At 40.4% G+C, this 144,179-nt stretch overlaps 5 protein-coding genes across 11 annotated transcripts in view; 1 reads left to right on the top strand and 4 right to left on the bottom strand.

Moving 5' to 3' along the window:
- Positions 1-1,057, bottom strand: part of uqcrh (ubiquinol-cytochrome c reductase hinge protein) — a 16,957-nt gene extending 15,900 nt beyond the window's left edge. The window contains exon 1 of the mRNA XM_069936349.1: positions 953-1,057. Within this exon, the coding sequence (XP_069792450.1) occupies positions 953-1,039 (87 nt within the window). The 5' untranslated portion in view covers positions 1,040-1,057. The remainder of the gene's footprint in view (positions 1-952) is intronic.
- Positions 1,058-12,692: 11,635 nt separating this feature from the next.
- pigb (phosphatidylinositol glycan anchor biosynthesis, class B) lies at positions 12,693-54,606 on the bottom strand. Of its 5 annotated transcripts, none has more exons than XM_069938921.1 (13): positions 44,965-45,167; positions 39,906-39,992; positions 36,429-36,560; positions 34,825-34,946; positions 33,599-33,703; positions 32,403-32,533; positions 28,985-29,125; positions 20,800-20,851; positions 19,983-20,194; positions 18,718-18,782; positions 17,217-17,433; positions 15,398-15,578; positions 12,693-13,367 (listed from the first exon to the last, which is right to left on the bottom strand). In XM_069938921.1, exons 1-13 carry the CDS (start codon positions 45,086-45,088, stop codon positions 13,236-13,238), a joined length of 1,701 nt encoding a protein of 566 aa, XP_069795022.1. In that variant the 5' UTR covers positions 45,089-45,167; the 3' UTR covers positions 12,693-13,235. The 5 variants fall into 5 exon arrangements, with proteins under 5 accessions (XP_069795022.1, XP_069795024.1, XP_069795025.1 ...); XM_069938923.1 differs by having other exon boundaries at positions 19,983-20,097; positions 20,805-20,851; XM_069938924.1 differs by lacking the exons at positions 39,906-39,992; positions 44,965-45,167 and adding an exon at positions 54,272-54,606.
- Positions 45,321-63,234, top strand: LOC138763927 (transmembrane protein 205). 3 transcript variants are annotated; one of them, XM_069938926.1, is made up of 4 exons: positions 45,321-45,460; positions 57,599-57,752; positions 61,906-62,069; positions 62,904-63,234. In XM_069938926.1, the coding sequence occupies exons 2-4, from the start codon at positions 57,632-57,634 to the stop codon at positions 63,204-63,206; spliced, it is 588 nt and encodes a 195-aa protein (XP_069795027.1). In that variant the 5' UTR covers positions 45,321-45,460; positions 57,599-57,631; the 3' UTR covers positions 63,207-63,234. The 3 variants fall into 3 exon arrangements, with proteins under 3 accessions (XP_069795027.1, XP_069795030.1, XP_069795028.1); XM_069938929.1 differs by lacking the exon at positions 45,321-45,460 and adding an exon at positions 54,117-54,255; XM_069938927.1 differs by lacking the exon at positions 45,321-45,460 and adding an exon at positions 54,643-54,742.
- Positions 63,235-73,466: 10,232 nt separating this feature from the next.
- ttc4 (tetratricopeptide repeat domain 4) lies at positions 73,467-112,082 on the bottom strand. Its single transcript, XM_069938920.1, is given in 13 exon segments — positions 73,467-73,648; positions 73,650-73,716; positions 74,188-74,270; positions 75,389-75,473; positions 77,274-77,503; positions 79,151-79,237; positions 81,946-82,070; positions 83,061-83,138; positions 84,514-84,675; positions 85,374-85,491; positions 86,634-86,765; positions 90,665-90,790; positions 112,065-112,082. Coding segments are annotated over 13 exon segments (1,338 nt in total). The 5' UTR covers positions 112,068-112,082; the 3' UTR covers positions 73,467-73,606.
- pars2 (prolyl-tRNA synthetase 2, mitochondrial) lies at positions 110,448-119,965 on the bottom strand. Its single transcript, XM_069938919.1, has 2 exons — positions 119,894-119,965; positions 110,448-112,173 (listed from the first exon to the last, which is right to left on the bottom strand). Exon 2 carries the CDS (start codon positions 112,153-112,155, stop codon positions 110,743-110,745), a length of 1,413 nt encoding a protein of 470 aa, XP_069795020.1. The 5' UTR covers positions 112,156-112,173; positions 119,894-119,965; the 3' UTR covers positions 110,448-110,742.
- Between the last annotated feature and the right edge of the window lie 24,214 nt (positions 119,966-144,179).

Raw genomic sequence — 144,179 nt, 5'->3', positions numbered from 1 at the left:
CATCAGGAAAGAGGTATAGATGCCTCAAGACTCGCACCTCCAGGTACAGGAAGAGCTGCTGCCCCTCCACCATCAGACTCAATCAGAGACTCATTTAAAGCCTCTTATTTTTGTTCTTTATCGCTTTTGCTCTCGGTTATGTGCAGTTTGTTCACATGTCTTCATTTGTTCACACCTGTATACTGAGCCGTTTTCTTTTCTGCACTTCCAATAAATCGTAATTTTCCTTCACTTCAGGAAAATAAACCTCATGCATCTGCAGCAAATTATTACAATGCCATTAATTTGAAAATAATGTTGCTGGTCCACGACTCACCAACAGTGGGATGCAGGGTGCCTTAGTAAATAAGGAGACTGCTTCACATGATGCTAAGAACAGCAGGGGAAGCAGTGGCCCTGGAAATGAGCGGCTGCCTCTCAAGATATCAGATTTTTTTTGTCGGGGAACGGACACAATCCTGAGATTCTCTGTCCTGCAGGCAAAGTACCTCTTATTGGTCGTGCAAATAAAAAAAAACCCTACACATGTCAACAAATCGAATGTGCAATAGAGGAACAAAAAAAATCTACAGTGCAAAAGTAATTGAGTTCGTCGTTGAGGAGTTGGATGGTGGAGGGGAGGTTGATGCGAGCTTGTGGGACCTGATGGTGGCAGCGAGAACAGATCCTTGGTGCTTGCTGCTGCTCTCCGAGCGGGTGCTTTCCCCCGTAGACGTTCTGGATGGTGGGGAGGGGGTAACTCGGGAAACTCAGATCAGCAGGGGGGGCCCCACCACCCCGCCTCCCCTTCGGCTCACCCCGGCACGGCGCCGGGTCCGCGGCCTTGGTCTGCCCTTGGCTTTCCGCCCAGGGACGAACTCTGAACTGCGGCCAGGCTTTCGAGCAGCCGGACCCGTGATATCGATCCACACCACCCCTCCCCTCCCCTCCCCGTCCCTCCAAGCGGCCTCACCTCGGGCTCTCCGGTCTTCCACATCGTCTCGTCCTCCACACCCATGACGGCGACCTTCCGCAGAGCCCCGACGACCGCACCGCGCATGCTCAGCAGCCCAGAGTCTCGCCCACGTGCGAGCACCCGGATGTCCGAGGTGCGTCTGGAGCACGTTCACCAGCGGCCCGGTCTGCTGCAGGAGCTGAGAGGGACAGGCAGCACCCATAGGTGCAAATACACCTGGAGAAAGGGAAACGCCGATTGGCCATTTCCACTGCCTGACCTTCCAGCAGCTCGTTGTTGGCTCAGGATTTCAAGCTCTGAAAGCCGCTGCCTGACCCTCCAGCAGCTCGTTGTTGGCTCAGGATTTCAAGCTCTGAAAGCCGCTGCCTGACCCTCCAGCAGCTCGTTGTTGGCTCAGGATTTCAAGCTCTGAAAGCCGCTGCCTGACCCTCCAGCAGCTCGTTGTTGGCTCAGGATTTCAAGCTCTGAAAGCCGCTGCCTGACCCTCCAGCAGCTCGTTGTTGGCTCAGGATTTCAAGCTCTGAAAGCCGCTGCCTGACCCTCCAGCAGCTCGTTGTTGGCTCAGGATTTCAAGCTCTGAAAGCCGCTGCCTGACCCTCCAGCAGCTCGTTGTTGGCTCAGGATTTCAAGCTCTGAAAGCCGCTGCCTGACCCTCCAGCAGCTCGTTGTTGGCTCAGGATTTCAAGCTCTGAAAGCCGCTGCCTGACCCTCCAGCAGCTCGTTGTTGGCTCAGGATTTCAAGCTCTGAAAGCCGCTGCCTGACCCTCCAGCAGCTCGTTGTTGGCTCAGGATTTCAAGCTCTGAAAGCCGCTGCCTGACCCTCCAGCAGCTCGTTGTTGGCTCAGGATTTCAAGCTCTGAAAGCCGCTGCCTGACCCTCCAGCAGCTCGTTGTTGGCTCAGGATTTCAAGCTCTGAAAGCCACTGCCTGACCCTCAGGCAGCTCGTTGTTGGCTCAGGATTTCAAGCTCTGAAAGCCGCTGCCTGACCCTCCAGCAGCTCGTTGTTGGCTCAGGATTTCAAGCTCTGAAAGCCGCTACCTGACCCTCCAGCAGCTCGTTGTTGGCTCAGGATTTCAAGCTCTGAAAGCCACTGCCTGACCCTCAGGCAGCTCGTTGTTGGCTCAGGATTTCAAGCTCTGAAAGCCGCTGCCTGACCCTCCAGCAGCTCGTTGTTGGCTCAGGATTTCAAGCTCTGAAAGCCGCTGCCTGACCCTCCAGCAGCTCGTTGTTGGCTCAGGATTTCAAGCTCTGAAAGCCGCTGCCTGACCCTCCAGCAGCTCGTTGTTGGCTCAGGATTTCAAGCTCTGAAAGCCGCTGCCTGACCCTCCAGCAGCTCGTTGTTGGCTCAGGATTTCAAGCTCTGAAAGCCGCTGCCTGACCCTCCAGCAGCTCGTTGTTGGCTCAGGATTTCAAGCTCTGAAAGCCACTGCCTGACCCTCAGGCAGCTCGTTGTTGGCTCAGGATTTCAAGCTCTGAAAGCCGCTGCCTGACCCTCCAGCAGCTCGTTGTTGGCTCAGTATATCAAGCTCTGAAAGGCACTGCCTGACCCTCCAGCAGCTCGTTGTTGACTCAGGATTTCAAGCTCTGAAAGCCGCTGCCTGACCCTCCAGCAGCTCGTTGTTGGCTCAGGATTTCAAGCTCTGAAAGCCGCTGCCTGACCCTCCAGCAGCTCGTTGTTGGCTCAGTATATCAAGCTCTGAAAGCCGCTGCCTGACCCTCCAGCAGCTCGTTGTTGGCTCAGGATTTCAAGCTCTGAAAGCCGCTGCCTGACCCTCCAGCAGCTCGTTGTTGGCTCAGGATTTCAAGCTCTGAAAGCCACTGCCTAACCCTCAGGCAGCTCGTTGTTGGCTCAGGATTTCAAGCTCTGAAAGCCGCTGCCTGACCCTCCAGCAGCTCGTTGTTGGCTCAGTATATCAAGCTCTGAAAGGCACTGCCTGACCCTCCAGCAGCTCGTTGTTGACTCAGGATTTCAAGCTCTGAAAGCCGCTGCCTGACCCTCCAGCAGCTCGTTGTTGGCTCAGGATTTCAAGCTCTGAAAGCCGCTGCCTGACCCTCCAGCAGCTCGTTGTTGGCTCAGGATTTCAAGCTCTGAAAGCCGCTGCCTGACCCTCCAGCAGCTCGTTGTTGGCTCAGGATTTCAAGCTCTGAAAGCCGCTGCCTGACCCTCCAGCAGCTCGTTGTTGGCTCAGGATTTCAAGCTCTGAAAGCCACTGCCTGACCCTCAGGCAGCTCGTTGTTGGCTCAGGATTTCAAGCTCTGAAAGCCGCTGCCTGACCCTCCAGCAGCTCGTTGTTGGCTCAGTATATCAAGCTCTGAAAGGCACTGCCTGACCCTCCAGCAGCTCGTTGTTGACTCAGGATTTCAAGCTCTGAAAGCCGCTGCCTGACCCTCCAGCAGCTCGTTGTTGGCTCAGTATATCAAGCTCTGAAAGGCACTGCCTGACCCTCCAGCAGCTCGTTGTTGGCTCAGGATTTCAAGCTCTGAAAGCCGCTGCCTGACCCTCCAGCAGCTCGTTGTTGGCTCAGGATTTCAAGCTCTGAAAGCCGCTGACTGACCCTCCAGCAGCTCGTTGTTGGCTCAGGATTTCAAGCTCTGAAAGCCACTGCCTGACCCTCAGGCAGCTCGTTGTTGGCTCAGGATTTCAAGCTCTGAAAGCCGCTGCCTGACCCTCCAGCAGCTCGTTGTTGGCTCAGTATATCAAGCTCTGAAAGGCACTGCCTGACCCTCCAGCAGCTCGTTGTTGACTCAGGATTTCAAGCTCTGAAAGCCGCTGCCTGACCCTCCAGCAGCTCGTTGTTGGCTCAGGATTTCAAGCTCTGAAAGCCGCTGCCTGACCCTCCAGCAGCTCGTTGTTGGCTCAGGATTTCAAGCTCTGAAAGCCACTGCCTGACCCTCCAGCAGCTCGTTGTTGGCTCAGGATTTCAAGCTCTGAAAGCCGCTGCCTGACCCTCCAGCAGCTCGTTGTTGGCTCAGGATTTCAAGCTCTGAAAGCCGCTGCCTGACCCTCCAGCAGCTCGTTGTTGGCTCAGGATTTCAAGCTCTGAAAGCCGATGCCGTTTTTTTTTCTTTGAAACAAGAATAGAAGGATTTTTTTGTCTTCAACACCCTGTGATTTTTTTTAAAAACTACGGTGATCCTACAACAGAAATACTGGAGGAATTCAGCAGCGTCCTTTGAAGAAATGAGTCCTTACTCAAGGCAGGTCCTCCAGCATTTCTGTGTTTTTGACAACCACCAGACATTAAATGTGTGTTCCTAGTTAAGTGCAGCGTGGTCCAGAGAAACTACCTTTCGACGTATTGTATGGGTACAGTCAGATAGATGAAAATGAACTATTTATTGCATCTTTCATCGTCAGGAGCTAGACACGACACAAGCTGACGGTGGTTCATGTTTGGCAAAAAAAAGAGCTGCAGGATCTCCAGCCTAGACGTCGACATTCTTTGCTTCCGTAGATGCTGCCTGGCCCTCCAGTTCCTTCAAGCAGCTAATTGTTTTTCCCCTCTAAATTCGAGCATCTTCAGTCTCTTGTGTCTTTATTGTCTACCCTGAATTGCCCTTGAATAGAGCATTGTACATTGCCTCTTTAAAGGTCTTCTGTTTTGGGAAGGGAGTTGCGGGCCTTTGGTCAAGTTGGCTCCAACGGGAGGAGTCACGTGATGGAGTAGTGGCCAGTCAGGGAATTCCAGCCCTCTCCGGAAAAGTTGAAAAAAAAACGCATAAAACACAAAGGTACAAGAGTAAAAATTAAAACCAAGTAAAAATAAAGGTGAGAAGAAAATGGCAGCAAAGAGTGAAAAGTCGAAAACAATGGGAAGAAGAGAAGATGAAAGAACGTCAGAAGAAGAAGGTGAAGGCCTTACCTGTCCGAGGAGGCCCGCCGCGGAGAGAGAAGCCCGCTCCCGCAGGTCAGTGGAAGTCCCGGGCTCGGGACTACAAAAATGGCTCACAGAGCCGAGTAAAAGTGCGCATTAAAAAAAACCACACTGACGGGAGGGGGGAACAGCTGCGGAGTCGATCTCCACAGCTGAGAGAGACACCTGCAACACAGCAACAGGTGCAGAACATGGAAAATAAGGACAACAAGAAAGAAGAGGGTAAAAAGAAAACAAGGAAACAACAGATGGTCAACCCAGAGGAAGAAGAAGAACAGAAAGAAATGGAAGAAGGGAAAGGCAAGACAATGGATGTATCTTTTTTTAAAGAATATATGGAATCAGTGAAAGAATGGCAATTACAAGAATTTAATGAGATAAAAAGAATTAAGAATGCAGAAGAAAAAATGTATAAAATAGAAATGGTCATATCAGAGATAGGAAAAAGAGTGGAAAATGTGGAAGAACGAGAAATAATCGTAGAAATGGAAGTAGAGGACTTAAAAGAGAAATTAGAAGAATCTAATAAAAAAAGTTAAAGAGGCACATGAGCTGTTAGCTCAGAAGATAGATATAATGGAAAACTATAATAGAAGAAATAATATAAAGATAGTGGGCCTTAAGGAAGATGAAGAAGGCAAGAATATGAGAGAATTTATAAAAGATTGGATCCCCAGGGTCCTAGGAAGACCAGAATTACAGGAAGAAATGGAAATAGAGAGGGCACATAGAACATTAGCCCCGAAACCACAACCGCAGCAAAAACCAAGATCCATTCTAGTAAAATTTTTAAGATATACAACAAGAGAAAATATATTGGAGAAAGCAATGAAGAAAATAAGAGAAGACAAAAAGCCACTGGAATACAAAGATAAATTTTTTTTTTATCCAATCATAAGTTTTGAACTCCTGAAGAAGAGGAAGGAGTTCAATACAGCAAAAACGATCTTATGGAAAAAAGGATATAAATTTATGTTAAAGTAGCCAGCGGTAATTAAAGTAGTTATTCCAGGGCAACAAAACAGATTATTCTCGAATCCAGAGGAAGCACGAAAATTTGCAGAACAACTACAAAACAAGTAGAGAGATGAAGACATGTAATGAGAGTAAAAATGACCACGAAATATATGTACGTGTGTATATGGGTGTATATATATATATATATATATATCTATAGGTGTGTATGTATATATGTGTATACATGAGTGTATCCGTATTTAGAGAAAAATAGATAAGAATTATTAAGGGAATAAAAGGGAATAGAGGGAATTAAAAGAGTGACCTTTGTTATGTATTCAAGGGTTGGGTGGGGAGGAGTTACGGTCACTGCAAAATCAGTTGATGCTTGCGAGTGAATTCGCAAATCCAAATGGAGAGGGGAGATGTGGTTGCCCGCCAAGGGATAAAGGGCAACTCAGGAGGGGGAGGGGAGAATGGGGTTAAAGAAGTTTTAAGTAGGAAAATAAGGAAAATGTTTTAGAAATGTTGTCTTATAAAGTATTCAAAACAAGAAAACCGAAATGGATAAGAAGGAAAGGTGATGATGGAGAAACGGAAAGGGAAGATAAACAAAGTATGAAATGGCTATGTTGAACTATATGACTTTAAATATTAACGGAATACATAACCAAATCAAAAGGAATAAACTGCTAAATTTACTGAAAAAAGAAAAAATTGATATAGCATTCATCCAAGAAACACATTTAACTGAATTGGAGCACAAGAAATTAAAGAGAGATTGGGTAGGACATGTAACAGCAGTGTCGTATAATTCAAAAGCAAGAGGAGTAGCTATATTAATCAGTAAAAATATACCAATTAAAATAGAAGAGGAAATAATAGATCCAGCAGGGAGATATGTAATGATACAATGTAAGATATATTCGGAGTTTTAGAATCTACTCAACGTATATTCACCTAACAAAGAAGATCAAAAGTTTAAGCAAGATATTTTTTTGAAGATAGCAGATACGCAAGGGAACATATTAATAGGAGGGGATTTCAATCTTAATTTGGATTCAAATATGGACAAAACTGGGAAAAAAAATTAACAGAAAGAACAAAGTAACCAAATTTATAATTAAATCGATGCAAGAAATGCAACTTTTGGATATATGGAGGAAACAACACCCAAAGGAAAAGGAATATTCATATTACTCAGCTAGACATAAAACATACTCAAGAATAGACCTATTTCTGTTATCAGCTCGTATGCAAGATAGAGTAAGAAAAACAGAATATTAAGCTAGAATATTATTGGACCATTCACCCTTAATATTGACAGTAAAGCTAGAGGACATCCCTCCAAGAATGTATAGATGGAGATTAAACCCCATGCTACTTAAAAGGCAGGATTTTAGAGAATTCATTGAAAGACAAATTAAAATGTACTTTGAAATACGGAATCAGTGAAAGATAAGTTTATACCATGGGACGCAATGAAAGTGTTCATTAGAGGGCAAATAATAAGTTATGTAACCAAGATGAAGAAGGACTACAATCAGGAAACAGAGCAGTTGGAAAGGAAAATAGTAAATATAGAAAAAGAATTAGCAATGAAGGAAGATACAACTAAAAGAAGAGAATTGGCAGATAAAAAAATAAAATATGAAACACTACAAACATACAAGGTGGAGAAAAACAGAAATATTATGAACTAGGGGAAAAAACGCATAAAATTCTAGCATGGCAGCTTAAGACAGAACAAGCTAAGAAAATGGTATAGGCATCAAGGAAAAAAGACAAACAAATCACATATAATCCAACGGAGATTAATGAAAACTTTAGAGAATTCTATGAACAATTATACCAAACTGAAAACGAAGGGAAAGAAGGGAAAATAGATGAATTTTTAACTAAAATTGAACTACCAAAATTACAAATAGAGGAACAAAATAAATTAACAGAACCAGTTGAAACAGTAGAAATACAAGAGATAATAAAAAAACTACCAAATAATAAAACACCAGGAGAGGATGGATTCCCAATAGAATTCTATAAAACATTTAAAGATTTATTAAGTCCTCCCCTCCTGGAAGTAATCAACCAGATTGACAAAACACAAAGCTTATCAGATTCATGTAAAACAGCAATAATTACAGTAATACCAAAGCAAGGGAAAGATCCATTCGCACCAGCGTCATATAGACCAATATCATTACCTAACACAGATTATAAGATAATAGCTAAACTATTTACAAACAGATTAGCAGATTATGTACCTAAAATGGTAAATCTAGACCAAACTGGATTTATTAAAAAAAGACACACAACAGACAATATTTGTAAATTTATTAACTTAATTCATGCAGTAGAAGGGAGTAAAGTGCCAACAGTAGCAGTTGCTTTAGACGCAGAGAAGGCCTTTGACAGAGTAGAATGGAATTATTTATTCAAAGTATTGCAAAAATTCAGTTTACCAGAGAAGCATATTAATTGGATTAAAGCATTATATAAGGGGCCATTGGTGAAAGTGACAGTAAATGGATATATATCAAAGCAATTTAATTTAAGCAGATCAACAAGGCAGGGATGCCCACTATCACCCTTATTGTTCGCGTTAGCTATAGAACCACTAGCAGAATTGATAAGAACAGAAAATAATATAAAAGGAATAAAAATAAAAATAAAAGAAATATAAAATCAGTCTATTTGCGGACGATGTTATAGTATACTTAACAGAACCAGAACTATCAATAAAAGAATTATAGAAGAAATTGAAGGAATATGGAAAAGTGTCGGGTTACAAGATTAACATAAATAAAAGTGAAGCAATGCAAATGAATAATGCGGATTTCTCAAAATTTAAGAAGGAATCACCATTCAGATGGCAAATGCAAGCAATAAGATACCTAGGTATACAAATAAATAAAAATCTCGGCCATCTATATAAACTCAATTATTATCCACTAATGAAAAAATTACAGGGCGATTTAGAGCATTGGAAAGATTTACCACTAACACTAATAAACTGTATTAAAATGAACATTTTCCCAAGGATACTATACCTATTTCAGGCATTGTCAATACACTTGACAGAGAAATTCTTCAAGGAGTTAAAGAAAATAATAAGGAATTTTTATGGAAAGGGGGAAAACTGAGGATAGCACTAGATAAATTAACAGAATGGTATAAACAAGGAGGCTTACAATTGCCAAACTTTAAAAATTATTATAGATACCTATCAGATTTTTGTCAAACAAGGGAAAAGCCAGATTGGACTAGATTAGAACTAGATAAAATAGGAGAAAAGATACCTGAACACATATTATATAAATGGGATGAAAAATTGGTACAACGTAGGAGTTCTCCAGTATTACATCATCTGCTCATTACTTGGAAGAAGATTCATGTAGAAAGGAATAAAACAAATTACCAATTACCAAAACTAATAATGACGCAAAATCAGTTACTCCCTTTTACAATAGATAACCTTTCCTTTAGAGAATAGGAGAAAAAAGGGATCAAAAGAATAGAAAATTGTTTTTCAGGAAATAGATTATTATCCTTTGAACAAATGAAGGATAAATATAATATAACTCAAGATACAGTGTTGGCATATTACCAATTGAGATCCTACTTGAAGGACAAATTAGGAAGTAGTCTGAGGTTACCAGAGGGAAGTAACTTTGAATATGTGATTACAGATACAATGACAATCAAAAGATTTATAACAAATATGTATATTAAACTGCAAGAAAAGGAGAATGAGGAAACAAATGGTAAAACTAAACAAAAATGGGAACAAGATTTAAATATAAAGATAAAGAAGGAAACATGGGAGAAGTTATGCTCTGGAACGATGAGAAATACAATAAATATGATGTTACGTATGATACAATATAACTGGATACACAGGCTATACATTACACCTCAAAAGTTAAATAAATGGGACTCAACAGGATCTGACAGATGTTTTCATTGTAAAAAAGAAATGGGAACAACAATTCATGCAATCTGGACATGTGAAAAAGTAGAAAAATTTTGGGAAGATCTAAACCAGATATTAAATAAAATTACAGAAAACAATATACCAAAAAACCCAGAGATCTTCCTCCTAAGTAACATAAAAAATAAAGAATTTGGAATTGATTTGGATGGTGCACAAAAAAGATTTGTTAAGATAGCTCTAGCCGTAGCAAAAAAATGTATTATGTCAACCTGGAAATTGGAAGATAATTTGAGAATACAACAATGGTATGTAGAAATGAATACATGTATTCCATTAGAAAAAATAACATATAATTTAAGAAATAATATTGAAATATTTGAACAAATATGGGAGCCATACATGAAACACAATAGAGAAAACCTACCGGGGACATCTACCACCTAAATTAATGAAAGGAGAAGGAGATGAAAAGGATTGACTCAGTGGAATTTCTTGTTTATTTTTATTGAATGACAACATTCTTTGACTGGTTTAATGTGATTTTGTACTTTAAATGAATGGGGGGGGGGAGGTAGGGAGGGTGGGATGGGAGGAGGGGGTGGGAGAAAATGACACTGTATATATTTGAAAAGGAAAATGTATCTTGGTCAGTGTGGTTTATGGTGTGAAAAATAAAAAAAATTTAAAAAAAGTTAGCTCCAACATCTGTGCCAAACATAATATCTAATCTTAATTATATATAATTCCAATGGCTAGATTGCATTTCAAACTTTTTTTTGCAATATAAGCAGATAATTAGAATACTGCATTCAGTGAATTTTAACATTGTTACTTTAAGTACCATGATCAGTTGGAATTGGGATTATGCTTTTTAAACCAAACGTTCCCACTGAGCTAGTTGATGATTTGGGATCATTGCAATCCCAGCTTCTTGAATCAATTGGAGCCTATCTATTGGTCACAAGAAAAGTTTGTTCAACTCCTCTGATCAATTTTTTTTTTTACATCATTCCTTGGTACATATTAACAATACTTTTTACCCCCAAAGATTTTATTAATGAATTATTTACAGAAGGAAAATCATTCAGTCTGTTCCTGCCCTTACTTTCACATCCATACATTCCAGTCACTGTGACTTGTAACATTTATCCCATTTTCACCACTGTGGCACCTGTCCCTTCTCCCAGCTCCCTTCAGTCTCAGTCCCTCAATGCCTGGTTATGAGAGGGCTCTAGATAGTGATCCTTTCTCAGAGCATCCTCGCGTTGGCTGTACCAAAGCCTCGGCATATATTCCTGCAGCCTGGAATGTGCCAGTCGGCAGCATTTCCTCACTGACATCTCCATGTGGTGAAAGACCGACAGACATTGGCAGACCGAAGAGCATCTTTCACCGAGTTGATGGTCTTCCAACAGTTCTCAATCGTCTGTGTGCTTCCCTGGGAACAGGCCGTAGATCAGAAAGTCCTCTATCACTCTGCTGCTGGGGATGATCCACACACTCTTAATTAATCTATATATTTATCAATACACAATTATACTGAAGAAACTCAGCCGGTCACGCAGAATCCACAGGAATGTCCATAATTCCTATGGATGCTGCAGATCCTGCTGAGTTTCTCCAGCACACTTCTGTATTGCCCTTGCATCTACAGATGTTCTTGTGTAATATATATTAGCTTCCAGAACATCAACCCGTTTCACTCAGATCTTCCATTCTGATTTAGTTTACATATTAATGACCTTAATTAAGACTAACTTTAAAAAAAAACAACCCAATTGTTACGGAATGGGTTCATAAAGTTATGATAATATGGTTGGTGTACTGTACAGCGAGCAAAAGAAAAAAAACCACATAGAAGCTGTGAGCAAGTTGAACAAACCAACTGACTTTAATGGAGCTCTCAGATAGCTTATCAGCATGACTCCAATGATCCTATGTGCCCCCCTCCCCCACCAGGACCAATGTGATGTCAACCCAGTGCAAGCCTGCACCTCCATGGCCCAGTTCACTTGCTGATCAGTGCAGCCCGCTGTAATAAAATATATCGTAAAAGGGGTAAGTTTGTGAGGTTTATTTGTGAGATCACATGTTTCCAATTGGCTTTGCTCAGACAACGGGAGAATAATTGAGCGAGTTTTACAAGTAGGAGTTAATGGATCATCATGTTTGTACGGTTCCCAGGCTCAAGAATTGAAAATCCTTTGCTATTAAGACTGGGGCCAGAAGGTTAAATTGCTGGTTGAAGGTTGATGTTCCTGGAGGGGTCTTGTGGTTTTGCAAACAGAGAGAAAACATTCATTCTTTGGGAGAGAAAGAAACACAGAGATTCAGCAGCAGTTGGTGTTGAAGACTGCAAGTTTGCAGACCTGCTGCAAGACCCTATTTCAAGACCAGTTTTGAGTTCCGAGTTCAGTCGATTCTAAATCTCTGTCGTCATTTAGAGGCTGAGGCTGGTTATTGTGTTTCTCCTGAAAAAGAAGAACTCTTTGTAGTAACCTGGAAGAAGAGGTTTTCCTTTGGAAAAACTTACCAGGGGATAAGTTTCTTCAGCAAGACGCTTCAGTGGCTGATTGTGTGTCTAACGGACAACTAATATCTCTCTCTAAAACCAACAAAGACCTTCCTGAGCAGTAATAAGTTAAAGCACCAGTGCCTGGTGCTTTAAGGTTTCATTTTGTGCACAGTATGGAAGATTGCCTGATACCAGTGAACTTGGAGAAGTGAAAAGTGAATGACTGAAGATTGAAAAAGAACTTTCCTGAACATACACATTACATATATGTGCACTTGGAATTAGAAGGGGGGTATTAGGTTCAGTTAATAGTAAAGTATTGATATTATTATGTATTAAGAAAATAAAACTATCTTGGCTTAAGTAGCCATTGTCTTGGTGGATTTTTGTTGCTGCTGGTTTGAGTCCCTTTGGGTCGTAACACAATTAACTAACAAACTTCAATAGGCTACTCTGTTCATACAATTAGACTTTTATGACATAATATGCCATTCTGAATCTCACTTGCACATAAACTTAGCAATGTCAAAAAGAACCTGCAATGTCCTCTCACACCCTAAAATCAAAGAAATACATAATTTATTCAATTGACCAGTCTACTCCTTGTGCAGGATCTACTGAGAATCTGTTCCAACAATCACACGTTATGGAATAAAATAAAAGCATTATTCAGACATACCAGATCCTATTTTCACTCCTCTAGAGAAGGTGTTTATTTTTAAATCGCATTGATAATGAAGTATTCCCAAGTTCAGCCATATCAATGCAAGAAATGTTCAATTAATGGCTTTATTATTTTTTAAAAGTTTAATTTCCTAACATTCATGTTAACTGTTGATCCCAGTGAGTATACATAACAAATTTTATACAATTTACAATATGCTATTGAATAGTTGACTAGATACCTTAAGATTCAACTTGGAATATCCAGAAATAAAACCAAGTTTCAAGAAAAGTTTTATAAAACAGTTGCAACAGTAGATACATTTACGTACATATTTAGAGATTTTGAATCTTTTGTTTTCTTTCAAATACATGAATATGGCTTCCTATTCGATTCTCTGGGACATGAGTGTGAAAAAATGTTGCCACTTTCACATAGTTTTTGGTCCTCAGGAAAGGTTCAATGTTCTTTGAAGACAAGGAAGCAAAGCAACAAGGTTAGAAGATGGAAAAAGTTTAACATCTTTTCAAAAGAACACTGTTGTTAACAAATATGTTTCCACCATTCAATAGGAGCTACTCAGTATCTTTGTGTGTTTAAAGGTAGACAAATCCCCCAGAACCAAAAGGAATTTATCCCAGCTGCTACAGGAGGCAAGGAAAGAGGTTGCTGGGGCTTTGGTGAGATACTTGCTCTAATCAACCGAGGTACCAGTTGACTGAAGGGCAGCAAACATAGTCCCACCTTTCAAGAAAGGAAGCAGGGTCTGGTAACTTTTAACCTGTAACCAATGGTTCGATACTAGAAAAACAGTCAGAGGGAGAGGATTAATGATCACTTGTAAGGCAGAGACAGCCAATGTGGCTTTATCATGGAAAGATTCTGTCTAACCAATTTAACTGTTTGTTACCTCTTCAAAGAATATTGATGGGGGCAGGGCAGTAGATTTAATATGCACAAACTTTAGTAAAGACTTTGGCAAGGCCCCACGTGGGAGACTAGTTCAAAAGGTGAGGGCCAATGGGATCCAGGCCAAATTCCAAAAGAACTAAAATTGGCTTGGGAACAGGGGCTAGAGGGCAATGGTGGAGTGTTGATTTTGTGACTGGATGCCTGACATGAGTGGTGACTCATGAGGATCAGTGCTGGAATTCCTTCTGTTTGCAGTGTACATGAATGACATGGATGTGGGTAGCAAACATCAGTAAGTTTGCAGATGACATGAAGATTGATGGACATTGATACTGCCAAAGGTAGTCTTAGACTGCAGAGAGATACTGATGTGTCGGTGAAATAGGATGAAAATGGCAGAGAGAGCTTAATCCAGACAAAAGTGAGATGATATTACACTATGAATGATCTTTGGGAGTATGAAGGAACAGAGGAACCTTGAAGGTTGAAATACCAATAGATAACATAGTGAGGATAACATTTGAAATATTTGCTTTCATTAATAAGAGCATCGCCAGTTATACTCATACTTCACCCAAACTCAGCAGGAGTACTGCTTGAGGTTCTGGTCACCAAAGTATGGGAAAGATGTGACTGAACAAGACTGGGTGCAGAGGAAAATCACCAGGGACGTTGCTTAGGAAAGAACAGTTCAGTTATGAAGAGAGACTGGAGAGGCTAGGTTCTCTCTGGATTAAAGGAAGTTAAAAGGAGATATAACGGAGGTCTTAAAAATTAAATGCATATAGATAATGTAGAGTACTGAGTACCAAAGGTAGATAAAACCTATGTCTTAAGTTTAGGATGAGGGGAATGAGATTTAGAGGGAATGGGAGGGGACCTTATTCACCCAGAGAGTAGCAAGTTCTTGGAATATATTGCCTGAGCCAGTGGTTGAAGCTGGCTCATTGACAACAGTTAAATGTTGAGATCAACCTTTAAATCACTTTGGTGTAGAGGGTCATGGACTAATTGATGCAACCAACACAGAACCGTGTCTACTATTGGGCATGGACAAGTTGGCCTGAATGCTTTATGAGTCCACAACTTCAATTACTCTCATAGCACAATTGTAATAACAAAACTGCTTAATAAATCTCTAAATGTTTATGTATTTTGAATACGTTTATTCTCAATTTTGTGCTTCTGTGTGACCCCCAGTTTCGTTGAAAGAGCAGCACTAGATGCATCATGAATCTTTTTACAAATGGGATGCCTCTTTGCCCTTGTTTGGTAACAGTCATCATATCAGTCATGCTTCAATTAAATAAGATAGGATGTACAAAAAAGGTTTCTCATGCAAAGAGGCACCTAGTCTTAACATCAAGACTCATTTCTTCTCACCATTCCCCCATTTTAACATATGAAAATACCAAAACCAAAGACATTTCTATGACATCATCCATTCACTTAATAATATTATAACACACCATTATTGGGAAATACTGCCAAAAAGCTCGAAGAAATGTTGTAACAACAAGGTAACCCACATTTTCTAAAAAAAATTGACCAATTCAATCGGGAAACAAAATTAAAACAAATGTACCTTTTCCAATACATTGTAAAATACTAGATGAGTGGGAAGGGAGGCTTGAGCAGCAAATCTTGTGTTCAGCCATGTAAGGGGCTCCTTGAAAAACAAGTCAGCTTCATCAACATAGGTTGTATTTCCACTTAGGTCTGGAGGACATTCCAGAAAGTGCATTTTTATTGGGCAGTGAACATAGCTGGTGAAGCAAGCAAGAAATAGGTTTTCAATCCTTCTATATCTGGATTTTGTTTCCACACATACAATGAATTTTCCCAGGTGTGAGAATTACTTGAAGTAGTTCTCTACCAAAGCTATACAAAGCAATCATGATTTTTTTTTCTCTGAAAAAAGTTCTCATTGTGGAGGACCAGATTTCAATCTTTTTTCTGAGAGGTGACTATCCTTTATTTTGATAATATTACTTTGGAGGATGCAGTGTGTTGGACATGTCACAATTTCCTTGACTATTATTTTACACTTTGCAGTTAATTGAGGAGAGCTGCATTTGCATAAAGTCCAATGTCTCTTTATTTCATTTTTACTCGACTATTTCTAATGCTAAATTTATGTAGTCAGGCTTGGGCATGACTACATTTTATGACTCGATCAATTCCTCTGATTTGCCCTCTTTCCTTACTGAGGATGTTACTGTAAAGAATAAACTGAAAATTGTCTTTTCTGTACACAATTTGGCATTGAACACTTCATTAAATAAGAAAATTACTGACATGCATGTCTCTTAGGTTAATGGTAGGTGATCTAAAGACTGTACATAATTTTCAATGCATGCATTTAATTTTCCAATATTGCAATAGAGAATTAAGTATTCTTTATTGTCAATTCTCTGGACAAATCAAAGTACTGAATGGCTAATGAAATATTTTCTTTCAAAGTGACAGGCATAATGTAGGGATATTTAACAATCCATTTGCCATGACAAGATCCCACACACATCTTGATGTTTGTATATGGATAGGTAATGGCCAGAGTACAAGACGTTCCTTCTCTTCTTCACATGGCAAGTCTTCACTTTCATACCTCTTAAGAAATGCTTTAATACTGTCCTAAATTAGCACACGAGACATTGTATTTAACTTCCTGTAAAAAAGGTTTCAGCTCAGAGCTCTAAAAAATCTGAAGATTTCTAACTCTGAAAATTATTTTCACATTTTTAAATTTAAATCAAATCATACAAAATAAACAGTTCTGATGAAATGTTAACTTTTTTTTTCTCTCCTGCCTCACCCAAGTCTTGCTAGATTTCTGTTTTTATACATTTTGTACCTTCCATCATTCAAAAATGTAAGAACTGAGATTTGGCCAGGGGAAAATAATATTCATCTGACTGATCCTTGGAAAGATGATCAAATACTAATATGATTCACACAATTACCAGTAAGCTTTATTGCCAACAATACAATTATATTGAGAAGTGAATCACATGGACTATTAGATATTAATTTAAAATATGGTTCCCACTACAAACACTCTTTACTAAATATATACTTTGTATTTTCATTGCACATAGTGATAGCTATTTGAAGCTACGGTGTATTAAACTACTTCAGTGCGCACTTTCATAAAATTATAACATAAATGCAATTATTCCATACCTGGAAATAATATAAAGTGCCTTTATCACAACCGAGAATATTTGCTACCCAGAAATGTTTTCCTTCAGTTCTCATGTACTTTGCAGCAAAGTAAACCATTTTCCCCAAATATGATCTCACCAGCAAGTGATATGACAAAACATGCATACTGATTGAAAATCTCTCCATACAGGCGTAAACTTTTTCATTTCTATATAAGCAACTTTGCACACTCAACTTACCTGTAGAATGGTGTTGAATGGCAAGGCATCAGAAAGAACAAGGAGGGCTCGTCTTTCTCCAGCAAGGTGCCCTTACAGAGTTTCTGAATGTATTGCATCACATCGAGTGTTCCACGCTGGTGAATTAATCCAGTGTATAGGACTAGACACATGTTAGAAAGAAAAAGAAAACTGACTGCTGGTCTCTTCCATGTTTTCAAATTAGCCAGTGAATAGCCTGGACATGAAAAAGATAATGGGTTGGGTATGGGAGGGGAGGGGAAAGAGAGGGAAAAAAAATTGCACAAATTATGTAGGCGCAAATTGACGCTCATTTGTCGTAAATTTTCGTAATATAAGAGTATTTCAACACTTTCTAAAATGCAAGGTGAAAAGATAAAAACCAAGTAATACATGCAAACCTAGCAGTAAAAACAACAGGGAAGCGTAAGAAAACTTGACCAATAAACAGCCTTTAGAAATAAACAGGCTAACAAGTCACACAGATATTGCAATAAGGCTGGGACTATTACCCCTAAAGACCATTCAAAATTACCATCATAATGGAGTAAATTTGACAGCAAAATCAGAATAAACATTTGTCCAGTTAAACACAGAAATAAATTGCTATCAGTATTTCCAGGCTCCACTACTTTTTTTAATGTTACTTTCATAATCACTAGATATGAGCGAGCTGACTAGGATTCCGGGCACTCATAGAATATTCTCACTTCTAAAAACTGAGTTGATGTTTTATTGCAAAGATTGCTGAGTTTTTATAACACCTGTAGTCTATTAAACCATGATTTCTGCGCAAATTAGCTAGCTTGAAAAAGCAAATATGTATATTGTCATTAATTGAAATATTTGTCCTTTAGATTTTAAAATAAAGGTTCTTTCTTTTAAAGTTATTTTTATTAAGTTTGGTTGGAAAAGAAAACAAATAGATAATAAATTTATTACATTCAGACTATTACACATTTAATAGCATATATTATAATGAAAATAGTACTTGGGCATAAATCCCAATCCAATATGTATTTTTACATAGAGTTGTTTAAGAAAGAGAAAAAAAGGAAAATAAAAAATCTAATCCAATGCCAATCAAGGTTGTAATTCACATTGTAAGTAAGGGTTCTTTTAAAAATATTTAAGAGCTGATAAATATTCCAATCATTATTTTGGATTCTCTTAAATACTTCAATTCTTTTGATCCTGGCTTGCTGCCTATAAGAATTCTTGAATGTGATTGACTATTTGATTTGCTTAACCACAATAGTGTTGATAGATCCCTCAGTATGGAAGCTGATAGCAACCAAAGTTATCCCAAGACAGAGATCCATATACACAGCATTTTTAAAGTCGGCCATCAGTCATAACTTCAATGATCATGTAATCAGGGTCATTATTCCTTTATGAACATTTAAACTCTTCAAAATCAAGCATTCCATGTGGAAAACATTTTTAGATGTTTTCTTTTATGAACTAACAGTAAAAGCAAGATTATCAAGAGGATACCTACCACAGAATACCATGCAGATGGGCAATGTTGGATAAATAAATCTGAATTCTTTGTGGCTCAAGAAGCTGTGATAAAGAATGCACATGTTTACAAAACTACAGGCATTCTGGAGACAGAAAATAAGACTGGTCATGTAGATGAACTTAACAATGCATTTTCTTAGTGTAACAACTGGGCATGTTTTAGTGTCCAATCCTTCAAAATAAAAATCGCCCTTTACAGATAGATTTCTCCTGTTAACTGGGGATTTCACAAACACATTTCCTCTATTACAATAATGACTACATTCTCAAAGACCTTTATTGGTACCAAAGCCCTTTTGAGCACCCTGAAATCATGAAAAATATCTTTTTTCCCTGTTTAAAACAAAATAAAATGGAAACTTATTTGTGAAAGGTCAGATGTGGTAATATTTCTAATGAAGCCATCTCATAACTTTTAGTTTTGAAAGGCTTCAATTTCTCATTCTAAATTGCAGTACTAAGTTCCAAAGCAACAAATTATTCTATGTAATAGTAAGTACCTAATTCAGAGGAACAAGTAGATAAATATTCAAAAGAAAATATAGTAGTAATAGAAGCATAGACCAAGTAATAACACAAAATGCTGGAGAAGCTCAGCAGGTCAAACCGTGTCCTTTATGTAGCAAAGGTAAAAAATACAGAACCATTTTAGGCTTGATCAAGGTATGAGAGAATGCTGCTAGGCATCTGAACAAAAGATGGGGTGGTAAAGACAGGAAGGGGACAGCAGCCATGAGGGGAGGTGGTATGACTAGGTGGGTAAGGGGAAGGGAGGGGAGAACTGGAAAGACTGGAAAGGGGGAGGGGAAAGAAGACGAGCAAGTTTAGCAGAAATCAGAGAAATCAATGTTAAGGCCATCTGGCTGGAAAGTACCCAAAAAGAAAACAAGGTGTTCTTTCTCCAATCTGCAGATGGTCAGGATGGGATAGTACATAAGGCCGTGGACAGACATGTGAGCTTGGGAGTGTGATTCAGAATTGAAATGGTTGGCTACTGAGAGGTTGCTGTTGATCGAAGAGATCTCCCAATCTGTGACCGGTCTTAACACAGACTATATTGCATTGTTTTTAATAGTCAAGACGGTTTTATTAAATTTCTAATCACTGAAAATGGTAACAACCAAGGTCAGCGAGCGAGTTTTAAGACAAAATCTTAATTCATGACTTAATATATGCAAAATTGGTTTTAAACTAATGAATAGGATTCTGGTCCTGTCTTCAATCCTACATAGCAGTACACACCTGTATGCAATAAGGGTCCAAAGAACTGCCATTAGAAAAATTCTGATCTTCTTGGGAGCCAAGAGACATCCATGAAAGAAAAATGGCAGATGTGTTCCCATGATAACAGGAAATCCTTGAGTGAAGTACCAATACCAAGAATGAGAGCCATAGAATGATCCCATGTTCTGAATTACATTGAATCTGAGAAAATTCCATTGAACTATAACCCACTGAAATATGGGGGGAGAAGGAAATAAAAGATAGATAGGAATTGTTAATATTTTACATTTCATGCTTGTGTATAAAACAGGATAATAGCAAGTATGGTATATGCAAACAGGATTAGGGTTAGCCTAGACATTCTTGCCCCAATGCAAGATTTGGAATAACTCAACATATTAAGTTTCTGAATCCAAGCAGCTTAACATATATTAAAGGTACAGAAAATCTATTTAGTACAGAACTCTATTTTACAGATACTGGTGAATGTAGTTAGGATTTATGAATTAATGAAACAATGGACGTTAACCCCTTCTCTAATTGCGGTGTCTATTCATAGCCAATAAAGGAGTAAAGAAACATCTTTAATTTTGTTAAATCTCAGAATTTAACATGGAAAGAGATGCAAGTAAGAATAATTTATACAGTTGATACTTAAATATAACTACCAATTGCAGGCCTATTAAAAAATGCATAAAGAAGATTTCAATGCAGTACAATTTTTTTCCAAAGAAGACTGGTCCAGAATATTTAAAATTGGTTAGTAACTCTTCAATACCAGTATTCTAACACTAAACATGAACTTTAATCTTTCAAAAGAATAAAAAATGCCCACCTCACCATAAAATATTCGGTCAACAATCAGTGAAATCCCAAATGCTAAGCATCTGCAAAATGAACAGATTTACAATGGAAAAAACATATTTTAGGGAAAATATATTAATTAAACTGATCTTAAAACAAATAGACACTTCAACCCAAAGTCTTGGAATGGCAGGGCATACATTTCACAACCTGGGTTACAATGTCAGGATGGTACAAATCATGTCTCTCTACCAAATTGCTGATAATTGAGAAAAGGAACAATATTGCTGAATGATTTGTAAAAGATACCCACCAACAAAATACACACAATGTGTAAATGAAGCATTTTTAAAAATGCTTCTCTTCTCAATATGAATAAACATGAGAACACTGTACAGGAGATTAGAAGTGATATTCTATAAATTACATTTTTTGTTATCACCTGTACCACTCTATCAGCCTTCTGGATATTTACCGGAGGATGAAAGACTTGGTCTTTCATTGGGGATTTTCTGTTTTGTGTGTGCAAAACTCAGACATGTTTAGCACAAGTTCCATAATTAATAATCTTATAGAGACCAAGTAGATCTCTATAGGACAAGTCTAATGCACAGCTGACCAAAGATTTCCCCCCCCCCCCCCCCCCAAGTATTTCAGGCAATCCACACAGGTGGGTTGAGAGATCCAGTCAAACGTATATCTGCAGAGTGGATAATTACCATCAAGCCAAACAACAAATCTTAACGCATTTCATGGCATTGTCCTTGGGTCCTCATGCAGAAGGCAATATTCCTGCACATCAGTGTGACTAAAGAAAGAATTGTAAGTGAAGAGTTGCTTGGGCTGCATTGTCCCGCAACCTTCTTTCATCCTCCATTGTCAATGGGACCTCCAACACCACAGGAGGACCAGAAGGAAAGTAGGTTCAAATAGGTGGCTCTCAACCTTCTCAAGACTGATGAGGACTTGGTAATAAATTATAACCTTGCTGCCAAACTGGCTTGTTCTGTGCTGTATATGGTTATATATGGTTATGGTGACACAAATTTTTCTGGTTTTTAATAATTTTATTTATCGTTTGTATCAATACAAAATATAATTCAATAATACAGTAATTATTGTATGTCATACAAAATGATACCAAAAAAAATTTTTTTCTCCCCAACCCCCCCTCCATCCCAAAAGAAAGAAAAAGAAAAGAACACCTACTTCTACATATATAACATTATTAGCATATATAATATTCATTGATTTTTAAAAATAGTTTCTAATTGAGAGGGGTGAGCAAAATGGAGAAGGTGGATGGAATTTTATTCCAAAAATCCATATTTGGTTTCCAAATTTTATAGAAGTTTTCAATTCAATTTCTTAAGCTATATGTAATTTTTTTCTACAGGCATACAATTTTGCACTCTCAGTTTTCCACGTTACCACTATACATTTCTTTGCAGTAACTACTGCTATATTTTAAAAAATTCTTGATATTTGTCCAATTTCAGTTTTATATATTTTTCATATATATTCCCAAGTAAAAATATTATTGGATCTTTTTGTATCCTTATCTTCATAATATATCCTTGCAATACACTCAAATCATTCCAAAATCTTTCCACTTTTTTCACAGGACCATACTGAATGTAAAAAAAGGCCTCTATTTCTTTGGTACATCAAAAACACTTATCTGGATAATTAGAATTAAGTCCATTCAATTTATGTGGAGTATGATTGACGAAGAAAATTATATTGAACCATTTGATATCTAGCATTAACTGTATTTGTAACAACTCTCTTGACACAATTTTGACCATAGTTCCACTTGGATTTGTATATTTAAATCTTTCTCCCATCGTAATTTTGATTTGTATAAATCTTTTTTCTTTTAGTTTCTTGTAATTTTATAACATGTTCGTAATAAATTTCTTAATAATTATTGTATCTGTAATTAAACCTTCAAATTGACTTTGTTCTGGGAGTCTCAAATCTATTCCTAATTTCTTTTTTAAGTATGATTTTAATTGGTAATATGCAAAAATTGCATTATTTTGTATATTGTAGCGGGCGCACAGCGCAGTATTGCAAATTGCCACTGTCAGTTCACAGACTTACCTGACACATCATGGGCTAGCAGTGCTGGGCGCCAAAGTACAGTGAGTGGATCAGATGAAGCCCCTGCCTAAAGATGCGGAGCACTAATGGCTCAAAGCTTTAATCTGCTGGTCCTGTGGACCAGCAGCTATTCACTAACGAGCTCATTAACAGGCAGGGAATAAAAGGTCTGTGTATGTCTGCAATAAATCAGTCTTGAGTTGACTACCTTTGTGTGTGTTTGCCTTTATTTATTAGCATCTACCATAGTAGCTGCTACAATATTACATTTATCTTTTAATTGCTCCAAAGTTTTTTAAAAATCCTCTGATACCAATTATCAAATAAGGAACTATTCAAAGTAAAAGGAATAAGTTGATTTTGTTTTAACAACATTTTAGGCAATTGATCATTTTTAATCCCTCTCTCCATATGAATCCCATTCCATATTTTCAATATATGTTTTAAAATTGGTACTTCCATATTTCTTTTAAACAATTCACTATTCTATTTATATAAAATTTGCTCTGGGATAGTTTCTCCAATTTTATTCATTTCAATCTGAACCCAAATTCTTTTTTTCACCCATTTGATAACAAGAGGACAAAAATCTCAATTGAGCTGCTTTATAATAATTTTTAAAATTTGGTAATCTTAGTCCTCCCTGATCAAATTTTCATGTTAATTTTTCAAAACCAACTCTTGACATTTTACATTTCCAAATAAATTCCCATATAATTTTATTCAAACCCAGAAAAAAATAATTCTGGTACATGAATGGGTAAGAACTGAAATAAATCTCATAATGTTGGAAAAATATTCATCTTAATACAATTCACCCATCCTATTACCATTATTGGTAAATCTTTCCATCTTCTGAGATCTTCTTCAATAGTGGTGAATAATTCAACTTAAATAATTATTTACTTTTCTATTAATTTTGTATCATTTTGCCACTTAAATTTTATAATCTTTGCATTATGAATAATCCATATCCACCATAGGCATCACCTCACTTTTTTGAACATTAACTTTATAACCCAATACTAATCCATATTCTTTTAATCTCATATTAAACTTATTTAATGATAGTTCTTGTCTTGTTAAATATACTATAACATTGTCTGCAAACAAACTAATTTTGTTCTTTATTACCCATCTCAAATCCTTTAATTTCTTTATCAATTCTAATTATTTCTGCTAATGGGTCCATTGCTAATGCAAATAAAAAAGGTGACAATGGGCAACCTTGTCTAGAGGTCCTTTCTAACAAAAAAGGTTTTGATATTTGTCGATTCATAACCAGTTTTGCTTTTGGCTGATCATACAATGCTTTTATCCAATTTACAAAAGTATTTGGAATCCCAAAAGCATTAAGTTTTTTTAAAATCCCACTCCAATCTATCAAATGCTTTCTCTACATCTAACGCTAAGCTACCACTGGAATCTTTCTATTTTGCACTATATTTATCAAACTTTAAAATTTAACTATATTATCTGCCACTCTTCTATTTTTAATAAAACCAGTTTGATCCATATTTATTAATTTTGATAAAAAATTAACTGATTAGCTAATAATTTTGATACAATTTTATAATCCATATTCAATAATGATATAGGTCTGTATAAAGAATGTTGTAAATAATCCTTTCCTTCCTTTGGGATTATTGTTATTAATGCTGTTTTAAAAGATTCGGGTAGTTCATGTACCTCTCTCATTTAGTCTAATACCCCCATTAATACAGGTTCTAATAACTCCTTAAACTGTTTATAAAATTCTGGTGGAAAACCACCTTCACCTGGCACTTTATTATTCTGTAATGACATCAGGGTCTCATAAACTTCTAATTCAGAAAAAGCATCAGATAATCTTAACTTTTCATCTTCGTCTAACACAGTTAATTTAACGTCGCAGATACTCTTCTATTTTATCATCATCTTTCAATGATTCTGAATGATGTTTGGCATAAAACTCCTTAATTATCATTTATTTCCTGCGTTTTATAAGTAATCTGACCAGTAGTTTTCTTAGTGGCAGTTATTGCCATGCTAATACTTTGAGCCCTTTCACCTAATTCATAATATTTTTGTCACAAACATTATATCCCTCTCTATTCTATGTTTATATTGTATTAAATCTTATTTTTTAATTCTAACAATATTTTCTCCTCATTTTTTTTGCACTTGTACTTCCTTATCCACTTTCATTATTTTTTTCCAACTGATCCAACTCTTTCATATATTCTCTTTACTTTTGAAATATAACTTATTACTTGTGACCTCTAAAATATGCCTTCATAGAATCCCATATTGTAAATTTACTCATTAGTGAATCATTGCTAGTTTCAAGAAAAAAATTATCTGTTGTCTCATAAAGTCACAAAATTCTTTTTTTCTTCAGTAATGTTGTATTAACCTCCACCTTTTACCTATCTTTTGCTCTTCTTCCAACAAAATTGACAAAATTTAAAGGTGAATGATTCGATAGAACTCGCACTTGATGCTCAACTGTTTGCACTCTATATTTAAATTGTGCAGAAATTAAAAACCTATCTATTCGTGAATATGTTTTATGTCAAAAAGAGTAAAAAGAATAATCTCTTTCACTTGGACGAATTCTTCTCCATATATCCACCAAAACTATGTCTTTCTTTAAATCTATTGGTATTTTAGCTACTTTATTTTTCATAATTTTATAACCTGACCTATTCAGGTTATGGTCCAAAGTAAAATTAAAATCTCCTCCAAATATAATTTTTCCCTTGGCATTTGATAATTGCATAAAATATCTTGTACAAATTTGCCATCATCTACATTAGGTGCATATACATTCATTAAGGTCCATTGTTCTGAACAAATCTGACAATTTACCATAACATGCCTTCCTGCTACATTTACAATTGTATCTAGTATTTTCACTGGTAAATTTTTATTTATCAATATTGCTGCATCTCTAGCTTCTGAATTAAATGACGATGCTATTAGAGTTCCTACCAATCTCTTTTTAATTTTTCATGTTCTTTTTTTCTGTCAAATATGATTCTTGTAAAAACGCAATATCTATTTTGGCCTTTTTCATACATACTAATAATTTTTTCCACTTTATTTGATACTATATCCCATTAATATTAATACTAATAAAATTCAGTCTTTCAGCCATAAAATACTTTACTGAATCTACTAACCTTCCATCCTTCCACTCCCGTCCCTCTCACTTTTAAAACACTAATATTATATTTCATAATATATTTGTTATATTTAGGTGTATTAAAAAAGAAAAACAGAAAAAGATAGACCACCCCCCCCCCCCAACAAAGGCGTACATTATTAATGATATGTCCTTAAAACCCTGATATATACGAGTTGTGGACGAAACCACACCAGCACTCATGTTCCCGAAGTTAGGCCTACACTCCAACTAACTCTCTCGAAATATTATACTGTCTCTTTATACAATCTTTACCAATTACAAATTTTTACTTATTTATAGATCTTTCAAGTTAAAAAACTTTCCTCCCTAAAATTCTCTCAAAAAAAAACCCTTTTTTTAAAAAACATTTGTTCTTTCCTTCTCTATATTATCAGCTATAATCCTTCTGCATCATATCTCATTTCAAACATCACTCACTTCTTGCCTCTCTTTCTCAGGCAATGAATCTGCAAACACTTTTGCCTCATTGGGTTCCGTAAAAAATATATTTTTCCCTTCTGGAACAAAAACTTGCAATACTGCTGGATACCTTAGGACAAAAATGTAACCTTTCTTCCATAACACATTTTTAACAGAGAAAATCAAAACTTGTATCATGGTAAAAGAAGATCTTATTTTCATTATAAATTACTGGTGATTGTCTTTCTTTCGTTGCTTCGCCGCCAGTTTCAAGATCTTTTCTCTCACTTCATAGCGAAGCAATTTGACTGGTATCGGACGTGGATTTTCATCTGTTTGCGGTTTTGGTTGTAACACTCCATGAGCTCTTTCAATCTCAATGTTTCCTTGGAGATTCAGTTACCCTCAGAGATGACAGAATCCAAAGTTGCAAAAACCTCTTCATTTCTTGACCTTTGTTGCCTTCTTTAAGCCCAACAATTTTTATATTATTTCTTCCACTAAAATTTTCTAAAATGTCAATTTTTTGAGTGAGTTGATCTGTTGTTGTAGCTGTTTCAGCTTGGATTTTTTTTATCTGTTCTTTAACATTTTGAATTTGAAATTCATTCCCTTTAATTTTTTCTTCCACAACTTCAAATTTTTTATCCACCTGCAGCATCATTCTTTCCACCTTCTTTGTAAAATTCTTATTTTCAACCATATTCTCATTACACTTTTTAACTTCTACGGTTAATTGCTACAAACATTGTTGAAAACTTTCCATGTATTTCTTCATTTCAACTGTAGATACACAAGTCTTTCATTTTTCTCTGATTTTTTTTTAGCCATAACTCCTTGTTCTAGATGCAATTCCTGTTCTTCTTTGTCTTCATTCTGATCACTGGAGCTGGAGGCTTCTTGTGCTTTTTTAAAAATTGCCATTTTTTTTGCACCTGGACAGAGTCACTTCTTCTCATGTGGCAGGCGGCCATTGTCAGGGGAGACCTTGCACAGCAATGACCAAGGTCTCCCCAGCTCCAGGTTTTTCACCACAGGCTCCTACCTTCCGGACACCTCTTCAAGGTACGCCTCTCTGTCTTTTTCTTTTTCAATTTCTTATGAAGTAACAGCTGTTTGGTCATTCTTTAGTGACATCTTGTGTTGTTCATTTGATCTTCCGACAACTTTTCCTTCTACTTTTCAACCACACCAACTTTTTTTTGGAGAGAGGTGATTCAAAGTCTAACCCCACCTCATCGTGTGGTACGCCCGCCCACTGACCCATAATAAACCATATAACCATTTACGGAGCGGTAACAGGCCATGTTGGCTTTTTGAGTCCGCACCGGTTCACTGATTTTGTGCGCCCTCTTCAGGCATTGGACCCGGTATATCTTCATTCAATAACGATGGGCGAATTCAATGTAGGTGGAATCAGTCAAAGAAATGTTTGTAAAACATGCAGTTCATTACTTCTGGGCACATTCAATACAGGGTCAACTAGTCCGAGAAATGTTTGCGAAATGCATCTTGATTGATTTTATCTATCAGTATTGTTAGGTAAAAACATCATGAGCTGGGAATGTAGAGGGAGTCACCCAGTGCTGGGCCGTAACAAGATGCAGTTGTGACCTTGTACTCTCAAGATAAGAGTGGGGATGACAAATTGATGTGCAGGAGGCTAGCAGAGAGGGACAGCAACAGTTTATTCATTGGACAATGTCATGGTATGATAATTTACTAAGTACGTATCCTAAGGTATATAAAAAACACCACTTGCTGATAACGGCAGAATGCGCCTTCTCCAACTAACACTGTTAGTTGCAAGTGTTACAATCCGGCAATAAAGAACAAAGAACCTTGATTTCGACTCAGTCTGGTGTTTGACTCACTCATTCATGAACAAAGCAGACCTAACAGTATCCAACCACCAGATGTCAAACTAACATGTCTGCAGTTCATCCTCCAGGCCCATTTGTGCCAAGAAGCACAGGGCAAAGACATAACCCAATGTTGCAACAAATCTAGTCACCCATTTTTAAGCAGATTGCATACAGATCAATAAAGCAGCAGAACTTCTCCATTATATAGGTAGGGTGGCACCATTAATGCAATGCTACTACAGATCCTGCAACCAGTTCGAATCCACTGCTGTCTACAAGGAGTTTTCACCTTCTACCAGTGACCACACAGGTTTAAAATAAATTACCATCAGCACATTAAAGAATGATTGCATATTTCTATGTTAGACTTAAGGAATTTCAGTTATTCCAGCAACAGTTCAGACCCACCAACATTGAATGGTGTGGAAGTTAGGTAGGGAAGCTAAGCTTCTTCTTCCAGTGAGAAACTTTACCATTAATGTTTTGATTTTTGCCCTTCTCTATTCCAGAAAAATACTGATCATAAAATGAATGCACGTTTAAGGATCCCAGCAGTCTACATGAAAAGCTACAGAATACAGGGCTCAAACAGGTGTGTCTCAAATTATAGGAGTGCAGACAGATTTGAAGCAAACTCCTTCTGCCTCTTTACGTACCCAACTGGGAGAAATCGGTGCAAGAGCAGATCCAGTTTCTTTGCTTCTCGCCAGAAATGTGAAAACAACAATGGCAGCCAAAGGATGACAGCAGTAGGACGCACAACAAATGCAAGAGCAGTCACAGCGACGTATTTTGAACTGTGAATACACAATATGAAATTCGACACATAAGATCCAACCCATGCTGCCTTTAAGCATTTTAATAAATACAAACTCTTAGCTTATCTCGTCATACATTATTTTGATAACTTCCAAAGGTCCGATCATCCTGGATTAGTTCGACTGTTCAATGGTGTTTTTAAACTTCTCACTATCTTGTCTTGTTTATCCAAATTGCTATTCTTTATGTAAGACACACTGGACTAGCGAAAATAATATTAATGTTTCTCCCTTTTTCTCCTCCATTTTCCCATCATTCCACAGATGGAGATTTTATCAGAAATGAGTGCAGTCTACCTGGAGATTCCCTCCAGCGTATCAAACCACGTGTTAGGATCTTTCATGTGTAGCAACACAAAAATAAATCTTTTTTCAAGAAAATATAAATTACATTAATTTTCTCTTTTTCTCCAAAGAGCTAGAAGTCAAACATCTTTAAAGAAGTAGAAACAGCAATTTCACTGAGAAAATAATAAGAATGATTCGTGCCATTACTATTTATTGTGTCGTTTTAAAAAGAAATGCATGGAATAATATTAAAAATAACACAATTGTCAAGAAAATTATTTTTATTAGGAGAGAATTATAGTTGGGTAGCTCTTGGGTTAAATTATCAGACAATTGTCCAGAAGACATTGATCCAGACAAACAGCTGGGGAAGTTAAATTCGTCCAATCAATAAATCTGGATAAAAAGAGCTGGTGTAAGTAATGGCAACTGCATAAACACCCAACTGGATCATTTCCTATTTCAAGAAGGAAAATTAAATCCCTACCTACTCTGGCCCCTCCGTCCCAATAATGAAGTTGAATTTTAACTGGCTCCTGAGTTCAGGCAATTAATGAAGGACAGTAAATGCCAGCTTTATCAAAAATATCACCCTAACTAAATTAATTCATTTTTTTAAAAACTCAACTCCATAATCTTCTGTTCAAAAATGGCTGATTTATCTATATAGTCAGACCAGGATTTGTTGTCAAGAATAAGTCATGAAATTCAGTGTTTGGCGGCACCATCCTAGTACAAACATACATTATAATCATCTTACGATATTACTATACAAAATAAAATAGGAACAATAATACTGCATGAAAAGTAAGGCAGTGTCTTTGGTTCATTGATTATTCAGGAATCTGATGGCAGTGGGGAAGAAGTTGTCCTGTGCCATCTTTTGGCTCCTGTACCTTTTCTCCGATTGTAGCAGAGTGAAGAAGGCACAGCCTGGGTCGTGGGGGGTCCTTGAGGATAGAGGCTGCTTTTTAAGATACTGCCTCATGTAGATGTTCTCAATGCAGTGACATCTGGTGCTTGATAACAACCCTTTGGAGTTTATTCTTGTCCTGAGAGTTGACACCTCCGTACCAAGCAGTGATGCAACCAGCCAGAATGCTCTCCACGGTTCACCTGTAGAAGTTTACGAGAGTCTTCAGTGACATACTGTATCTCCTCAAACACCTCAGAAAGTATAGCCACTGGTGAGCCTTCTTTGTCATTGCATCAACATGGAGACTCCAGAACAGATCCTCAGAGATGTTGACACCCAGGAATTTGAAGTTTTTTGACCTTCTCCACTGCCGAGCCCTCAATGAGGACTGGATTGTGTACCCCTGACTTCCTCCTGAAGTCCACAATCATTTCCTTGGTTTTGCTGACATTGAGTGCAAGGTTGTTGTAGTTACACCATTCAATGAGCTGATCCATCTCCCTTCTGTACGCTTCCTCATTGCTATTTGTGATTTTGCCGACAACTGTAGTGTCATCGAATTGAGCCTGGCCACATAGTCATGGGTGTATGAGTAAAGCAGTGGGCTAAGCACGCATCCTTGAGGTGCACCTGTATTGATGTTCAGTGTGGAGGAAATGTTATTTCTGATTCGTACTGACTGTGGTCTTTCAATGAGAAAGTCAAGGATCCAGTTGCAGAGTGGGGTACAGAGGCCTTGAGTTTGTAGCTTCTTGACCAGCACTGAGGAAATAATGGTATTGAAGGCCAAACTGTAGTTGATGAAGAGCAGCCCTATGTATGAATTGCTGTTTTCAAGGTGATCCAGTGCTGAGTGTAGAGCCAGCAATATTGCATCTGCTGTGGAGCGATTGTGACAATAGGCGAAGTGCAGTGGATCCAGAAGTTTACTTAGGTATGTGTTAATTCTGGCAATGACCAGCCTCTCAAAGTATTTCATCACAGTAGAAGTTAGTGCTACTGAGTGATAGTCGTTGAGGCAGCCCACGATACTCTTCTTGGGTACCGGGATGATAGATGCCCTTTTTAAGCTGGTGGGAACCTCAGACTGCCATAATGAGAGGTTGAAAATGTCCGTGAATACTCCAGCTAGTTGGTTGGTGCAGATTTTCAGTACCCTGCCAGGTACACCATCAGGGCATGATGCCTTGCGAACATTCCCCCTCTTGAATGATGTTCAGAGACAGATATCACAGGGTCCTGTGATACAACCCACATTGCTAGAAAGTGGGATTCTTCAACAAGAGGGTAAATTCAGAACCATATTATGCAACTTTACTACCAAATATCCTTGAGTAATAGTTGAGGTTTTTGGGCCAATTTTTCAGGTCAAGTTTGGGGGGGGGGTTGACTTTTACACAACTCATTCTTTTGAGGGGATAAAATTCACACAAGAATCCAAAAGTACTGAATATACTCGTGTAATAGTTAAGTTTTGGAGACAAATTTTTTGGGTCAAATTTAGAGGGTACTACTTGTGATCATGATAAGTACCTGTGTTGTTCAAGTCATTGGGAACTCGGATGGCCAGGGCTGAATGGCAAGTCCACGTTCGGGATGCCGGGAGCTCAGATGGGGGAGCTGCCGGGCGAGGTTCAGAGCATCAGGAGCTCGGATGGGTGGGTGGTCGAGGCCAAAGGGTCGACTTTTACACGGGTCATAGGGAAAACACAAAATTCTTTCAGGCCAAAAAAGTGTGTGGTCATCGTTTACACAGGATTAACTATCATATGAGTGTATATGGTACTTGGTGGGTGGAATAGGTGTTGTCTGGAGTGCATTTTGTTCTTTCCATAGCTTCATGATTTTTTTCATATTCCTCTGTAGAAAACATTTTTTTGAGGATTGAGCTTTCAGGCAATATTTTCAATGGCACTGAACAATAATACATTTTTGTTTAAACAAAATGTTGGAAGTGTACCTGGCTGTAAGAATAGAGCTACAAGCAGACTACTTGTTAAATTATACAACCATGTTTTTAAAAGGTTCAAAATAAACAAACATTTTCCTGACCTACTTCCAGTCTTTGGACCCTGAAGAGGGTAGTAAAAAAGTATAAAACTGGTCAAAACAGCTTCCATGCTATTGGTAATAGTTCGGGTACTGCAATACCATGTGAACCAGGAACACAGCTGAGAGAAGTACTGGAAGAAATAAAATGTAAAAAATAATTCAAATTTAATTCATTAAATTCACGTGAAGCCACGTCTCTCTCATCACACACACACACTTTTCCTTTTAAGTTAGCAAGTACCCAATTGTCAGGATTAGAATTCAGAATGCATGTGTTACAAGTTGTCATCCATCCATCTGAATTATTCAATGAAAACTGAAACAAGGAAATGTAATATATCTCTTTCTCCCCCCTTGATTTCATTGTCCATGGCAAACTGTTGATTAATCTAATCTCGTTAAGTAGAGCTTTTCATTATATCTGGATGGCAAACCTTTTAAAAAGATGTCATTATCTCTGAAATGCAGACTTTGTTCTTTCTTATAGACTAGGGTGGCCAAACAGCTCTAAAGATTAACTTTAAGAGCAGATTTTAAGATAGCCCTGAAAGGGCTATATTGTGTTTCTTGTACATAATTTATTTAACTTGTATTTCTCTGCAAGTCCATACATACTTTCATCTGGCTTTAAGCTTATTAAATTTTCTAATGTTCACAACACAGAATCAGTTACTTACTTCTAAAAGTTTGTCACTTTGTCCAGAAGAACAAATGCCTTCACATTATAAATCTATTGATAAGTAAACAATTATGGATATGACCTATATCAGTCTGGCATATCACAGTTCCAGCTATCCTGGTTCAAACCTGACCTCCAGCGTTGTCTGTGTTTGGATAATTTTCCATTGACTGAAACAGTTTCTATCAGGTGTTGAGGCCAATTAATTACTGTGAATTACCATGGGTAGGTAGGTGGTAGGAGAATCCATTGGGGGGGGGGGGGGGGGGGAAAGAAGGGAAGGAAATTAGATGAAGGGGATGTGAAAGGGTTATAGGAAATAAAGTCATATCAGACTGAGAACCTGATGGGATGAATAGTCACTTTATATGTCATAAGGAAATGCAATGCTTTTATGTTTGTTCCATGAAAATTCTTCCACAGATACAACTTTTGTGTCTCATTCAAGTTGGAAAGGTCATACATCATCAATAAAAAGAAAATAAATGTAAATAGATGCAAGGTGCAAACAGCTTACCGCCCATTTTGCAATTTCTGCATTTGCCTGTTTCTTTACGATGGAGTATAATGTTACATCTGCCAATCCGGCCAAAAAAGACTGGACCAGTCTTGGAACCCAGATCTGCCGAAACAAAAACAATTGCACGAGGTCCACTGATAGCAAAACAGCTTACTGCAGGACAGATTTCTGACGCAACTCATCACATAATGTTTTAATTCTTCAAGGTATGATATCTGTCAGGAGACCTAAAGATCATTTGAAATCAGAGAATACTCTGATCACTGCACTTGCCTAAATTATGAAGTACAGCTTGAAGTTCAAATTTACACTTATTCTGAGGGAGAGTGAAAAGGTCTGTGGAAGATAAAAGCAGAATGCAAAATCTTCAGTATAACTGTCTCTCCAATTACTAATAAAAACACCATCAGGAACATTGTGTATAAACTAGTTTCACTACTTACTAAATGAAGTATATACTGTACTCATGATAGAAGAAATGCAATGAGCTCTCACCAGATTAATGCCTCAAGTGGCATATCTGCTATGGGATTAATCAGCCAGGCCTGTACTCTCGAGTTTAGAAGAAGAGGCAATCTTATTGAAACAATATTCTCAAGGGGATTAACAGAGGGCTTGAAGCCTCCATACCTGGGTTGTCCAAAAAGAGGGAACATACTCTCAAAATAACATTATCAGCCATTCAGGACAGAGATGAGGAAAAATTTCTTCACCCAGAAGGTAGTCTGTCTTTGGAATTCTTTACCAAGCAAGTTGCAAGAAGAACTCAGCAGGTCAAACAGCATTAGTGGAAGAAAAAAACTGGTGACATTTTGAGCTGGAACCCTTCATTAGGACATCAGTCCTGATGAAGGATTCTAGACCAAAATGACATACCTTCAAAGCAGATGGCAAAAGAACAAGCAGCACAAAGTAACTCTATTTTCAACTTAACCATTAGTGAAAATGAATCACTATAAATTCACGACGGGGATTGGAATAATACTTGGGAGAAAATAACAGAAGAATGTGCAATGAGCAAGAATGGGACTAATTATATAGTTCAACGAAAGTGCTGGCTCAGGCAGAAGGGGGCAAATGCTGTATCGTCCCATAGATGCAATGAACAGAAAAGCAGTTGCCAAAAGATTAATAATTGCGCCAATAAATTTCCTTGTACTTCAATAGCATAAATCTCATTTAAGACAAAGTTGATGAGTAGCAAATAACTATTTTATTCTTACCAGCAGTTGTACTGTATCCTTCTTCAATATTTGCAAGAACTTATAAAAACATGCAAAAATCAATGGGTAGGTGTAGCCTCGCAGCTGTTCTTTCCATTCCCAGGTTAAATAACCATACTTGAGAAAGTTAAGAATATTACTTATAATAATAACTAATCACCAAAATACAAGTTCTGCAAACATGAATTAGGAGCAGGAATAGACACCTCAGATTTTCAAGCCTGCACTGCCATTGATAATGTGATGGCCGATTCAAATGTTATTTCAGCTCCACATTCCCATTTCTCCATGGTAAATTTTCACATCCTTGTTATTCAAATATTTACCTACATATGCTTTAAAAATATTCAAATACTTGGCTGCTCTTGTCTTTTGATCAAAGTGGTTCTTAACATTCTCAACTCTCGGAAAAATCTATCTTCATCTATCCTGAACAGGTGATCACTTTTTTAAAAAGTTTTGTGAAAGGAAATTTTTAATTGACCAATTTATTGAGTTTTTTGATGGACTAATGTGTGAATCAAAGAAAATTGATAGATCTTCCAACCTTAGATTTCCAGAAGCCATTTGATAAATCTTGCATCAAAGTTTATAATGACAAAGTGGAGATAGAGAGGACAAGTTACTGTGGGGAAAAAAAATCTGGCTCATAGGGAATAACATAGGAATATGTACATTTTGTCCAGGCCAAATGTTAATTTTGGCAGGAAAATTGAAGAGAACAATCTCTATAAGGTGTAGAGCATTTAAATGCAGTGGGAACTGGCACATGAATCAGAGACTTATCATTTTCTCTAAGAAAAATGAATACAAAAGTCTGAAGGTTATTTGGGTATGGGTGATGTCACATTTGAAGTATCACGTACAGTTTTGAAATCTTTATTCACAGAAGAATTATAATATTTTGGAAGCAGCTTAGAGGGTTTGCTGGTCTATCCACTAGAGTGGAAGCATTGCCTTCTGAGGAAAGGTTGGTCTGTCTAATCTTCTACCACTGGAGTTCAGAAGTGTGGGAGGGAACTTAAATAAAACTTTTATAATTCTGTGGGGTTTTGATGGGGAAAATATAGAAAGGATGTTTTATCTTGTGGAGAAATTCTTAGAAATAGGTGTCTCTGCATTAAATAAAGAGCTGCTCAATTAAGATTGAGAGTGAGAAAAATTCACCTCATCTCTGAGATTCATGAATCCAGTATTATTTTACTCATCAGACTTTGAAAAGAGACTTGGATTAGTTTTCAGGCAGCAGAAGAGAGATATTTGATAAGCAAGAGGGTGAACGTAGATCGGAGGTTATGTTCACATCATCATTCATCTATTTAAATGGGCCAAACATGTTTGAGTGATCAAGTGTCCAACTCCTGCTCTTAATTTCTATGCTTCAATTTTCAGAAAAATCTATATCCAACAAACCACAATTTACTCGAGGAATTCAATGTATGATTCACTTTCTAATCTTACATCTGGTCAAAAATGCAGCTCCACCAGGCCTGAAAAATATAAAAAATCCATCAGGATAAATGGTTGGCATACCTGCGTACAACAAGATAATCATTTTTTTTTCTACATTCCGCATTTAGTTTCCAAATACAAAGGATATTTGAAGACCATGCTGTGAGCAACTTCAAGTGACTGCCAATATTCATCGGGAACAAAGCTAGTCTGGACCAGAAAGCAGTTCACAGATCTCAAAGCGACAGAGAACATGATTAAATAGGTGTTTTGACCCAATAATCCTGTATTTATAAAGAGACAGAAAATAACAATTACAAAACAGCAAAATAATTAAGCCAATTCAAATTAAGGTGTGTTTTCCTAAGAAAGTCGAAACTACAGTTGAATTTTTTTTAAAGAGTGAACACTATACCAAAGGAACAACCTCTTAATCAATGGGAAAACCATATAGAACAAGTCAATATGTAAATGAAATCTGTATTTAACCAATTTTATAGTTTTTTGAGGAGGTTACCAGGAAAGTTGACGAAGGAAAGGTTGTGGGATGTTGTCTACCTGGACTTTAGTAAGGCCTTTGACAAGGACCCACATGGGAGGTTAATCAGGCATGTTCAAACAGTGGGTATTCATGGTGAAGTAGTGAACTGGATTTGACAATAGCTCAACAGGAGAAGCCAGAGAGTCATGGTGGATGATATTTCTCAGATTGGAGGCCTGTGACTAGTGGTGTGCCTCACAGATTGGTGCTGGCACCATTCTCATCTATATCAATGATATGGATGATAATATTGTAAATTGGATCAGAAAGCTTGCAGATGACAAAAAGATTGGAGGTGTTGTGGATGGCGAAGAAGGTTTTCAAAGCTTGCAGAATGACCTGGACCAAATGGAAAAATGGCAGATGGAATTTAATGCAGACAAATGTTGCATTTTGGAAGGACAAACCAAGAAAAGACATTCACTGCGAATGGTCGAGCACTGAGGAGTGCGATAGAACAAAGGGATCTGGGAATTCAGATACATAATTCCCTCAAAGTGGGATCACAGGTGAATAGGGTTGTAAAAGAGCTATTGGCATATTGACCTTCATAAATCAAAGTATTGAGTAAAGGAGTTGGGATGTTATGGTAAAGGTGTATAAGACATTGATGAGGCCAAATTTGGAGTATTGTGTGCAACTACAGGAAAGATATCAATAAAATGGAAAGAGTGCAGAGAAGATGTTCTAGGATGTAGCCAGGACCTCAGGAACTGAGTTACAGCGAAATGTTAAACAGGTTAGGACTTTATTCCCTGGAGCAGAGAAGAATAAGAGGAGATTTGATAGAGGTATTTAAAATTAAGAGGGGGATAGACAGGGTAAATGTAGAAAGGGTTTTTCCACGGAGGCTAGGTGAGATACAAACCAGAGGACATGGGTTAAGATTGTAAGGGGAAAAGTTTAGGGGGAACATGAGAAGGAACTTCTTCACACAGAGAGTGGTGGGAGTGTGGAACAAGCTGCCAGCTGATTTGATGAATGCAAGCTCAATTTTAACATTTAAGAAGAATTTGGACAGGTACATGGATGGGAGAGGTATGGAGTACTATGGACTAGATGCAGGTCAGTGGGACTAGGCAGAATTATAGTTCAGAACAGACTAGAAGGGCCAAAGGGCCCATTTTTTGAGCTATAATGTTCTATGGTTCTGTAACCATCATATTCTTTGTAAAAACTTACCTCTTAGGTTCTGTTATTCACCTTGAACTTGTGTCCTTAAGTTCTAGACACCTCTGCTCTGGGGAAAAAGACTGGCTATCTATGTTATCTATACCCCTCATAATTTTAGAAACCTCTCTGATGTCATCCTTTAGCCACCTATGTTGTAGTGAAAATAAACCTATTCCATTCATTCAACCTGGGGAAATGTCTGTACCCTCCCTCTTGCTCCTACGTCCTTCATGTAGAGTGACCAACAGAGCTGTGCACGATAGTCCAAATGTTTTGTACAAATGCTACATGATATCTTAACTCTTAATGCTACTGTATACACCTGTGCAAACTACTTTCAGAAAGCTATGGACTTAAACCACAAAGTCCCTCTTTACATTAAAGTCTTGCCATTTACTCTATGTGTCCTACTTGTACTAGAATTTGAACTCCAAAAGTGCATTACCACACACTTAGCTGGATTAAATTCTATCTGCCACTACTCTGCCAAACTTTCCAGTTGATTTAAATCTCGCTACATCCTTAGACAAATTTCTTCGCTGTCTATGACTCCATCATTTTTTAATGTTGTCCACAAAGCTATTAATCAGACTATCTACATTCTTATCCAAGCCATTCAAATAATTACAAAGGTCCCAACACCAATCCTTGCATACATCACTTGCATACACTTGTACTCAGAAAAGCCTCTAAGCTCTGCCTTCTGTCACCAAGCCATTTTTGTGCTTAGTTTTGTGAGCAAGCTCAGATGACCTTGTGACTTAAACTTCTGGACCAGCCCTTGTCAAAAGCCTGAACGAAGTTTATGTAAACGATGTCTTCTGCACTTGCTTCATCAATTTTCTTAGCTGCCTCCTCGAAAAGATCAGACTTGAGACATTATGTCCACGCACAAAATCATTTGACTCTTGTTAACCATGATGCTTTACCTTTCTGAGTGAACATAAAATCTGGTTTCTCTCAAATCTTCTCTAAAAAATTTTTGTACCTCTGACATGAGATATATTAGTCTGTAGTTTCTACTTATCCCTATTGCCGATCTTGACCAAGAAGACAACATTTGCTAGCCACCAGCTTTCTGGTGCCTCACACATGGCTAACAAATATGTAAAAAATCTCCTTAAGAGCCCCTAGCATCCTGGGATCCTGTAAAGCTCCAGTGATTTATCCACCATAATGTGGACCAATATTTCTAACACTTCATCTTTCATGATTACTTGTGCTCCAGATAGCAGCATAACCCTCCCTTAACTCTCCAGCCTTCACAATCTTCTCCCCGGTGAAAATCATGAGAAATATTCATTGAGAACTTTGCTCACAACCCATGATTTCGCATGGTCTCTGAGGGGGTCACCTACACTTTCTTTGGCTATCATCTTATATCTAACATATTTATCTTTCCCTCCTAATTTGTTTCTCAACTTCCCTCCTAAATGCCTATACACCTCAAAGGATTCATTCATACCAGTTTCCTATACATGATGTAATCTTCCTTCTTTTGCTTGATCAAACCTTCTATCTCTTATTGATAACAGCAAGATTTAGTTCATTTCTGAAATAATTATAAATCATTTTTTTTAAAAAAGCACACACCAACTTTTGCTCAATTTTAATTTATAGAATATTATTTTCCCAATTGTTCCATCTATTTGACCCATCAAATCAATGCGAGTTCTGAAACAGTAATTAATCTCACTACCCTGCTTCCCTTTCAGGTAGATTATCCTAAAAGGTTCTTCAAATGAAGCCATAAAAAGGGGGGTGAGCATTTTTCTGAAGACCTTTGAATAGTCATTGGGATACAGATCAGATATGTAGGCAACTTCCCCAATGTTATCTATAATGGCCTATGAAAGGCTTAGCCCAGGTGGAATTTTTTTAAAAATCATCCTTTTGAGTTTATACATAGAAATACCTTGGATACCATGGGTTTGACTCCAAGTGTGATCTCTATGGGATCTAATCTTTGGGAATGTAGAGACAATCGCTGAAATTTTTAAGGCTGTAATGGAAAAGGACAAGGTTAAGGATAAACTGAAAATTAAGATCTTGACCTTAGAAGACTGATTTCAACATGTTGGCAAAAATGGAAAGCCACCATCTATAAGCAAACGTTACCATAGAGCAGGGGTGTCAAACTCAAATTCAAGGAGGGCCAAAATCAAAAACTTGGACTAAGTCGAGGGCCGAACTAAATATTTATTGAAAATTTTCAACAACATCTGCATGTTTTCTCTTCTTTCAACATATGTAATGTTAAACTTTTTCTTATTAAAATAAATGTTTAATAATAGTTTTGGATAAACTCTTTCCAGAAACATTAACAAATGAGAAATAAAATATTCAATAAATAATATTTCTCTATAGAGGATTTGTCAAATGTTGCTAGTGTGCTGTCGAAGTAGTAAAATCTGAGGGCTATTGAGAATGTGGGAGAATAACATGATTCCTGAAACAATCAAATGGGTGACTGATTGTGGGCATGAACTCTAGCAGGGTTATTTGCCATGCCCTTTTTCCATTGGTACAGATATCCTTTGATTTACACACTTTTCAAGTTTTATGCCTAATGAGCTTGTATCCAGGTGCAGGACCATTTTTAACCAGGAATATATTTATCACTGTGACATGAAACTATTGGAAGATCGTTTTATCCTGAGATTAAAGTTTATAATCCTTACTCAGGCCTGTGTGCGGGAGGGCGGGGTTTGCGGGCGATCGGGTTGGACAATGACAGTGCGGGGGCATCGGCTCTCACTGCAGGGCGGCATCTCGGCGGATCAGCGGCCCCGTCACAGTGAGTTGCGGGTCGGCCTGCGGCAGGGAGGGGGAGTGGGCAATGGTCCTCGCGAGGTCAGGCCCAAGGCCTCCGGTTCCGGGCGCTGGGAAGCGGCCTTGGCTTCCCCTGACACCAGCCAGGCCCCAAAACCAGAGTCCACGATGAGACCCTGCAACGTAAACAGAGGAGGTGGGGGCGATTAGTGGGCTGACGCCAATGCATTCTGGGATTTGTTGTATTAGCTGTGCATGCGCTATACTGGCGCGGCGGCCAGCGGGCCACCTCTAATACATTTTTTAAATGATCTTGCGGGCCAAATATAATTATATCGTGGGCCAAATTTGGCCAGAGTTTGACATGTGTGCCATAGAGGTTCATGGAAGCAGTCACTGACAACATTTTAGAAGTGTCTAAATGAATACTTGAATCACTTAGGCATAGAAAGCAATGGGCCAAGTGCTACAGGATGCAATTAACAAGGGTGCCCATTGGGCAGCACAGAAATAATGAATCACATGATCCATTTCAATGCTGTATGATTCTATGACCTATTGAATCCCCTTCTGATTCTGAACACAAAATGAAAAGAAAAACATTGTTGATGCTGGAAATTTGAAAATAAATTGCTGTAAGTTCTCAACAGGTCAGGTGTAATTGGAAGAGGGATGAGGAAAAGAAGAGGGGAAAAAATAATATTTCTAGCTGTGACAGATTTTAGATATGTTTTGGAGAGATAAATTTGGGCAGGTTTTTTAGTGTAGGTCACATACAAACATTTCAAAATAGATCTCATTTAAAATACTGGAGTTCTGCTCAAGCCAGACAGGCCGGCTCCAAAAATCTTTGCAAAAGCCTTGGAGAGTGCCCAAGAGACTTCACTAATGGATTGTTTTGAAAAGCAACAGATGAAAGGACTCAGAGGAGTAGGTTCAGAGCCACAGGCTATCTGGGAGTGCTGCTTGCTGTTCTAAGAAGATCATGTGTTTTTTGCAATCAGAGAGGGAGTCAAACGGGCTTTTCTCTGAGAGAGAGCGCGAGAGAGAGAGAGAGAGAGCTGAGTTCAGCCTCCTCAAAGCACATGTAGCTCATACAAGAGGAGGGGACTGGCTACCTAATGTCTCACTTGAAATAACGGAAAAAGGAACTCTGTGGTGACCTGAAAGAAAGAGGTTATCATCTGGAAAACCCTGATGGGGCAGGTTTGTTCGGTAAGACACTAAAGTGGCTGGTTACAGAGAATCAGTTGTGGTGTCCAGCAAACAACAACTCTTTCTCTTTCAAACACAAAAGCCTGGTGAACTTCATACATGTTAAATTCTGTGCACAGTTTAAGAATTGCCTGCAACCAGTAAACTTCGAGGAGTGAAAAGTGAGATTGGACTGTGAATCAAAGAACTTTTCTAAACTTACACACACATTACATACACATGCGCTTAGAATTAGAAGGGGGTTAAGTAGGTTAGTTAAGTTAATAGTGATAAGTTCAAGTGTGATTCTATTTGGCTGTTCCACACTCAAATTGTAAACTCAGAGGAGATCGCTTCTTTTTTATTGCAGCTCCAAAACTATGGAACAACATTCCTCCTTCTATCAAATCAGCCCCTTTCATCAACTCTTTTATATCTACATTGAAGATGTACTTTTATTCACTAGCGTTTTGAGTCCTTCTCATGCACCTGATAGTTACCTTTTTAAAAAAAAATCAGAAAATTCTACACTACAATTGAAGTAAAAAATGTACATTTCTGGAGAAGCTCACCAGGTCAAACAGTGTCCTTTAGTAGCAAAGGTAAAGATACATAACTAACATTTCTGGCTTGAGCTGGCAAGTTTCCAAACAAAAGGGGGGGGGGGGGGGGTGGGGAGAAGGGTGTCAAGGCAGGAGACGATAGGTGGAGAAAGGAGGAAGGGGACAGCAGCATTGAGGGGGAAGGAGGGATAACTGGGTGGATGGAGGAATGGAAAGACTGGAAAAGGGGAGAGGAAAGAAAATGCAAGCAGGTTTAGTGGAAGGTAGTAAAGTCAATGTTAATGCCATCTGGCTGGAGGGTGCCAAGAAGGAAAATAAGTTGTTCCTCCAATCTGCGAGTGGTCAGGGTGGGATAGTACACAATGCCATGGACAGACGTGAGCGCAGGAGCGTGACTCACTGGTTGAGAATGGAGAGGAGGTAGTGGGTGAAGCAATCTCCCAGTCTGCGACCGGTCTCTCCAAGGCCGAGAATGCCACAAAGGGTGCATCGGATGCAGTAAACAAGTCCTCTGGAGGTATAAATGAAGTGTTGCTTCACTTGAAAGGCCATGGTTAGGGAGAAGGTGTGGGCACAAGTGTTGCACCACCTGCAGGCACAGGAGAAGGTACCAGGGGTGCAATGGGTGGGGAGGGATGAGTGCATGAGGGAATCATGGAGGGAATGTTACCTTGTGTTCAAACCTCTCGTATTTGTTTTATTCTGTACTTTAAATAGTTGTCTAGTTGTGATGTCTTTTTGATCTGTTCAGCACTTTGGTCAAAGTGAGTTGTTTTAAATGTGCTGTATAAACAAATAAACTAAACATTCCAAAATCTGCCTGTTTATCTGCTCTTCAGTGTCCCGAAGGCTATTTGGAGGCTTATAGACTACCCACCTCACTGTCGAAAGACAAAGGAGGAAAAACCCAACACCCAACCAACCAATTTTCCCTTGCAACCGTGTCTGCCTGTCCCGCATCGGACTTGTCAGTCACAAACGAGCCTGCAGCTGACGTGGACTTTACCCCTCCATAAATCTTCATCCGCAAAGCCAAGCCAAAGGCTACTCCCAGCACAGTGATACCTCCCTTCCTATTTCTAACTTCCACCCACATCAACTCAGTGGACACTCCCTCTGCAGCATCTTTAGCCTTGATATTATCCCTGACCAGATGCTACTCCACCCCCAACCATCCTATTCCTTTTAAAACACCTAAACCCCAGTACCTGCATCAGCCAATCCAACCCTTCCTCCAATCTAAGTGCTCTAAGGTCATCCCCCTTATTGTTAATACTCAGTGTTGAAATAGACACACTTTGTTGGAACCAAGGAGTTAAGTAATAATGGAAAATATGCCATTATGTATCCATTAATCCATTACTATGTAGCAATTTACTTTTACTTCAACTATATTGTTTATGGGAAATATTAATGTAATTAAGTAACAGCCACAGTATGTAGAAAAGTTGGCTGACCCCAAATACAAAGAGAGAAAATACTTTCATCCCCAAGGTTACACTAAATTGCTAACTTTAAAGCACAAGTCCAAATTGAGGGTAGGGTAAAGCCAGAGTCTGACAACTTCCAACCTTCTAACTGGCTACATTTATGTTCTGTCCCTGCCTGTCCTTCCTCACAAACTCAGAACACAGTTGTATCTTCATTGTTAACCGTTTCTATTTCCACAGATGCTGCCTGACCCGCTGAGCATTTCCAGCACTTTTTGTTTCAGGAAAAAAAAAGTAATTATTAGAGTAATGCAGTTCTGGGTGAAACAAAGACCAACCTCTCTATAAATAATGTCAATGTCGGTTTGCTCCATTTGGACAAAGTGTCAGCAGAATACCAATTGCAATATTTGGCAGTGAGCCCAGGATCTTCAAGGACCCCCCTCCCCCTCCCCCTCCTCTCCCCCTCCCCTCCCTCTCCCCCTCCTCTCCCCCTCCCCTCCCCCTCCCCTCCCCCCTCCCCCTCCCCCCCCTCCCCCCCTCCCCTCCCCCTCCTCTCCCCCCCCTCCTCTCCCCCCCCTCCCCCCCTCCTCCCCTCCTCTCCCCCTCCCCTCCCCCTCCTCCTCCTCTCCCTCTCCCCCTCCCCTCCCCCCCTCCCCCTCCTCCCCCCTCCCCCTCCCCCTCCTCCCCCCTCCCCCTCCCCTCCCCCTCCTCTCCCTCCTCTCCCCCTCCTCTCCCTCCTCTCCCCCTTTTTTCACTCTGCTCCCATCAGGAAAAAGGTATGGGGGACTGAAGACTAGCCCTCAGCGGCACAAGGGCAGCTTCTTCCCCGCTGCCATCTGATTCCTGAATGAACAATGAACCTTAATTCGTTTTCCTTTTAATTTTCTTGCCCAATTTTTATTTATTTTGCTAATATAAATGTTTCCCCTGAGATGCTCCAACAAAGCAATGAATTTCGTGACATGTTCATGGCAAATTCTGACACATGGAGGTAGCTGCGCAGCCCCCGTACCTGCTCCCTGCTCCATGTTCGGGCATGCTTTAGCATACAGAGTTGACTTTCTTTTCCTCAGCCCGACGGGCTCCGAAGCCACAGAGCGCCGGGCCCTGAAGACACTGTTCCTGAGCTTATCCATCCTGAACACCCGCCACCCCTCAGCGCTCCATTCACCGCCTCCTTTTCCCCGCCAGCTTCCGGGACGCGCCCCCGCGACCATCTCGTCCAGTGCGCAGGCGCGAAGGCTGATGGCGGCTCCTGCCATTGGCGGCGATGGCCACCATTCCGCGTCGGACTCCAAGTCCCAAGATGCTGCAGTTCAGGCGCATGCCCAGTTCCGTCGTGGCTGGAGATGGGGTATGTGTAAAAGTCATAGGAGGGGGAACGAGACGAAACTTTTCAACCAATGAGAGGGGCGCAGGGCAGGAGGAACAGACACTGTTTTGGCTGCTTTGGAGAACATGTTTGCTGGGGTAGCCTGACATAGGAGGTTCCCTCCCTCTTGGTTGGGGTAAGCTAGTTACTTTCTCTCAGAGCAGCTAAAAATTCACTAAATGGCAAATGCAACTTTGTTGTTATTCCTGGATACTTTAATTTATGAGCGAGGTTCAAGAATTGCAATTTTTTTTCTCTTTGAAGTGAGTGATCTATTCAGAAATGCTTAATGTTAAAATTCTAAAGAGTAATTGAGTGCAAAAGTAGACTGTCAAATCCTGAAGTTGAATGTACATGCTTTAAGGGGGCTTCAGAAAAATGCTTTATCTTGTTAAGGGGGCTTCAGGAAATTCGTCTTGGGGAGACACTGAAAATGCCTCCACGACGAACTCGTTAAAAGTTTGTAGTTTTTTGATAATGAGGCCTAAAGTCTCGGATCAAACTTTTAAGTTTAAACAATCCCATCACACGCACTCACATACTTTCTTTCCGGTGCCTTCAGCAAGAAAATATTTCAACTCAGTTTGCGTTTCCAAACTTTATAATTTTGAGTTCACTGCCCAGAGTTGCTAGAGACATTGAAATACTTCAAAAGCTGGAATCCGGACAAACTAAAAGGGACCCAGCGGGTCGAGCAGCATCAGTGGGAGAAAATAAATCGTCGACGTTTCGGTTCCGAACCCTTCATCAAGACATCATCTTCACTCTTGTTGGTGGTTTCGAGCAACATTTGTGACGACAGCTGAGCATGGGAGTTTGGGGATTCAACTCTTGAGAAATCTGATAAACTTGGAGAAAATTCTGACAAAACTGACCATTTGCCTTCTCCTCCCGAAGTCATTTCATTCCACAGTATCAATACACAAATTTAACCAGCAAGGAAATCAGGACGTTATCAAATAAATCAGGACTTTTTAATGCATGTATTTCACTACACCCTTGCACACTTTACACTTCTGCAAACTTCACGTTCACTTTTCAGTGCAGATACATCCTGCCGTCTAGTTAATCATTGCAGCCTTGTCATCCAAGCAGATCACACCACACTCGTATGAGGCGTAAGATGTTGGTGAATAGGGAATTGTGAGTGGGTGAGTCCTTTGGATGCCAAGTGAGAAAGATCGTTTCTAGTTGTCCCTTTTTTTGTTGCTGCTTCTCAGCTGTTCGTTTGGTGGTGAGATTTGAGCCTGTATATGGCAAGATGTGCTGCAGTCATAAACCTGGTCATCCACTCTGGTAAATACTTTAGACCTCCTCCAGATCACCTCAGCGAAAGAAATATTTTAACAAGCCCCCAAGAGTCTACTCTTTTATATTTTGTGTGGTACTGGTGTTTTCGTTATATTTAAGAATGGTTGAACAGTGTTCTTGAGATGTCTTCCATGTTATGGGTTAATTTCTCAAACTGCCCTTTGGAATGCTACCTTGCTCACTTGTTTGCTCAGTAGACTATTACAGAAAGAAGATACCAATGCTTGCCAGTAGAATTGTCACCTACTCATATTCAAGATCCATTTTATGATCAAGTAATAATACAAAAAATGTAATATACACAAAATTAGTCAGCTTTTTCCTGCCATAAGGCAAACCAAAAATCACCATTAGCGTTGCTCAGTGCCCCTAACAAGAAGAGAAAGAGAAGCAAAAGAGAGTCCCTTCTCTGAGGGTCCATGGGGGGGGGGGGTCTGCGGCAGGGGCTGCCTTACATGGACTTCCTCTATCCACTGCACCATCACTCTTCTTACTCTCTATGGCATTTCAGACAAGTGCACGTGCCTTCAGACAGCATGTGACTCATTTTGATTGCACCCCCTCTGAAAACATCACCCACAACTCGAGTGCTGGGGTTCCTGCACTTGAACCTGTTATGCACCCAGAGGACCCCAAAACCCAGTAGCAATAGAAATTCACCAACACAAATGGTTACTTAAACAAAAGTTGCTTCTAATTATCTTTAAACATGAAAACAGAATCACATTTTAACTTGTCACTATTAATCTAACTAACCTAACTTAACCCCCCTTCTACTTCTATGTGCATGTAATGTGTGTATAAGCTCAGAAAAGTTCTTTAATTCACAGTCCAATCTCACTTCTCACTTTTCCTAGTTCACTGGTTGCAGGCAATTATTATAATGTGCACAGAATTTAATATTTATGTTTTTCACCAGACTTTGGTGCTTGAAAAGTAAATGGTTACAGCTCAGGAAGGTTCTTGTCGGTTTTCAGAGGGAGATTCCTTCTGATCAGCTGAAGAAACCTGCCCCATCAGGGTTTTCCAGATGATAACTTATTTTTTTCAGGTAATCAGAGTGCCTTTTTGTTTCCTTTATTTCAAGTGAAACATTATACACCCAGTCCTCTCCTCTTGAATGGATCACAAGGGCTTTGAGCAGGCTGAACTAAGAACTCACAACCTGTCTTCAAAATGGGGTTTTCCACAAGCTTTCCAGCTTGTCCTGTTCCAGTCCCAGCTGCTGCTGTAGCACACTGTAGATCTCTTTCTCTCCCTCAGAGAAAAGCCTGTTTGACTCTCTCTGCTTGCAAAACCACATGAACCTCAGAACAGCAACCTGCACTCAAACAGCCTGCGGCTCTGAACCTAATCCTCCAAGTTCTTTCATCTGTTGCTTTTCAAAACAACAATCTGTTAGTGAAGTCTCTTGCGCACTCACCATAGCTTTTGCAAAGGCACTCAGAGTCTGCCAGTCTGGCTTGAGCAGAGCTCCAGTATTTTAAATGAGATTGTTTTGAAATGTTTGGATGTGACCTGCACTAAAAATTTGCACCAATTTCTTCTTTAAAACATATCTATATACAATACAAAATACAGCATAAGGGACTTGCTTCTCCCACGTCCACATCATGTCACACTTTCCCCTATAAAGGAATTTTAACTTTTGAGTTAAAATTCAGTTATAACTAAACTGACTTGTTATCACTAAAGTGATAACAATACACAATATATAATATGTTATAACAATGTAAACCCAATGTTGAGAGTACATAATTCTATACATGATCAATTTTAACATCTTGACAATCTGCTATCACATTATTTGTACGTCTGATATGATTAATTTGCAGGTTATATTCTTGCAATATTAAACTCCAGTTTAATAATCTTCTGTTTTCATTCCTTGTTTTATTCAAAAACACCAGAGGATGGTGGTTAGTAAATACCACAGTTGATTCATGAGAGGTATACATCAACATTGTGCAGAGCAAATATAATGGACAACAGTTCCTTCTCAATAGTGGAAGAGTTCCTTTGATGAACATTGGATTTTTTTTGAAAAGTAGGCAACTGGATGGTCAATTTCATTGTTTTTGTAATAAAACTGCTAAAGAAAATGGTCTGTCAAAATCAGGAGATTTTAAAACAGGGTAATGGCATAGCATCTTTTTTAAGTTTTCCAAAGCTGTCTGACAAACTTTCGTCCACAGAAATGTCTCCCCTTTCTTCCTTGGTTGAAGGAAGAGCAACCTCAACAAAATTTCTGCAAAATTCCCTATAATATCCTGCCATTTCTAAAAAACCTTATCACTGCTTTCTTGCCATTGGGAATCGGAAGTTCAGAAATTGCATTGAATAGATGCAGCCTTGCCATGACCAACTACATGACCCAAGTATGTTACAATAGCATTTGCAAATTGACTTTTTGCTAAATTGACAGTTAAGTTTACTTTGGATAATCTTGCAAAGAATATGTTGAATTACCTTAGATGTTCTTCCCATGTGTCACTTTTTGTGACCAAGTCATCAATATAAACATCTATATGTGTCAGCCCTTGGATTACCAAATTAATCATCCTTTGGAATGTTGCAGGGGCATTTTTCATGCCAAAAGGTAACACATTATACTCATAAACTGGATGGAGTTACAAAAACTGAAATATTCTTTCCTCTCTCAGTTAGAGGCACATACCAGTAACCCTCCAACAAATCCAACTGAGTTAGAAATATATCTTTCCCAATTTTATCAATACAGTCATCTATTGTTGAAATAGGATAAGCATCTGTTTTAGTTACTGAATTAACCTTCCTGTAATCTGTACAGGACCTGACAGTTCCATCTCCTTTGGGTACCAGAATACAAGGAGAACTCCAATCTGAGTTCGAAGGTCTAATAATAGCATTTTTCAACATGTATTCCATCTCTTCATCTGATTTTACTCTTCTGAATGTTTTTTCTATATGGACATTGTTTTATGGGACTTGCCTCTCCCATGTCCACGTCATGATAAATCACTGATATTCTTTTTGGCACATCAGGAGACAAATTTGTACATTTCAAAATTAATTCTTTCAACTCCATCTGTTCATGTGACTTAAGATGGCCTATCCTTTCCTCAAGATTTTCCAAAATTGTTGAATTTTTCAGGCAATGAGGAACCATGGTTTCTTTAAGGTTACCCACACAAGATTCTGTTTCCATAATTTTATAATCCTAACTTCCTCAACCCTGTCAACAAATAACATCTCTGATACAGATTGTTCTCCACTACCCTTATCCTCATAATAAGGTTTCATTAACAATTCACACTTCAAGTAATACCCACAAGCCATTTCTTTAATCTCCTGTTCACTTACTGCTTTGTCCCTGAAGCCAATAAGATCTGTATCTGTCCTCTTTTGGTGAATTAATTCTTTCCTTGACAGAGAGAAATCCTGACTCTCACAGTTAACTTGCTCTTTCAAGACTATTTCAGAAGCACTGGGCATTGAGGATTTATATCTGAATAAAAACAAGATAATTTAATTTAGACATATGTTTAAATTACAAAAAACAGTGTTGGGCACAAAAGGAGGTTGTATTAAATAGATTACAAATAGAATCCCACACCTCATTTGAGAATGAAAGATTCAAATCCTGTTCCCAATCATTCTTGACCTTTTTATTCAAAACAATGTTGCTTCCTTTGAACAATTGGTGGTAAAATTTAATGTACCAAACACTCATGTTTTTTTAGATATTTATGTTGGATATTTTGTTCAACCTCAGATCACTGACTTTCTGTGAATCCCGAGGCAAACATCCTTGATGCACTTTTTGACTTACAACTTTCTCATCAAGGTTTAATACCTCTTATTTATAATAATTGCTTGACATTCACAGATTTCATAATAACATTTTGAATAGATGCAAAGGCACCCAAGTCCAAGTTATAAACAAATTTAATGCTCTCAACTAAAGGCTATAACAATGGATTGTTTACCTAAGGGAAAAAAAACATTGGTGAGAAGACAAAGTGTATGTTTATGACTCATGTTTTTGGGAAATGGAAACTGACACCTGGATTGAGCAAGCAAATCATGTGATTGAGACACTTGAAGAAGCAGCATTCAGGATCATCAGCCAGAAATGAAAAAACAGGAATGAAGCAATTTTGTGTGAGATGGACACTGCTGTTTTCTTCTTGTCGGGGGCAACAGTGATCTGCTGTGACCATTGTAATGGTCATTTTGATGTACCCATGTCTGGGGAAAGGAAATAGGATCATTGCTATATTTGGATTATGATCATTCTAATGGTCATTTTGTTTAACCCTTGCCTTGGATTGTGGAAGCATCGTGGAAGTCACAAATTTTGCTTCCTCTATGCCAGGAAGAGGGGAGTTGTGACAACCATTCGTATGAAAGAACTCGATAAGGATTTGTGAGTTTTGAGAAGTCTGGTGACTCGGTGTCTCATCCACTTTATAATTTCTGCTGAACATCATTTTAAAGGGTCTGAGTTTCCACACAGGATTTCTGAACTTCAGTTGACTTTTCAGAATTGTGGCTAAGCTGCAATGGTCTGGGTAATACATGCATACACACAACCCCCCATACACTCACCCCCAGTTTTGGTTAAGTTTTGACTTGAGACATGTTTTATTATTAATAAAAATATTATATTAAAAATTCAATTTTCTTGGTGAATTTCTGTTGCTGCTGGATTATGACGTTACATTGTACATTGTTACATCCATTTCTATTTACAACATTACCACTGCTGTGGCATCATCGACCCACATTGCCATCAACAACCAACACACCAACTGAATTCCAATTTAAAAACATGCTGCAAAGTCTCTCTCTCTCTTTCACAAACACACACTGCACTGTGCATGTCATCATAACATCATTTGAAATAGACTATATACTCCACTCTTACCAAATAAATGCAGACAGACCCAAAAATCATTTCCCGTAATAATCGTGAAAGCCAAGGCTGGCATCATAAAGTGAATTCATCGCTTGGCTTGAGAAGAGTTGCAGATGGTGACAATTGGTGCTGAATCTCCTACAAATGGTGTCCTACCACTCATTTGTGTATTTTCGGGTTAAGTCCTTCTCAAACGCTATCTGAACCAACTGGGCCTTTCTTTTGTGGACTCTATGGTCCAAAAATATGTTTCTCAGGCTGGAGAATGAATTCTTGCACATTGCTGTGGAGTCACCAAATGGTAATCATGTTTGATAGCAGTCAGTACACTGGCCATTCTGATCAGATGTGTGAGATACTTTGAGAGGATCTGCTGTATCGTCGTATACCCCTTGATTGGATGTGATTGTTTTTAAGGAGCTGAAAATATGCTTAGCAACTTTGTACTCTGTTTCAATTATAAAATAAAATGGTGCCTCGGCCATGATACTGTACTCAAGCCATTATCTGTCGTGATACCCAGCGGAGACCAATTAACACTTCCTACCGCTGGCAGGGTAAGATGATTTGGTCAGTCCTGAGGTCATCTATGGCTATGAGGTCATCTATGGCTATGCCTATGGGTTGTCTTCCATCTATGGCTATGGGTTGTCTTCCACAGCTAGTTCTTCCACAGCTAGAACCTCTGGCTTTATAGAGGTGGCTGCGCTGGGTGCTGGTGAAGCTGCAGGAGGCCTCGAAGAACCAGAGAAGTCCAGCCATTTTCTTGTATCCATTTCCATTGTGTATGTGTCTTTAAGAATTGATTCACAACGGAGGAACAGCAAGCCCACTTTATTCAGGTTTAAATCTGGCAGGCGCATTACTCACAATCCCAACACAACTTCTGTTATGACGTCACATGTGTATGTAATTTTTTTTTCTTATTTTTGTTTTATTTCATTTAATTTAGAGATAATTTAGTTTTAATATGATAAATGTAATTTAATTAAAAATGTTTTGCGCCAAAGGCTTGGCCTGCGGGTGGGTGGGAAGAGGGGCACAGTGACTCATTTGGTGTGCAATGCCCGCATGCTTACCCCCCCCCCCCCCCACCCCAGTGCTGGCTGTGACTCCTGATCCAAACCTCCAATACGATCAGGAAGCCTTCAGTGCCTGAAGCCCTTCAGGAGCCCTTCTTGCACTCATCATCCTCTCAAATCCCAATTCCAGCACCTGGATCTCATAAGCCAGTCTCCAGCAGCCCACAAACTGATATGAGTGCTTCAACCACAAGTACCAACAGCCTGATAGGGGCCTTCAGCCACTGAGCCCCTCGCTGCTGTTGTCACCTTCCCTGTAGGGTCGTGTCTCAGGCTTCTCGACAGAAGAGGGGATCCCACCCCCACCCCATTTCTGGTGCCCTTGTCCTGTCTGATGCTCTCCCAGAGTCTGCAATGCTTGTGGTTCCCTGCCTGGCATAGCCGCGGCCATCTTGGGAGCGGACAGGATGCTTTTTTTTTTAAAAAAAAGCACCACTGAGTCCTTTAACAAGCCTGTACAGAGCCATCAGCATCACGAACAGGCAGAAGGACCCTGTAGAACAACGCTGTGTCTCCACTCCCTGCTAGGATAGCCATTTTCAAATGTGGAAAATGGAGGACTTCACACTAGGGTACAAGTAGAAGTGGTGTTTTTATTGAAGTTCAAACAAACATTTCCATAAGATTTATCTCAGATATTATACATATATAATCATATATTCACATTTTCTCCAATTTTCCACACAATATTAATCTGAGGTATACACATAGAAGACCGAACAAGAAAAAGAAAAGTATATACAAATAGGGAGTGATTTTTTTTTAAAAAAAAACAACATAATGATTGATTTGTAAGAATAAGGTCAGGCCTGTGACGTATTAAGTAGTTAAACCATTTATCCCGGTATGAATCAAATTGTACCAATTTATAATTAATAGATCTTCACCATTTAATATATGTCCATTATAATTTCCTTCCATGTGTATAAAGTTGGGCTCTCCTGTAGGGTGTAATAAAATGTCTTATCAGGTTTTTCCACCCAAATTCCCTCCATTTCTGTGAACTAGTCCACTTTCATTGATACCTTCATATTATTGTCCATTCTTCCTCAGATCTAATCCCTCCCTCCTTTCCCCATTTTGTTTTAATTTATAAAGTCGAGTATGTTTTAACATTTGACGGACCTTTATATATACACACCACATACCCTTGAAATGATTTTAATACTGTTATCTGAATTATATGCTTCTTAAAAACAAAACTGTAATATGAAACATGTACTTGCCTTGGTTAAATTTTAAACTCTCCTAGTAACATAATTAGCATGATCTGCAAATACCGATAAAAGTCTTGTTTTTCCTAATAAGTGTTTCTCTTTATGCATTTGAAATACTTATTAGAATTTGTTTTTAAAAATTAAAAAAATTTGAATCAAAACTGAGTGACCCTCCTTCAAAGATCACAGTCCACACTCCACTCAACGTCATTGTCGAAGATCATTCGAGCCACAAGTATGCACCTGTGCTAAACATTCCTGACCTGAATTTTCCCCCACCCCCCCCCTCCCTAGTCTCCATGCGGGCCCACCATGCATGCACCACCTGGGCCTGGTATTCCAATCCATCATTCACGCACGCAAGAAGAAACATGGCCACATATGACCTTTGGAGCCCGGGATGCCACAAATAGACAGATAAGTACTGTCTCCCTTACCTTTTTGTGAATTCTACCCCTTAATTTGGCCTCGAGGTTGTGCCGGATGGCGGACAGAGTCATCAAAAGTCGGACTGTCCGGCCTAAATCCGGACGTCTGGCCACCCTACTCTCCGCTCTCCTGGGCCTGCACCAACAACAGTGCTGTCATTGTCCAGCAGCACAGCCATTTTTTTTTGTACAAGTTAATTGATGGTCATGCACAAGCAATCCTTGGGTTCTAGCACAAGATAGTGCACACTGCTGTATTTGCAATCAGAAGCACTCTGCTCCACAACAAAACCTCAGAAAATCACAAGCCCCCTGAACTCTAGCATCAGGGAATGAAATGTAGTTTCTATGAATTGTGACCTCCCTTTCGCAAGATATGTTGCAAATCTCTCTCCGCTGTTGCAAAGGTCAACAGGAGAAAGCAGCAAACACAGATCAAATCTCACAAATAGCTGAAGGAAGTCTGGCAGCAACTAACTGGTAGGTAGTTAAAATATAGCTTCAAAAAATGTTGGTTGGGGCCCTACCTGCTGTGTTCACTTCTGAGGTTAAGAGAAAGCATTATTTGATGCATCTAGCGCAGGGGTGTCAAACTCAAATTCACGGAGGGCCAAAATTAAAAACTTGGACTAAGTCGAGGGCCGAACTAAATATTTATTGAAAATTTTCAACAACATCTGCATGTTTTCTCTTCTTTCAACATATGTAATGTTAAACTTTTTCTTATTAAAATAAATGTTTAATAATAGTTTTGGATAAACTCTTTCCAGAAGCATTAACAAATGAGAAATAAAATATTCAATAAATAATATTTCTCTATAGAGGATTTGTCAAATGTTGCTAGTGTGCTGTCGAAATAGTAAAATCTGAGGGCTATTGAGAATGTGGGAGAATAACATGATTCCTGAAACAATCAAATGGGTGACTGATTGTGGGCATGAACTCTAGCAGGGTTATTTGCCATGCCCTTTTTCCATTGGTACAGATATCCTTTGATTTACACACTTTTCAAGTTTTATGCCTAATGAGCTTGTATCCAGGTGCAGGACCATTTTTAACCAGGAATATATTTATCACTGTGACATGAAACTATTGGAAGATCGTTTTATCCTTAGATTAAAGTTCATAATCCTTACTCAGGCCTGTGTGCGGGAGGGCGGGGTTTGCGGGCGATCGGGTTGGACAACGACAGTGCGGGGGCATCGGCTCTCACTGCAGGGCGGCATCTCGGCGGATCAGCGGCCCCGTCACCGTGAGTCGCGGGTCGGCCTGCGGCAGGGAGGGGGAGTGGGCAACGGTCCTGGCGAGGTCAGGCCCGAGGCCTCTGGTTCCGGGCGCTGGGAAGCGGCCTTGGCTTCCCCTGACATCAGCCAGGCCCCAAAACCAGAGTCCACGTTGAGACCCTGTAACATAAACAGAGGAGGTGGGGGCGATTAGCAGGCTAACGCCAATGCATTCTGGGATTTGTTGTATTACTGTGCATGCGCTATACTGGCGCGGCGCCCAGCGGGCCACCTCTAATACATTTTTTAAATGATCTTGCGGGCCAAATATAATTATATCGCGGGCCAAATTTGGCCCGCGGGCCAGAGTTTGACATGTGTGATCTAGCGCATGATAACGGCACTGGCATCGACGCAGCAAAACATTTGTCACATTGTTTACTTTGTTCGCTTTGTTTAAACAATTGGTTTTATTAATCTAGTATCCATTGTGATTTTCTTCACGCGTGCCTGGGTGCTTTGTGTGCATTTTGAAACATAAAGGCTTCTATTAAATGGAAGCTTAAAATTTTCCAAATTTTTTTGCTCATGGGGATTTAACAGATTTTACAAAACTAAAATGGATTGTGTGTTTAGATATAAATACTCCTGATTTCAAAGTTGACCAATTTGAATAGGGGAGAAAAGGAGCAGGAACAGAAATAATAAAAAGCATTCAGCATTAGTGTTTTGTACTCTTGCAGAGAAACTGTTATTGCAATGAAAGTTACAATTTTTTTTAAAATGCAGGTAATTCAAGCATTACCTGTGGAGAGAAAAGTTTCAGATCTTTCTTTTCATTGGGATTCTTTGAGGAATTTGGTCCAATGAAATTTGTAGATTGGAGCTTTGGACAGCAGACTGTAGTTATTGATAAGAACATAGAAAGTAGGTGCAGGAGTAGACGATTTGGCCCTTCAAGCCTACCCCACCATTCAATATAATCATGGCTGATCAGTACCCGGTTCCTGCCTTCTCCTCATACCCCTTGATCCCCTTAGCCACAAGGGCCAAATTAACCTACACTTAAATATTGACAAGGAACCAGCCTCAAATACTACCTGTGGCAAAGAATTCCACAGATCCACCACTCTGAGAGAATAAAATTTTCTTCATCTCAGTCCTAAAAAACTTCCCCCTTATCCTTAAACTTTGACCCAGTTTTAACCAGCATTGGAAACAACCTTCCTGCATCTAGTCTGTCTAAACGCTTAAGAATTTTGATGGAGCATACAAAGTGTGGATGCGTACCAAGATTCCTGGGACTGGAGTAGGAACAAAGATGCAGAGATGCCATGTGGAGGTGAACTCACACAGTCACAGTCCAGATGGGTTTGTGGCTAAACTCAGTGCGGGGGCGGAAACAACCACAGGTGTCACCTGCCTTGAATTTTGAAGCTGACGTGGATGGGACGTGAATATACCTTCAGTTTCCAGCCCTTTGTGAAAGTACAACTCTTGTCACCATCCGATTCTATCCATAACTGGGCTTTGTCAATGAAATTAATTGATTCAGAGACCTCTGATATCATTTCACAGACTTTATTTCACATGATATATATATCCTGGAGAGTAGGCAGCGATTTCCCCTGCTTACTGACAAGCTGTTACACAAAATAGGATTACATCACGGAATAAACCCATTGAAAACTACATCAAGACGTTAAATGCAACTTTTGTATTAAAATCTTAGTTTTGTTTAGTATTAAAGAGAGAGTGTCAACAATCACTGTTAACGTCACAACTACTGCTTGACTACAGTTAAAGTTTAACTTCTGAATAATATTTCACTGAATGGATGCTGCCTTAAAGCAGGCTGTTCGCCAACAATGCCAATGTCAAAGTTGTGCCAATGTCAAAGCTGCAGCACCAACTTCCTTTCACAGAGTTCCAAGTGCCAATCTTCATAAAATTTCTTCCACAGGCTCAAATCCATTTCCTAATTCGGGCCATCTATTACCAATGATCTGAGCAGCAGCGCCCCCTATCAAATTTCTGCATTCTGCTAATCATAAATTATTAGAAATAATCACCTTGTGTACAATTTCATTTTCTTCCTTCTTGGTCTTTCCAGGTATTATCATTTGTAACTCAATGTTGGCTGTTGATGTCATCTGTCCCAATTGCCATGGCTGCTGAAGGAGAGGCCACAACACTTGCTAAACTTTTGCACCTGATTTTCCTGTCTACGTTCTGGGGAATGCAGATATGGGTGACTTTTATATCTGGTAGGTGTCATTCCTCTTTACTACACTAATTCCTTTCTAAAAGTATTACTCGACAGGTGCATTCCCAGCACCATAAAATGTTTTGGTGAGAAATAAACTATTGCCATTAGCACGGTGGGAGTGCCTTCACCACAGGGACTCCAGCTTTTTTTAAATTTATTTCTTTCACTTTCAAAGATGTCTAGATTTAGGATTTGAGGCCTTCCAGAAATTATCCAAACTCTGGGATGGAAAACAAACAAGTTGATGTGTACTTCTCTGATATTATGTCTTATATGACTATTTGAAATGGTAGAAATCTGAACAAAGGAAATAATTTGAAAACCTTGCAGGAGTAACAGCATGCCTATTATTGGCAAGATCTGCAGGTCAAACATCAGTCTCTGAAGATTTGCAGATGCTAAAATCTTAGAGCAAACAGTGAGAAGCTGATGGGACTCCAGATCAGGCAGCACCCGTAGAGAGAAATGTTTAGGCAATGTTTTGGGTTGGAACCTTGCTTTGAGATTGCATCAAATGCACCACCACTTATTAGAACCATTGTAACTTGCTAAACAATGGATGCAAATAGCAGTGAACTGATGCTATAAATACAAACCTTTGTCTTATTGCCATGACCATGGAGGCATGAGAATAATTCCACTTTAATTTGAGACTCAGATTTAACAATTAGAGACCAACAAGAAATAAGATTCAAGTTTAGATAACATGGGAATAAAAGAGAGGCTTTGACTTTAATGGTGTGAGACCAGAGCTGATGATGATTAAGTTTATAATTGCCCTCTTTTATTTGTTTTCGTAATACTAATCCTGGACATGATGCTTTCAGAAATTCTATTCTCGTGGTGCCTTTTGCCTGCTCGGACAGGGTAAGAGACCCAAAACATTGACTACTTCACTTTCCACAGATGCAGCTTGACCTGTTTTTTTTCTCCCAGGATTTTTTTTTAAATCTGGTTTTGTTTCAGATTTCCTTCATCTGTAGTTTTATATTTTTAAACTCATTCTGGTGATGGTTGATTTGTGAATGGTTCTTTCCAATCTGGTAACGACCCGTCCATTTTAGAAGAGCATTCAAGACTTTCTCCTCAGACAACCATCTGACTTTGCATAATGGCCTTTCACCATCTCTTGAATCTCTAAAGTCCAGGAATGTGCTATTATTTACTAAATCTGCCAATATTACCATAATTATAACATGTTTAGCTCCCTGCCACTCGATAAAATAACCACCCTATATTTTACCTGTACACCCTTGACCTGCATGGTTTCTGTTCTAGAGCTTTGACTTCCCTCTTGCCTTTGAAGATGGTTACAGCATGTAAGATAATTAAACAGAGCTCCATTTGGCCACAATCCATGCTCCTATACATCTGACCAAAATATTGTCCATTTTTAATGTGTTTCCATTCTGGAACTCCCTTCAATCTTCACCTCTCTATTACCATCTCCTAATTGTAGCCCTATAATATAAAGCACAAAAGTCTGTCTACATTTTGCTCATACCTTGATAGAGGGCTTAAGCCTGTAACATTGATTATTTATATTTTACTTTGCTATAACAATTATGCTGCTTCTCCAGCATTGTTTTTACTGTAGCCCAGTGATTTCCAGTTTACCATCTTTAGCTTCCCCCTCATTTATTCTTGTTCTCATTTGTTAATTGCACATCAAGCAGCCTTGAATATTTGCTCATGTTTGATTTTAAACTAGGGGAGAGATTCTCTTTTTCAAAAAAAAATCAGCTTACTGCATTTCTGGTGCGATCGAGCTTTCACATTGATCCATCTAACCCAGTGCTTCCCAATGTTAGTCACAGCACAGCAAGATGGGCCATTGATAAGCTGTTAGAATGGAGGAAAGGATACATGATTTTACTTGAGTTATTGTGCATTTTATGCTTGGCAGTGTGCTAGCTTTGTGCTGCTTCCATTGCAGACCTTTCTCCTTTTTAAATGTTTTAAGCTAGTATCTGTTGATGTGTATACACACTTATAAATGTTATACCCTGTTTTGAATTAAGTCTAAGGAATGTGATGCTGCTTGATGCAGTTACTTTTTATCTGGAAATAAATGGCCCACACCCACATTTTTTAACTGGATGACATTAAAAGTGTACAGCTAAATTAGTTTAGGTTACAACTATTGTCATACATAATTTGAATTTTCTTTCATGCAAAAATACTTGATGTGGATGAATGATATTTATGCTTTTCACTCTTGTGTGTACATTTAGGATAACCAAAGACTGATAGATTTTGTTCCCTTCTTATTTGGCGACAGCGAGTTCTCTTTACTGTTTGTTGGGAACTATCAGTTGCCCCAGTAATTGCAATGACAAAAACTTGAGGGGAACGATAGGCTTTATTCCACAGAAGACTTGAGTTGGCCCGGATCCAAACTAGGGAAGTGCAGGGAAGGGAAAGGTGGCCTGACCTTTATGGCCTGGGTTCCAGGGGAGGAGTCCAGGTAAGAGTGTCATCAGGGAGTGGGCCAGCCCGAGCCAATTAGCATATACAATTCACACCATTACATTCACCCCCTCTTTTTAAACAGAAACCCTCCCTCTTTTACACAACGAGAGGGATGGAAGAGAGGGAGAGAAAAAAATTTGCTAGAGGTTTAGCCGTATATGCTAATGACCCAGTCATTAGCCAAATAGGGATCGAGAGTCTACGGGCCACCTCAGGGTGGATAAAACTTTCAGTACTGCCACCATCGAAGAGATAGTTCGATTTGTGCCCATTCACCTCGATCTGCATCATGGAGTTCGTGATAGGATGAGGTCTGGCTTGGACCAAGGTGATCGAGGCCAGGATAGGTGCGTTGTCTTTGTCATCGGTGGGGAGCCCCGATGCCAAAGATGGCGTCCTTCATGTTGACCACACTGCCAACGCCGGTGAAGAAGGTGGAAATGATATCGTCGGGGGCGAAAGTGATGTCACTGGTGAGGGTTACTACTGTGCAGAGGTCAGCAGCGGGAGCGAGTAAAATGGCGCTCGCCTTGCTGCGCATGCGGCCGGAACCGGAAGCTCCTTGGCCATATATGCCGCGCTGCTCTGAGATGGAGTTCTGGACCTGCAGACACGTTGGTAGTGGCCCTTTTTCCCACAGCCTGAGCAGGTAGCTCCTTTCGCGGGGCAGAGACATCACAGATGTCTTGCCTGCCCACAGAAGTTGCACCTTGACAATCCCAGCGCCACTGCAGCCGCAGTCGGGTCGGCTATCCCCGATGCCGACTCCCAGGATGGCGGCCCTCATGGTGGCGCGTTTTGGGTAGGCCCATTTCTGCCCGCGATTGATTCCACGTGGCGCTGGGCTGATTCTAAGGTTCTGGCCAGTTGAATTGTCCGTTTCAGTGAGAGTTGATCCACCTTGAGACGTCGGATATAATCCAACCTCAACACACAAACGTCTTGGGTCAGGTCTTCCACGCACTGGGCCTCTGACACAGTAACCTTGGGGTTCCCCAAACAATCATTTCCCAGTGTGATCAAAGCTCGAGCGAACTCTTCCACTAACTCACCAGGCTACTGCTTTCTAGACACCAGGTGATAATGGGATTAGACCTCGTTGATCTTGGGCTTGTATAGTGCCCATAGTTCAACCATCGCCTCTGTGTACGTCGTGCAGCTTCTGATGGTCTGGAAAGCCCTCTGGCCGATTCTTGCCTGTAGGACCTTTAGCCTCTTTTCGTCCGAATCGACCACTCCAGCAGCAGCCTCCAGGAAGTTGTTCAAGCAGTTGAACCACTGCTCAAAGAGCTCCAATGCACCCAGGACTTGGGCATCCACCTCTAGCCGATTGGGGCGCAGCAACTTCTCCATTACCGAAGATGTTAAAAAATTCTGTGCAATAAATTGTTGGGCACTATCAGTTGCCCCAATAATTGCAATGGCAAAACCTTGAGGGGAATGATAGGTTTTATTGCACTTAAGACTTGAGCTGGCCCGGATCCAAACTAGGGAAGTGCAGGGAGGGGAAAGGAGGTCCGACCTTTATGGCCTGGGTCCCAGGGGAGGTGTCCAGGTAAGAGTGTCATTAGGTGCCGGGTCAGCCCGAGCCAATTAGCATATACAATCCATACCATTACACTGTTAGAAGTAACAGTCCACTTTTTAATGGTGTCCTTAATTATTGTTTTCTTTTGCAGATTTTATAATGGGCAGTAACCTCACCAGACATACATTTGGCTTCATCCAGAGCAAGCTCTTTCCATCCTACTTTCACATTGGATCTGGCTGTGCTTTCTTTAACTTGATCATCTTTGCAATGCATCATCCGAGTGAGCTGTTAAATGAAGAAGAGACATTTCAGGTACCATACACAGTTCTAATCATTGGTGGAGAGATTCTGAATGGAGAAGATTGAAAGTAGCTAGTGGCAAGGACAATTCCTTTGGAATGCCCTTTTCCGTTGTGCAGTTGGAGATTGCTCTTCCAATGTCTTTCTTTTTTCTCTATTCCAATTTGAATCCTGCACAAAGATAGTGTACGACTTTTCAAGCGATGTAACTTTTTCTTGCACTTGTGGAGAATATCATTCCCTGTCGCCATTTAACTGGTGAGATCTCAGTCACAAGCAGGAGTTTTAACACACCTTGCAATGTAGAGTGGAAAGTGCAAGTTCAGCTGGAAGGTATCTATTCGATTTCCTGACCAGAGTCCAGAGCCATGCAAAAAATTCTGGCTCACCCTCCGCAGCGTAATCTCCTGCTTACGAGTTGAAAGGGAGGGCTGGAAAAGATTGAACAAGCTTGGGATTTTATCCTTGCTCTTTTTACATCAATGAAGGGTTTTGTCATGTGGACTGCAGCAATCTTATCAAAGAATGTAACTTGTTATGGCTGTCTATTTACTTGCAGAGATGCTTGTTATGCACTCAACCCAAGCAGCTGTATGCCATATTCTTCTTGGATTATTTTGAAGGATTTTTGAAGAGTGCTGGTATTCAAGTGGCACAATTAATCAAATGTGCTGTTTAATCCATCCGATTGCTAACGAGATCCAGAGTCTTTACTACTCTTTTAAATTCGTAGAGACCAGATTTTTGCAATGTAGAAACTACCCTTCATTAAATTGACAATAGTGTAGCAACTGGCTTGAGTCAGATTTCCAGCAAATTCAAAATTTTTATTCCATCTTCTTGCAGATTATCATTCTGTTCATTTGTGTGACTGTCGCTGCACTCAATGCCCAATGGTTTGGGCAGATAACTTCTGAAATCATGTGCGACATGCATCTGATTGAAAAAAGTTGTGGGCTCGGTCAGGATATTGGACTGTCAATCAACAGAGAGGCCTACAACCAGCTGAAAGAGAGCAATTCCAAGTACAAGGAATTTTCAAAACAACTTGCTCTGTATCACACTGCCTCCTCTTTATGTAATCTGTGTTGCATCATTTGTAACGGGATAAGTTTGTATTGCATGGCAACCAATTTATCCACATTATAAAGATGGCAATAAAAAAATACTTAAAATAGTGGTGTCTTAGAAAGTTTACTTCTGAAACAGAACTTAAAGTGAAAATCGCTGCCTTTTTGACTGGTGAGTAGTAAATATTTTTAAACGGAATAGAACTAGTAAGATGTAGTTCATGAAGTGATCTATTATGTACTCTCATGTAATGTAATTTTTATTTGAAAATCAAGAAAGATTGTTTTGTAGCTAGTTGCTACAAGCTATGGTTCTGCAGAGTCTATAGCGCAGAAGTTATAGCTGTATGCAGGTTCGCTCAGAAAGAACACACTCTTCCCAGAAAAAAATGACATGAACCCGGTTGAGTGTCGTTAACATTGAGCTTTATTGGGCTTACAGTCCTGCTTTTATTCTCGCACTGATTGGTGCATTTGCAATCTGCTTTCCTTGATAGGCCAGTTGGGCTCCTTTAGTTGTGGCCAATTGGAGGGCAGCGCTGCGGGCCTCATGCGGCCTGCCGGATAGTCGCATTCGTCCTTAATTTTGTGAGGCACCCCGAGGGGGCTGCCACAGTTTCACTTATGCCTAAAAGTGGGGCAAACTTTCATTTGATGTACAACTCAAGCAGCAGACCCACGAGCTAGGTAAAGAAGACCCAACCACGTGAATGCAGAGGTGGTCAGGCACAGGTCAAGCTTAGATGCTTGGACCTTGGGCTCTCTACCATCCTCCTTGGAGAACAAACTTGAACTCCAAGCCAGACTTCAAATCAGAGAGACATCAGGGAGTGCTGCGTGATGTGCTTTATGGAAACATTGCTAAACGTAGACCTTCCAGACTTGGCATTACAATTCAAGGGCTACACCCTCCATTGCGCTGATTGAACACCAGTGTCTGGAAAAACCAGGGGAGGCATCATTTGTTATCATCAATTCATGATAGTGCACAGACATGATGGTCATGTCCCAGTGTTGCTCCCCTGACCTGGAACATCTGGAGATCAAGTGTCGCCCATTCTACCTGCCGAGGGAGTTCATTGCTGACATCCAGGTCGCAATGTACATTCCATCCCAGGCTAACATCAGGCTGGTTCTGGAGGGACTGAGCACTGTGATAAACAGCCATGAGACAGGACATCCTGATGCCTTCCTGATCATTGTGGGAGACTTCAATTAGGCCAACCTGAAGAAGTCTCTGACAAACTACCACCAACACATCACATACAAGACCAGGGGAACCAACACACTCGACACTGCTACACCACTGTGAAAATCGCATACCAAGCCATACCATGATCGCACTTCGGCTGTACTTCTACTTCCGGTGTACAAGCAGAGACTGAAGACTACAGTACCAGTGATGAAAACGGCAAAGATATGGTCAAGGGAGGCGGAGGACCGTCTGCAGGACTGCTTTGAATCAGTGGACTGGAACTCATCCATAGACTTAGAGTGTATGTCCACGTGCAAATACCGGGTGCTCCCCAACCAGAAGCCCTGGATGAATCAAAGAATCTGCAACCTGCTGAGGGTGAAACAAGGGCCCTTAAGGCTGGGGATCAATATCTTTACAAGAACTCCAAGTAAAACCTGCAGAAGGCCATCTCTGAAGCAAAGTGACAATTCTGGAGAAAGCTAGAGACAGATACATGCCAGCTATGGCAGGGAGTGCAGGCCATTACAGCCTACAAAGTGAAGGCAAACACTATAGATGGCTGCGACGCTTCAATACCTGGTGAGCTGAACACTTTCTATGGCCGCTTTGAGAAGAAGAACCAAATGGTGCCTACTATAAAAATTTGATTACAACTGAAGTAACTTTGTTGGAAGAGCCAGCACCTATCTTGAAGATAGCCTCCAATTTTAGTTCCTCTCCAGCCACGATCGACAAAGACTTCCCGATTGAGAATCCAGGCTCCTGTGCTGCCTTCTCAGGGAGCTGGGGAGAATGGCGCTGGAGCATGGAAGAAAGCTGTGGAAACTGCAGAGCCAGTACGCATGCATGCTACTGAAGCGACTGGAACGGAGCTTGAGGACCTGAGTTCAGCAACAGTTGCAGGACATACACGGGGCAAACAGAAGGCCCGTTTGCAGTTCCAACCCTTGACCACATCAAAAGAAGAGTTAAAGGAAGAACTTGAAGGAGAGGAACAAAGCTTTGTATAACAATCTCAAGGAAAAGAAACAGAAGAAGATGCAGGAGACCAGGATGTTCAAGGTAAAGTGGGTGCATACTATGTTACCCCACTCCTCTTGACCCATATTTTTGATAAAAGTTTTGAAAAAATTGACTTAATAAGACAAAAAATGGATGCTAAATTCGCTGAGGTTAAAGTTGATTTTGCATATCAATTGGGAGTGATTAAAGAGGAAATAACTGTATTGAAAACTGATGTGACAAGATGTAATAAATCTGTTGATAAAATTAAAGTTCAGATATTTGAAGAAGATTTTCATGACTGTCATATGGAAGTGGAACAATGTAAGGATACAGTTAACAAGATTGAAGATTCTTTTACAGCGTCGGAAGTTGAGAAGAAATGTTTATTACAAAAAGTTGATAATGTTTGAGAATCAGAGCAGAAGAGATAATGTGAAAATTGTTGGTCTGCCTGAAGATTTTGAAGTCAATAACCCAGGAGAGTTCAATATTTTTTAAAAGAAATTATAATATGTCAAAACAAAGTTTGAATTATGTAACGCTTAATGTGAATGGACTCAATAATCCAATTAAAAAGGAAGAGAGTTTTTTCCCATATTAAAAAAAATTAAAAGTGGATATTGCTTTTTTACAGGAAACTCATTTGACAGACAAAGAGCATCAAAAGTTGAAAAGGGAATGGGTAGGACAGGTTATAGCCTCGTCTTTTAATTCTAAAGCTCAAGGTGTAGCTATTTTAATTAATAAAAAATTACTGTTTAAATTAGTAGTTATTGATCCTTTCGGTAGATTTGTATTAGTGAATTGTCAGATTTCTTCAGAACATTGGGTATTTATGAATATTTATGCTCCTAGAGTTGATGATTTAGTTGTATCAAACATTGCATTAATAAATTTCAGTTGTGCTGCTTTATAATAATTCTGAAAATGAGCAAGTTGTAAACCCCCTAATTCAAATTTCCAAGTCAATTTCTCCAGAGACACCCTATTCATTTTTCCTGTCCATAAAAATTTTCGTACAATTAAATTAAGATCCTTAAAAAAATGGAGGTTCAAAACAAGGAACAGATTGAAAAAGATTCTGAACTCTTGGAAAAAATATTCATTTTAATACAATTTACTCCAATGACATAACTTCTCTTTTGTCCCACTTAATTTTATAATTCGATATTGTACCACAATCTTGCAAATTTTTAGATAATAAAGCTAAAGAATTCTCCAGATCTGTTATATAAATTAATACATCATCTGGAAAAAGACTAATCTTAAATTCCTCTTTATTTATTTTAATCCCCTTAATTGATACCTAAGAAAGATAAAAGATTTGCTAAAGCTGGAATCTTATAGACCTATATCATTACTAAATGTTGATTATAAAATTGTAGCTAAAGTTTTGGCAAATAGAGTAAATGAATATTTACTTGAGTTAGTTCATTTTGATCAGACTGGATTTATTAAGAATGGATATTCTGCTGACAATATAGCAAAATTGATTCATTTAATATATAGGGGTCAAAAGCAATTGGATCTGGCATTAGTTTTGTCATTAGATGCAGAAAAGGCTTTTGACAGATTGGAATGGAGTTATTTGTTTAAAGTTTTACAAAAATTTCAATTTGGGTCAAAATGTATTAATTGGATTAGGGCTTTATATAGAAGTCCTATGGCTAAAATAGTTACTAATGGACAACTATCTTCATCTTTCCCCTTAACACGGTCAGCAAGGCCTTTATCTCCTGCATTATTTGTTTTGGCAATGAACCATTGGTGCAATTGATAAGACAAAAAGTTGAAATTAAGGGGATTAAAATAAATAAAGAGGAATTTAAGATTAGTCTTTTTCCAGATGATGTATTAATTTATATAACAGATCTGGAGAATTCTTTAGCTTTATTATCTAAAAATTTGCAAGATTGTGGTACAATATCGAATTATAAAATTAAGTGGGACAAAAGAGAAGTTATGTCATTGGAGTAAATTGTATTAAAATGAATATTTTTTCCAAGAGTTCAGAATCTTTTTCAATCTGTTCCTTGTTTTGAACCTCCATTTTTTTAAGGATCTTAATTTAATTGTACGAAAATTTTTATGGACAGGAAAAATGAATAGGGTGTCTCTGGAGGAATTGACTTGGAAATTTGAATTAGGGGGTTTACAACTTGCTCATTTTCAGAATTATTATAAAGCAGCACAACTGAAATTTATTAATGCAATGTTTGATACAACTAAATCTTCTATTTGGGCTAAAATAGAGTTGGATAAAATTGATGAGAAGTTTATGGCAGAATTTATTTATAAATGGAATTCAAAATTGTTAATTGGTGTAGACCCACCAATTTAATTGAAATATGGAATAAAATTGATTATCAGATAGGTGGGAAAGGGAAGATTTCAGTGAAAATGCCTTTATATCAGAATAAACTTTTTCATTTTACTGTGGATAATCAGTTTTTGAAAATTTGGAGTCAAGTGGTGATTTAAAAAGTTGAAGATCGCTTTGAAGCAGGGAGGTTTTTGTCTTTTGATCGAATAAAAGAGGAGTTTCAAATCCCTTCAAATACTTTTTTCTGTTAATATCAGATTTAAATTTTTTTTATCGGAACAATTAGGTCACAGTTTAAAATTACCCAGGCAATCTTCTTTGAAATTATTACTTACTAAGGATGATTCAAGTAAATTTATTTCTGAGATGTATGTTATTACAAAATAAAATGCCTAAATTAGATGTTTATAAATCAAGAATGAAATGGGAATTGGATTTGAATAGAAAGATAGATGAAAGTGTTTGGAGAAATTTGTGTAAAGACAGTATGACTAAGGTTATAAATGTATGTTATAGGTTGGTGCAGTATCATTAATTATATTTAACCCCTCAAAAATTGAAAAATAGTTCAACAGTTCTTCAGATTTGTGTTTTAGTTGTGGTCATTTGACTTGAACGTTTTTGGTTACAAATTAAATTGGTTTTAGAGCAGGTATTAAAAGTGAATTTACCTTTTGATCCATTGTTTTTTTTTAGGAGATATTAAGTCAATAGCTTTAGGATTGAGATTGACTATGTATCAAATTGAATTTTTACATTTGGCTCTGGCTGTTTCTAAAATATGTTTAGCTATTACATGGAAGTCTGATTCAGTTTTAAGCATGAAAAGATAACATACAATTTGAGTGATAATTTTTTTTCTTTAAAGTCTGGAGCCCATATTTGAAAGTTATTGGTGTTAAAATTTGATCTCTCAGTTCACTTCGGTGGATGACACTGCTTCCGCAGCCAAAAAGTTTGAATATGACTGTATTTATTGATGATTTTTTTCTTTCCTTTGTAGGTGGGTAAGGGTGGGTTAAGGAGGTTGGGTTTTTTAATATCGAATGACATTATATAATTATACTGTGATCAATGTTATGTGATTTAAAATTTTTAAAATTCAGATGCACCCCAAGAATGTGTGCTTAGCTCACTGCTCTACTCATTATACACCTACAACTGTGCGACTAGGCACAATTCCAATGCCATCTATAAGTTTACTGATGACACCAGAATCACAAATGGCAATGAGGAAGCATAGAGGAGGGAGAAAGATCAGCTCTTGAATGGTGTAACAACAATCTTGCGCTCAACGTCAGCAAAACCAAGATGATTGTGGACTAGGAGGAAGTGTGAGCATGGCAGTCCTCACTGATAGCTTAGTAGAAGGTCAAGAACTTTAAATTCCTGGGTGTCAACATCTCTGAGAATCTGTCCTGGAGCATCCATGTTGATGCAATCACTGAGAAGGTGAGGTGTCTGAGGTAGTTTGGTATATCACCAAAAACTCTCATAAGCTTCTACAGGTGTACCGTGGAGAGCATTCTGGCTGGTTGCATCACTACCTGGTATGGTGGCACCAACTCTCAGACCAGAATCAACTCCAGAGGGTTGTTAACTTGGCCTGTGACATCACAGACACCAGACTTCACTCCATCAAGGACATCTACATGAGGTTGTGTCTTTAAAAAAGTAGCCTCTATCCTCAAAGATCCCCACCACCCAGGCCATGCCCTCTTCACTCTGCTACCATTGGAGAAAAAGGTGCAGGAGCCTAAAGACGAGCGCTCAGCAGCACAAGGACAGCTTCTTCCCCGCTGCCATCAGATTCTTGAATAATCAATGAACCAAAGACACTGCCTTACTTTTTGTGCACTCTTGTTTTTTTTAAAATATATATTTAGTAATGTCATAAGATGGTTATATGCATGTTTGCTCTTTGATGCTGCCACAAAACATTGAATTTACATGACTTGTTCATGACAATAAATCCTGATTCTAATTCCATCCCAGGCCTATGAATGTTTTCTATGTCTAGTGACAAAGCAATGCTCAGAATCAAACTTCTGAGATAGTGCAGTCCAAAAAGATTTTTCATCCCACTTTACAAAACATTTAGCTCACTGTATCATTTGTTGCTTCCCTGCAATTTTTAACCATTCCTCCAATTCAAAATTGAAAATTCAATCTCCAGCCAGTTTTTAAATTAGAATATCCAAATTACAATACCAGCCTAACATTGCAATTTTCTCTCTAGAGCCATTCTTTGACCTGGTGCCAAATTCCAACAGCTACAGTAATTTATTTTTTAATGGAATGATGGTAAGTTTTCAATTTATTCTAGGATGGCATGTGCAGTCGAGACAAAGAAAATAAATAATTTTCCCTTTACAGGCCAAAATCCAGGGAAAAGTAATGGGATTTCCCCCCCCCCAAAAAAAAATAGTATCAGTGAGTTTGAAACAGTGCCTAAAAAATAGTAGAAACTGAATGCTCTACTATTAATTCGATCCTTGGAAGGTACTGTAGAATTAAGGGTCTTTCTTGTTTAATTGATGTTGATTTATTAACTGCAATATTAATACATAAATACAACTTGGTCAATGTCTGCTGGGTTGAGAGCAGACACCCAAGGACAGTGAGGGGGAGGGGAGGGGTCTTAAGATGTGTGTTGCCTGGCAACAACAGATAGCTGAAATTCCCCTGGCCCTGACCAAAGAGTGATAGGCTTTTCAATAACTCCCTGAATGATAAAATTTCCAACAGTCCTGTTTTTCTTTAGAATTATGTCATTTACAGGGAATAAAAACTGTAAAAATACCCGAGAGGAGGGGATACTTCTGTGTGATTGGTCCACAATATAGTGCATTGATTAATGCTGATGGGATAATGCTTGCTGCCTAGGTAGTGACTGTTTCAAGATTGGTTAATGTCAAGTAGTTTTGGAGAATTTAAACCTATGCATTTGTATGTTCAGAGAGCTGCTCAATCCTCAACTGAGGTGATGGAACTCCCACAAGCCTGTGTATCAAATAAGGGGGATTGACTAAAAAGTCTAAGTCCTTGGAACCATAAAACATTGCAGCAGAGAAAACAGGCTCTTCTAGTCTGTGCCAAGCTATTATTCTTCCTAGTCCCACTGACCTGCACCAGTCCATATTCCTCCATACCCCTCTCATTCATGTACCTATCCAAATTTTTCATAAATGAAAATTGAACCTGCATTCACTTCAGCTGGCAGCTCATTTTACACCTCCCCCCACTCTGTGTGAATAAGTTCCCTAATGCTTCCCCTAAACTTTTTCTCCTTTCACCCTTCACCCCATGTCCTGTGGCTTGTATTTCATCTAACCTCAGTGGAAAAAGTAGACTTGCATTTACTCTATACCCCTCATAATTTCAAATACCTCTATCAAATTTCCCCTCATTCTTCTATGCTCCAGGGTATAAAGTCCTAACCTGTTTAATCTTGTAATTCAGTTCCTAAACTCCCAGCAACATTTTAGTAAATCTTCTCTACACTCTATCTTTTCTGCAGTTAGGTGACCAAAATTGCTCACAATACTTCAAATTTGACCTCACCAATTTCTTAAACAACTTTACCATAACATCCCAGCTCCTCCACTCAATATTTTATGAAGGAACAATATGCTAAAAATTCTTTACAACCCTATCCAAGTGTGATGCCACCATCAGGGAATGATGTATCTGTATTTGCAGATCCTCTGTTCTACCATACTCCTCAATGCCCTACCATTTACCAAATACATCCAACCTTGATTTGTTCTTCCAAAACGCAATATTTCAAACTTGTCTGCATTAAATTCCATATGCCATTTTTTTCAGCTAATTTTTCCAGATCCCTCTACAAGCTTTGATAACCTTCCTTGCTGTCCACCACCTCCAATCATAGTGTCATCTACAAACTTGCTGATCCAATTTACCATGTTATCATCCAGATCGTTGATACACTGTGTAGACAATGGTCCCAGCAATGGTCCCTAAGGCACACCACTGTCACTGGCCTCCATTCTAAGAAGCAATCATTCACTACACACTCTAGCTTCTCCCATATCGCCAATGTCAAATCATTCCTCAGGAGAGTAAACTGCTGATTGGGACTTCACCTCATAACCTGGACCGACCCTGATCCTCCACAGTTCTACACCCTTAATGATGAAATATTGGATTGGACTGCAGAGAATTTTGTCTTTACTGGAAAAAACACAACAGAAGAACCAAGTGCCTCACGAGTCCTAACTTTTCTACAATACAACTGCAGCAACAAGGGATTATGTCATTCTGAGATTAAAAAAATTGTTGGAAAAAATCATCTGTTCAGATGCTGTCTGTGGGAAGAGGAATCATCGTTGCAGACAAGCAGAAGATGTCTAGGACATTGGGAATATCTCATTGAAACCACAGTTGGAAGGAAGAATGAACTGGAGATTATCCCACTAAATAAACAGTGCAAAAATCCAAAATGCAGGGGTGGGAGTCATCTTCATTGCCTGTGCCTACAGAGAATAAAGCACAGGTAGATCACGGATGGATGACCTATAGCAGAATTGGCTATTTCTAGTACAATTGTACAATTTGTGGCAACAATGTGACCATGTGGAAGAGGATGAGCTGTTCCTCATGTTTGCATTGAGATTTGTCTAAATGCAGACCAAGTCAGGGAGCACATGGAATGGAAATGGTAGAACGGCAGGAAACCAGCAGCTGCTGGTCAACCCAATAGTTCTCAACTTTAATTTTTCCACTCACATACAAATTGCCTCAATACGCCTGGAATTGTCTGATCTCTGAAGGTATGCAGGCTCAGGCCTGTTCAGTACTTGGAAGGGTGACTGCCCAGGAACATCAGGTGCTGTAGATTTCTGTCAGGGGTGCTGGACAAAGTGGTGACTCTTTTTCTGCCTTACAGTAAACAAAAGTTAAAGAATTTCCTATATGTTACATTCTAAATGTAGTATTACATGACAATAATGGAACGGTTAATCTTTTTACCTTTAAGTAATCCTTCACAAACAACAGGGCACCTATGGCATTATTCTGAGACTGTGCCTTCTGGTCTTAGTTTCCTACCACTTGGGAAACCCTGGCATAGCGATCGCTGCAATGGTGTTACAGCACTTGCGATTAGGGCTGGGGTTCAAATCTTGTGCTGTCTGCAAGTTTTTACCTTCTCCCCATGTCTATGTGGATTTCTACTGGGGTTTCCTCCCACCCTTCAAAATGTACCAAATGTAAGTCAATTGGGTGGCACAGACTCGTGGGCCTAAAGCGCCTGTTACTGTGCTGTATATTTAACTGTTTAAATTTAAAATTTATATCCACACTTTCAATATTTGGTTACTGAGGGGCCTGGACAGGTTATAAGATTAGGTGGTGTATCCACAGACGCTATTTGATCTGCTGGGCACTTTTTGTTTCACATTTCAGTGTCCGCTCTAATGTGCATCTCATAGCTTTGATGTGGTCTTCTCTCTCTCTTGCTGAACTCAGCTATGCAACATTAAACTCACCTTGACAATTCTGACTTCACTCCGAGGATAACTTTGTTCTAGCTTCTCTACAACTTAAAATCTAAGTTTTCTCACTTTCCCAGTTCCGATGAAGGGTCCTCAAAGTGGGATTACTCTTCTTTCCAGAGATACTGTCTGATGTAATAAGTATTTCTATCACTTTGAGAATTCCAGCATCTACACTCCTTGGATTTTCCAAATCATCATTTAGAGAAAATAACCAAAGTCCAAGTTACTTGTGATGGAGGTTCAGAAAGATGTAAAATGGTTCTAAATCATTAACTTTAATAATTAAAACCATTACTTGTTTCATTTTACTTGTTTCATTTTAGAAAAGTGTTGGAAGATGATATTTGGAGATGTAATCAAATCTCTGCATACACTACATTGTTTAGTTTCCATAAGTCAGTTACTGCTGTTGATTGAATTCAAATATTGATTTAGACAAGTTTATTTTCTTGAAGATTTTTTCCTAATAAGAAAGTCTTCACAGAACGATGACCCTCCAACCAGAATTAGGATTCTTGGATTGCCGGCTTTCACAACGTATCTAGAGACAAATATTCAGTGAAACGTGAATTGATGCCAAAACTACCATTTTTATTGAACAGATGAATCAATATTTCAAATTCTCGTATTTTATGGACCAAACTACCTGGTAAAGTTCCTTATTCTCGGCCTAATATGGCTGAGAACTACGCCCTGAGTATGATATTTGGTGCACAATCCACTTAGTTTTAATAAGACCTCCAGTCTAGAACAGTCATTGTGAAATTTTAGACCAAAAGCTGAAGAGGCCAAAGTCCAATACATGAAGTCTATTTTTTTTAAATAATTGATGTCCAACTGATTAAACGAGAAATGGTGTGATGAACTACACCACTATCTAGCTCTTTCACATATTTGTAACACATGGAACAGTTACTTTAAAAAAAATAGCACAAGCTCCTTCTCACAAAATAATTATTAATGACAAAAGGTGCTACACATGCATAGTTAAATGAATATTCATTCAGCTCACCTGGGATGACTCAGTAACTGTCGGAGAGTGCATAACGGGTCCACCAGGAAAAGATCCCCAGCCTGCTCATCTTCAAAATACAGCTGTGGCCAAAAAATATTAACAGGACCACAATAAACAAGTAGTTTTAGGTTGCATATTAAAACTAAAGACATTTAAATTAATTTGCCCTTCAATGGATGATTACAGCAATGTAAAGCATTAGATTACTGATTCAGCAAGAGAATCGAGCATTCCTTTCTACACCTCACAATGCTCAACCGGCCACCTAAGTAGAGTCCCTCGGAACATGCATGACATGTGCTTTAAAAACTTGTGACCCAAGTTGAACTGATTTCTGTGTAAAAGGATCATTAACAAAGTGGATTCAAACCATTACAGACATTAAAAACAACTTCACCATCCCGAAATATGAAGACTATCGTGTGTTAAAATTATAAAGCACATGGTAAACCAAGCATTTTTTTTTTTAAAAATCAGGAATAAAATGATGATCTTCTAAATGTTTTACCTTTGCCTCCAACATCTTAGAGGGGAACCAACTATTAAGTGGAATGAAAACCCCATAATCATAAAACTAGAAGCAAAGGATACGAATGTACTTTTATGTCACTATTTCACTCCAAAATAACAGTAGTACCACAATAATTCCAGCTACCTCACATTTTGCAGAACATGCAGTCCACATTGCAATTTATTTCAAGGATCCAGACATACATGAATGTGGCCAACAACATGCATACAAGCTAATTTGGCACAACGATTTCCTTGCCAGAAAGAATGATCAGGTGAGCGTTAATTCTATTTTAGACTTGTGATTCTTTAAGTGTATAGCAGTGGCTGTATTCATAGGTATCCAAATTCATAAAGCTCCCTCAACTTGAACCTCGTATTTTCCCTTTCTGCAGCTGCCTTTTTTTAAGTATTCATCTGCTCCAAACAGGTATTCTGACAATACCAGGAGGCCGGAACATATCACTAAAAGTTGCCGATGAAGTGGCTTGTTCTTCGATAGCAATATTGCTCATCTTTCCTAATTCAGCAATTAAAAGCAAAGGCAAGATGATTACACTACCCAGAATCAGAAAAATCAAAGAAGTCTATGTTAACATTTTTATAAAGTCACACTAATTAAATCCCATCTCCATCACTGTCTATTCTCTTGCGTGGACAGCATTCTTAAAGACCATTGAGATCATACCTTCAAATTAGCTGGCTCATATTTTTTTTCTGTGTCCCAAGGGGGCAAGTTCTCACCAAACATTACCGATAAATGATCAATAAACCTGAAAAAGAAACAGCACAAGGCATAGAAATAAATCATTTGCAACTTGACAAAAATGCAATCATATGTCAGTGTAGAGAATGGCATGATCAGTCACCACATACCGATTTATCTCATGGTCTCAGTTCACATCTTCAAAACAATTTGCACCCAAGCAGTCTTGTATCAATTTCTCAAGTTAAAACAAGAATAAAGATGACAAACTGACAGTATTTGCAGGTTATCAACAACTTCCAGGGAGATGGCACTTCTAATGTGAAAAACCACCCCATTTCAGAGACATGAACAAAAATAAATTAATAAAAGAATAATGCAAAGGCATATGAGTACAGCTATCTAAAACCTTGGTCAATGGTGGGTTTACTGCAGAATCTTATGGGACAAGAAGGCGAGTTGTGGGGCAGATGTAGATGGAGAAAATTCAAGAACTTGGAGCATGCCAATCCCATCATAATTAGCCCTTCCCCAATTGATCACTACACCTATCCTTGCCCATAGCAAAGCTAAAGGTCAGTGAGGTGTGGTCTCTTTTTCCGAAATGCTCCCTCGCTGACAGATATGCCATGTGACATGTTCATTACTCAGTACTAGATCCAATATGGACCCTCCTCTAGATGGCTGGTCCACATACTGTGTCAGGAATCCTTGGACATACCTGACAAATTCTACTCCATTTATCCTTCTCGCAGTAAGGAGGTGCCAGTCAATATTTGGGTAATTGAAGTATCCCATAACAACAACCCTGTTTTTTCTGCACCATTCTAAAATTTGCCTACTTATCTTGTTTTCAGTGTTCTGAGGGCCATTTGGGGGCCTTTAGAAATTTCTCAATACAGTGATCGCTCTGTTTCTGACTTCCACCCACACCGGCTCAGTAGACAATCCCTCCACAGCATCCTCCCTTTCTGCAGCTGTGATACTATCCCTGACCAACAATGCTACTTCTCCCCCCACTTTTTTTAAAACCCTCATTGTACCCATTTTAAAACATCTTAACCCCAGTATCTGCATCAGCTAATCCTGCCCTTATGTCAGCCACGTCTGTCACAGCAACAACATTGTAATTCCAAGTACTGATGCATGCTCCAAGTTCATCTCCCTTAGTCCTAATATTTCTTACATCAAAATAAAGACATTTCAAACACTTCAACTGACTACATTTATGCGCCCTTCACTCCCCGTCCTTCCTCACCAACTCACTGCACATTGCATCATTCTTTCCGTCTTCTATTCTGTTCTGTTTCTCACTCTGGTTCCCATCCCTCTGACAAACTAGTTTAAACCCTCTCCAGAAGCTCATGCAAACCTGCCCGCCAAGATATTGATCCCTCTCCAGTTCAGGTGCAGCTGTCCTTTTCGTACCTCAGACCTTCCCCAGAAGTGATCCCACTGATTCACAAATCTGAACCCCTACCCCATACGCCAGCTCCTTCAGCCACACATTCATCTGCCACAACTTCCTATTCCTACCCTCAATCTCGTGTGGCACAGGCACCAATCCTGAGATTAACCCGCTTGAGGTCCTGCTTTTCAGCCTCCTTCCTAGCTCCCTATATTCCTCTTCAGCATTTCATCATTATCTATTCCTATCCATGTCAATGTTACAAACGTGAACCACCACATATGGCTGCTCACCCTCCCACTTGAGAATACTGTGGACTCAATCTGAGGCATCCCTGATTTAGTACCACGATTAACTATGCACAAAATCAATTTCTTCCCATTCATAATTAAATCATTAGGATGTCCTGTTCTCAAAAAGACAATGCATCAACTTCCAAAAGATACTTTTAATACTAACCGAGTATCTTCATGAAAAGATGAGATCATGTCCATTTGTTCATACTCAGGATATAGGAATAATACAGGCCAAATCAAGCTGCCATTTTCATTCAGGCGAACTACATGTCCATTCTCAGCATTTACTCCATTAAACAGTTCCCTTAATACACTGTTATCCTCCTTTTCAATATCTTCATCAGAGTTTTGACCAGCTAACTCTGGAGATCGAAATAATTTGATCTTTCTTTCCTAAAGTGCAAAAACAGGCAGCTAAAACGAAGCAAAATATGGAAAATGAGTGATTGCATCAGTATCAGCAAGTGCAGTACAACTTCGATTATCTGAAATCGGGACCACGCCTATGTTGGAGAAACAGGTTTTTCGAAGAAATGGTCTTTTTTTTTTAAAAACTGCCCAGTAGCAACAACAAATCACTTGTAACAGTGTTTAAACAAACAACAAGGGAAGGATTTTTAAACATTAAAATAAAGTTTAATTCTCACCAAAAAAAAATGCAGGCCACCGCCAATCCCAACATTACCCAACTGCCCATCACTGAGAAAGACCAACCGCTGCCGCCAATCCCCACCGAGGTTTCCTGGGCAGTGGAACACTCACTAGCAAGTCAGTGGACTCCTGACTCCCAAGATCTGACTCCTAAGACCACTGCACACACACATGCCAGGGTGCAGTGGTAAGCTGAGGGGAGGGTTCAGTCAGGAGCTCTGTTGTGCCAAGGAGTGAGGGAGGGGAAGGAAGGGGAGAGGGAGGGAAGTAAGCAGTGAGGAAGGGAGAGAAGGGAGGGAAGGAAAGGAATACCAATGTGCTTGAAGTCCCGCTCCTGCCCAGGAGGCCACTCTCCTTGATGACTCCAGAAGGGATTCTTCCGATCACTTGCAGCTGGGAGTCCGTAGCATGCAATTTGAGATGGAGAGTTGGAGAGAAAAGTCAAAGAGCAAGGTAAAGAAGAAATGGAAAGAGAGGGGAAGGAGTTAGTTGAAACAAGGACAATCGTTGTTCTAATTTTATGTCGAGTGAATTTTTTTTCCAACCTGTGAAGTCAGTTCGGCTCCAAAAAATTTTCAGATAAATGAGGATTTCTGAGAATCCAATTTCGGATAATTGGAGTTGTACTGTATTAGCTAAAACCTTAAACCATAAAGAGGCTCAAGGTATTAACTGGATTACACCTCAAAGATAAAAGACCAACGATTCAGGCTTCAGCCCTTCATCAGGGCATGAACAAATATAGACAGGAGCTAGAACAAAATAGTGGGGGGAAGGGGGATGGTGGAGAGGCAAGGGGAGGAGCACAGTCCCACAGGGAGGAGGTAATAGGTGGATAAGAGAGAGAGGGCACATCAACAAACAGGGGGAGGGGGGATTGACTGTGAATGGAGAGGGAAAGGGCGGGGAGCTGGAGGAAAGTATATGACCTCATGTACTGTCAAACTAGCACTACCTGTAAATTGGTGGAGCGAAGCTTAATTTTCTGTCTGGGCACATCAACTTCTCCAGTTTCTGCAAACCTACTCCCCATTTTCCCTGTTCCCCATCTCTGTCTTCTTTCCTCCAGATCTCTACCATCTTCCCTCTCCATTCAGAGCCATCCCTCCTCCCTGTTTACTGGTGTGCCTTTCCTCCTTTATCTACCTATTACCTCCTGCTTGTGGGGCTGCTCCTCCCTCTGACCTTCTCACCATTTTGTTCGGATGCCTGCCTACATTTTGTCATTCCTTGAAGGGCTCAGACCTGAAACATTGGCCTTGTATCTTTATCTTTGTTATTTAAAGTACACTGTTTGACCTGCTGAGTTTTTCCAGCATGTGTTTACACAGTAGATAACAATTTATTTGGAAACATTTTTTCCCTCCATTTTTTCTCCAAGTCCCCTACCTGGATGGCTTTCAGTAAAGCCTGTGCTTGCACCCGTTCCTTCTTCTCCCTCAAGTTTGCCTTCCTTAAATTACGTTCTTCGATACGCTATCAAAACAAAATTACTTCAGTAATTCAACACTAGATGGCATAGTCAGTCAGAAAATTGTCCATTGGATTCAACAAGTTAAAAATGATGGGTAAAATTTATCTGGTGAAGATTTTCATATGTTGAGAGTCTGAGTAAGTTCCTGCTGAGTGTTACGAGCCCAAAGGACCCTAAAACCCAGCACCAATAGATATTCACCAAGACAAGTCGTTACTTAAACAGAAGTTTTTTTTAATTATCTTTAAACATGAAAACAGAATCAAACTTCAACTTATCTCTATTAACCTAACTAACCCAAATTTACCCCCCCCCCCTCTAATTCTAAGCGTACGTGTATGATGTGTGTGTAAATTTAAGAAAAGCTCTTTGGTTCACAGTTCAATCTCACTTCTCATTCTTCCAAGTTCACTAGTTGCAGGCAATTCTTATACTGTGCACAGAACTTAACATGTAAACAGTTCCCCAGGCTTCAGTACTCGAAAGGTAAATGTTTGCCGCTCAAGAAGGTTCTTTGTAGGTTTGCAGAGAGAGATTTGTTGTTCCAGGATTTCCACAACTGAGGTACCACCATCAGTCACCTCAATGTCTTGCTGATGAAACTTGCCCCATCAGTGTTCTCCAGATGATAACCTCTTTCTTTCAGGCTAACACAGAGTTCCTTTCTGTTCCACTTATTCCAAAGAAATGTCAGACAGGTAGTACTTCCAGCCATCCGCCACTCTGGAGCTTTCTGTTTCAGTTCCAACCAGCTTTTCCTGCTTGCTTCAGCTGTGACTGTTCAGCTGTCTTTCAGTGTCACACTCACACTGGCTGAGAGAACTGGTTTCACCCTTCTCTCTCCAACTTCCAATTGCTAGAAAGCCTGTGTGACTCCCTCACTTGCAAAACACCCCCACCTTCTCCAACAGGAGTTCTCATTCTGCTCCCATCTGTTGCTTTAGGTAAACAAAACCCTGGAGCGACCTTTCTGTGAGCACTTTGTCGGAAGGTCAGAAGCCTTGTAAAAATGTTCAACACAGACGACTGGTCAATTCATTTGGTGAGATCATTTCAATTAGCAGCTACTTGTGGAATGTGCATAGCATTCTCCATAGTTTCTGTAAAGTTCACTGAATATGAATTCTTCAGTCTTTCAAATAAGATATGTTTTAAAATGTGGGTATGTATGTAACCTACTCTAATTTTATCAATTATCTCCCAAATATATATTCCACTAGATGAGCAAAGGATGCAGCACAATCAGTCTGATTCAGAGATGCAAGAAGCTGACTGGCTTCATTACTTTTGAAATGGGCACGTGCTTTGCTGCCCTGGCCATCCATACGGACTACCTCTGGTATCTACGAAATATATATTTACTACTTTCCTCCTGCTTCCAAACCCATTTAAATAGCACGACACAATTTCCATCCCCCAAAAGGTTTGCTCCCTGAAAAAAAATTGGGAATTATGATAGACGATTTCAAGCTGATCACAAAAGATAATTTCAGATTTATTGTATCATGTTGGAAATTAGAGAAGCATTTATTAAATTTAGCATGTTGAATCGTGTAATGTCAGTTCAAAGGGCTTAAAAATGTTTTGCCACTGATTTTTGTGTTTTCAGCATCGGACGCCTCTCGTGTCAGTGCCTAACAATAGTCGGCAAGCAATGATTGATTCCAGTTGCCCTGATACCACTTTTCCATGGTCACATTGTCCCGGTGAAATTTTTCACCATGTTTATCACTGACAGCACCAAGACCAGCAGGGAAGAAGTCCAAGTGCAAATGCAGAAAGTGAATTTTCAATGACATGCTGCACTTCATAGTTTTGTCAGCTTGAAATACAAGAAATCACAACATTAAGTTGCATCTTTAAAAATGTTACAAGATAGAGTACAACTCCAATTATCCAAAATGGTCAGAAGCAGGCCTATTTCAGATAAATGATATTTTCAGATAACTGGTCATTTTAAAAAAAAACCAGCCCAGAAGCAACAGCAAATCACTTGTAACAAAACCAAAAGCTCAAAATTCTAGTCAGAGGTTTTCCCAAATTTTTTTCAACCTGCGACTTCAGCCCTAGTTTTTTTTTCTTTCGAGATTCTTTTCTTTTGTGTTTTCTTTGAATGGCAATGCCATTGTGATTTCTTTTCATTACAGGTCTTGATTGGGGTCATGTGCCCCATAAGTGGCATCAAGTTTTTGGAATGTATTGGCAGTGGTGAGGGGAAGGGGGATGTTGGTACAAATACTTCGGGCATTCATGCACATGAATGGCTAAATTTATTGGATTTTGTAGGTCTGTGAAAACCAATATTTTAAAAAAAAATTTGTAATATCAGTTCGGTCTGACAAAATCTCGGATTTCTGAATGTTTCGGATATCCTCATTTATCCAAAATATTTCAGAGGAAAAAATGATATAAATTTCGGCTTCGAAACTTTTCGGATAAATGAAAATTTCTGATTTTTCCGAAATCCTCAATTATCCTTAAAGATTATCAGAGCCAAATAGTCGTCACTTCCGGGTCCAAAAAAATTCAGATAACTGAGGATTTTGGATAATTGGAGTTGTACTGTAGGAAAATCTTGTCAGCGATTTTCCTGATCAGCCCCTCAATATCCATAAAATACACCTAAAGGTGTTGAGAAGGCAAAATCTTCGTGGTCCAGTGTAATAGTACCTCATATAGTCAGTGTCTAACACATAATGAATAATCATACCTTCTGTTTATCAGCTTTGGCTCTCAGTTCAAGGAGTTGTTTTTCTTTTGATTCAATTTGGAGGCCTTCATCACACCACGTAATTGCATAACTGTAATTTTTCAATTCAGTGTGACAAAGGGCACCTATCAAAATCATAATCCAATTATAAGACTTCAGAGTTAATACCAGCAGACAAAACATTTTGAGAAAAAAAATATTCATCAATCAAGAAACCAGAGTGAAACATTTTGATTTCATGACGAGTTACTTAACTACTGCAATCTATTCAAATAAATAGTTCTGGCACACAGTGATTCTTTGAATTTATCCATTAAAACAATGAACTATAAAAAAATGGAAGATATGGGAATGGGGAGTGACAACGTCTGGAAATTCTGCAAGAAGTTCGGCAAATTCATTGTTCGAATACTCCATGGTGTCTAGGTGAGGGTGGGTAGTTTGGCTTTTCCAAGGGGAAAAATCTGGAACGTTGTGGTGTCCACTTCCTCTGAGGAAGTCGGCACCAGCAACAACCAGGACACAGCAGCAAAAACGAACTTCCATGTGAACTTATTATTGCCCATTTTCAGGTGTGCAATATGTACAAATCGAACTGTTATTCATCGGTGAGTGCTGGACCCACACTCCTGGTACAGGTGCCAAACCCCAAAGGAAAAAGGACACTATCGTCTGCACCCGTACCGACCAGAAATTTGTGCTGGGAGAGTTCGTCCTAGATGTAGAGTAGGCTGTTACAGTGGCCATCCACCATACCCATTGTCACGGAATCATGCTTGTCCAGGGGAACGTGCACCCTCCTGGATGCTCAAGCTGTAATTGTTAACAATTATTTCAAGTACAAATATTTGGAATTGTAGTGGCTCATTGTGCATATCCAACGTCACTTCGTTTCTGGTGGAATGAAAAGAGAAATTGGAAAAATGTTCCTTGTGGATTTCCTAAAGACTAAAGAGAAGGAAGAAAAACAACACAAAAGTTGATTTAAGGACAAGAGACTTTGTCATTCCTAGCAGACAAACTAAACAATCCCAAACAACTAGGACTCAGACAACACTTCTCCTTGAAAGAGCTCAGAATAAAAATAAATCAAAGAACCATTTCTGCAATCCTACCCCTGATTATTGCTTTCAGATGATTTGGCTTCAGTTTCCGAGCTGCAATCGCATCATTTAATGCTGATCGATTATTACCTGCAGACAAAATAACAAGTTCAATAGGATGAATTTTACTTTTCTATTCATCCAATTTTCTGTACTAATAGCTATCATAATGTACCCAGACAAATTAGAAGAATTATATAATGGCTATCGTTTATTTCTTAATTGAGCGAAACAAATTAATGCAGATTACTTTTTTGAGAGCTGATCTTGTGGTACAGCAACACTTAAATCCAGTGCCTCACCCCAGCACTTGCTCAACTGCACTGTACAATTCCATTTATCACATTATTTATCTCTAGTTTTCCAAGTCAGATTATTAGCTTTATGAAGGGAGAGAGGAACAGATAGCCAAGGAAGTTAATGCAAACATAGACCTTGTTGGACTCTATGTTTTGCAACTTCTCTTTGATTTTCATTTGTTTTTAAATTTACAAAAAGAGACAAAACAATTAATTTTAGGTTGTAAACTCCTGTTCATAAATGAATACAAATCTGCCCCAAATCCATCCACAAGATGCAAAAAATGTTTAAATTACTCCAATCTAAATTCAGTTCTAAAACTGGACTAAACAAATCATAAATCCCAATCCCAGCCCTTCCACAGACTTGTCAAATACAGAACAACTCCAATTATCTGAAATCGTATTCTCTGAAATGATTATTTATCCAAATTGTTTTTAAAATTTTGGATAAATGAGGACATCTGAAACAAATTAGAAATCCTCATTTATCTGAAATTTTTTTGCAGCGACTGACCTCACAGCTTGAAAAAAATTAACTCACTGTGAAATTAAGAGTGATTGTCCTCGTTCCAGGTAACTCCCTCTCCTCTTTCCATTTCTTCTTTACCTACTCCTATTGACTTTTCTCTCCAACTCTCCCTCTCAAACTGCACACCTCTGTCTCCCAGCCGCAAGAAACCTTTTTTCCTGGATCATCAAGGAGAGTGGCCTCCTGGGCAGGAGCAGGACCTAGGGCTCAGGGACGTTCCCTCCCCTCCCTCCCTACTGCAGCACACCGGACTCCCCAGTGTGCAGATGCAGTACGCCTAGGGGAGTGTTCAGAGTTGGGACTCCGGCGTCAGGAGCTCTGGTGACCAGGGAGACAGGGGCCTGCCGACTCGTTAGTGAGCATTCCACTGGGCCTGGGAAGCCTCCCTGGGAATCAGCGGCAGCAGAGGGGACATGTCGGGGATCGGGGAGGTCTTGGTGATTGGCGGCAACGTTGCAGTCGGTATTTTTTTTTGGTGAGAATTAAACATTATTTTAATGCTCAAAAAGCCTTCCCTTGTTGTTTGTTGATACCAGTGATTTGGGCTGCTTTTAAAAAGTGACCAGTTATCCGAAAAAAAACTGCTTATCTGACATAGGCCCAGTCCTGACCACTTTGGATAATCGAATTATACCCAGGTAAAATTGCGCTGCAGCTCTGTTTGTATAGAGTATGACATTCAGTTCGGTGTCGGTGCATTTCCTCTTCAGACCCTCTGTATATGAGACGATAGCTTTTTTATAATTCTTTTCCTTGAAATACTGGTTTCCTTCATTCTTGTACTTTTTTGCAAGCTCTGTAAAATATAATTAGAAACATAAATATGTCTGTAAATGTATCATTTATTAACAAATTGGATTTTCCAAAGACCCGCCCTCATCCATTTATCATCATCAACTCATCAAAAACGTTATCAAATCTGTGGGATGGGACTTCCCTTGCACAAAGCTATGCTGACTATTCCAAGCAAGTCCAGGTTTTTCCTAGTGCAAGTAAAACCTGTCTTTAAGAATCTTGTTCAATAATTTCCCCTTGCACCTATGCAAAGTTCATCAGCCCACTGTTTGGTGGTTTATTCCTGTTGCCCTTCTTACACAGAGAAACAAGACTGTCTTTTCCCCAGTTTTCTGGGATGGCTAAAGAGGATACAAAGATCTCAGTCAAGGCCACAGCTCTCTGTTTGCAATGTTAGCCCTTTGATGCCCTCCAAAATGTTTCTGGGCAATCAGTCAGGAAATATAGTTAAAAATGTAGATAAAAGTAAGAATATTCCTTTTTCATAATCTTGGTGTTGGTGGGGGGGGGGGGGAAGCATTTTCTGTAGCTGAATGAGTGCAGTTTAGAAAAGTTAGAATTTTACTAGCTTTGTATATAACTCAAAACAACCTGCCATTTGGAGCATAACATTTTATTTGAGGAAGGAATGAGTCAATGATCTAAGATGCATAAATGTGGAATGTAGAATAAATTTTGTTTAAAATAGTTTGCTTGTACCTTCTGGGGACTGATCCTCATCATATAATAACGACTGGATGCAGGCAAGTTCTGGGTGCTTGATTGGATCAAGTTCTCCTGGTGCTTTTTTCATAAACATTGGAATTTTTTCAAACTCCTTGACAGGAAAAACAAATTGGCATATCAACATCTCCATTCTGCTTTTAGTTTCCTCCTGTTGATATTCTCTCTAGCTGCTGGATAACATGACAAGCTAGAAAGGAGTAAATGGCTCTGTTATTGATCACAGACTCCACAGGGAGAGCAGTTCTCTGGCATTGTAAGGCAGTGGCTCTCCCAGTTGTGTCATTATGATGCCCAACACATTGCACGGCAAATGTATGGCACATACACACTAGATCAGATATTGATGGACACATCTCCCATTCCACCACTGAACTCCCTGTATCGGACTCTTCAGCTATACAGCGGCACCTCATTCACCTGAATGGGTTGCAAATCTGGATATTGACAGCATGTGAAGGTAAATGGCTGTATTTGTTTTAAAGTTAACATTATTTATTTTATACCAGCTAAATGTGCATTTAAAAATTTATATTTTTCCACGATTATTTATAATTATTCAAATCTTTTTAAACTATCTTAAGTGTGTTATCTAAATACCTTTGGAAGACACGATCTATAAATGGTCATTAGGGAGGTTTGTGGGTAGAGCCTTCTGCTCAGCAACCACTCCACCTCGAAATATCATAAAACAGGAAAGCAGTCAGTGCAATGCTGGGTCTTGTTCCGCCACCTGAAATGTGGTTCCTTCCCTAAGGGGCAGCATAATGGTGATCTTCTACAGTACCTCCTAGGAAAGCGCAACTGTGCCATTGTGGAGTCAGACCGAGTTTCCCCATCAGGCGGGTATTCTGATTCATCTACTGTCGTGTCTTGATTTTTCTTTCAAGTCCAGACCTCGACAATTTTTTTTTAAATCACAAAAATGTATCACCACAGCCAGTATACACTGAAAGAAAATTACAAACTACCACAGACTGCAGAATTGTTAGAACGGTAACTAATTTTATGACCCTAAAGTACCTAATTTTAGTTAAGCCATCCCAAAGTTGTAAGCCATCACTGATAATTTTATAGTTATTTCAAACCCTTTTGTACCAATACTTGCAATTATATGAAATGCCACATAGTTCGAAATAAACGTGAGCAGGACTGAGCCTTTCAATATGATGATGGTACAAAATGTTCCTGATCACCCCACCCTCAATCATGTCTGGATAGTTCTCCAAATCCCACCTCTTCCCAGTTCTCCTGGGTGAAGCCGTCTTCATACTTCTTCTCCTTAAACTGTTCGATGAACTCATCCATTCCATCGTCCTCGCCGATGGCTTTCCCGGAAGCCATGAAACACAACTCTTTCACCTTGCTCTGAAATGGAATGTTCACAATTGATACACTGAGCAGCTGGCTACATTCAAGAGCACGTGCTTCCGGCTGCACTGCCCTATCTCGTCCGCATGGCCCCAGTTCCGCTTTAGAACAGCTGCAGGAATGGTGAGTCTGGCTGGCTAGTTACACCACAGTGTGATTATGAACAGAACGAAATGCAATGTGCAAAGAACAATTATTCACAAATTTAAATATTCTAATTCACTATTGTGTTGTAAAATAAATGATCAGTTTAGGAATGTGTGAAAAAAGTAAATATTATTACATTAATTAAGAGTATGTGTTTGAGAAGGAGCATAACGTTGTATAATGTAAACATAAATTATGTGTTTAAACCAGACATGCGTTGAACTTTGATAGAAACACCACCATATTGCCTGATAAATGAAATTATCACATGGCTGCAGTAGAGGGTGCCACTGCATCAGGTTTGAACACAGCAGTTCGCCACTACCTTTTCAAAGACCACTGAATGCTAACCCAGCCAACAATACTCATACTCCTTACATGAATCAACAAAAAAAACAAGATTTTTTTAAATGGAAAATATACCTATGTGCTATTCATTAACTCATTACTTTTCCTTCTTCTTTGGCTTGGCTTCACGGACGAAGATTTATGGAGGGGTAATGTCCACGTCAGCTGCAGGCTCGTTTGTGGCTGACAAGTTCGATGCGGGACAGGCTGACACGGTTGCAGCGGAAAATTGGTTGGTTGGGGTTGGGTGTTGGGTTTTTCCTCCTTTGTCTTTTGTCAGTGAGGTGGGCTCTGTGGTCTTCTTCAAAGGAGGTTGCTGCCCGCCGAACTGTGAGGCGCCAAGATGCACGGTTTGAGGTACTTCAACTACACTGCTTATAGAAAATATTAATGTAATTAAGTAACAGCCACCGTATGTAGAAAAGTTGGCTGATTATAGTATATGTAGAATGTGCTGTCTCCAAAGCCTGCTAACTTTAAAACACAATTCCAGAGAGAAAACATCCAGGTCATAATGAATGATCATTCAAACAGGATGAGATCAGGGGAGTAACAGGAGATCAGATAGGAGAAGTAAACCAGGATGGGGTAAGGGGAACCATACGGGCAAGTGATTTATTCTGAAACAGGCCGGTTACAAGAAGACAAGTGTAGCACAAGGAGAAGTGATGAGTACCAATGACCAAGAAACGAACCCAGGATGAGCTAATTGGTACAAAACATCAATCCAAGTCGAATATTGATAAGTAACTGAAAATCTGTATTTAAAAAGAGGGCAGTGTCTCATAGCAACAGGCATTTCAGAGTCCAGGCTTTGATTTGTCTCAGCTTTTGTTTGCAAATAAAGGCTTAAACTTTTCTGAAGAATTCTCCACGTTTCCTGACTCATTTTTGGACATCAAAAAACCACAGGATTGTTCCCCTGCTATTCATCATCACCCTACCTTCTGCCCACTTGTCACCCTCTGCCTTTTTACTGTTTCCATGCACCTGCCTCTGTCCTCCAACTCCACCCTTTCCTCTCCTCCTCCTGTTTCCTTCATCTCATAATCCTTCACGCCTCCTTGTAGTGAACTGGCTCCTCCCCCGACTCGACTCCCGCATATCCCGATATAAACCCTGTATCCCTGCCAAAACTCCAGTTCAGTCCAATGACTTACTAAATAAAAGCGCGATGTACTCTCTCTGCTCTCGAGTGCTCTCAGTCACGCTACAATTTTATTCAGAATTAAAAGGATGGAAGCTCTGTTGAAACCTCTCCTCTGTCTCCAGAGGCCATGGAGGAATTCACGTACTGTCTGGAGTGCTTCCAAATGTACCTGGCAGCCACACAAATGGTCTACTCCATGGATGAACTCAAGAGGTCGGCGCTCCTAAATTTGAGATTCCCAGAACAAAGTCAATTTGAATGTACAATAAGATATACTTATTATCAAGAAATATATATAAAATTACAAGAAACTAAAAGAAAAGAAGATTTATATAAATCAAAATTATGATGGGAGAAAGGGTTAAGTTGGGTTAGATAAGTTAAATATACAAATCCTGGAGGAAATATGGCCAAAATTGTGTCAAGAGAGAGTTACAAATACAGTTAATGCTAGATATCAAATGGTTCAAAATAATTTTCTTCATCAATTATATTATGCTCCACATAAATTAAATGGACTTAAATCTAATTATCTGGATAAGTGTTTTCGACGTAACAAGGAAATAGGGACATTTTCACATTTGGCATGGTAATGTGTGAAAGTGGAGTAATTTTGGAAAGATTGGAGTGAATTGTTAGGACAAAGTATGAAGATAAAGATACAAAAAGATCCAAGAATATTTTTACTTGGGAATGTATATATGAAGAAGATATAAAATTGAAATTGGATAAATTTCACAAAAAAGTTTTAAATATAGCAGTAGCAACAGCAAAGCAATGTATAGCGGTGATGAGGAAAACAGAGTGTGGTAAAAATAAACAGCTGGCATATTAATATACAAAATTGTATACCTTTAGAAAAAATTACTTGTAGTTTAAAGAATTGAACTAAAAACTTTTATGAAATTTGGGAACCATATATTGTGATGGAATATTTGGAGATGTTTTTGGGAGATAAATTGGTAAAATTAGAAAGGGTTACATACATACACACACTTTAAAACAGATCTTATTTGAAATACTGAAGAATTCATATTCAGTGACTTTACAGATACTATGGAGAATGCTATGCACATTTCACAACTAGGTGCTAATTGAAATGATGTTATGAAATGAAAACAACCAGAGCCAGGTTGTCTGTGTTGGATCTTTTTTGTAAGACTTTTTACCTCACTCAAAGATTATTGAGAGCTTTGCTTACCTAAACAAACAGATGGGAACAGAAGACTAACTCCTATTGTTTGCTGGAGAAGGTCAGGGTTTTTGTAAGTGAGAGAGAGAGAAGGACATGTGGCTGGCAGTTTTGAATCTCAGAGGAGAGTGAGAGACAGAAGGCTATAACAAGCAAAGAGAAGCTTGTTGGAACTGAAACAGAAGCTCCAGAGTGGCGGATGGCTAGAAGTGCTATCTGTCTGATGTTTCTCTTGGAATAAGTGGAACAGAAAGGAACTCTGTGATAGCTTGAAAGAAAGAGGTTATCATCTGGAGAACCCTGATGGGGCAAGTTTCATCAGCAAGACATTGAGGTGACTAATGGTGGGACCTCAGTTGTGGAAATCCTGGAACAACACATCTCTCTCTGCAACCCTACAAGAACCTTCCTGAGCGGTAAACATTTACCTTTCAAGCACCAAAGCCTGGTGATCTTTATACATGTTAAATTTTGTGCACAGTATAAGAATTGCCTGCAACCAGTGAACTTGGAAGAATGAGAAGTGAGATTGGACTGTGAACCCAAGAACTTTTCTTAAATTTACACACACATTACATACATGTGTGCTTAGAATTAGAAGGGGGTTAAGTTGGGTTAGATAAGTTAAAGTACGATTCTGTTTTCATGTTTAACGATAATTAAAACCAACTTTTGTTTAAGTAACCATTTGTCAAGGTGAATATCTATTGCTGCTGGGTTTTGGGGTCCTTTGGGCTCGTAACAATAAGAATTTTATGAATAAACGTTGATCCACATCCTCCACGTTGCCCACCCCTCTAAGTTTAGTAATTATAAAAAACAGTCAATGATTATTATATGTTAGTAATATTATTTCTTTCTTCTTTATTTTGAGGGGGGTTGGGGAGAAAATTTAAAAATTTTTGCATCATTTTGTATGGTTTGTTACGTTGCTGTATTATTGAATTTACACTTTGTATTGATACAAATGATAAATAAAATTTTCAAAAAAAGAGGTCGCCGCTCCTCTCATGTGTCGGACCTAAAGGATTTCTGATCATCAGGGATTGCACTACTTACGAGTTGGCTGTCAAAAGGCTGAATGGCCCCAAAATGTCGTCCTTGCGAGGCATCAGCTCTTGCAACGGTACGGCCTGGTGAGACCATTGAAGATTTTGGTCTCATCTTACGAGCGCTCGCGAGGAACTGCGGGTACAAAGACAGCATGGAACAGGAAGACAAACAGATCCGGGATGCTCTTGTCGGTGGCGGGAGGTCCAAGTACATCAGGCAACAGTTGCTGGACCAAGGCAGCGTGGCGCTGTCTGACAACTTGCGACTGGCCGAGTCGCTGGAGATGGCCCAACTGGGAGCAGATAACCTGGAAGGCACCCTCCAGGATGATCTGGCACCTGGAGCGGCTCCATACGTGGCATATTCAAATTAAATCAATGTTGTATGATTTCTTTGGGAAGATTTTGTTTCTTCCAAAAGAGTTGAAATTTGAAATGTTGGTTCGTGATAGAGGGAAGAAAGGATTTATTTCTGAAATGTATAAATTATTGCAACAGAAAATGTCTAAAATTGATTTGCATAAATCAAGACTCAAATGGGAGAAAGATTTGGGAGTTGATTTGGATAGGGATCATTGGAAGAATATTTGTAATGATAGAATGACAAAAATTATAAATGTCCAGTTTAGACTTGTAACTTATAATTTAATACATCAATTATATTTAACTCTGGAGCATTTAAAAAGATATAATTTGATTTTTTTTCTGATTTGTGTTTTAGATGTAATGGTCAGAAAGGTACATTTTTACATTCAGTATGGTCTTGTGATAAGGTTAAACCCTTTTGGTCTCAAGGTAAGGGGCACAAGCCATTATGGAAGCCATCAGGTCCTGGAGACACTACCTGGTGGGCAGAAAATTCACACTCCTCACAGACCAGCAATCGGTAGCATTCACGTTCAAAAATACAAAACGGGGAAAAATTAAAAATGATAAAATCGCTCGGTGGAGGATCGAACTCTCCACCTACATCTATGATATAGTCTACCAACTTGGTTCCCTCAATACCCTTTCCAGAGGAAGCTGTGCCTCTGCACACACTGGCCAGTTGAGGTCACTGCATAATGAGCTCTGCCACCCAGACATCACGCGAATGGCTCACTTTGTCAAAGCACGCAATTTATTCTACTCAATTGAGGATGTCAGGGAAATGACCAGGTTGTGCCAGGTTTGCGCTGCGCACTTCTACTGCCCCAGCAAAGTGCACCTGATAAACACATCCCAGCCCTTTGAATGACTCAGTTGATTTCAAGCACCCCCTCCCCTCCATGAACGGGAACATGTACTTCCTCACAGTCATCGATGAGTACTATTATTTTCTTTTCTCCATTTCCTGCCTGGACATGTCCACACCATCTGCCATTAGGGCCCTAGACTCCATTTTCACACTGTTTGGGTATCCCAGCTATATCTATAGTGACCGGGGCTCATCATTTATGAGCGAGGAGCTGTGTCAGTTCCTGCTGGTAAGGGGCATCGCATCCAGCAGGACGACCAACTACAACCCCCGGGGAAATGGATAGGTTGAGAAGGAGAACACTAAGTTTGGAAGATCATAAAATTGGCCCTCCGATCCAAAGGACTTCCAGACTCATGCTGGCAGGATGTCCTACCCATGGTGCTCCACTCCATTAGGTTGCTACTCTATACTCGACCAATGCAACAACTAATGAGTTGATGTTTTCTTTCAAGAGAAAGTTAACATGAGGGACCACCCTCCCATTTCTGCCTACAATATTAGGACCAATGCTGCTTCAAAAGCACGTGAGGAGGAGCAAAACCGATCCCCTGGTCAAGAGAGTGCATGCCAACCCCATTTACGCCTATGTGGCATACCCGGACAGCAGAGAGGACATTGTTTTGATCAGGGACCTGGCGCCCGCTGGAAATGAAGGTCCATCACCTCAAGGGAACCAGGTCCTACCCAGAGTTCCTTAGGAAACACCAATGGGCTCAGATGAGACGATTCAGGAAGTGGTTCCAGCCACCCCTCAACCAGAAGTGGACAACCCACACCCCGAGGTCACAGAACCACAGGAGGATCAGGAAGTCTAGGACCCCCCCTGCACTTCAATGCTCTGCCCACACCTCCAGACTTCCTGACAGGTTGAATTTGTAGATATTGTTAAAAAAAAATTCTATGACTATACTATGTTGCCTGTTTCATCTGCAGGCTTCATTCCAAAGGAAAGGGTGAATGTAGTGAACTGGGAATTCACTACTGATGTGATGTCCTAAGGACTGGCTCCTCCCCCGACTCCGCCCCCACATAATCCCGATTATAAGCCCTGGAATCCTGCCAAAACCCCAGTTCAGTCCAAAGACTGCATGTTGTACTCTCTCTGGTCTTGAGTGTTCTCAGTCGCGCTACACCTCCTCAGTCCATTCATCACACAAATCTCTGCCTCACCTCTCCTATTATTTAGATTTATTGTCATAGTACATGCATCCCTGAGGTTCTCTTTCCTGTGGAGAAGGCAGAATTTACCACTTATTGATGGTGCAAAAAAATAGGCTCAACATTCACATTTAAACAAATAAAGAAATGTAAACAAACAAAGTGCAAAAATAAGAGTCCTTTAATGAGTTCCCGATTGAATTTGTTGTTGAAAAGTCTGATGGTGGAGGGATAGTAGCTGTTCCTGAACCCTGTTGTGTGATTCTTGTGACGCCCATACTTCTTTCCTAATGGTAGCAGTGAGAACAGAGCATGGTGTGGCACAGTTCCCTGTAGATGTTCTTGATGGTGGGGAAGGTTTTGCCTGTGATGCCCTGGGCTGTGTCCATTATGTTTTTTACAGGGCTTAACATTCAGGAGTATTGGTCTCCCCATACCTGACAGTGATGGAGCTGGTACAGGAGGTTTCCCACCACATGTCTGTAGAAATTTACACCAACTATCTTCTCTCTCTCCACTTCCAGGCCCAATGCAGGGTCATGAACCAAAATGTCAGCAATTCTATTTCCATCAGAAGATGGTGGTATATTCACTGCATTCCTCCAGCAGTTTGCTTTTACTCCCTACTACAGACGATGTATTAATATTTGACAAATCCGACTAAATCTCTGGCTAAGTTGCAAGATATCTTGGAAGATATGGTAAGGTTTCTGGGTATAAAATAAATTTTGATAAAAGCCAAATTATGCCCCTAACAAAAGGAGATTGTAGACAGTTTCAACAAGGAAGTAAATTTGATTGGTCACAATGGGTTTTAAATATTTAGGGATAAGGGTATACAATAACATGTGGATTTTATATAAATTGAATTGCCTCCCCTTGCTTGGAAGGATTGAGGGGGATTTATGTAGATGGAGGAGTCTGCCCATTACTTGGATAGGCAGGATCAGTTGTATTAAAATGAAAGTGATGCCAAGACTGCAATATTTTTCCATCCTTGCCCATTCTTATACCAACAAGTTTTTTTTTAAAGCACTCAACAGTTCTCAGATGCAAAGAGTCTCCATGGAAAAACCTACTTGGGATTTTGGGACTATGATTAACCAATTTTTAAAAATATTATTTGGCTGCTCAATTGAAACTTATAGCATCTTTTTTTAGGGAGGAAATATTCCTGATTGGGCTCCAATTGGTCTACACGTGGTAGGTGAGAAGATAAAAAGTGCTCTAATTTGTACATGGTCAAATCAAAATACATACAAATAACCTTGAATAAAATCTGGTATGTGCACTTTAATCACAAGTGAATTGTTTGGTTACATATTTAAAACTGTGGAACAAAAGGGTAACATGAAAAAAAGTGACTTTGTCCCAAACATTATGGAGGGCCCTTTTCCTCATCCAACCCTCAATTTCCTTTATTAACTCAGGTTCCCCAATCTTAACATCTTTGCTTCATGTACAGGGACATCGTGAGTCTGAATTTTTAATATTTCACTTTTAAACATTTTCCATTTATTGCATATTGTTTATCCCACTGACAACTATTGCCAGTCTACATTTGCCAGGTTTTGAAATCAGCCCTTGCCCCAATTTAAATCTTTAATTCTAAGTTCTACCTTATCCTTTTCCATAACTACATTGAAGCTTACCTAATTGTGGTCACTATGTACAGAGTCTCTCGACAGACACTTCCAATCCTTACCCATCCTTCTACCAAAAATAAGGTTGTTTATAGCACCCCCTAATTGGACTTCCTATATCAAAAATTATTTGTGGATACAATTAATAACTCTATTTGCATTTAGGTATGTTTCACCACACTTTATTAACAGGCGAGCTTGTGGCTTGCAGACAGAAATGATAAATTGCACACCCAATGATCATCCACTTGAAAAGCAGAAAACTGGACCTGCTGTCCACTATAAAGCCAATGCTTCAAGCTCATGTATCAGGCCACCAACAACAGAACTCCAGTCCTTCAGGGCCAAAAGCCCAATATGCAGAGCCTTCATTCTTCAGGGTGAATCTAGGGAACTAGTTTACCAACAGCGTCACTACCAGGGCTGTACTTTTATGTATTTTTCATGCCTCCAAAACTCATGTAAAAGGTTTTCAAAAAAAACTCAGCTCCTGTTGCTGAGTAAACTTTGGTAATGTCATGAAATTCTTGCTTTTGTTTTGGACAATACTTTCATATTTGTTCTGCTCCCCAAATGATTTTGAAAAACACCATATGCAATTGCCTCATTCCAAAGTAATAACCACAGTTACATAGCTGAAATATTAACAATTTGTCAAAATTAAACATGGTTACATAAAAATAAACTGAGAAACTACAGAAAATCCTAAAAGAAAACCCCCAATCCCCCCCTCCCACCCTAACACTACCCGTCCCTCTACCCTAACTCTAAACCCCCTATCCCCCCCCAATAAAAAGAATAGCTAAAGAGAAAAAATAACTAAGGAGAATACCTAACATCATTCATTTACTATATAAGGAGATCCAGCAGCATCCAACACCAGCCTTAAATTTTCAAATTAAAATGATCCAAATATGGGCACAAAATCCTTTTAAATACATAGTATTTATCCTTTAAGTTACCTTATTCCTTTTGTTTCACTCTGACATTTTTCCTTATTTCCTCATCTTCCTTTGTACCCTTCCCCTTGTGCACTGACAATTTAGAGAAATTATGTGTGATTCTCTCAAGAATTGGATATGTCAAAAATCACAAGGAACAGACAATAGAGCAAATAATCCTTTTGTGCTGTCTTCCTAGAAATTAGTAATATTCTAAATATAATAAGAAACTACGAGTGCAATGAATATGAGGAATTGGAGTTTAATACTATTATTAGGGATTAAAGGGTGGGAATTCATGCAATTAAAGCCAGAAATCCACAGGAATACCTTGCACCCCAGAGTACTAATGGAGGTAGCTATGGATATTGTGAATGCAATGGTTTAGTTTGCAGAATTCTATAGATTACAAAATAGTTCTAATTGGAGAGCAGAAAATGTAACCCCTCAATTTTAAACAGGTGCTAGAGACAGAACAGAAAACTACAAATTGGGGACTTTAACCAGTGAATGGGAAAATTTCTGATGTCCAAATAAAAGGGCAAAATATGAAGACACTTTAAAATATCAATAGAATTAGACAAAGTCAATAGCATCTCTGGAATGGAAGTTATTTTTGATAATCCTATTGGAGTTTTTTGAGAATGCAACTGGTAGAATAAATAATGGAAAACCAGAGGATATAATGTTCTAATCCTGTTTATAAACATGAGCTACCTGAACTACCTGTCATAAAAGAAATCATGTTGTATAAGTTTCTAGATGGTGTGCTTTGTTTGTTCATTAACCTTTTGACTTATTGAAAAGATATGACTCCATAGATGCAAGGTTTCATCATTATTTTCAAAGACATGTCTGTTCACAAGATTCTGAACTTCAGATAACCCATTCTGGGCATCCAACACTAAATTCTGCATATCATTATTTAGTTATTTAGTCAAACTGCATGAGTTTTTCAAGCTTTGTTGGGACCAAGGAAAACTGCCTCAGGACCTTCATGATGCCACCATCATCACCCTGTACAAAAACAAAGGCAAGAAATCAGACTGCTCAAACTACAGGGGAATCACGCTGCTCTCCATTGCAGGCAAAATCTTCGCTAGGATTCTCCTAAATAGAATAATACCTAGTGTCGCCGAGAATATTCTCCCAGAATCACAGTGCGGCTTTCGCGACCATGTCAGGAACCACTGACATGGTCTTTGCCCTCAGACAGCTCCAAGAAAAGCGCAGAGAACAAAACAAAGGACTCTACATCACCTTTGTTGACCTCACCAAAGCCTTCGACACCGTGAGCAGGAAAGGGCTTTGGCATCGGATGCCCCCCAAAGTTCCTCAACATGGTTATCCAACTGCACGAAAACCAACAAGGTCAGGTCAGATACAGAAATGAGCTCTCTGAACCCTTCTCCATTAACAATGGCGTGAAGCAAGGCTGTGTTCTCGCACCAACCCTCTTTTCAATCTTCTTCAGCATGATGGTGAACCAAGCCATGAAAGACCTCAACAATGAAGACGCTGTTTACATCCGGTACCGCACGGATGGCAGTCTCTTCAATCTGAGGCGCCTGCAAGCTCACACCAAGACACAAGAGAAACTTGTCCGCGAACTACTCTTTGCAGACGATGCCGCTTTAGTTGCCCATTCAGAGCCAGCTCTTCAGCGCTTGACGTCCTGTTTTGCGGAAACTGCCAAAATGTTTGGCCTGGAAGTCAGCCTGAAGAAAACTGAGGTCCTCCATCAGCCAGCTCCCCACCATGACTACCAGCCCCCCCCACATCTCCAATCGGGCACACAAAACTCAAAACGGTCAACCAGTTTACCTATCTCAGCTGCACCATTTCATCAGATGCAAGGATTGACAACGAGATAGACAACAGACTCGCCAAGGCAAATAGCGCCTTTGGAAGACTACACAAAAGAGTCTGGAAAAACAACCAACTGAAAAACCTCACAAAGATAAGCGTATACAGAGCCGTTGTCATACCAACACTCCTGTTCGGCTCCGAATCATGGGTCCTCTACCGGCATCACCTACGGCTCCTAGAACACTTCCACCAGCATTGTCTCCGTTCCATCCTCAACATTCATTGGAGCACCTTCATCCCTAACGTCGAAGTACTCGAGATGGCAGAGGTCGACAGCATCGAGTCCACGCTGCTGAAGATCCAGCTGCGCTGGGTGGGTCACGTCTCCAGAATGGAGGACCATCGCCTTCCCAAGATCGTGTTATATGGCGAGCTCTCCACTGGCCACCGTGACAGAGGCGCAACAAAGAAGAGGTACAAGGACTACCTAAAGAAATCTCTTGGTGCCTGCCACATTGACCATCGCCAGTGGGCTGATACCGCCTCAAACCGTGCATCTTGGCACCTCACAGTTCGGCGGGCAGCAACCTCCTTTGAAGAAGACCGCAGAGCCCACCTCACTGACAAAAGGCAAAGAAGGAAAAACCCAACACCCAACCCCAACCCACCAATTTTCCCCTGCAACCGCTGCAACCGTGTCTGCCTGTCCCGCATCGGACTTGTCAGCCACAAACGAGCCTGCAGCTGACGTGGACATTTACCCCCTCCATAAATCTTCGTCCACGAAGCCAAGCCAAAGATAAGGAATCGTAACAATACATTAGAAAACACCAAGCTTGCTGGGAGAGCACTCAAAACAAATCTTTGCACTTGACTATAAACAGATCAATTAAATTTCAAATTATTTTATGATTGTGTACAGAATTAGATTGGTTAGGTCTTCAAAAGGGATCTAAAAGGTCACTGAAGGAGTGGTTAATGTGGAGTGGGCAGAGTCAGAGTGGCAAGGCTTTGGCTCAACAGGATTTGGTGAAAACAGGTAAGAGGCAAGGGATAGTAGGAGTTGAAGTATGAAAGGACCACCCTATTAAAGAAACAGAAATGATTCAGCAGGAAGGCACAGGTAAGGGCAGGTTATAGTTATATATTTTGTTCTTCTAGTCATAAACGGTGGGAATGCTTCTCTTGCAGAATGTGGGACGTCAGGGAAGCCAGCAGTATCCCTGACGACTTCATCTGCGAGAAGTGCATTCAACTGCAGCTCCTAACAAGCCGAGTTAAGGAACTGGGTGAACTCTGGATCATTTGGGAAGCTGAGGAGTTACAGGGACACTATCACACCTAGGAGGCAGGTAGGTGGGTGACAGTCAAGAGAGGGAAGGGGGACAGGTAAACAGTGCAGGGAACCCCTGTGGACATTCCTCTCAATAATAAGTATACCATTTTGGATACTGATTGTGGAGCCCTGCCAAGCACAAGCCACGACGATAAGGTCTCTGGCACTGAGTCTGGTCCTGTGGCTAGGCAGGGAAGGGAGAAGAGGCGTGGTGTTGTGATAGAGGATTACACTGTAGGGGGACAGATAAGAGATTCTGTGGAACAGAATGAGTATCCTGGATGGTATGTTGCCTCCCTGGTACCAGAGGCTGAAATATCTCAAATTGAGTTCATGGCATGCACAGGAGGGAGGGTGAGCAGTTAGATAGGGACCAATGATGTGGGTAGGAAAGGCAAGGAAATTTCACGGAGTTAGGTAGTAGGATGAAGGACAGGACCTTTAGGGTTGTGATCTCAGGATTTCTACCCATGCCATGTGCTAGTGAGGTTAGAAAGAGAAGGATAATGCTGCTTAATACCTGGCTAAAGACATGGTACAGGAGGGAGTGCTTCCGATTTCTGAGAAGGTGGGACCTATCTGATGGGACTGTTTTCATCTTAACTGAAGGAGGACTAATATCTCTGTGGAAAGTTTTGCTCGTGGTTTTCTGATTGGTTTAAACTAGATTTGCAGGAAGAGGGAAACTAGAGTGCCAAAGCAGAGAGAGGAGTGGAGAGGGAAAAGTTGATGTGAAAATTGCATACACCATTAGAATTCAACAGGTTGAACGTGGTGGACATGTTCTCAGGTGCATCAATTTCATTGCAAGGAGTATTGCAGGAAAAGCAGACGAGCTTAGAGCGTGGATTGGCAGGTGGACTTATGACATTGTGGCCATTAGTGAAGCTTGGTTGCAGAAGGGACAGGACTGGCAGATCAATGTTCTGGGCTTCCGTACTTTAGACATGAGAGAATGAGGGTGATGAAATGGGACGAGTGACATTATTCAACAGGGAAAATATCACAGCTGTGTTCCGGCAGGACAGACCAGAGGGCTCGTCTACTGAGGCTAGATGGGTGGAGCTGAGGAATGGGAAAAGTATGGCCACACTCATGGGGTTGTAATATAGACCGCCCAATAGTCAGTGAGAAATGGAGGAGCAAATATGTAGAGATTACAGACAGCTGCAGGAAACATAAGGTTGTGATAAGAGATTTTAACTTTCCACATATTGACTGGGACTCCCATACTGTAAAAGGGCTGGATGGCTTGGAGCTTGTCAAATGTGTTCACAAAAGTTTTCTAAATCAATAATATAGAGGTACCAAGTAGAGAGAGTGTAATACTGGATCTCCTATTAGGGAACGATATAGGACAGGTGACAGATGTATGTGTTGGGAAACATTTTGGGTTCAGTGATCATAATAGACAATAGACAATAGGAGCTGGAGTAGGCCCATCGAGCCAGCACCGCCATTTTACAGATCGTGGCTGATCACTACCATCAGTACCCCTTTCCAGCCTTATCCCCATAACCCTTAACTCCTTTGCCCACTAGAGTCTTATCTAACTCTCTTTTAAACATAATCAGCGAATCTGCCTCTTCCACCCTCTGTGGCAGAGCATTCCACAGATTCACACTTCTCTGGGTAAAAAAATGTTTTCTCATCTCCGTCCTAAAGGGCCTACCCTGTATTCTTAAACTATGCCCTCTAGTCCTCGTCTCCCCCATCATTGGGAACAAGTAATCAGACTTCACCTTGTCTATCCCCCTGATGATTTTGTATACCTCAATCATGTCCCCCCTCATCCTTCTAAACTCCATCGGATACAAGTCCAGTTTTTCTAGCCTTTCAGCATATATCAACCCCGCCATACCTGGAACTAACTTTGTAAATCTGCGCTGCACACCCTCTATAGCTAGTATGTCCTTCCTCAAAATTGGAGACCAGAACTGGATGCAATACGCCAGGTGGGGTCTCACCAGCGCCCTGTACAACTGCAGAAGGGCATCTCTGTTCCTATACTCCAATCCCCTCTTTATGAAAGCCAACATGCTATTAGCCTTCTTCACAGCTTTCTGAACCTGCATGCTAGTCTTCAGTGACCGGTGAACAAGTACTCCCAGATCCATTTGCTCCTCCCCACTCCCTAGCTTGTCTCCATTTAAATAATACTCAGCTTTCCTATTATTGCCCCCAAAATGGATAACCTCACATTTGCTTACACTGAACGTCATCTTCCATTCAGCAGCCCACTCCCCCAACATGTCCAAGTCCCTCTGCATTTTCCTGACATCCTCCTCACACCCCACACCACCACCCAGTTTCGTGTCATCTGCAAATTTGCTCAAATTATTAATAATCCCCTCATCCAAATCATTTACATAAATTACAAACAACTGAGGACCCAATACCGATCCCTGCGGCACTCCACTTGTCACATCCTGCCATCTTGAAAAAGACCCACTTACCCCAACCCTTTGTTTCCTATTTCTTAACTTCCTATCCATGTCAGCACCTTACCTCCAATACCATGCTCCCTGATCTTGCCCACTAGTCTCCCGTGCGGTACCTTATCAAAGGCCTTCTGGAAGTCCAAATACACCACATCCACAGGCTCTCCCAAGTCCACCCTCTTTGTCACATCCTCGAAAAATTCCAGAAGGTTCAAGTTAATTATAGAGAAAAATAGGTCTGCGACTCTGGTTGAAATTCTAAATTGAAAAAAGGCCAATTTTGAGGAAATGAGAAGGGATCTAGAATGCATGGATTTATTTTCAGGCAAGGATGTGCGAGGTAAGTGGAGAACATTCAAAGGTGAAATTTTCAGAGTACAATTTGCATGTTCCTGTCAGGATTAAAGGCAAGGTTAGCAGGCATAGGGAACCTTGGTTTTCAAGGGATATTGGGGATCTGGTTCAGAAGAAAAGATGTATAACAGGTATGGGCAACATGGAGCAGATGAGATACTTGAGGAGTATATAAAATGCAAGAAAAATCTCAAGAAAGAAATCAGGAAGGGTAAAAGAAGACACAAGGTTATTTTGGCAGACAATGTGAAAGAAAATCATGAAGGTTTCTACAGATATATTAAGAGCAAACAGTAGAAAGGGACAAAATTGGTCCCCTTGAAGATCAGAGTGGTCAGTTTTGTATGGTCAAAAGAGATGGGGGGGACCCTAAATGTGTTTTTTTTAAACAGACACAGAATCATGGGAAGTAAGGAAAACAAGCAGTGAGGTCATGGAATGTATACAGATTAAAGAGGAGGAAGTGCTTCCTGTCTTAAAGCAAATAAGGGTGGATAAATCCCCAGGGCCTGACAAAATATTTTATCAGACTGAGGAAGGCTAGAGTAGAAATTGCAGAGGTTCTGGAAAAAATACTTAAAATGCCCTGAGTCACGGGTGTGGTGCCAGAGGTCTGGAGGGTAACTCTTGTTGTCCACTGTTTAAAAAAGGCTCCAAAAGTAACCCTGGAAATTATAGGTCGGTGAGCCTGACGTCAGTAGTAGGTAAACTATTGGAAGGTGTTCTAAGAGATCGGAAATGAAATTATTTGAATTGCCAGAAACTGATTAGGGACAGTCAACATGGCTTTGTGTGTGGTAGGTTGTTTTTCAAGGAATTTATCAGGAAAGTTGACGAAGGAAAGGCTGTGGATGTGGTCTACATGGACTTTACTTAGGCCTTTGACAAGTTCCCACATGGGAGATTAGTCAGGAAAGTTCAGAGGCTAAGTATTCATGGTGAAGTATTCATGGTGAACTGGATTCGACAATGGCTGGACGGGAGAAGCCAGAGAGCATTGGTGGATGATTCCTTCTCAGACTGGAGGGCTGTGTCTATTGGTGTGCCTCATGGATTGGTGCTGGGACCATTGTTTTTTGTCATCTAAATCAATGATCTGAATGATAATGTCTAAAATTAGATCAGCAATTTTGCAGATTACACTAAGATTGGAGGTGTTGTGGACAGCGAAGAAGGTTTTCAAAACTTGCAAAGGGATCTGGAGCTGGAAAAGTGGGCTGAAAAATGGCAGATGGAAATTAAGTGTGAGATGTTGCATTTTGGAAGGACCGACCAAGAAAGGATATAAACCAGGGATCTCAAGCTTGCGGCCTGCGGCCCTCGGGACGATAGTTTGTGGCCCCGCCTTAATATGAAAGTTTAATGTTAGTGCGGCCCACGAGTTTGATATGATTGGCACTTTTCAGTGTTGTGTGTGGAGCTGAACGAACCTACCAATCACAGTGGAGTATATTGATTTTGGGGGCAGGACGTCGGCTGGGCTTATTGCGAATATAAGCATATTTGTGTGCATTTTCTATTTGTCATGATATGCACGCGGCACATGCGCAATTTCCGCGGTCGCTCCCGCTTCATGCGCTTCGGCGTCCAGTCTGAACCCAGAAGTTGTTGCTCAGCGGGACAGAAAAAGAAGCGGAAAAGACGCATCGGCTAAACACTGAAACTTCAACGCAACAATGACACCAAGTGGAATTATATATATTATACAGCCCCAAACATGGTCTTTTTCAAAGCCTGCAGTGAAGAGAAAGGTTGGTGATGAGCACAGACAATTTCAGGAAAAGTGGGAAGTGCAATATTTCTTTGTTGAGCACAGGGGTATCCCGACATGTCTTATTTGCACAGAGAAACTACATCACCTTTGTTGACCTCACCAAAGCCTTCGACACCGTGAGCAGGAAAAGGCTTTGGCAAATACTAGAGCGTATCGGATGCCACTCAAAGTTCCTCAACATGGTTATCCAACTGCACGAAAACCAACAAGGTCGGGTCAGATAAAGCAATGAGCTCTCTGAACCCTTCTCCATTTACAATGGCATGAAGCAAGGCTGCGTTCTCGCACCAACCCTCTTTTCAGTCTTCTTCAGCATGATGCTGAACCAAGCCATGAAAGACCTCAACAATGAAGACGCTGTTTACATCCGGTACCGCACGGATGGCAGTCTCTTCAATCTGAGGCGCCTGCAAGCTCACACCAAGACACAAGAGCAACTTGTCCATGAACTGCTCTTTGCAGACGAGTTGCCCATTCAGAGCCAGCTCTTCAGCGCTTGACGTCCTGCTTTGCGGAAACTGCCAAAATGTTTGGCCTGGAAGTCAGCCTGAAGAAAACTGAGGTCCTCCATCAGCCAGCCCCCCCCACATCTCCATCGGGCACACAAAACTCAAAACGGTCAACCATTTTACCTATCTCGGCTGCACCATTTCATCAGATGCAAGGATCGACAATGAGATAGACAACAGACTCGCCAAGGCAAATAGCGCCTTTGGAAGACTACACAAAAGAGTCTGGAAAAACAACCAACTGAAAAACCTCACAAAGATAAGCGTATACAGAGCCATTGTCATACCCACACTCCTGTTCGGCTCCGAATCATGGGTCCTCTACCGGCATCACCTACGGCTCCTAGAACGCTTCCACCAGCATTGTCTCCGTTCCATCCTCAACATTCATTGGAGCGACTTCATCCCTAACATCGAAGTACTCGAGATGGCAGAGGCCGACAGCATCGAATCCACGCTGTTAAAGATCCAACTGCGCTGGGTAGGTCACGTCTCCAGAATGGAGAACCATCGCCTTCCCAAGATCGTGTTATATGGCGAGCTCTCCACTGGCCATCGTGTCAGAGGTGCACCAAAGAAGAGGTACAAGGACTGCCTAAAGAAATCTCTTGGTGCCTGCCACATTGACCACCGCCAGTGTGCTGATATCACCTCAAACTGTGCATCTTGGCGCCTCACAGTTCGGCGGGCAGCAACCTCCTTTGAAGAAGACCACAGAGCCCACCTCACTGACAAAAGACAAAGGAGGAAAAACCCAACACCCAACCCCAACCAACAAATTTTCCCCTGCAACCGTGTCTGCCTGTCCCGCATCGGACTTGTCAGCCACAAACGAGCCTGCAGCTGACGTGGACATTTACCCCCTCCATAAATCTTCGTCCGCGAAGCCAAGCCAAAGAACACAGCTAGACATGCTGAGGAGTATGCAAAATACCAAAATGAGAGAGCCAACCGGGTTGCTAATCTTAAAACATGTCTAGTGAGGCAACAAGATTTCTTTAAGAAAGCAACCAAAGAGAATGATGCAGCAGTTGAAGCTAGCTACGTGGTTAGTGAGATGATTGTTAAAGCAGGAAAGCCATTCACAGAAGGTGAATTTGTCAAAAAGTGCATAGTACAGGCTGCAAGTATTGTCTGTCCAGAAAAGAAAGGTCAGTTTAGCAACATCAGCCTTTCTGCTAACACTGTGGCAGAACACATTTCTGACCTGTCAAGTGACGTTTATGATCAACTGTGTGAGAAAGCAAAATGTTTCAGTGTATACTCAGTCGCTCTTGATGAGACCACAGACATCACCGACACTGCCCAACTCGCAATCTATGTTCGTGGTGTTGATGACAATTTTGAAGTCACAGAGGAGTTGCTCACAGTAATTCCAATGCGTGGCCAGACCACCGCTCAGGAGATATTTTACCAGCTGTGTGATGCCATTGAGAATGCCGGTTTGCCATGGAAGAGGTTTGTTGGAATAACAACCGATGGAGCGCCATCAATGTCAGGGAGGAAAAATGGACTGGTGGCACTTGTTTAAAAAAAAACTGGAAGAGGAGAGTGTGGAGGAGGCCATTGCTCTGCACTGCATTATCCATCAGCAGGCTCTTTGCAGCAAATGCCTGAAGTTTGACAATGTGATGTCTGTCGTTGTGAAATGCATCAACCAAATCAGATTCAAGAGCTTAAAGCACAGAAGTTTCCGTGCTTTTTTAGAGGAAATGGAGTCAGATTATGGGGATGTGCTCTACTTCACTGAGGTACGTTGGCTCAGCAGGGGAAACATGTTGAAGAGGTTTTTTGAGTTGAGAGCGGAAGTGAAAGCCTTCATGGAGAAAGATGGGGTTGCTGTTCCCGTGCTAAGTGATCCCAAATGGCTCATGGACTTAGTTTTTCTTGTTGATATTACACATGAGCTTAATGTACTGAACAAGAAGTTACAAGGCCAGGGGCAACTTGTCAGTGCTGCCTATGACAACGTGAGAGCATTCTCTGCGAAACTTATGTTATGGAAAGCCCAGCTTTCTCAGACAAACCTTTGCCATTTCCCAGCATGCAAGGCACTCATGGATTCAGGCACACCATTCAGTGGTGAGAAGTATGTGGATGTCATTTTGAAGCTGCAGGAGGAATTTGATCACAGATTTGCAGACTTCAAGATGCACAGAGCCACATTTCAAATTTTTGCTGACCCCTTCTCCTTTGATGTGCAAGATGCCCCTCCTGTGCTTCAAATGGAGCTCATTGACCTGCAGTGCAACTCTGAACTCAAAACCAAGTTCAGGGAGGTGAGTGGAAAAGCAGACAAGCTTAGGCAATTTTTGAGAGAATGGCCCCCCAGCTTCCCTGAGCTTTTCCGAATGTTCAAGCGGACCCTGTGTCTTTTTGGGAGCACATACTTGTGCGAAAAGCTCTTCTCGACCTTGAACTTCAATAAGTCCAAGTACAGATCCAGACTTACTGACGAGCATCTTCAAGCCATACTGAGGGTCTCAACTGCCTCCTCCCTTAAGTCAAATGTGGCTCGGCTATGCGAGAGGAAGCGCTGCCAGATCTCTAGCAGTAAGAAGTCGGAAGAAGAAGACATGTTCATAACAGTTTATGTTCAATGTTCCATTCATGTTCAGAAAGTTAAAGGTTAAAGAACTGTTAATACGGACATTTGAATCTGAATAATAATAATTACATTTCTCCAGTCAGCAACTATATGTGGTTTCTTCAGTCTTCTATATCTGCTGTATTATTATTATTTTCATTATTATTTTCTTTTTATTTCTTTATTACTGATTGATTTGATTTTTTTCTTATGAATTGTTAATTTATTTATTTTTTCATCTTATTTTGTGTTTAAAAAATAAAAATAAAGACATTTGATAACATTGGAATGTTTTTGTAAGAGCTTTTCTTGTGGAAAACCTGATGCGGCCCAGTCTCTACCTCCAGCGGCCCCCGGGTAAATTGAATTTAAGACCCCTGATATAAATGGTCAATGGTACAGCACTGAGGCATGCAGTAGAACAGAGGGATCTGGGAATACACATTCTCAATTCCATGAAAGTAACTTCACAAATGGATTGGGTTGTAAGAGTGCTTTTGGCATACTGACCTTCATAAATCAAAGAGTTGGGATAAGAGTTGGGATGTTATGGTAGGGTTGTACAAGAGATTAGTGAGGCTAAATTTGGAGTATTGTGTGCAGTTTTGGTCACCTAACTACAAGAAAGATATCGATTAGATAGAAAGAGTGCAGATAAGATTATTAGGATGTAGACTTCAGGAACTGAGTTACAGGAAAGGTTAAACAGGATAGGACTATTCCCTAGAGTGTAGAAGAATGTGAGAAGATTTGATAGAGGTATAGACAATAGAAGCTGGATGGAGTAGGCCATTTGGCCTGTCGGGCCAGCACCGCCATTTTAGATCATGGCTGATCATTACCATCAGTACCCCTTTCCAGCCTTATCCCCATAACCCTTAACTCCGTTACCCACAAGAGTCTTATCTAACTTTCTTTTGAACATAGTCAGCGAATCCGCCTCTACCACCCTCTGTGGCAGAGCATTCCACAGATTCACACTTCTCTGGGTAAAAAAATGCTTTCTCATCTCCGTCCTAAAGGGTCTACCCTGTATTCTTAAACTATGCCCTCTAGTCCTCGTCTCCCCATCATTGGGAACAAGTAATCAGACTTCACCTTGTCTATCCCCCTGATGATTTTGTATACCTCAATCATGTCCCCCCTCATCCTTCTAAACTCCAATGGATACAAGTCCAGTTTTTCTAGCCTTGCTGCATATGACAACCCTGCCATCCCTGGAACTAACCTTGTAAATCTGCACTGCACACCCTCTATGTCCTTCCTCAAGTTTGGAGACCAGAACTGGACGCAATACTCCAGGTGGGGTCTCACCAGGGCCCTGTATAACTGCAGAAGGGTGTCTCTGTTCCTATACTCCAATCCCCTCTTTATGAAAGCCAACATTCCATTTGCCTTCTTCACAGCTTTCTGAACCTGCATGCTAGCCTTCAGTGACCGGTGAACAAGTACACCCAGATCCATTTGCACTTCCCCACTCCCTAGCTTGTCTCCATTTAAATAATACTCAGCTTTCCTATTACTTCCCCCAAAATGAATAACCTCACATTTGTTCACATTGAAATTCATCTTCCATTTAGCCACCCACTCCTCCAGCCTGTCCAAGTCCCTCTGCATTTTCCTTACATCCTCCTCACACCTCACACCGCCATGAGGGGAATAGACCGAGTAAATGTAGATAGGGTTTTTTCACTGAGATACAAAACAGAGGAGATGGGTTAAGATTATAAGGGGAAAAGTTTAGGGGGAATATGAGGGGAAACTTCTTCACCCAGAGTGGTGGGAGAGTGGAATGAGCTGCCAGCTGAAGTGGTGGATGTGGACTCAAGTTTAACATTTAAGAATTTTGACAGGTATATGGATGGGAAAGGTTTTGGAAGGCTATGGACTGGGTGAAATTCAGTGGAACTAGGCAAAAAAAATGGTTTGGCACAGCCTAGAAGAGCCAAAGGGGGTTGTTTCTGTGCTGTATTGTTCTATGGTTCTAGCTAACATTCCAGAAATGTTATGGGTCCAGTTCTTCCAAAGATGTGGAGGTTAAGCAAATCAGTAAAACTGTTAATGGAAATTAATAACATAGAAATCTGATAAATCCCCAATAACTTAACATCTTCATCTATGGAAGTCCACAATTTTTTTGATTTTCAGTGCAGCAGACAGTAACAGTGGTGTGACACAGGAGTTAGTAGGCCTCTGCTGTTTATAATGTACATCAACAAGGGAATATACTACTTGGATGTTTGCTAATTATTCTAAACTGGCTGAGATTGCGAATTGCAAGGAGACAGAGACACCTTCCAGGTGACTTCAATTGAATGCATAGCAATTACAGTTTAATGTATAGTAAATATGTGAAGGTATCCACATTATTAGGAAAAGCAGAAAGATGACAGATTATTTTAATGGTGTGAGATCAAGAAAAGTTTGATGGACAAGGTGGTTTGAATTTAAATTCCAGTCACTAAAAGCAGAAATACAAATGCAGCAACCAGTTAGGCAGATCTTGGTCTTCAAGCAAATTTTAGTACAGATACAAGGATGGAGTATTGGGTGCAGTTTCATTCTCCTAACTCAAGGGAGGATATACTTGCCACACAGAGAATGGCAACTGCCATTAGCCTCCCCCACCCACCCCCCCCCCCCAACTGTTCTAGTCACTTTACACCTCTGGCTATGTGGCTTGGGACAATAACTTCACCATCTATAAATTTGCAGATGTTACCACGGTAACAAGAGTTGTGTAAAGAGGGGTGATGAGTTAGCATGCAGGAGGGACATAGTGCATCAACAACCACCTCACACTCAATGTCAGCAACACCAAGGATCTAAATGTTAATTTCAGGAAGGGGAAACCAGAGGTATACAATCCAGTGATTATTGCAGTATCAGAGGTGGAGAGGGTGAACTGAATTTAAGTGTTTGGGAGTCACTATCTTGCAGGATATTTCTTGGACCCAACACACTAATGATATCATGAAGAAGGCACGTCAGCACCTCTACTTCCTCAGGAGTTTGAGGAGGGTTGCTATGACATCGGAAATCCCTGCCAATTTCTACAGACGTGTGGTAGAAAGTATGCTGACAGACTGCATCACAGTCTGGGTTGGGGACACAAATACCTCGGAGCGTAAAGCCTTGCAAAAGGCAGTGGACACAGCCCAGGATATCACAGGCAAAACCCTTCCCACCATCAAAAACATCTACAGGGAATGGTGACATCAGAGATTAGCAGCAATTATCAAGGATCCACATCACCCAGCACACGTTGTTCTCGCTGCAACCATCAGGAGAGAGGTATAGGTGCCACCAGGTTCAGAAACAGCTGCTACCCCTCCACCATCAGACTCCTCAACAACCAACTCAACTAGGGACTCTTACCTTCTCTTATCTGTATTGCACAGTCAGTTTGTTTACATTTCTTTATTTGTTTACATGTGTACATTGTATAGTTTATTTTCCCCTCTACCGATAAAGTGGTAATTCTGCCTCACCTACAGAAAAAAGAATCTCAGGGTTGTATGTGATGTCATGTATGTAGTCTGACAATAAATCTGAAATTTGAAATCAAGGATTCAGCTATGAATGAAAATCAGAAAACTATAGATGCTGGAAATCTGAATTAAAAACATGCAACAGATCAGATAGCACTTGTGCAAGGAGAAACAAGATTTAATATTTCAGGTTGGAGATCTTTCAGCAGAATTTAAAAAATAAAGAAAAGCTGCAGAATGCAGAGTTTTTCCAAAAGTAAAGGAAACCACATTATGAACACTAAAAGCAATGCAGTTGATTGGCAGAACTGCAAGGGAATCATATTGCATTAGCCACATGTTGGCTGACTGAGTGGGGATTGTGGAATTAGTAGTTCATTCCTCACTGCAATCGTGTCTGCCTGTCCCGCATCGGACTGGTCAGCCACAAACGAGCCTGCAGCTGACGTGGACTTTTTTTTACCCCCTCCATAAATCTTCGTCCGCGAAGCCAAGCCAAAGAGACTGTTTGAAGTATTAGCAGTATAACATGTTTTTATTGGGTTAACACATACAAAGTTTTGAATGATTTTTCAGCACATTGTCCAAGATTCTGCAGTATCAGTTTCAACAGCCCAACATAACATATTGATTTTCATGAGAGGGATGTAATCAAATAAAAATATTTTGTTTTCACTCAATTGTCTATATCTAGGCAAACTATATGTTTTCTGCACATTTCAAAAATATTTGGTTCCAAATATTCAATGCAGAAAATCAGGACACTTTCATCTATAGTATTATACCTGATTGATTTCAAATATTAAGCCATCTGTATGTTTTTCAGAAAATCCAAGACACCTTCTTGTGTGAGAAACAGAGTCCTTCCATTATTTTGGCTGTTTACTTCAAAAATAGCAGGATCTTCCAGAATCCTCCTCCCTGCAATGATGACATATGGATAACCCAGACGATTGGCATCTTTCAATCGCCTGCCAACAGTCAGGTGACTGCGATCATCCAACACTACCTCTCCTTGAAGCTGGGGGACAGTATCCATCAAATTATCATACAGTGACTCTAACAGATCCATACACACTTCTTCCTTGCTGCCTTTCTTAGGTGAAATGACACAGATCTGGTAAGGGGCCACAAGACGTGGCCACCGAATGTCAGTTTCAGTTGACAAAACCTCTATTCCTGCTGCTAGTATGCGCGTGATCCCAAGACCAAAGCAACCCATCTCTGACAGGATGGGCTTGTTCTCACTGTTAGAATGCAAGGCACCAAAAACCTGTGAATATTTGGTCCCAAGATAGAAGGTGTGTCCCACTTCGATGCCTCTGTTTTCTATCAGTTTTCCCTCACACTGTGGGCAGTTTGTTTCAACTGTCTTCATTGTCTCCGCATTGGCAGCAAAATGGCAGTCAGAACACATTAAAAGACGATCCTCCCCAATCTCTGCTGGCAGCTGAAACTCATGTGATAGGTTACCACCAATACTGCCTGGGTCTGCCTGCACCTTCACAAACCGTAATCCCAACCGGTCAAATACTCGACCATAAGCACCAGAGACAAGCTTATAAGTTTCTTTGGCGGCTTTTTCTGAGATATCAAATGTGTACATGTCTTTCATATAGAACTCCCGTCCACGGAGCAAACCAAAACGTGGTTTAGGCTCATCTCGGAACTTCCTTGTTACTTGGTAGAGCATCAACGGTAGCTGTTTGTATGACAGATTTCCTTGCATGGCTACAAGCTCAGTCACCGCTTCCTCATGTGTTGGGCTTAAACAGTAGTCTATGTTGTGCCTGTCCTTTAGTCTGAATAGTTCCTTCCCCAGGAGGTCCCAACGTTCACTGATCTTCCATAGGTTTGCTGAGGTGAGAGTGGGCATGTTCACCTTCTGGCCCCCAATCAATTTCATTTCTTCATCAATCAGCTGAACAAGTTTCTCCATGGCACGGACTGTATATGGCATATAGTGAAAGCAGCCAGTATTGGCAGGCTGAATGAGGCCAGCCTGAAGCATCAGCCTCTGGCTCTTGCAGGTGAGCTCACCTGACCGGCCAACCCCAATCTCTTTGTCCCCGTGGAGGTTCATGGGCGGAAAGAGGCGAGAGAACAACAGGCGTTTGGACCTACCATGGTGAAAACAGGACCTGTGCAAATACAGGAAACCACAGACGAGGTTCTTGAATAATCCTCCTGAATGAGAATGGATAGCCACTTCCATGAGAAATCTGAGGTTATTCTGGAAAGAAAAATAAAATTAATGGCTGCCAAAAAAAAATCAATATAATGGTTGCCAAGGAAGGAAAATAGTGATTCCTGAGAACTCTAAAATATTATCCTCCCCATTTTCTGCTGGCAGTTAAAGTTCATGTAACATTTTACTGACAATGCTGTCTGGATCTATATGAACTTAACAAAATGCAATCCAAAACAGTCACATACCGTATATGTCGGGGTATAAGATGACCCCCATCATTTCCACTTACAATGTAGGTTTTCAGCGCTACCCACTGAGAACTTGCTGCCCCAATAGTCCTTTACCAACCATCCCATCTTGATTATTAAAATGTAGCCAATTCATTTCAAGAAAATGGCAAAATGCTGTTAATTTCCTATCACAATATGTATCAAACGTTCCCAGGTGGTGTAACATAAACACAAGTGATGTCACTTATGTCATTTATTTACAACAGGAGGACCTCAAACATAACAGTGGGAACAAGGATTCAGAAGCTCACTCAACCATTACACATTTATCAACTCTAACTACAGGAGACAGCAAAAAGCTGGAAAACCCAAGAGATGACAGCAGCAGTTTCTGCAGCTCACTTCGACAAACTCAATGAAGACGAAGACACTTGGGAAGTATATGTAGAATATTTTGATAATCATTGTGTTGTACATGATATTACTGAAAATCTTCCATTGAATAAAAAACGGCCATTGTTTCTAACCATAATGGGAGGAGGCACCTATAAGCTCTTAAGATCACTAACTAGCCCACACATGCATTCAACGGAAACATATGCTGAAATCTGTCAAGCTATCAGTCAGCACCCTAACCCTTGACCTCCAGAAAGACATAAATTGTACCGACGTAAACAACAACACAGAGAGTCTGTCTAAAATTTCATGGCTGCATTACGTAAACTGTCTGGATACTGTGAATTTGGACAATTCAGAGACAATGTGTTAATGGATCAATTAGTAATGGGTTTAGCTGAACAAACTACCTGAGAAAAACTAATTGCAACATGAAATCTGGCACTTGGAGTGGTGTCAGATATTGCTACTGTTATGAGCCCAGAGGACCCATAAACCTAGCAGCAATAGATATTCACAAAAACAAATGGTTACTTAAACAAAAGTTGCTTTTTATTATCTTTAATCATGAAAAAGGAATCACACTTTAACTTAACTTACCTAACTTAACGCCCTTCTAATTCTAAGCACACATGTATGTAATGTGTGTGTAAGTTCAGAAAAGTTATTTGGTTCACAATCCAATCTCACTTTTCATTCCTCCAAGTTCACTGGTTACAGGCAATTCTTATACTGTGCACAGAATTTAACATTTATAAAGTTCACCAGGCGTTGGTGCTTGAAAAGTAAATGGTTACTGGACATCCACAACTGATTCCTTTTTAATCAGCCACTCCAGTGTCTTGCTGACGAAACTTTCCCCCTTCAAGGTTCTCCAGATGATAAGCTCTCCTTTCAGGTCACCACAGAGTTCCTTTTTGTTTCTCTTATTCCAAGTGAAACATTAGACAGTCAGTCCTCTCCTCTTGCATGAACCACAAGAGCTTTGACCAGGCCGTCTTCCAAATGGGGCTTTCCACAAGCTTGCCAGCTTGTCCTGTTCCAGTCCCAGCTGCCTCTGCTGGCTGTAACACTGTAGAATGATCTCTGTCTGTCTCTCTCTCTTAGAGAGAAAGACTGTTTGACTCTGCTTGCAAAACCTGTTAGAACAGCTCTACTCCAGACAGAAAATGGCTCTGACAAGATCTTTCATTTGTTGCCTTTTGTAAAAAACAATCCATTAGTGAAGTCTCTTGGGCACTCTCCAAAGTTCTTGCAAAAGCTGTGGTGCCTATATGTCTAGCATTAGCAGAGTTCCAGTATTTCAAATAAGATGACCTACTCTAACAAACCTTTCCAAATTTATCTCCCAAAAACATATCTATATACTCTGACACACTACTGCTGCTGAGGCAGCGGTAAGCAATGCAGATGTCTGCCAGAGAGACCTGGCTATCAATAAATCTTTGGCACCAAGATTCTTCCTGCCAGGAACCTGCCTACCAAAAATGTTTTCGCTACGCCATTTCAAAAAAGCCAAATGCCACAAATGCAATGAGAAGGGGCACATCAAAGCAAGATGCCCAATGATAAAACTAAAGAAAGATTACCAGCCAGACTCCAAAAAATACAATTTGCACAAGAGACAGGAGAAAGCCTGAATACTGAAAACACGGATACCAATAAATCAGAAGAGGAACCAAACAAAAGTAAACTTGTTATGCAAGTAATCCACATCCATGAACTGGGCCACAAAGAGCCGAATTTTTACATCCATGTCCACATTAACAACAAACCGATATGGATGGAACTAGATACGGGAGTAGTGGTTTCCCTAATGCGCCGAACAATGAAGGAGCACCTACTACCATACACAGAGATGCTCCAAATGGACACCATCTTAAAAACTGTTACTGGGGAGGAAATATAAGTTTTTGGAAAGTGCAAGGTACACGTTAAGTACAAGGATCAATCTAACCAGTTGCCCCTCTATATCATGGACACTGAGGGGCCAGCATTGCTCGGTTGCAATTGGTTAAGCAACCTTCAGCTGGATTGGCAAGAAATAGGGAAGATAATCAGCCAAAAGGACAAAGAAAAGCAGGATGAACACCTGCAGTAACCCCAAACTGGCTCCAATTTTAAAACATTACAGCACAGTATCGAAAATAGTTTGGGAAAAATTAGTGGGGTATGAGCCAAACTACATGTGAAACCTGAAGCAGAACCCAAATTTTGCAAACCCAGAACCGTACCTTTTGCAATAAAGGAAAAAAAATTGAATCAGAACTTAATAGACTGGAGAAAGAAGGGATATTAGAAAAATATCCAGTACTCTGATTGGGCAACCCCAATCGTACCAGTATGCAAGGCAAATGCGGTGATTACAAAGTGACCATCAATCAAGCACTACAAATTCTGGAATACCGGCCGAAGAACTATTCCAAACATTAACCAAAGGACAAAAGTTCATTAAACTGGACCTGTCACAGGCCTACCAACAGGTGGGGCTAGACTACTGCTCCTGGAAATAGGTAACCATAAACACACCTGAGGGATTATTTGCATACACCCACATGCCGTACAGAACATCAGCAGCATCTGCCATATTCCAAGCAATTATGGACAAGTTACTACAAGGACTTCATGTAGGCTGCTACTTAAGACGATATCATCATTACCGGCAGGGATAACACCGAGCATCAAACTACCCTAGATATCGTTACAAGAAGCAAATGTCCGACTACAAAAAGACATATGTGTGTTCATGGCACCATCGATGGCCTATTTAGGTTTCACCATCAATCGGGAAGGGGTACAAATGGACCACAAAGGTACAGAAGCGGAATGCTCCCAATGTAGAATATTGACTATAGAATATTGGTGGGTGGGGGAAGAGATATTCCAGACAGGAATCTATTCTCACCTCTTCTACTGCCTACATATTCTAATCCCTGCCTGATCTCTTTAACACAATAGTGCTCACTGACTACTACCCATTCTTCTTTGGCTTGGCTTCGCGGACGAAGATTTATGGAGAGGGTAAATGTCCACGTCAGTTGCAGGCTCGTTTGTGGCTGACAAGTCCGATGCGGGACAGGCAGACACGGTTGCAGGGGAAAATTGGTTGGTTGGGGTTGGGTGTTGGGTTTTTCCTCCTTTGCCTTTTGTCAGTGAGGTGGGCTCTGCGGTCTTCTTCAAAGGAGGTTGCTGCCCGCCGAACTGTGAGGCGCCAAGATGCACGGTTTCAGGCGATATCAGCCCACTGGCGGTGGTCAATGTGGCAGGCACCAAGAGATTTCTTTAGGCAGTCCTTGTACCTTTTCTTTGGTGCACCTCTGTCACGGTGGCCATTAGACACAATCTAAAGGCTGCAATAAGCGTCCAGCACCACTCAGTCCCTGTATGGCATTGTTTCTGCTTTGAAGCGTTGGCCACGATTATCAACTTCAAGAATTTAAGATTACTATGAAACTAGCCATGTGTAAATTGGAAACCAGAAATCAGACAGGCAGAGAATAGATACTAACATGTACTGTGAGCAACCCTTCCAGACTTCTGTTGATTTTTTGTATACCAGAAGAATGTTTTAAATTATAACTGGTACATCAGATTAAATGATCAACAACAAATCATTTCCCTGTCTTGAGGAAGAGGATATGCAAAACTTAAAACATAAGCTGTAGCAATACCTTCAAAGAAATGTTATCCAATTTGTATGCAGGAAAATGCCTTAAATATTGTGCCCTGTCACTGTGTTCTTTGAATGAGACCGGTCTTAGTGAGGTGACTTTGTCTATCCAATACTACAGACTGCTCATTCCAACTAGCGTTATTTGAATAAAGTCTGTTTGAATTGTACTGTGTGGCTTGGTTGTACTTTTTGTATCTTGACAGGAGCTTGACTTTGACACCTACCTGACCAACAAAACAAAACTACAATCATTTCTGGGTCCAAACATGCCTATTTTATGTAATCCCCTGAATGAACTACTTAAGAAGTATCAGAAATGGTACTGGAACACAGAAATCAAATGACCTGTTGATGAACTAAAAACAATTTTAATAAGCAGTAACCATGTTACTTTGGATTCATTACAATCCAAAGAATTAACACTGGCAGTAGACATGTCGCCCATGGGATTGGGCACCATAGTGTCACAGAAAACTGAAAAGGGAGAACAACCGTGGCATATGCCTCCCGATCACTAACTGCTTGTGAGCGGATCTATGTTCAATTGGAAAGAGAAGGACTATCCACCATCTTCAGGATAAAAAGATTTCACCAATACCTATACGGACGTAAGTTTTCAGTGGTGACAAACAACAAACCACTGAGTCTAATATTGGGATGAGAAAAAGAATGGTTGTGACAGCCCGAATTCAAAAGCGGGTGATACTATTGGGAGCATATAATTTTGATTTAAAACACAAACCAGCGCTACAGAATAACCACGCAGATGCCCTCTCCCGCTTATCACTCCCAGATACGGAGAACAAAACAATCATAAAATGGACATCAGAAGCATCAGAAATAAATCAACTTCCGATAACGGCAAAGGGCATCAGTAAGGAAACCCTGAAAGATATACTATCCAGAGTATTCTATTTCAAAACCAATGACTGGCCAGATAAGGAAATGTCAGAGGACATGAAACCCCATTACACCAAAGAAGGATGTCTAATATGGGGAACCCACACCATCATTACCAAGAAGTGGCAGCAAGATGTCCTGGCCGAATTACACAATAACCACCCAGGGATAGTGCATATGAAAGCAATAGCCAGGATGCAAGTCTGGTGGCCTTCCTTAGGGGAAGATAATCGAGCACAGTGTCAGAAGGTGCAGTACATGCCAGGAGGCACAACCCAAAGCACCTCAGACAGAAGCCAACCTATGGAAATGGCCATCACAACCGTGGCATCGGGTCCACATAGACTCAGCGGGGCGATTCATGGGAAAGAATTTCCTGATAGTAGTCGACACGCACTCGAAATGGCTGATTGTAATTCGCGTGAAAAAAAAAAGACTGCAGGTCAGACCATTGAAAAACTCAGGAGTTTTTGCATCATATGGATTACCCATTGAACTTATCTCCGACAACGGCCCGCAATTGGTATCAGCAGAATTTAAAGCAACAATAACATACGCCACATACTGTCTGCACCAGACCATCCCAGTAGAAACAGAACGTTTCATACAAACTTTCAAGGAAGCCATAAAAATAGATGAAATTCAGACTCGTCGTTGTCCCTTAAAAGTTGCCAGAACACACCACACTCAACCACCAAAAGAACACCGGCAGAGCTGATGTTCAGGAGAAATCTAAGGACCAAACTGTCAGAAATATGTCCAAATATCAGCCTCAGACTACAACAGACAGCTTCGCTAAGAGACCAGAGATTGAGGTGGGAGAACCAGTGTTGGTGCAAGACTACCACGTCTACAAAGCTCCATGGGTGCGGGGTGTAGTCCTGAAAAAATTCAGCCCATACTCATTTCACATTCTAGTGGGGGAGATGATATGGAAAAGACACATCAACCAACTAAGACCAGTGCAATGACACCCGAAGCCAGAAAGGACAGTGTGTTCAGTGAGGGGCCCACCCAGCTACCAATAGAAACATCTCCATCACACATCAACAGGCACGGAGAAGGCCCGAGACCACCAACCGAGGAGATACCATCAAGAAGGGCACCTGAAACCAGAGACCAGGCAAGAAGCCCACTGGATCTTCACACCCCAACTCCGAAAAGACCGCCAAGATCACCTTCTCCACTGCCCAGTTATATCCTGACCAATGAACCAGAACAGATCATGACTAGAGCTCCTTTACAACAGCCAATACCATCCCTCTCCATAGATCCAAACTAACCACACATCCAGCTGAACATTTCAAAGACTATATATGCTGGGTGGGGGACGGGGAAGAGCATTGAATATGACACCATTACGTGTACGTAATGACGTGGGGAACTGATTCATACTGGATGTTCGTAGTAATGCTTGTAGTATGTAATTAGTAAAGCATTGAGTTAGTCTGCACTGGCATTGTGGGTGTCGTTTATTTATAACGGGGGGGGAATCAAACATAACAACTTAGGCATCAGTTCTTTTACAGGAACAAACATGATGTTGAGTATAATTTTACCATTTGCTTGAAATTGATTTACTTATGTATGCATTTCTGATGCACCCTGGGTCCCTGGCTAATTAACTGTTTGTTAGCTTTTGCAAATAGTGACTGGTAGCTTTGTTGGCTATGTTGTTATTTTAAGGAATGTTAGGCAGATTTATAATACATTTTTATTGTTTTAATATTGTTTTAACATTACAATTAATCCATCTTCCCAAACGCAAGTTTCAGTAGAAAAAATATTTAATAGTAGGAGTTATGTGAGTGTTTTATGCTGTTCTCCATCACCATGGGGGACACTCTAAATCAGTAACTCTCAACCTTTCTTCCCCACTCACGTACCACTTTAAGTAATCCCCTACTACTAACCACGGTGCACCTATGGCATCCTATGCTATAGATGCTCTATGGTCAGTAAGGGATTACTTAAGGTAGTATGTGAGTGGGGGGTAAAAAAACAGGTTGAGAACCACTGCTCTACAACACGGGATATTCTGGTTTGGATTTCATACACTGGAATAAGACCACCCTGGTTTGGGTGGGGGGGGGGGGGGTGACATCTTTAGGGTTCAATTTCTCTCTTATACAGTAAATGACCATAAGCACCAGAAACAAGAGTGTAAGCTTTTCTACTGTGGTCATTGACACTGTACTGTCAGCTTTCAGGTTTATTATAACGAGGAATAGATTCTGGGAGGCATCATGAGATCAGGGGTAGTAGCTCTTAAGCATTGAAACAGGTTGGGGAGTTTTTTTTCTGCTGGTGGCCTTTTTTATACGATGGAACATTTGTTGCAATTACGTTGGCTTTTATCGCAACTTTCATCAATGAAAGTATCAGTCCGGGTGAGGAGAGCACGCCTGCCAGTTCGGGCTGAAGGGTGGAAGCCGTCGATCCCAGCGGAGGGGGGGGCGGGGCGGGGTCCCTTGCTTAACGCTTCATGAAGCCGAGGGTCCAACCGAGAGCAAAAGGCCGTGGCTGACCGAGCGCCTTGACGCCGCCCCCTCCCTCCACTCACCTGCAGGCGCCCCACGGCCAGAGAGGAACCTCACTGCCCCGCGCATGCGCGGCAGCCGCGACGGGTCGGCCCTCGGTTCAGAATGTGCGCGAACGCGAATCTCGCCACCTCCTCTCAGGCCACAATGGAGTGAAGCCGCGAAGTGCCCCAACACTTCCCGGATCGGTTCGATTGCGAGTGGACGTTCTGCTTCTGAGTTTGCAAGCAGTGATCATGGCGTGAATTGTTGCTCATAAAAGCAGAAGTCTTGTACTCCCCCTCCCTCCCTCCCCCCCTTCCCCCCTCCCCCTCCCTCCCCCTCCCCCCCCCTCCCCCCCCTCCCCCCCTCCCCCTCCCCCCCTCCCCTCCTCCCCCTCCCCCCCTCCCCCCCTCCCCCCCCTCCCCCCCTCCCCCCCTCCCCCCCCTCCCCCCTCCCCCTCCCCCTCCCCCTCCCCTCCTCCCCCCTCCCCCCCTCCCCCTCCCCTCCTCCCCCCTCCCCCCCTCCCCCCCCCTCCCCCCTCCCCCCCCTCCCCCTCCCCCCCTCCCCCCCCCCTCCTCCCCCCCTCCCCCTCCCCCTCCCCCCCTCCCCCCCTCCCCCCCCCTCCCCCTCCCCCCCCTCCCCCTCCCCCCCCTCCCCCTCCCCCCCCTCCCCCCCTCCCCCCCCCCTCCCCCTCCCCCCTCCCCCCCCTCCCCCTCCCCCTCCCCCCCTCCCCCCCCTCCCCCTCCCCCCCCCCTCCCCCTCCCCCCCCCTCCCCCTCCCCCCCCAAGGTTAGCCTGCTAACCTTGCCTCATAAGACTTGTTTTCCAATCCAGGCAACATTCTGATAAATCTCATCTGCACCCTCTTCATACCTTCCACATCCATCCTGTAATGAGGTGACCAGAATTGAACACAATACTCTAAGTGGGGTCTCACCAGAGATTTGAAAAGTTGCAACATGACCTCTGGACTCTTGAACTCAATCCCCCATTAATGAAGTCCAGCATCCCATAAGCCTCTTTAACTATCCTATCAACCAGCGCGATGACCTTCAGAGAGGGTATGGATTTTGTGAGAAACACTGCTCACTGATTAAATAATTTAATAGAGTCAATAGGTGAAGCAAAACAACTCTTTTTTATTTAAGGTTCTTGCAAGAGCGAGCATCCTTCAGACAGGCACACCCAGTGATACTCAACATCCATTTTTATATATTTCTTTGGGTCAATAACTGCTCCTCCTTTGATTTAATTGGTCTTATTTCAACCTATCAAAAACTATTCCTCCCCTTGTCTTAAAGCCCGCCTTTATTTACTTCTCCCACTACCCTTGTTTTACCACCCCCTACCCCCATTTATTTTTACCCTTATTTTATTTGGTATTGTTAGAAATTAAAGTACCTTTAAAGAAATTGCTCGAGACAAAAATTGAGAACAAAGAACATTTATTACTACAACAATGCAAAGTTGGGTGCTTCCCCTTACCCTGGGAATACACACACATACTGGGGCTCACCCAACTTTTATACAGTCAATTTCAGTATCAGAATGCCCTCCCCCTTACATTCTTCTGCCCCCTGGATGGGTTTGGCATAGGTAATCCTTCCTGCCTACGTGCAGTTTCAGTACACTTGGAGGACCAGGGGGTATCCTGTGGGTGCCCCATCATGTCATTGTCCTTATTCACACCTTCCTGATTCTCGGGGCTACAGTCTCTTGATATGCAGAGTTGACTCATTCTATCTAGGGTTGGCTAATTTCATATGTATAAATCTGTGTATGGTTAGCTAATTAGAAATGTATGACTTGGTACTTCTGTCCAGGGCTAGGAGACCCTTATCTGATCCAGACTACCTCAACTTCCTACATTCTATTGTACCTTACCATTCCTTATCTTAGTCTTATGGTCTTGTCACAAAGACTAGAAGATTCTTATGTTAATCGTGCTGACTCTGCTTTCCTGCATCCTAAACCCCAAGCTTATCCTGTTTGAACTGGTTACAGCCATTTACTGATGAACTTTAGTTTCTTCCATGTTCATAATTTTAGATCAATTTTCCCATCTCTCACAATCCTCACTTTTCTTTTAGACCAGTAATACTGATCTTTCACCATGATCAGTGTTACTGATCTTTGGCTACTAGTGTCAGTGTGACTGACCCCCCCCCCCCTCCTCACTTTTCTTTTAGATCAGTAATACTGATCTTTCAAGTGTAAGGTGTAGTTTTACCCAGCTGGTCAATAACCGAATTGTAATCTCTGTGTAAAGTCTTTAGGTAGGGGAGCACCATGAAGGTCAGAGTAGCGAGTCCAGCTGCTTATTAGGGTTGTGAGTATCAGGCTCCAGTTCTCAGTAAAGAGTCTAGTCCATCCCACATCAGTCCGAAGTTGCCACGTCTGAACATGGGCATGGGCAGATTCACGTTGAAACATTGAAGCAGTGTCTTTTAACCACCCGACTTTTGTAAGCATTGTCCTGACGAAGTCTGTGAGAGACGCTGCCTTCAGCAGCGAACGAGTAGCAGTAGTCAGGCGGTTCCGTTGAATTGTGGCTAGTATCTGATGTCCTCTTCAGCCCCGAACCCTAGGGCCACCGATCTCCGAAGGCTGTTTGGAGCCTGATATTAAAGTGTCAAGCAGCTCACGTTGTTAGAAACTGGTGCTCCCCTTCACGGGGTGATGAAAAGTGACCAAGCTGGGGGGGGATTGTTTCTTGTGATTTAACTGTGTGTTGCAGCTTGTCTGCTAACATTAGCATATGTATCATTGAACTTGTGAGTTGCAGCCTGTCTGTGTACATTAGCATATGTATTAACTCTCTCTCTCTCTCTGCTACATGTACAATCCTGACTACCATTCTGTCTGTCTTTGTCCCACCATGTCCTTTGTGCTATCGCTTCAAAACTCCTGTCTTTAATACCTGTGTAGGCTAAGATACAAATTAGATGTACTCCACTAAAGCTGTTCAGTTCCCCTGGTCCGTATTGGAATCCCTTGTTAACCCATATCCCACTATGACTATACATTAAATCTATGCCCTGTCTACATTCTAAAGGAGCACAATTGTAACCTCTGCTGCCCCTATTCCAGGGGGACTTAAAACATTAACGAACAATATTCCAAAAAATGAGTAAAACAACAATGAAAGTAAAACCCATTGAAAGCAGCAATAAAATATAACAATAACTGAATAAACAACAATAAATGTAAAGCTCATTGAAAACAGCAATAAAATACAACAATAACTGAATAAACCACAAAAAATGTAAAGCTCATTGAAAACAGCAATAAAATACAACAATAACTGAATAAACCACAATAAATGTAAAGCTCATTGAAAACAGCAATAAAATACAACAATAACTGAATAAACCACAATAAATGTAAAGCTCATTGAAAACAGCAATAAAATACAACAATAACTGAATAAACCACAAAAAAACGAAAAAAATGTAACATTACGGCACTTTGTCACGGCGCAGTGTAAGTTTCAGGTCTGATGGATGAGGAACTGCACGCCAGGTTGAGGTTTGAATCTGTGTGTCGTGATGTTGTGGTTCAGAAGCTGGTTTAATTCTTTGAATGTGGGTCCAGCCTTTCTCTCTTGTTCTTACTGCGGTGTCTGTAATTAAAAGTACACAGAAGGGACCATCCCAGGCAGGTTTTAGTTGATCCTCTTGCCATGCTTTTACATAAACACAATCGCCAGGTTTTAATAAAATGAATAACAATCTGACTTTCCTTTGTGTTAGTGTAAAAATTGTAAAATGAAACACAAACCATATTTGCATGGGTTTTGAATATGTTAGACCTTATTAAAATGCAGTTGGAGCTGCTTGTCTGTATGGGGCACAACCCTCCAATTTGTTAGAGTACATAACAGACATTGTAGCACAAGAGCTCCAATTTGTTAGAGTACATAACAGACATTGTAGCACAAGAGCCTCTGCAAGAGAACTTGAAACATATTCAACCTTTAGTTCTGCCTTAAGTAAAATGCCTTGTGCCACAGCTCACAGGAGCTGGCCTTATTTAAAACAGTCTGTAAAACAGGCACCAAAAAAAAGTTAAAAGATGTTCTTATGAAGATTGCACACACAATCATTTAAGTACAGGCTAGTTTCTATTATATTCCACTTAAAAGTTCTGCTGCATGAATCCTGGAGCTTGTGGAGTCATTATTAAATCAAGAAATATTGGTGCCATGCCAATCTCATTCTAACATGCCAATTTCTCCAGTCCTTAAGTCAAGATGTACTGAATAGCATCTGGTACAAGATCTGTGAGTTCTTAATGATATTATTATTCTTATGCACCCAATTGTTCTGAACTATGCCACCAATTTAAATCATATTCCACCTATTGCAGTACTCACACACCACCATAGACCAGTTCGCAGGTTTATTTCTCCATTAAGCTGAATCCAGTTGCGCAGGGTTTACCTCCGTGATTATTTACAATGTAACTTCCGCACTACCGGATTTAAATATAAACCTGATGAATGGGGGAAAGTTATCATGAATTAAATAACAGCGGCAATACAGAGAAATTGTGCTGAGGCATTAATTTCACTCCAGAGGAAAATGCACCAGAGAAATGATTAAACTTATAGGAATCCCCATAGGAATCCCCAGAGGTATCTTTATTCTCCAGAGGTGGGTGATCTTTAAACTCACGGACCTTGACTGCTGAATGTGTAGAAGAAATGTATTAAATGTGTTGATAGGGCTCCATACCTCTAACTGCAAGACAAGAGCCTGAAGCCTCAATTTCAAGTGCCACAGTGCACTTAAAGGGACATGCACACTCCCCCTTCAACTGGCTGATCCAGCCACTTTACACATCAGATCCTTTCTTTATCTCACATACACTTAAAGTTAAGATGTATAGAACTCACCCTATTTGCGCAAACATTTCTCCCTGCAAATGTTATAACATCACTCAACTCTCAGGTACTCCCTGTGCAAAATCACATTTAAATACAATTTATTTCATAAATTGGAATTAACTGGTAGTTAAATTCGCTAATTCTACAGTATTGAAAAATGATCCTTTATGACATTTAAATTTTAGCATGAATTTTAATCAATATTGGTCAGTGACTGAAGTGGGAAGTCGTGATTTATGAAATTATCTCTGGTCTCTACTCTCCCACTCCCTGCACTTCTCCCAACATTCAGGAGCTGGCGCACAGTCCCTGCCTTTTTTCATGTTACTCATCTACTATTCCTTTAACTGCTTGCATCAAAATGTTAGCCTTTGCTTTCTGCTTATCCTCAGATGTCTGGACAAATGCTTTTTGTGTGATCTGTAGAAGCTGGGTTATTCCCTGCTCATGCCAATTTTCTGTCTTTTGTAATTTTCTCCTAATGTCTGGGGCTGAGTTGGTAACAAAACCTGTTAGTACCAATTGTTCCCCTGCTGGGGATTCTATGTCGAGACCCCCATATTGTATATATATTTGGTCCCAAAAATTGGTCTAACTGTTCGGCACATCCCTGGGGATCTTCTATCAGGGAGGTCAGTTCTTTCTTAAAGTTACGCACTTCAGTACTGGTCAGGGGCACATTTACGAAACCGAGACCCTCTCCCATGGGAACTTCCCGCAGTGGTCTCATCCAATTGGTTTCTGGCTTATTAGGTCTGGGTTCCTGCTCCCTGGGAAATGAATCAAAGGGTTCTGCCCTTTCTTCCTGAAGAGTCTCACGCTGTTCTGAATTAAAGTTACCTCTCTCTCCTGTCAACAGAGGTGGTAATCGAGTGCTTTGTGAGCAAGTTATCATACCACTCCTGCTCTCTTCTCTCTTCTCTAGTGGTGGGGGAGGTGTGGAAGGTGCAGAAGGGTAGGTCATAGGAGGGGAAGGAAAGATAGGAGCCGGCATAGGAGGAACATAAGGTGGAGGGAGGGAATGTAACACATCCCAACCCTGTGATTCAGGGACAAAAGGTTCCTCCTCTCTCTTATCCCTGAATTCTTTCTCATTCAAAACCAGCTGTTCAATGGATCCCTTGAGCCAGCAGGCTGCATATTCCCTGCTCTCAACATTGTCTTTCTGGTTTTGATAGAGCCATAGGTTCAAAGCTTTACACATCCATTCATCCTCGGATCCGAATTTTGGCCAGTACACGGAGCTCCCTTTAACCGGGTATTTAACCCATTCAATACAACAATACCTGACCATCGTCAGTTTCTCTTTACCACGGGTCTTTCCTGTGCCCCACTCAGATAACATCAACCCAAGCGGGCTGTACGTAGCTATCTGGTGGTCACGTCCTGTGTCAGGACTCTCCTCTTTACTGCCCGTTATTCCCATGCTTAGAAACAAGTAAAATACTCTTACCGAGTTCTAGTAGTACTGCTCTAGCGCGCTTCCTTCCGCCGTTTGTTCTCAATGCCTCTTCTCGGATATCACTCGCTTCTTCCACTGACCAGCCACCCGTCGCCCGTGAGTCCAGCTGAATCAGCCGGGGTGCACCTACTCTCGTCGTCGGGGTACTCTGTCAGTGGAGGGAGTGTGATCCCGGACGATCCCCCATTTGTTAGAAATTAAAGTACCTTTAAAGAAATTGCTCGAGACAAAAATTGAGAACAAAGAACATTTATTACTACAACAATGCAAAGTTGGGTGCTTCCCCTTACCCTGGGAATACACACACATACTGGGGCTCACCCAACTTTTATACAGTCAATTTCAGTATCAGAATGCCCTCCCCCTTACATTCTTCTGCCCCCTGGATGGGTTTGGCATAGGTAATCCTTCCTGCCTATGTGCAGTTTCAGTACACTTGGAGGACCAGGGGGTATCCTGTGGGTGCCCCATCATGTCATTGTCCTTATTCTCACCTTCCTGATTCTCAGGGCTACAGTCTCTTGATATGCAGAGTTGACTCATTCTATCTAGGGTTGGCTAATTTCATATGTATAAATCTGTGTATGGTTAGCTAATTAGAAATGTATGACTTGGTACTTCTGTCCAGGGCTAGGAGACCCTTATCTGATCCAGACTACCTCAACTTCCTACATTCTATTGTACCTTACCATTCCTTATCTTAGTCTTATGGTCTTGTCACAAAGACTAGAAGATTCTTATGTTAATCGTGCTGACTCTGCTTTCCTGCATCCTAACCCCCAAGCTTATCCTGTTTGAACTGGTTACAGCCATTTACTGATGAACTTTAGTTTCTTCCATGTTCATAATTTTAGATCAATTTTCCCATCTCTCACAGTATGAGTAATGTTGAGGCAGATTGTAAGTGCATGTTCCTGCTCTTTTGCAATCTGTGAGTGACTTAAAGATCATAGTCAAGGCCCCAGCTTTCTCTTCCATCAGTTCCCACAACAACCTGGGCTACTTCACGTCCGGCCCCAGGGACTTAACAATCAAATCTTAATGTTTTTAAGAAGATCCAACACTTTCTCTTCCTTAATTTCAACATTGTCCAGCACACACGCCTGTTCTATTCTGGCCTCACCGTGATCAAGGTCCTTTTCTGTTGTGAATACTGAAGCAAAGTATTCATTTAGGACCTCCCCAACCTCCTCCACCTTCCCAGCACATGCTAACTTCTTTTTAATCCTTCAGTGCCCCATCTTCATTCTCGTCATCCTTCTTTTCTTCACATAAACAATGAGCGCCTTGGTGTTCTCTTTAATCCTACATGCCAAGGACTTCTCATGTCCCCTTAAGCTCTCATGAGTCCTTTTTTAAGCTCATTTCTGGCTAACATATGCTTCTTGAACCCTTCCTATTTCCTGCTTCCTGTATCTAATGTAAGCTTTTTTCTTCTCTTCACTAGCTGCCTTCACCTGTTTTGTCAATACAGTTCCTTTTTCCTACCATCTTTTCCCTATCCCAGTGAGGCAAACCTATCCTGAACTTAGCACAGGTGGTCCCTCAACTTCTTCCACATTAGTTCTGTACCCTTTATCCTTAAACATCCAGTTTACTCTTGCTACACTCACATACCACCTTACTAATGACAGAGCACCTATGGCATAGGGAATACTAAAGGTGGTATGTAAGTGGAAAGAATAAGTTTGAAGACCACTGGTTTAGAGTATCTGATTTATGATATTTGACAGCATAACATGAAGAGGCTGGTGACATGTTTGGAGGAAATCAAGAGGAGCAACCGTGTTGTTGGCTATTGGTGAGACCTTTCTTCAGGTACAGCATTCAATGAGCATGAATGCCATGGGGCAGAATTTTCAACGTGTTCATGCATTTAACAAACATCAACGATTCCAGCCCCTATCCCTGTGGTACAATCCTGGTCAGTGGCTCCAATCACATCCTCTGCCTCCTGCTACTGAGCCAGTTTTTGGCCCAGTTTGTCAACATGCCTTGAATCCCATGAGCTCGAATTGTTTGGACCAGCCTTCCATGTGGGACCATGTCAAAGGGTTTACGGAAAACCTGATAAGCCACACTGTCTTTATCAATATATTTAACTATCTTTACAAAAAAAAACACAATTAAAATAGCCAGAGATCTTTCACTAAAAAAAAAATCCATGCTGTCTATCTCTGATCATTTGCTGCCTTTCTAATTGTAGGATTGTAGGTTAATTTTGTCCTTCAGGAATTTTACAAAAAAAATTCCATGCCTCTGATGTTAGACTCACTGAATTATAATAACGAGATTTATTGCTGTTGCTTTTCTTGAATATCATTTACACATTTGAGGTTCACCCAGATCAACTGATGCCTGTAATAAGTAATGTTGAGGCAGATTGCAAGTGCATGTTTGTCTGCTGTTACTTAAATGTTAATGTCTGCATTACATCTCTGTTTTTCATGTCATTATTTATTATTTTTGTAAAATGGAGTGGAAAAAATTGAGGTGGGAAGGTGGAGACAGAGGGTGGAGTGCAGGCAAGAAAGAGAGAGAAGGAGGGGAACGAGGTGGAGTGTGCGTTAAGTCAACACAGGTTTACCTGGGAAGGATGAAGCTCAGAAGATCTGGGGACATGGCAGCATTTTACTTGTATCTCCTCAGGCATGAATATACCTCCTAACATTCTGCTGATCGGATATGCTGACTCATCCCAGTGATGCCTGGATTACTAGTAGCAACCACCAATCCAATCACTGTACTCTGGGCCTGCTGAGTTTCAGGTGGAATTTAGCTGCTTAAATGCACTTTGGACATCCTTGTAATCTTCAGTTGTAGTCATATCTTGATAACTACAGGACAAAACAAGAATGTGTATTTAAATTCCAAATAGACTAGACTTTAACTACTGGCAGCCAGGATGAACTGCCAGCGAGTCTTTTGAAAATCCAGTCTATTAAATAACTAATTAATTAATGTGAAATGACCAAAACTACAAAATAAAGAATCTAGTTGCTCCCAACCAGGACTTTCAACTCAAATGTTTTGCTAATTTAAATGTAGCCATCTTTTAACTACATTCATTTTGCATGGTTGCAAGATTCTTTTCACACTGTAACAAATTCTTTCCTGATACATAATTTAGTTCATTCACTGTGGCGTGCATTGTGCTACATTACCCATGTTCCAAACATTGACCATGTAAATATTAAATATCCAAGATATTTAATCTTTAAAAAAAAATTTCTTCTTGTGTCCTTGAAACCAAAGTGAGTGTTTCTTCCATGCATACGGTTCCCTTGGTTTAAATAGTGTTAGAAACAGATGTACCTTCACAGAAATTGCTCGAGACAAAATTTGAGAACAAAGAACATTTATTATACAACAATGCAAAGTTGGGTGCTTCCCCTTACCATGGGAATACACACATACAGTGGGGCTCACCCAACTTTTATACAGTTCATTTCAGTATAGGAATACCCTCCCCCTTACATTCTTCTGCCTCCTGGAGAGGTTTGGCATTAGGCAATCCTGCCTGCCTACGTGCTGTTTCTTGCACTTGGAGGACCAGGGGGTATCCTGTCGGTGTCTTATCATGTCATTATCCTCATTGTCCTCTTACCGAGTTCCAGTAGCAAGCTCTAGCGTGCTTCCTTAACGTCCTCTCGTTGTTTGTTCTCAATGCCTCTTCTCGGAAATCACTCGCTTCATCCACTGACCAGTCACCCTTCGTCTGTGAGTCCAGCTGAATCAGCTGGGGTGCACCTACCCCCGTCGTCGGGCACTCTGTCAGTGGAGGGAGTGGGATCCCGGACGAGCCCCCATTTGTTAGAAACAGATGTACCTTCACAGAAATTGCTCGAGTCAAAAATTGAGAACAAAGAACATTTATTATACAACAATGCAAAGTTGGGTGCTTCCCCTTACCATAGGAATACACACATACAGTGGGGCTCACCCAACTTTTATACAGTTCATTTCAGTATAGGAATACCCTCCCCCTTACATTCTTCTGCTTCCTGGAGAGGTTTGGCATTAGGCAATCCTGCCTGCCTACGTGCTGTTTCTGTGCACTTTGGAGGACCAGGGGGTATCCTGTCAGTGTCTTATCATGTCATTATCCTCATTGTTCTCATTCACAAACCTGTCTTTGTTCTAATTTACACCTTCCCGACCCTCAGGGCTGTGTCCTCTTCACATGTAGAACTGGCTAATACTGTCTAAGGCTTACTAATTACATATGCAAACTTGCTAATTCTATCTGGGGCTAAGAAGACCCTTATCTCATTCAGACTAAACTCTACTTCCTACATTCTATTATCTATTGTCTATCCTTATCTCATTCATACAGTGAACTTGCTGATTCTTGTCTAAAGGCTAGGAGATTCTTATTCTTACTCACTGATTCTGCTTCCTGCATTCTAATATCCATGTCTCATCCTGTTTGTACTGGCTTCATTCATTTACCCATGTATCAATTTTTGTTTCTTCATGTTCATATTTGTGTATCAGTTTTACTCATCTCTCACAATCCTCACTTTTCTTTTAGATCAGTAATACTGATGTCTTTAACTGAAAATGTCTTACTTGACAACTTGGTGTTTTTCCCAGCTGGTCAGTAAACGGACTGCAGTCTCAGTATCTTCAGACAGAAGTTGGGAAACATACATCCTTTGGGTGACAGTGCTCCGACGAGGGGTTCGATGAATTAAATACTGCACACAAGTCTTTAGGCAGGGGAGCACCATAATGGCCAGAATAGCGAGTCCAGCTGCTATACGGGCTGTGGGTATCAGACTCCAGTTACCAATAAAAAGTCTAGTCCATCCCACACCGGACCAAGGTTGCCAAGTCTGTACCTGGGCATAGGAAGATTTTCGGACTCCTGAAGAAGTGTCTTTAACTGCCTGACCGTTGTGAGCATTGTCCTTAATCAGTCTTTCACAAACGCTGTCTTCAGCAGCCAACGAGTAGTCGAGAGCCAGGCGGTTTTGTTGAATTGTGGCTCGTATCTGTCGTTTTTCTTCAGCCCCGAAATTCAGGGCCATTGCTCTCCGTTTGATGATGATGTTCAAGGCTGTCTGGAGTCTGATTAAACGATTTAAATGCCAAGCAGCTTTAGAGTTCTGTAGCAGCTCACCTTGTTTGCAACTGGTGCTCCCCTTAATGGGGTGGTGCTTGTCATTCTGAATGTATGAGGGACCCAAAGGATGTTTGAGAAGAGACCAAGTTGGGGAGGATTGTTTCTTATCATTTAACCTGTGTGTTGCAGCTTGTCTGCTAACATTAGCAGAAGTATCATTGAACTTGTGATCCAAGCCTATCTGTGTAAATTAGCATATGTATTAACTCTATCTCTGCCACTTGTACAATCCTGACTAGTATTCTGCCTGTCTTTGTCCCACCATGTCCTTTGCGCTAGCCCTTTAAAACTCCTGTCTTTAATACCTGTGTAAGCTAAAATACAAATCAAATCTACTCCACTAAAGCTGTTCAGTTCCCCTGGTCCATGTTGGAATCCCTTGTTAACCCATATCCCACTATGACTATACATTATATCTATGCCCTGTCTACATTCTAAAGGAAAAAAAATTGTGACCTCTGCTGCCCCTATTCCAGGAGGACTTAATACATAGTGTTAGAAACAGAATTACCTTTAAAGAAATTGCTCGAGACAAAAATTGAGAACAAAGAACATTTATTTTACAACAATGCAAAGTTGGGTGCTTCCCCTTACCCTGGGAATACACACATGCACTGGGGCTTTTATACAGTTTATCTCAGTATAGGAATAACCCCCCCTGCTGGAGAGGTTTGACATTAGGCAATCCTGCCTGCCTACGTGCTGTTTCTGTGCACTTGGAGGACCAGGGGGTATCCTGTCGGTGTCTTCTCATTGTCCTTATTCATAACCTTGCCCTTGTCCCCATTCACACCTTTCCAACTCTAAAGCTACAGTCCCTTCATATGCAGAGTTCGCTAATCCTGTCTAGGGTTTACTAATTAAATATGCATAACTTGATAAATCTGTGTATGGCTTACTAATTATATATGTAGAACTGGCTAATACTGTCTAAGGTTTTCTAATTATTTATGCAAGCCTTGCTAATTCTATCTGGGGCTTGGAGACCCTTATCTCCTTCAGACTAACTCTACTTCTATCATCAATTGTCTGTCCTTATCTCCTTCAGTTGTGAACTTGCTGATTCTCTAGGAGATTCTTATCTTACTCAGACAATGTCAGCTTCCTGTCTTCTAATATCCATGCCTCATGTTGTTTGTACTGGCTTCATTCATTTACTTATGTATCAATTTTATTTTCTTCATGTTCATATTGCAATATCAGTTTTTCTCACCTCTCACAATCCTCACTTTTCTTTTAGATCAGTAATACTGATCTCACACAATGATCAGTGTTACTGATCTCAATGTTACTGGTCTCAGTGTTACTGATCTCTTACAATCCTCACTTTTCTTTTAGATCAGTAATACTGATGTGCTTAACTGAAAATGTCTTACTTGACAACTTGGTGATTTTCCCAGCTGATCAGTAACCGGATTGCAGTCTCTGTGTCATTAGACAGAATTAGGGAAACATACATCCTTTGGGTTATAGTGTTCTGACGAGGGGTTCGATGATTAAATACTGCACCCAAGTCTTTAGGCAGGGGAGCACCATGAAGGTCAGAATAGCGAGTCCAGCTGCTATAAGGCCTGTGAGTATCAGGCTCCAGTTTTCAGTAAAAAGTCTAGTCGAGGAGGAGTCACGTGATGGAGTAGTGGCCGGTCAGGGAATTCCAGCCCTCTCCCGAAAAGTTAAAAAAAAACACACAAAGCACAAAGGTACAAGATTAAAATTTATAATAAAGTAAAAATAAAGGTGAGAAGAAAATAGCAGCGAAGAGAGAAAAGTCAAAAACAACGGGAAGAAAAGAAGAAGAAAAAATGTCAGAAGAAGAAGGTGAAGGCCTTACCTGTCCGAAGAGGCCCGCCGCGGAGAGAGAAGCCCGCTCCCGCGGGTCAGTGGAAGTCCCGGGCTCGGGATTACAAAAGTGGCTCGCAGAGCCGAGTAAAAGTGTGCAATCGCGCATGCGCATGAAAAAAAACACACTGACGGGAGGGGGGAACAGCTGCGGAGTCGATCTCCACAGATGAGAGAGACACCTGCAGCACAGCAGCAGGTGCAGAACACAGACAATAATGACAACAAGAAAGAAGAGGGTAAAAAGAAAACAAGGAAACAACAGATGGTCAACCCAGAGGAAGAAGAAGAAGAAGAAGAGAAAGAAGTGGAAGAAGAAGAGAAAGGCAAGACAATGGATGTATCTTTTTTTAAAGAATATATGGAATCAGTGAAAGAATGGCAATTACAAGAATTTGATGAGATAAAAAGAAGAATTAAGAATGCAGAAGAAAAAATGAATAGAATGAAAATGGCCATATCAGAGTTAGGAAAAAGAGTGGAAAATATGGAAGAACGAGAAACAATTGTAGAAATGGAAGTAGAGGACTTAAAAGAGAAATTAGAAGAATCTAATAAAAAAAGTTAAAGAGACACAGGAGCTGTTAGCTCAGAAGATGGATATAATAGAAAACTATAATAGAAGAAATAATATAAAGGTAGTGGGCCTTAAGGAAGATGAAGAAGGCAAGAATATGAGAGAATTTATAAAAGATTGGATCCCCAGGGTCCTGGGAAGACCAGAATTACAGGAAGAAATGGAAATAAAGAGGGCACATAGAACTTTAGCCCCGAAACCACAACCGCAGCAAAAACCAAGATCCATTTTAGTAAAATTCTTAAGATATACAACAAGAGAAAATATATTGGAGAAAGCAATGAAGAAAGTAACAGAGGACAAAAAGCCACTGGAATATAAAGGTCAAAAAATTTTTTTCTATCCAGACATAAGTTTTGAACTCCTGAAGAAGAGGAAGGAGTTCAATACAGCGAAAACGATCTTATGGAAAAAAGGATATAAATTTATGTTAAGGTACCCAGCGGTACTTAAAGTAGTTATTCCAGGGCAACAAAACAGACTATTCTCGGATCCAGAGGAAGCAAGGAAATTTGCAGAACAACTACAAAACAAGCAGAGAGATGAAGACATGTAATAAGAGTAAAAATGACCATGAACTATATGTATGTGTGTAAAGGGGTATATGTGTGTGTATATATATATATATATATATATAGTGTGTATACATGAATGTAGTCATGGTGGGGAGCTGGCTGATGAAGGACTTCAGGCTGACTTCCAGGCCAAACATTTTGGCAGTTTCCGCAAAGCAGGACGTCAAGCGCTGAAGAGCTGGCTCTGAATGGGCAACTAAAGTGGCATCGTCTGCAAAGAGAAGTTCACGGACAAGTTTCTCTTGTGTCTTGGTGTGAGCTTGCAGGCGCCTCAGATTGAAGAGACTGCCATCCGTGCGGTACCGGATGTAAACAGCGTCTTCATTGTTGGGGTCTTTCATGGCTTGGTTCAGCATCATGCTGAAGAAGATTGAAAAGAGGGTTGGTGCGAGAACACAGCCTTGCTTCACGCCATTGTTAATGGAGAAGGGTTCAGAGAGCTCATTGCTGTATCTGACCCAACCCGACTACCAGCCCCCCCACATCTCCATCGGGCACACAAAACTCAAAACGGTCAAACAGTTTACCTATCTCGGCTGCACCATTTCATCAGATGCAAGGATCGACAATGAGATAGACAACAGACTCGCCAAGGCAAATAGCGCCTTTGGAAGACTACACAAAAGAGTCTGGAAAAACAACCAACTGAAAAACCTCACAAAGATAAGCGTATACAGAGCCGTTGTCATACCCACACTCCTGTTCGGCTCCGAATCATGGGTCCTCTACCGGCATCACCTACGGCTCCTAGAATGCTCCCACCAGTGTTGTCTCCGCTCCATCCTCAACATCCATTGGAGCGCTTTCATCCCTAACGTCGAAGTACTCGAGATGGCAGAGGTCGACAGCATCGAGTCCACGCTGCTGAAGATCCAGCTGCGCTGGATGTGTCACGTCTCCAGAATGGAGGACCATCGCCTTCCCAAGATCGTGTTATATGGCGAGCCCTCCACTGGCCACCGTGACAGAGGTGCACCAAAGAAAAGGTACAAGGACTGCCTAAAGAAATCTCTTGGTGCCTGCCACATTGACCACCGCCAGTGGGCTGATAACGCCTCAAACCGTGCATCTTGGCGCCTCACAGTTTGGCGGGCAGCAACCTCCTTTGAAGAAGAACGCAGAGCCCACCTCACTGACAAAAGACAAAGGAGGAAAAACCCAACACCCAACCCCAACCAACCAATTTTCCCCTGCAGCCGCTGCAACCGTGTCTGCCTGTCCCGCATCGGACTTGTCAGCCACAAACGAGCCTGCAGCTGACGTGGACTTTTACCCCCTCCATAAATCTTCGTCCGCGAAGCCAAGCCAAAGAAGAACATGAATGTATCCGTATTTAGAGGAAAATATATAGAGTATAGACAAGAATTAATAAGGGAGGGAAAGGGAATAGAGGGAATAAGGAGGGAATTAAAAGAGTGACCTTTGTTACACATGAAAATTGAAATCTTTTCTCGAGGGGGCTGGGTGGGGAGGAGTTATGGTCACTACAAAATCAGCTGACGTTTGCGAGTGAATTCGCAAATCCAAATGTAGAGGGGAGATGTGGTTGTCCGACAAGGGATAAAGGGCAACTCAGGAGGGGGAGGGGAGAATGGGGTTAAAGATGTTTTAAATAGGAGAATAAGGAAAATGTTTGATGTTTTAGAAATGTTGTCTTATAAAGTGTTCAAAACAAGAAAGCAGAAATGGATAAGAAGGAAAGGTGATGATGGAGAAACGGAAAGGGAAGATAAACAAAGTATGAAATGGCTACGCTGAACTATATGACTTTAAATATTAACGGAATACATAACCAAATTAAAAGGAAGAAACTGCTAAATTTACTGAAAAAAGAAAAAATTGATATAGCATTTGTGCAAGAAACAAATTTAACTGAATTGGAGCACAAGAAATTAAAGAGAGATTGGGTAGGACACGTAACAGCAGCGTTGTATAATTCAAAAGCAAGAGAAGTAGCTATATTAATTAGTAAAAATGTGCCAATTAAAATAGAAGAGGAAATAATAGATCCAGCAGGGAGATATGTAATGATAAAATGTCAGATATATTCAGAGTTTTGGAATCTACTCAATGTATATTCACCTAAAGAAGAAGATCAAAAGTTTATGCAAGATATTTTTTTGAAGATAGCAGATACGCAACGGAACATACTAATAGGAGGGGATTTCAACCTGAATTTGGATTCAAATATGGACAAAACTGGGAAAAAAATTAACAGAAAGAACAAAGTAACCAAATTTATAATTAAATCGATGGAAGAAATGCAACTTTTGGATATATGGAGGAAACAACACCCAAATGAAAAGGAATATTCATATTACTCGGCTAGACATAAAACATACTCAAGAATAGACCTATTTTTGTTATCAGCTCGTATTCAAGATAGAGTAAGAAAAACAGAATATAAAGCTAGAATATTATCGGACCATTCACCCTTAATATTGACAATAACGTTAGAGGACATCCCTCCAAGAATGTATAGATGGAGATTAAAGTCCATGCTACTCAAAAGGCAGGATTTTAGAGAATTCATTGAAAGACAAATTAAAATGTATTTTGAAATAAATACGGAATCAGTGAAAGATAAATTTATACTATGGGATGCAATGAAAGCGTTCATTAGAGGGCAAATAATATGAAGAAGGACTATAATCAGGAAACAGAGCAGTTGGAAAGGGAAATAGTAAATATAGAAAAAGAATTAGCAATGAAGGAAGATACAACTAAAAGAAGAGAATTGGCAGATAAAAAAATAAAATATGAAACACTACAAACATATAAGGTGGAGAAGAATATAATGAAGACAAAACAGAAATATTATGAACTCGGAGAAAAAACGCACAAAATTCTAGCATGGCAGCTTAAGACAGAACAAGCTAAGAAAATGGTATTGCCATCAAGGAAAAAAGACAAACAAATCACATATAATCCAAAGGAGATCAAGGAAAACTTTAGAGAATTCTATGAACAATTATACCAAACTGAAAACGAAGGGAAAGAAGGGAAAATAGATGAATTTTTAACTAAAATTGAACTACCAAAATTACAAATAGAGGAACAAAATAAATTAACAGAACCATTTGAAATAGTAGAAATACAAGAGATAATAAAAAAATTACCAAATAATAAAACACCAGGAGAGGATGGATTCCCAATAGAATTCTATAAAACATTTAAAGATTTATTAATTCCTCCCCTCCTGGAAGTAATCAACCAGATTGACAAAACACAAAGCTTACCAGATTCATGTAAAACAGCAATAATTACAGTAATACCAAAGCAAGGGAAAGATCCACTCGCACCAGCGTCATATAGACCAATATCATTACTTAACACAGATTATAAGATAATAGCTAAACTATTAGCAAACAGATTAGCAGATTATGTACCGAAAATGGTAAATCTAGACCAAACTGGATTTATTAAAAAAAGACGCACAACAGACAATATTTGTAAATTTATTAACTTAATTCATGCAGTAGAAGGGAGTAAAGCGCCAACAGTAGCAGTTGCTTTAGACGCAGAGAAGGCCTTTGACAGAGTAGAATGGAATTATTTATTCAAAGTATTGCAAAAATTCAGTTTACCAGAGAAGTATATTAATTGGATTAAAGCATTATATAAGGCGCCATTGGCGAAAGTGACAGTAAATGGATATATATCAAAGCAATTTAACTTAAGCAGGTCAACACGGCAGGGATGCCCACTATCACCCTTATTGTTCGCGTTAGCTATAGAACCACTAGCAGAATTGATAAGAGCAGAAAATAATATAAAAGGGATAAAAATAAAAGACAAGGAATATAAAATCAGTTTATTTGCGGATGATGTTATAGTATACTTAACAGAACCAGAACTATCAATAAAAGAATTATATAAGAAATTGAAGGAATATGGAGAAGTGTCGGGTTACAAGATTAACGTAAATAAAAGTGAAACAATGCCAATGAATAATGCGGATTTCTCAAAATTTAAGAAGGAATCACCATTCAGATGGCAAATGCAAGCAATAAGATACCTAGGTATACAAATAAATAAAAATCTCGGCCAACTATATAAACTCAATTATTATCCACTAATGAAAAAATTACAGGATGATTTAGAGCATTGGAAAGATTTACCATTAACACTAATAGGAAGGATAAACTGTTTTAAAATGAACATTTTCCCAAGGATATTATACCTATTTCAGGCATTGCCAATACACTTGACAGAGAAATTCTTCAAGGAGTTAAAGAAAATAATAAGGAAATTTTTATGGAAAGGGGGGAAACCGAGGATAGCACTAGATAAATTAACAGAATGGTATAAACAAGGAGGCTTACAACTGCCAAACTTTAAAAATTATTATAGAGCCGCACAATTAAGATACCTATCAGATTTTTATCAAACAAGGGAAAAGCCAGATTGGACTACATTAGAATTAGATAAAATAGGGGAAAAGATACCTGAACACATATTATATAAATGGGATGAAAAATTGGTACAACATAGAAATTCTCCAGTATTACATCATCTACTCAATATTTGGAAAAAGATTCATGTAGAAAGGAATAAAACAAATTATCAATTACCAAAACTAATATTGACGCAAAATAAGTTACTCCCTTTTACAATAGATAACCTTTCCTTTAGAGAATGGGAGAAAAAACGGATCAAATGAATAGAAAATTGTTTTTCAGGAAATAGATTATTATCCTTTGAACAAATGAAAGATAAATACAATATAACTCAAGATACAATGCTGGCACATTACCAATTGAGATCCTACTTGAAGGAAGCAGTCTGAGTTTACCAGAGGGAAGTAACTTTGAATATGTGATTACAGATACAATGATAATCAAAAGATTTATAACAAATATGTATATTAAACTGCAAGAAAAGGAGAAATGGTAAAACTAAACAAAAATGGGAACAAGATTTAAATATAAAAATAAAAAAGGAAACATGGGAGAAGTTATGTTCTGAAACGATGAGAAATACAATAAATACGAGGTTACGTATGATACAATATAACTCGATACACAGGCTATACATTACACCTCAAAAGTTAAATAAATGGGACCCAACAGTATCTGATAGATGTTTTCGATGTAAAAAAGAAATGGGAACAACAATTCATGCAATCTGGACATGTGAGAAAGTAGAAAAATTTTGGGAAGATCTAAACCAAATATTAAATAAAATTACAGAAAACAATATACCAAAAAACCCAGAGATCTTCCTCCTAAGTAACATAAAAAACAAAGAATTTGGAATTGATTTGGATGGTGCACAAAAAAGATTTGTTAAGATAGCTCTAGCCGTTGCAAAAAAATGTATTATGTCAACCTGGAAATTGGAAGATAATTTGAAAATACAACAATGGTATATAGAAATGAATAAATGTATTCCATTAGAAAAAATAACATATAGTTTAAGAAATAATATTGAAATATTTGAACAAATATGGGAGCCTTACATGAAACACAATAGACAAAACCTACCGGGGACATTCACTACCTAAATTAACGAAAGGAGAAGGAAATGAAAAGAATTGACTCAGTGGAATTTCTTGTTTATTTTTATTGAAGAACAACATTGTTTGACTGGTTTAATGTATCCTAGATTTTGTACTTTAAATGGACGGGGGGGGGGAAGGTAGAGAGGTGGGTGAGAAAATGGCACTGTATATATTTGAAAAGGAAAAAGTATGTATCATGGTCAATGTGGTTTATGGTGTGAAAAATAAAAAATTTAAAAAAAATATCATAACTTCTCACTTCAGTCACTGACCAATATTGATTAATATTCATGCTAAAATTTAAATGTCATAAATGATTGTTTATCAATACTGTAGAATGAGCGAATTTAACTACCAGTTAATTCCAATTTATGAAATAAATTGTATTCAAATGTGATTTTGCACAGGGAGTACCTGAGAGTTGAGTGATGTTATAACATTTGCAGGGAGAAATGTTTGCGCAAATAGGGTGAGTTCTATACATCTTAACTTTAAGTGTATGTGAAATAAAGAAAGGATCTGATGTGTAAAGTGGCTGGATCAGCCAGTTGAAGGGGGAGTGTGCATGTCCCTTTAAGCACATTGTGGCTCTAATGAATTGTATGCTGTTCACTTGAAAATGAGGCTCCAGGCTCCTCTCTTGCAGTTAGAGGTATGGAGCCCTCTCAATAGATTTAGTACACATTCAGCAGTCAAGGTCTGTGAGCTTAAAAGATCGCCCACCTCTGGAGAATAAAGAAACCTCTGGGGAATCCTATAAGTTAATGATTGATTTCTCTGGTGCATTTTCCTCTGGAGTGAAACTCATGCCTCAGCACAATTTCTCTGTATTGCCGCTGTAATTTAGTTCTGGAATATGATTTAATTAGTGGCATAGTTCAGAACAATTGGGTGCATAGGCATAACAATATCATTAATAGCTCACAGATCTTGTACCAGATGCTATTCAGTACATCTTGACTTAAGGACTGGAGAAATTGGCATGTTAGAATGAGATTGGCAGGGCACCAATATTTCTTGATTCAATAATGACCCCACAAGCTCCAGGATTCATGTAGTAGAATTCTAAGTGGAATATAATAAAAACTAGACTGTACTTAAATGATTGTGTGTGCAATCCTCATAAGTACATATTTTGAATGTTTTTGGTGCCGGTTTTTACAGATGGTTTTAAATAAGTCCAGCTCCTGTGGGCTTTGGCGCAAGGCATTTAATGTTTAAACTACAATAGCGACGTTAAATAATCGTTAAATTCGTTGCCGTCTGCAGTGACAAAGACATGTCTTATTCCCACTCGGCTATTTTTAAAATAAATTCATTTCAGAATACAGTTAATATCACTCACCGAATCGTTATGGCTAATGGTGTAATTTTCAAATACGAAGCGATCTTGATGGATAGGGATGATCTGACTCTGACTACAAGTAGAGAACATAATCCAGCAGCCTTTTTAGTCTCTCCAAGCTCTGCCAACACCATCAATGAGTTAGAGCATATATGCTTGGAGGTGATAGACCTGCAGACTAAGATTAGAGAGGATTTAAGTGATGAGCCTTTACAGGAGAGAGAACGATGGTTTATTGATGGCTTTTCCCACTGTATTGATGGCACTCGCTATAATGTAGTGGATGGGAAAGAGGGGGTAGTTATTGAAGCCGGTCGCCTTCCCGGTCACTGGTCAGCCCAGTCTTGCGAATTATATGCCCTCTGTCGAGCTCTCCAAGGTCTGGAAAATAAGGTGGGCACAATCTATACAGATTCAAAATACGCTTTTGGGGTAGTGCACACCTTTGGGAAAATCTGGAAGGAACGGGGAATGATAACGGGAAAAGGACAGAAATTGATGCATGAGAACCTAATTGTCCAATCCTTGGAGGCTCTGACGTTACCTGAAGAAATAGCTTGGTTCATGTATGGGGCCATCAAACTGGTGACAGCCCTGAAGCACAGGGCAACAGACAGGCAGATGGAGCTGCTAAACAGGCTGTGCTCGCTGCGAAAGTGGACATGCAGCTGTTACTCCCCATCCCACAGGAGCTTAAAAAGACTTCCATCTTTTCACGAGAAGAGGAGGTTTATATGAGGGATCAGGGGATGCATCAAACTAGTGATGGGTTGTGGTGGACAGCCGAAGGACGCCAAGTGCTGAACAAAGCATTGGCACAGCAAATTTTTGACCAGCTCCACCAACAGACACACTGGGGAGCCCAGGCACTTGTCGACACTTTGTATGCTCCTTTCATTGTTCGGGCGTATACACTGTAGCCAAGCAGAGTACTCAGGGGTGTCCAATTTATCAGATAATTAATGAGAAAGTCATGCGCCAGGTAATGCCTAGCGGTCGCGATATCGCTGTACGCCCTTTCCAATGGATACAAGTGGATTTCACAGAGTTACCTAAGATAGGTGTTCACAAGTACCTGTTGGTGATGGTAGATCATTTCACACGATGGGTTGAGGCTTTCCCGACCCCAAATGATCGTGCTAGCACCATTATCAGAGTACTACTGGATTCTGTGATTCCACGGTATGGGATGATCCAGACCATTGACTTGGATCGGGGTACACACTTTACTTCTCGGGTACTCCAGGGGGTTTGTAAAAGACTGGGCATAGACTGGCAGCTCAGAAGGGTTTACTAGCTCAAACTCACCCCTGGAGTATCCTATTCATTCTATTAAACCTGGTGATTGGGTATTTGTTAAAGCTTGGCAAGATAAACAACTAAAACCTGTCTGGGATGGCCCCTACTGTGTACTTTTGATTACAGACACCGCTGTACTAATGAAAGAAAAGGGTTGGAGCCACATCCAACAAATCAAACGAGCTGCTGAACCACAGACTACAGATCTTGAAAATCCACCCTCCACCTGGCGTGCAGTCTTTCATCCTGACTTGAAAGTTACACTACGTCGGGAAAAAGTCTTGTAATGTTGTTTTTATTATTTATTGTACTGTTTAATTGTTGCATCCCAAATTCTGGGACATCACTGAAGTATTCAAAATGTATTAAGTCCTCCTGGTATAGGGGCAGCATAGATGGTCAGTATTTTACTTTAGAATGTAGACAGGGCATAGATATAGGGTACGATCATAGTAAGGTAGGGGTTAATATAGATTTCAAATGTGGACCAGGGGAACAGAACACCTCTGATATGATGATTTTAATGGTATTTTGGACTGTGCAGATATTAACAAGATCAGTTTTAAACGTTTAGCACAAAGCAGATGTGGGCACAAAGGCAGACTGGATAATTGTCAGGATTGTACATGTGGCAGAGAGAGAGTTGATGCATATGCTAATGTTCACAGGCAGGCTACAACTCACAGATTAAGTTACAAGAAACACCCCTCACCAACCTGTGCTATTGTAGAGCATCCTTTGGGTTACACAGCCATTTCAATTCTTAAATACCACTACTTTAAGGGGAGTCCCAATGGTAAATGAAATAAACAGCTCCAGAATACTAAAGCTGCTGGGCATTTAAATCATTTGTTCAGACTCCAGGCGGCTTTGGAGATCGTCGCCGAACGGACGGCGATGGCCCTGAATGTAAGGGCTGAAGAAAGACGACAGCTACAAGCAACGATTCAACGAAACCGCCTGGCTCTCTATTGCTCGTTGGCTGCTGGAGGCAGCGTCTGTGCGAGACTCAGTACTGACAATGCTTACAACAGTCAGGCGGTTAAAGACATTGCTTCAGGACTTCGACAAGAATCTGCCCATGCCCATGTTCAGACTTGGCAACCTTGGACTGATGTGGGATGGACTAGACTTTTTATTGAGAACTGGAGCCTGATACTCGCAGCCCTTATGGCAGCAGGACTCAATATTCTGGTCAGTGTGGTGCTCCCCTACCTAAAGGCTGGTATTCATTTCATGATTTTGCGGACCCCTATTTCTATAACCCAAGGGGTGTGTGTTTCCCAAATGGATGCTTATGACACTGCAGTTCGTTTATTGACCCGCTGGGAGAAAGACCAACTTTAGCAATAGCACATTTCATTTGACAGATCAGTGACACTGATCTAAAAGAGAAGTGAGGCTTGTGAGAGATGAGTAAACTTGACATAAAAATATGAAAGATGGGGAAACCAGTACAGACACATGGAGTGATGGATTAAACCAGTATGAACAGGCTAAGCATGGAAATTAGGATGCAGGAAGCAGAGTCAGCCTATGTAAGATAAGAACCTTCTAGTCCTTTCGACAGGATCAGTGAGCCCACCGTATGAATAAGATAAGGAGAGATAAGGAATAATAGAATGTAGGAAGTTGAGATAGTCTGGATGAGATAAGGGTCTCCTAGCCTTAGACAGAAGTACCAAGTTCTACATATATAATTAGTAAGCCAT

Source organism: Narcine bancroftii, chromosome 5 (genome assembly GCF_036971445.1).
Source record: "Narcine bancroftii isolate sNarBan1 chromosome 5, sNarBan1.hap1, whole genome shotgun sequence".
NCBI classification, from domain to species: domain Eukaryota; kingdom Metazoa; phylum Chordata; class Chondrichthyes; order Torpediniformes; family Narcinidae; genus Narcine; species Narcine bancroftii.
The sequence above is the reverse complement of the archived record's forward strand: the minus strand, read 5'-3'. Positions and strand labels throughout refer to the sequence as shown.

Coding starts and splice junctions, on each gene's coding strand:
- LOC138763927 (XM_069938926.1), top strand. CDS start 57,632: ATGTCATCTGTCCCAATTGCCATGGCTGCTGAAGGAGAGGCCACAACA. Junction 57,753..61,905: donor ATGGGTGACTTTTATATCTG/GTAGGTGTCATT, acceptor TTTCTTTTGCAG/ATTTTATAATGGGCAGTAAC. Junction 62,070..62,903: donor ATGAAGAAGAGACATTTCAG/GTACCATACACA, acceptor ATCTTCTTGCAG/ATTATCATTCTGTTCATTTG.
- pars2 (XM_069938919.1), bottom strand. CDS start 112,155: ATGGAAGTGGCTATCCATTCTCATTCAGGAGGATTATTCAAGAACCTC.
- pigb (XM_069938921.1), bottom strand. CDS start 45,088: ATGGATAAGCTCAGGAACAGTGTCTTCAGGGCCCGGCGCTCTGTGGCT. Junction 34,947..36,428: donor AGTTGCTCACAGCATGGTCT/TCAAATATCCTT, acceptor TTCTTAACTTTC/TCAAGTATGGTTATTTAACC. Junction 18,783..19,982: donor TGGACCCTTATTGCATACAG/GTGTGTACTGCT, acceptor TCTTTATCACAG/CTTCTTGAGCCACAAAGAAT.